Source organism: Zingiber officinale, chromosome 1A (genome assembly GCF_018446385.1).
Source record: "Zingiber officinale cultivar Zhangliang chromosome 1A, Zo_v1.1, whole genome shotgun sequence".
NCBI lineage: Eukaryota > Viridiplantae > Streptophyta > Magnoliopsida > Zingiberales > Zingiberaceae > Zingiber > Zingiber officinale.
In genome coordinates, this window is record NC_055987.1 from 75,459,982 (window position 1) to 75,604,160 (window position 144,179).

Consider the following 144,179-nt stretch of genomic DNA (forward strand, 5'->3'; position numbering starts at 1 on the left):
TCCTTGATTTGATACAGTGGAGGGGATCTCATGAATTCTTGCCAATTTGCTCCAAAGCTCCTTGGCATCTTCAAACTCTCCAATTTGTTCCAAGATGTTGCTTGGCAATAAATTGACCAAAAGCTTGGTCACTTTGTCATTGGCCTCACATCTTTGGATTTGGTCTTTGCTCCACTTGCTCCTTTTGAGTACTTTGCCCTTGGAATTTGTGGGAGCTTCAAAACCTTCCATGAGATCAAACCATTGCTCTATCTCCATCATAAGAAAATTTTCGATTCTTGATTTCCAAGAATCGAAGCTTGTAGATGAATATGGTGGAGCCACCCTTGTGTCAAATCCAAGTCCATCTTGGAATTGCATCTTGAAGTTGAGCTTGATAAAATCTTGAACTTGAAGAATTTGCTTCAACTTCTTCACCCTCTAGCTTTTCTTGATATGTTTGCCCCTTCCGGCGGTGATTCCGGTGAAGAGCAACCTTGCTCTGATACCACTTGTTAGGACCAAAAGTAGCTAGAGGGGGGTGAATAGCTCGTCGCGCTTCGCTCGTTGCTCGGCGTTGCTTGTTCCTTCAAAGATGTGCAGCGGAAAATACAGAAACAAACACACAACGCTAACACGGTTGGTTTTACTTGGTATCCACCTCACAAGAGGTGACTAATCCAAGGATCCACACCAACACACACACCCTCCACTAGATAAAACTCTCCTTTATGGTAACTACCAAGGGCGGAGAAGCCCTACAATACTCAATACAAGAAGAGAGGGAAAGGATACAAGAAATACAAGCTTACAAGCTTACAATGAGTACAAAACCCTAACCCTAGCTTCTCTTCTTGGCTTTGATCCGCCTCTTGACTTGGAGAGCTTCCAAGATCCTTCAAGAACTGGCGATCTGAGCTTTATGAGCGTTGTGGAGGAGTTGGCGAGAGCTCTGGAGTGAATCAGTGATGGGATTATGGCAGCCATCGAACGCCTGCAGCTATAAACGACGCCAACGGTCGGATCCCGATCGATTCGAATGTTCCCAATCGATCGGGGAGGCTTTGGATCGATCCACGGATCGATCCAGAGCGCCTCTGTGCTCTGGAAACGCGCCTGGATCGATCCACGGATCGATCCAGCGCTTATCGCGCGAAGCAGCCGCGTCCCAATCGATCCCCTGATCGATTGGGACCTCTGGATCGATCCACGGATCGATCCAGAGGCTCTCTGTTCGCTGGGACAGGTCTGGATCGATCCACTGATCAATCCAGAGCCTGGATCGATCCACTGATCGATCCAGCACTTGATTTTTGTCCAAAACCAAGTCCCAAACCTCCCAAACCAACATCCGGTCAACCTTGACCTGTTGGTATGTCATGCCTAGCATCTAGTCACTCCCTTGACCTGCTAGGACTCCCTTACCAAGTGTCCGGTCAACCCTTTGACCCACTTGGACTTTTCTCTGTGCCAAGTATCCGGTCAATTCCTTTGACCTACTTGGACTTTTCTTTCATGCCAAGTATCCAGTCAATCCTTTGACCTACTTGGACTTCCCAGCACCAGATGTCCGATCATCCTTGATCCATCTGGATTTTCCCTTGCCTGGCTTCACTCACCAGGACTTTCACCTAGCTTCACTCACTAGGGTTTTCCATCTGCCTAGCTTCACTCACTAGGACTTTCACCTGGCTTCACTCACCAGGATTTTCCATCTGCCTAGCTTCACTCACTAGGACTTCCATCTGCCTAGCTTCACTCACTAGGACTTCCCTTCTGCCTAGCTTCACTCACTAGGACTTCCATCTGCCTAGCTTCACTCACTAGGACTTCCTTCTGCCTGGCTTCACTCACCAGGACTTCCTTCTGCCTGGCTTCACTCACCAGGACTTTTCTTCTGCCTGGCTTCACTCACCAGGACTTTTCTTCTGCCTGGCTTCACTCACCAGGACTTTTCTTCTGCCTGGCTTCACTCACCAGGACTTTCATTTTGCCTAACATCCCAGTTAGGACTTCCCAGTCAAGTATCCAGTCAACCTTGACCTACTTGACTCTTCTTCAATCAATATCTTATTATCAAACATCTAAACCCAAACCAAGACTCAGCTTGGTTACCCAGGTCAACCTTGACCTGAGGGATATTGCACCAACAATTTTCTCTTTGGTGGTGGCCGAAGCTCTCATGGAGTTTCTTCCCTTTTGGTGGCCAAATATAGGAAGGAAGAAGGAGGAGCTTTTGGATGGTGTTCATCTTGGAGGATCGTCGTCCACACGACGTCCAAGAGGAGGTGAGGAATATGACAGAAGATCTCGAGGTTATTAACATACAAAGAAAAGGTATAACTAGTAATTTTCTTCCGCATCATGCTAGTTATTTTTCTTTGTTAGAATTCCAAACACAAGAGGCATTAGATTCTAGTTTTTCGAATTGTAATTCGAATTTGTGTTTTCTTTTTATTTTTCAAATTTGTGATTCGATTGTTCTTTTTGGTTAAACCTAGAGTTATATAAGGAAATTAAATATTATCTTTCCTTAAAAGGCTTTGTGTAGGCGGTGGTGGATGCTCCCATACCCAAGAAGGTCATGTGCCTCGCCATGCAGTCTTGGAAGCCAATTTTGAAAATTAATATTTAATTAAATTTATAACATATGTTGATTTGGATCAATAGTGTTAAGTTCTGCTTGCGATCCAAATCTAAACCATTAAGAACAGATAAGTTAAATTTGGAATTAATAATGTTAAGTTTCATTTGTGATTCCTAATTTAACTTCTAAAGAACACAAAAAGTTGTTTAGGAAAGGTTCAACACTTGTACAAAATTTTTGTACAGTGAAACTGATACGATCTTCCTAGGACCAACCAACAGCTTCTTGCACCAACAAAGATTTCTCCTATCAAGTTTCCTACACCTGTACACTTAACATACCAATCAAAACATATGCAACCTAAATTTAGGACACTTTTTCTATACATTAAAAATATTGGTTCAACCAATATGGGATGCTAATTGCACCAATAAGTATCTAGTCTCTCTATCCTATCGGGACATTGTGCTTAGTATTTAGCTTTTTTTACCTACTAGGACTTTGTACCTGGTATTCAATTTTTCTAACCTATTGCAACTTTGTGCATGGTATTCGATCTCTCTGACCTATCAAGACTTTGTACCTAGTATCTAGTCTCCCTAATTTACTAGGACTTCATTACCTAATCCATCTGACCTGACTTCATTACTAGGTAAGTGATCAACCTGACCTACCAAGAATTCTTCTATCAAGGTACCTGCCCCTGCAAATTTAACACACAAGTTAGATCACATGACATCTAACTTTAAATATTTTTTTTCATACATTAAAATACTTGGTTGGATCATTTAGTGTTTATTGCACCTAGGGATGTAAACGAGCCAAACCGAGCCGAACAGTATTAGGCTCGAGCTCGGCTCGTTTATGTTATATTCGGGCTCAAGCTCGAATCGAGCTTTTATCACAAGGCTCGAGCTCGGCTTGTTTTAGAATTATTAGGCTCGCGAACAGTTCGAGCTCGGCTCGTTATTAGCTCGATTATCAAAGTTAACGAGCCTAACTCGTTAAGCGAGCTCGGGCTCGTTTTCGGGCTCGTTTAGAGCTCGTTTTAGATCTCATTTTTTAGCTCATTTTAAGGCTCGTTTTATAGCTCATTTTTTTGGCTCGTTTTAGAGTTTATTTTTTGGCTCGGTTTAAGGCTCGTTTTAAGGCTCATTTTTTTGGCTCGCGAGCCTATAAACGAACATGTTCGCGAGCTCACGAGCCAAATATCCTTAAGCTCGAGCTCGGCTCAATAAAACTGTCGAGCTCGAAATCGAGCTCGAGCTCGGCTCGATAAGATAAACGAACGAACTCGAACGAGCTTTTTACCGAATCGAGCTCTGAATAGCTCGCGAACCGTTTGGTTCATTTACATCCCTAATTGCACCAACACAGTTGAATAATTAAATGTTAGATAATAGATATCTAGTCAGTATAGTTCATTAACATTAGATCAATTGCTCTCTTCTAGGTTTTCCATTAACAATTAGTCGATTGATCGATCATTAGTCAACTAATCAACAGACACTTGATCATAACATTTTGTAATTTTTTGTTCTACCTCTTACCTAACTGATTGTGCATCAATTAATTGATTGACTAATCAAAAATCCCATAATAGAAACATTATATGTTCATATAAGTAAATGTCTATTATCTATCAAAAATAAGTACAAAGGAGGTCATGAACATCTTTTTTATGTCTAACGAAGTGTTATATATATATATATATATATATATATATATATATATATATATATATATATATATATATATATATATATATATCCTTTCCTCCTCGAAAAGGTTGCTATTCATAGCCTACCAAATATGATGTACCATATAGGACATGTCTAAGTGTCAAGTTTTCATAAAAATATGACTCCCATGGAATTGTTTCTTGTATACCCAAAGCATCTGCCTAAATATTGACATCTCACTTCCTTTATAGTTTCTCAATGACAAGGCATTTAAAGAAGATATGCTCCTATATTTCTGACTCACTCCTATAGAAGGTGAATGATTTTTCCAACACATACGGTTGTTTGTCTCGAGTGGGTAATTTGTCATGTACAAGCAACCATATTGTGAAGGCATGATTAAGCTGATTGTAGGATTTCCACATCGTCGTAGCCTATGCTTTCTTTACCCTTGACCATATGAAGAAATCATAGGCTTTGTACACTCTTTTGTCCTCTTGTGCATATCATCCTTCTAGACACTATGCTACTATTGAAGCGATGCCGACAGATGCCAAGATCTCATCTTGAATTTGCAACAACTTCTTAACGAGTGGTGAATCTATGCCTTTCATCTACCATGTCCATATAGCTACTGTTGCCAACTATGTATGACGGATCCATTTTATTCATAGTGAGTCTTGCTTATCTTGTATGCGCCAAAGGACATTTCTTAGCAGAGCCTTGTTCCAAGATTTGAGCTTCCTTAGCCCATAACATCCTCCTTCTTTTCTTTGGTGTGCAATTTTTTTTTCCCATAATATGGGTGAATGCTTGGTTGTCCAAAGGGCGCTTTGTCACATTTTGTGTATCTGATCAATGACTCCATGTGGTAGTGGCAGGACTAATAGTCAAAAGCACTCCACCTCTTATTGGACTAATGTGATAAGATGCATCTTTTTTTCATAAGTAAAAGTTATATATCATGTGTTAAGATGTACAAAATGAGGTTTCAGGGATTATTCATGTCTGATGAAGTATCAGGTCTGAGTAGATGCCTAAAGACCTGTCTACATTTAACTGTCCCTCACAAAAAAAAACTATGATTTTGTGCCCTCTATTCATAGAGTATAACTAATGATAAGATCAAGTGGCAAACCTTTATCAACGTCCTACTACCACGGTAGTGTTGGTCAAAAATTCTAAGCGTCTGACAATATGTGGATATCTTCGGACGCATACAGAGCCATCCTCGGATCCTTCACCATAGCTCTACAATAAGGGGCACTAGAAGAATAGATGTTCTTGTGTATCAAATTTCTACCTGCAAAAAATGCATTATCAGTCCTCTTGATAATCTTATCTATCTATGATGGAAAGCCTCCATTGTACTGACATCCAAAAAGTGATTGTATGATTTGGGCACATGTGATAAGCTACATCTTGCCTACATAAGTGATGTTGATCTTGAGGATAAGTGAATCAACCAACGGTTGTAATATGAGATTCTCAGTTTTTATGTGGCAAGTGAAACTCCCAAATATCTAAATGAAAAATCTCCCTGTCGTACCCTAATCATCTATAGTAAACTAGCCTCAATTTTCTCATTTACCCTTGCCATGTATATCCTCAACTTCATGTGGGTTGTGTGCAATTTATCCATTCTCTCAAATTGCTCCAAGAAAGTAGCAGTGATGCATTTTAAGATTCATGACACAAACTATACAGGAAAAATAAAACCTTGCAGTACCTCTTGTATGAAGCTCCAATGTATTGAGTCAAAGGTTTTTTGTAGATCAATTTTTGGTATACATTGTAGGGAGATTCTTTTCCTTCTGTATCTTTTAAGTAGTTCTAAGTGAATATTATCAACTATTGATCTATACCTTTAACAAAAGCAACCTATGTCGAGTTAAGTAGCTCTGTTGCTATGCCATCTATCCACCTTGACAATATCTTAGAAATAACTTTGTAAAAGATATTATAACATGAGATGGGCTAGAAATGTCTGACTATGGTTGCTGTGATGTTATGGGATCAAGGCAATAAGGGTGTAGTTTCATTATTTAAGAAACTTCCCTTTCTGAAAGAATTCTATTATAGCTGACAAGAAGTTATGTTAGATCACACTTCAAGCCATTTTGTAAATTTAGCTATATACCCATTTGGTACTAGGGCTCATTCATCATGAATGCTAACAAAGCTTGTTTGATCAGTTGGTTGGTGTTGAGAGCACCACATTGAACCTAAAATTTTGATGTATGACTAAGTTTAAAATTAGATTTGGTGAAATCTAACGGGTTTGTGTCAAGTGTGCAGGAGTAAGTTACTTGGCCAAGTCTTACTAAGACTATGAAATTGAAGTTTTGATTAAAAATCAGGTAAAAGTTAAGTCTTAGTTGAGAGTCAAGATAATAAATCCTAGCTAGGTGGATTAAGTCCAAGAGAAATCTTGGCAAACAAGTCAAAATATAGTCGGTTGGGAGCTGAGACTTGACAACTCACACTAGATTGGTCAACTAGGAGCTGAACATATAGCTAAGGTAAGTGTGAGTAACTATAGATTTCAAATTATACTCATTACGTGTAACAAATATAAGGAAGCAAAGTTCAACGGTTCCAGGCGATTGGAAGGGAGTGAGCGACTAGCTAGGATAACTTCTGATTGATGTAGTGGGGAGGAACCAGGCGACCGTGAGGATCGAGTGGCCGATCACAGCTTTCGAGCGACAATAGACAACTTCAGGAGACTAGTAGTGACAAGATCCAACTATCCAAGAAAATCAATCAAGGTTAGATTTGACCTAGTTCCAAGCGACTTGAGGGCTTCTAGTTGACTGGAGACCGTGGATGACGTTATCCATCAAATAAACGTTGTAATCACGTTAACAACTTCCAAGCGATTGGAGAGTTTCCAATCGAATGGAAGCATACCACGCCAACAATCAAAGAAGATATAAGGAGCATCGAGGCAAAGATTTTTTAAAGCTCTTAGCTTGATCGTTCAACTACTCTGTCCATGCTCATTGTGCTTTTCGTACTCTTCTATCCACTGTAATGACGTGTTACAACTTTGGGCTTCAACCTCATCAGCAACCTTAGCGTATAATTTTTACTATATTGTTGTTGTACAATTTAGTATTTTGTTTATGCCTTAAAATTTTAAATTCTTTTTAAGGTTTCTCCACCTCTACCTCTAGAAGCTTTCTAGAAAGGAGAGATTATAAATAAGAATTATTTTTTTTATGTTGTGTTTGTCTATCTTTGCTTGTCACTGTGATCAACTTCTTGCATGCTTGAATGGCTAAATTTTGCTTAGTGTCAAAAGTTGCATATTCATCAATCTTGCTTAATATCAAAAGTTGCATGGTCATCAATTTTGTTATGAGTTAAAATTGCATGCTTGATAAATCTTGCTATGTATAAAAGTTACATGCTTATCAAGCTTGCTAAGTCATCACTTATTGCTTTTTATTCTGCTACTTTACTATGTGTGCTTTAAATTCCATATTTAAGTTTAATTAATTATCTCATAAAATTTGTAATATTATTCACTATCCTCTAGTGTCTAGTTCAATCCTACATGATCTCCTCCTCTCGAGTCATTGGTTAGATTACTTGGACGCTCAGTGATGCTGTGATAGTCATACACTGATTGAAGATGTGAGCTCGTATGACTCATGTGCCTAAACATTATATAAATTTTTTATTTGGGCTCGAGTTAACTATCTAATTGACTCATGTACTAATTGACAAAGATTGAAACACAGTTCTAATCAAATGTACCCCTTTTAAGGTCGAGTTCACTACTAAATTTGGTTTCACCCATACCTCATTATACAAGTCCACTAGATTCATCTTTATAGGAGTTTACCTGCATGCAAAGAGGCTTCATGCCTCTAGGACTTTGTCATGCCGAGTAGGTTCAGATCCAAGTCGTTCATACCTAGAGATTTTTTGCCTTTAGGACTACATTGTCTTACCTAGCATCTGATCCTCCTCAACTAGCTAAGATTTTAATTCACCAAATATTTTGTCCTTGGCATATTTGGTCTTCTACTTGCTAAGTATCATCCTTATTGACCTACTTGGATTTCCATTAATGCACCTACAATTCATTTCATGTTTTCCTGCAATTGACACACATATGGCCTATTTGGCCTATTTATTTAAACTTATAACTTTAAATAAAAGAGACTAATTAAAAGAAATCAGACACAAAGGGTTTATTTGGTTTGCAATAAGAGCATTGCTAATCCAAGGAAAAAACGGCGCACTATCTGATGATCTCCTCTCGGCGGAGTAGCCTCTTACATCGTTGACAGCACAAAAGAACAGAGAAAATGGATTACAAATTGATTAATAAATCTGTGCAAATTAGTACTATATTTATAGCACTGTTTAAGCGCCCTGAAGGGTCCAGGCGCCCTGGGGGATAAAATTTTATCCCCCAACGTTCAGATCAAGTCAAAACTCGATCTCGTCAAAATCTTTGGTCCGGGAGCCCCAGGCACTTCCGGGCGCCCGGAGCCCTAAAGTCAACAGAAGTTGACTTTCTTCATCCTGGACCGTTGCTCCAGTTCAACTCGTCTCATTTCGGGTTTTTCGCTCCGGCTTCACTAGCTTAGGTGATCTCGACCATCCGGAATAGGACTCACCCGAACCCAAGTTCCGGCCTTCTCCTCGAGCAGCCTTTCTTCCCGGTTTCTCGTCCCTCGAACGTCGCGTACGTTCTTCTCGTCCACCGGTATACTCTTCCGCGGTCACCTCGTCCCTCGGACGCACTGAACTCATCAGCTCTCTCCCCGTGCCGTCCTTCTCGCTAGCCGCGTCTTCCGCTCGACTTCCTGTGTTCCTAAGCTCCTGCACACTTAGACACAAGGGTTAGACAAAACATGACCTAGCTTAACTTGTTTAATCACATCAAAACACCCTGTTGTTCCCACAATCTCCCCCTTTTTGATGTGAGCAACCCAATTTAAGATAGGGTAAACAAATGCAATGAAAACATTTGATTTTGCAAATAAGTGCAAAAAGATTTTTAGTTTCATTTCATACCACCTCCCCCTAGACTTAACATACTTCTCCCCCTTTGATCACATAAAAAAATGGGGTTCTTTTTAACAAGTCTAAGGTAAATTCTAACTTAAAAAAAAAATAAAATTTGAGAATTTTTCAAAAGTTTAAGTTTTGTAAAAAATTCTAACTAATCAAATTCCAAAAAAAAAATTCATAAGTAAAATTTTCTAAGGCAAATTGCAATAATTTTTAAGTTTTAAACCTAATTTTCAATTTAAGTTTAAAACAAAATTCAAAATTTTCTTTAAAAGGGGAAAAAAAATAAAGCAATTAATTAAATTTTATTTTTTATATTTGCAATAGAAACATTTTCTAAGTTAAACAAAATTTTCAAAATAAATGTTTAAAAATTTTTAAGCATTATTTAATTCAAACTTTAATGCTTTTTTCCATTAAGTTAATTAAACATTTGATTTTAATATTTTGGCTTCCAAGTAGTGGCGAGACACTAGACCTTCTTGGTTATTGGAGCAACAATCACTTCCTTAAACAAAGCCTCATAATGAAACTATCTGTTTAACTTTCTCGCTGAAAATGCTACGCTTAATTTTAAATTCAAGTTAAACATGTTTTCAGAACCCAATAGAGGTTCCTTCCTACAGGGTTAATCAAGAATTTTCTAGGTACATAGGCTTTAGATATTTTTCTGATTTGACTTTAATGAAACCTAGAGTACCAGTTTAATCTCCTATAATTTTTAAAAGTAGAAATTTTTGAACAGTTAGACTTTTTCAAATTCTCTATTTCTTTTTTTAATTTATTATTTTCTAGTTTTACTTTTTCAAATTCTTCTATTAAACATGATTTTGCTAAAGTTCTTTTTATTTCTAAAATTTCTTTTTTTAATTTATTATTTTTATTTTCTAATTTAAACATAGACTTTGTTATAGCCTTAATGCCAAAGTAAAGCTAATTAGGAGGTAAGAGGCATACCTCTCTTACCATATCGAACTTGAAGCCTGAATCTCCCCCTGCTTCGCTGCATTCATCTGAGGTCTCTCTCCCTTCATCGATGCTGAGTTCTGATGTACTTTGCCCTTCATAGCTTGCCATCAGTGCTATCCCGACATATTCTTGAATCTCGGACTCAGATGATGAAGTGTCGTCCCAAGTAGCTTTTAGAGTCTTGTGTTTCTTGGGCATCTTGACTTTGTCCTTCTTGAGTTCTGGGCAATGCTCCTTTAAGTGTCCTTCCTTTTGACACTGGTAGCAACAGACCTTTCTTCTATTTCTTGGATTCTTCTTATTCTCCAGTTCTTTAAATTTATTAGATCTAAAATACTTTCTAAAATTTCTTATCATATATGCTTCTTGGTCTTCTTCTGAGTCTGACTCGGGTTCATCCTTTTTGGTTGCGTTGAGTGCCATAATCTGGCTTGATTCCTTTGTTGTCCTTGCACATCTAGTTTCATGTGATTCAAGAGTAGAAAACAACTATCTAGAGTACTTACCTCCAGGTCCTTTGAAATATAGTAGGCATCGATGATTGACGTCTAGTCTGGAGTTCTGGGAAAAGCGTTGAGTGCGTAGTTCATGGTGTCCCGATTTGTTACCGTTTCACCGAGGTTCTCGAGACCGGTAATTAATTCCTTTACCTTCGCGTGTAGATCGACTACCTTCTCACTTTTTTCAAGACGAATGTTCATCAATTTGTTCCGGAGGATATCTCTTCTTGCTAGTTTTGCTTCGGATGTCCCTTCATGGAGTTCCAGGAACTTCTCCCAGAGTTCTTTGGTCGACAAGTATCTTCCGATGCGGTTGACTTCCTGAGGCGGCAACACGCTCAGTAGGTGATATTCCGCTCGATTATTCGCTACAGAATCATTCTGCTCCTTCTTTGTCCACTAGCACTCTTCTTTTTCTTCTCCATTCTGATTCGTCGGAGCTACAAAGCCATAATTTATAATTAACCGAATTTCGAAATTAGTTTTAAGGAATACCTCCATACGACGCTTCCAGTGTGTGAAGTCCCCCTCGAATTTTGGTGAAACAATGTTTGGTCCGGCCATCTCGTTGCTTCGATCAGCAGTTAATCCTCCTGAAGCGCCTTGCTCTGATACCACTTGTTAGTCCCTTTAAAGGAAGACAAGAGGGGAGGGGTGAATTACCCTACAAAAATAAATTACACCTTTCTCGAATTTTCAACTTAATAATAAAACTTGTAACTTTAAATAAAAGAGACTAATTAAAAGAAATTAGACGCAGAGGGTTTACTTGGTTTGTAATCAGAAGATTAGTAATCCAAGTGAAAGACGACGCACTATCTGATAATCTCCTCTCGGCGGAATAGCCTCTTACAGCGTTGACAGCACAAAAGAATAGTAAAGCACAGAGAAAACGGATTACAAGTTGATTAATGAATCTGTGCAAATCAATGCTATATTTATAGCACTATTCGGGCGCCCTGAAGGGTCCAGGCGCCCTAAGGGAGATAAAATTTTATCCCCCAACATTCAGATCGAGTCAAAACTCGATCTGGTCAAAATCTTCAGTCCGGGCGCCTGGAAGGGTTCCGAGCGCCCCAGGCTGTTCCGAGCTCCCGGAGCCCTAAAGTCTACAGAAGTTGACTTTCTTCGTCCTGGACCGCTGCTCCGGTTCAGCTCGTCTCGTTCCGGGTATTTCGCTCTGGCTCTGCTAGCTTGGGTGATTTCGGTCATTCAGAATAGGGCTCACCTGAACCCAAGTTCTGACCTTCTCCTCGAGTTGCCTTCCTTCCCGGTTTCTTGTCCCTCGAACGTCGCGTACGTTCTTCTCGTCCACCGGTGTACTCTTCCGCGGTCACCTCGTCCCTCGGATGCACTGAACTCATCAGCTCTCTCCCCGTGCCGTCCTTCTCGCTAGCCGCGTCTTCCGCTCGACTTCCTGTGTTCCTAAGCTCCTGCACACTTAGACACAAGGGTTAGACAAAACATGACCTAGCTTAACTTGTTTAATCACATCAAAACACCCTGTTATTCCAACAATCTCCCCCTTTTTGATGTGAGCAACCCAAGTTAAGATAGGGTAAACAAATGCAATGAAAACAATTGATTTTAAAAATAAGTGCAAAAAGATTTTTAGTTTCATTTCATACCACCTCCCCCTAGACTTAACATACTTCTCCCCCTTTGATCACATAAAAAAATGGGGTTCTTTTTAACAAGTCTAAGGTAAATTCTAACTTAAAAAAAAAAAAAAAAAATTGAGAATTTTTCAAAAGTTTAAGTTTTGTAAAAAATTCTAACTAATCAAATTCAAAAAAAAAATTCATAAGTAAAATTTTCTAAGGCAAATTGCAATAATTTTTAAGTTTTAAACCTAATTTTCAATTTAAGTTTCAAACAAAATTCAAAATTTTCTTTGAAAGGGGGAAAAAATAAAGCAATTAATTAAATTTTATTTTTATATTTGCAATAGAAACATTTTCTAAGTTAAACAAAATTTTCAAAATAAATGTTTAAAAATTTTTAAGCATTATTTAATTCAAACTTTAATGCTTTTCCATTAAGTTAATTAAACATTTGATTTTAATATTTTGGCTTCCAAGTAGTGGCGAGACACTAGACCTTCTTGGTTATTGAAGCAACAATCACTTCCTTAAACAAAGCCTCATAATGAAACTTTCTGTTTAACTTTCTCGCTGAAAATGCTACGCTTAATTTTAAATTCAAGTTAAACATGTTTTCAGAACCCAATAGAGGTTCCTTCCTACAGGGTTAATCAAGAATTTTCTAGGTACATAGGCTTTAGATATTTTTCTGATTTGACTTTAATGAAACCTAGAGTACCAGTTTAATCTCCTATAATTTTTAAAAGTAGAAATTTTTGAACAGTTAGACTTTTTCAAATTCTCTATTTCTTTTTTTAATTTATTATTTTCTAGTTTTACTTTTTCAAATTCTTCTATTAAACATGATTTTGCTAAAGTTCTTTTTATTTCTAAAATTTCTTTTGTTAATTTATTATTTTTATTTTCTAATTTAAACATAGACTTTGTCATAGCCTTAATGTCAAAGTAAAGCTAATTAGGAGGTAAGAGGCATACCTCTCTTACCATATCGAACTTGAAGCTTGAATCTCCCCCTGCTTCGCTGCATTCATCTGAGGTCTCTCTCCCTTCATCGATGCTGAGTTCTGATGTACTTTGCCCTTCATAGCTTGCCATCAGTGCTATCCCGACATATTCTTGAATCTCGGACTCAGATGATGAAGTGTCGTCCCAAGTAGCTTTTAGAGTCTTGTGTTTCTTGGGCATCTTGACTTTGTCCTTCTTGAGTTCTGGGCAATGCTCCTTTAAGTGTCCTTCCTTTTGACACTGGTAGCAACAGACCTTTCTTCTATTTCTTGGATTCTTCTTATTCTCCAATTCTTTAAATTTATTAGATCTAAAATACTTTCTAAAATTTCTTATCATATATGCTTCTTGGTCTTCTTCTGAGTCTGACTCGGGTTCATCCTTTTTGGTTGCGTTGAGTGCCATAATCTGGCTTGATTCCTTTGTTGTCCTTGCACATCTAGTTTCATGTGATTCAAGAGTAGAAAACAACTATCTAGAGTACTTACCTCCAGGTCCTTTGAAATATAGTAGGCATCGATGATTGACGTCTAGTCTGGAGTTCTGGGAAAAGCGTTGAGTGCGTAGTGCATGGTGTCCCGATTTGTTACCGTTTCACCGAGGTTCTCGAGACCAGTAATTAATTCCTTTACCTTCGCGTGTAGATCGACTACCTTCTCACTTTTTTCAAGACGAATGTTCATCAGTTTGTTCCGCAGGATATCTCTTCTTGCTAGTTTTGCTTCGGATGTCCCTTCATGGAGTTCCAGGAACTTCTCCCAGAGTTCTTTGGTCGACAAGTATCTTCCGATGCGGTTGACTTCCTGAGGCGGCAGCACGCTCAGCAGGTGATATTCCGCTCGATTATTCGCTACAGAATCATTCTGCTCCTTCTTTGTCCACTAGCACTCATCTTTTTCTTCTCCATTCTGATTCGTCAGAGCTACAAAGCCATAATTTATAATTAACCGAATTTCGAAATTAGTTTTAAGGAATACCTCCATACGACGCTTCCAGTGTGCGAAGTCCCCCTCGAATTTTGGTGAAACAATGCTTGGTCCGGCCATCTCGTTGCTTCGATCAGCAGTTAATCCTCCTGAAGCGCCTTGCTATGATACCACTTGTTAGTCCATTTAAAGGCCGACAAGAGGGGAGGGGTGAATTACCCTACAAAAATAAATTACACCTTTCTCGAATTTTCAACTTAATAATAAAACTTGTAACTTTAAATAAAAGAGACTAATTAAAAGAAATTAGACACAGAGGATTTATTTGGTTTGTAATCAGAAGATTGCTAATCCAAGGAAAAGACGGCGCACTATCTGATAATCTCCTCTCGGCGGAATAGCCTCTTACAGCGTTGACAGCACAAAAGAATAGTAAAGCACAGAGAAAATGGATTACAAGTTGATTAATGAATCTGTGCAAATCAATGCTATATTTATAGCACTATTCGGGCGCCCTGAAGGGTCCAGGCGCCCTAGGGGAGATAAAATTTTATCCCCCAACATTCAGATCGAGTCAAAACTCGATCTGGTCAAAATCTTCAGTCCGGGCGCCTGGAAGGGTTCCGAGCGCCCCAGGCTGTTCCGAGCTCCCGGAGCCCTAAAGTCAACAGAAGTTGACTTTCTTCGTCCTGGACCGCTGCTCCGGTTCAGCTCGTCTCGTTCCGGGTATTTCGCTCTGGCTCTGCTAGCTTGGGTGATTTCGGTCATTCAGAATAGGGCTCACCTGAACCCAAGTTCCGACCTTCTCCTCGAGTTGCCTTCCTTCCCGGTTTCTTGTCCCTCGAACGTCGCGTACGTTCTTCTCATCCACCGGTGTACTCTTCCGCGGTCACCTCGTCCCTCGGACGCACTGAACTCATCAGCTCTCTCCCCGTGCCGTCCTTCTCGCTAGCCGCGTCTTCCGCTCGACTTCCTGTGTTCCTAAGCTCCTGCACACTTAGACACAAGGGTTAGACAAAACATGACCTAGCTTAACTTGTTTGATCACATCAAAACACCCTGTTGTTCCAACAATCTCCCCCTTTTTGATGTGAGCAACCCAAGTTAAGATAGGGTAAACAAATGCAATGAAAACAATTGATTTTGCAAATAAGTGCAAAAAGATTTTTAGTTTCATTTCATACCACCTCCCCCTAGACTTAACATACTTCTCCCCCTTTGATCACATAAAAAAATGGGGTTCTTTTTAACAAGTCTAAGGTAAATTCTAACTTAAAAAATATAAAATTTGAGAATTTTTCAAAACTTTAAGTTTTGTATAAAATTCTAAGTAATCAAATTCCAAAAAAAATTCATAAGTAAAATTTTCTAAGGCAAATTGCAATAATTTTTAAGTTTTAAACCTAATTTTCAATTTAAGTTTCAAATATAATTCAAAATTTTCTTTAAAAGGAAAAAAATTTTAAAGCAATTAATTTTTTTTTAATTTGCACCAGAAACTTTTTCTAGGTTAAACAAAATTTTCAAAACAAATGTTTAAAAATTTTTAAGCATTATTTAATTCTAACTTTAATGCTTTTTCCAGAAAGTTAATTAAACATTTGATTTCAATATTTTAGCTTCCAAGTAGTGGTCAGGCACTAGACCTTCTTGGTTATTGGAGCAACAACAACTTCCTTAGACAAAGCCTCATAATGAAATTATCTGTTTAACTTTCTCGCTGAAAATGCTACGTTTAATTTTAAATTCAAGTTAAACATGTTTTCGGAACCCAATAGAGGTTCCTTCTTACAGGGTTAATCAAGAATTTTCTAGGTACATAGGCTTTTGATATTTTTCTGATTTGACTTTGGTGAAACCTATAGTACCAGCTTAATCTCCAATAATTTTTAAAAGCAGAAATTTTTGAACAGTTAGACTTTTTCAAATTCTCTATTTCTTCATTTAATTATTATTTTCTAGTTTTACTTTTTCAAAGACTTCTATTAAACATGATTTTGCTAAAGTTCTTTTTATTTCTAAAATTTTATTTTTTAAATTTGTTATTTTTATTTTCTAATTTAAACATAGACTTTGTCATAGTCTTAATGCCAAAGTAAAGCTGATCAGGAGGTAAGAGGCATACCTCATTTACCATATCGGACTTGCAGCCTGAATCTCCCCCTGCTTCGCTGCATTCATCTGAGGTCTCTCCCCCTTCATCGATGCTGGGTTCTGATATACTTTGCCCTTCATAGCTTGCCATCAGTGCTATCCCGACATATTCTTGAATCTCGAACTCAGATGATGAAGTGTCGTCCCAAGTGGCTTTTAGAGTCTTATGCTTCTTGGCCATCTTGACTTTGCCCTTCTTGAGTTCTGGGCAATCCTCCTTTAAGTGTCCTTCCTTTTGACACTGGTAGCAACGGACCTTTCTTCTATTTCTTGGATTCTTCTTATTTTGCAGCTCTTTAAATTTATTGGATTCCTTTGTTCTTGAGTTCTTATTTTGCTTCTTGGTCTTCTTCTGAGTCTGACTCGGGTTCATCCTTTTTGGTTGCGTTCAGTGCCATAATCTGGCTTGATTCCTTTATTGTCCCTGCACATCTAGTTTCATGTAATTCAAGAGTAGAAAACAACTCTTCTAGAGTACTTACCTCCTGGTCCTTTGAAATATAGTAGGCGTCGATGATTGACGTCCAGTTTGGAGTTCTGGGAAACGCGTTGAGTGCGTAGCGTATGGTGACCCGATTTGTTACTGTTTCACTGAGGTTCTCGAGACCGGTAATTAATTCCTTTACCTTCGTGTGTAGATCGGCTACCTTCTTACCTTTTTCAAGATGAATGTTCGTCAGTTTGTTCCGAAGGATATCTCTTCTTGCTAGTTTTACTTCGGATGTCCCTTCGTGGAGTTCCAAGAACTTCTCCCAGAGTTCTTTGGCCGACGAGTAGTTTCCGATGCGGTTGACTTCCTGAGGCGGCAGCACGCTCAGCAGGAGATATTCCACTAGGTTGTTCGCTACGGAATCATTCTGCTCCTTTTTTGTCTACTGACTATCTTCTTTTTCTTCTCCATTGTGATTCGTCGGAGTTACAAAGTCATACTTTATAATTAACTGAATTTCAAAATCAGTTTTCAAGAATACCTCCATACGACGCTTCCAGTGTGCGAAGTCCCCCTCGAATTTTGGTGGAACAATGCTGTTTGGCCATCTCGTTGCTTCGATCGGCGGTTAGTCTTCCTGAAGTGTCTTGTTCTGATACCACTTGTTGGTCCCTTTGGAGGCCGGCAAGAGGGGAGGGTGTAATTGCCCTACAAAAATAAATTACACCTTTCTCGGATTTTCAACTTAATAATAAAACTAATAACTTTAAATAAAAGAGACTAATTAAAAGAAATCAGACACAGAGGGTTACTTGGTTTGCAATCAGAGGATTGTTAATCTAACGAAAAGACGGCGCACTATTTGATGATCTCCTCTCAGCGGAGTAGCCTATTACAGCGTTGAGAACACAAAAGAATAGTAAAGCACAGAGAAAATGGATTAAAAGTTGATTAATGAATCTATGCAAATCAGTGCTATATTTATAGCACTGTTCGGGGCGCCTTGAAGGGTCCGGGCGCCCTGGGGGGGATAAAATTGTATCTCCCAACGTTCAGATCGAGTCAAAACTCGATCTAGTCAAAATCTTCGGTTCGGGCGCCCGGAACCCTAAAGTCAACAGAAGTTGACTTTCTTCATCCTGGACCGCTGCTCCGGTTCAGCTCGTCTCGTTTCGGATCTTTCGCTCCTGCTTTGCTAGCTTGGGTGATCTCGACCATCCGGAATAGGACTCACCCGAACCCAAGTTCCTGTTGGACCGTGAGATTCGATAGAGGGGGGGGGGTGAATATCGATAAACAAAATCGTTCGAGTATAAACGCAGCGGAAATAAAAGAACAATGCTAACACAAGCTGGTTTTACTTGGCTCGGAGCCTGTGTCGACTCCTACTCCAAGGCCCGCATACAATGGTGCTTTCGATGGGCAATCACTAACAGTTCAAAAATTGTTACAAATTAAAGTACAGGAATGCTAATGGAAATAAAGCAAATACCGACACGAATTTAATCAAAAAGGGAAGGAGCGTGTTGTCGGAGCTTTGTTAGCGTCTCAGGAGCGCAGAGCAGCAGAGCAAGCAGTAGAAGACTTTCTTTCAGTTGTTGTTTTGAAGCTCCCCTCTGACCCCTCCTTTTATATGAGGCTTGGGGCACCCTGGATCCGATCCGGGCGCCCTCGTGGGACGTGGCAGATCCAACCAGCAAGCTCCACGTGGCGACGCGCGAGTTTGGATAAAATTCACCTCCCGGGCGCCCGGACCTCCGGACGCCCCGATTCCTTCCGGTCGCCCGGACCCTGTTTTCCCGCAGAATCCATCCTGCAAGACAAACGTTAGTCCGGAGGCAAATAATAAGTATGCCCTGCAAAATAGTTTGTTAGCACAGTTATATAGATAAGCAAAAAGAGTATGACTTAGATTTCGTCTTTCCGAGACCGGAATCTAGTCACGATCTCGACTTAGAGATCCGAAATGGATCTAAGCAGGATCGACGCCTAATGTTCCCTTCCCGGGAACGCGTCCTCACAGTCACTCCCCTCCAGTGACTTACCTTACTTACCTGCCAGACGTCCGGTCAGCCCTTCGACCCATCTGGACTTCTCGCCAAGCGTCCGGTCAGCCCGTCGACCCGCTTGGACTTCTCGCCAGCAATCCAGTCAGCCCGTCGACCTACCTGGACTTCGTGCCAGACATCCGGTCAGCCCGTCAACCTGTCTGGACTTCGTCTGCACACTCGGTCAGAGTGTTAAATCACAACAATCTGAGTTAGACCGTTAGTGCTAACCGCACCAACAATCTCCCCCTTTTTGATGGAATGACAACCTGGTTAAGTTAGTAAAAATATGCGAGTAAAAGAGTTTAAACATTTTGTCTAGTATGAGTTTTAAGTTAGTTTTTAATTTTGTTTTTCTAACTTAACCACCACTTATCCCTCCCCCTTTGGCATTCATCAAATAAGGAAGACAAATTAACCATTCAATAATACAGAATGCATAAAAAAATGTAGGAAATGATGTCAAGTTAACTTGGGGGAATTTTAAATTTCACCACATAGTAATTTAACTTTTGTAACATAACTAATTTTTGAAAAATAACTAATTTAGCAACATAACTTAGTATATTTTTGAGTAATTTTTTAAGGGTAATTTTTGCAAAATTAAATGAATTAGCAAAAAAGTTTTTAAAAGCTAATTTTTAAGCACAAGTCTAATTTTCAAACGTAAGTATCCAAGTTTCAAAAAATTGAATTTTCAAAATAAGTTTCAACTTGGAATTCTTTACAAACATGAGTTTTTTTTTTAAGACCAAAATTTCAAGGTTTAAAATTTTCAAAATCAGTTTTCAAAATCAGTTAAAAAACTTATTTTATAGAGGCAAGTATTGAAAAGTAAAAAAAACAAAAAACATAAGTTTCCAGAAAGAAATCTAACTCGATTTTTCAAAACTGAGTTAAAACTAAATCTAATTTTAGTTTTCAAAAACTAAATAAAATTTATATTTCGAGTCGAAGGTTACAAAATCCAGATTTTCAAAATGAGGTGAAGTTTAATTTTCAAATCAAACTTTAAAGCTAGATCCAATTCTTGAAATATAAACACCTTTTATGTTTAACACACCTTTTTAAACATAAGTTTTATAAAGATAATATTGCTAAAGTAATATATTCAAAACCAAGTTTATTAGATTTTGCAAAGATAAGTCAGATTAGTTAAATTGATTTAAAGTATTTATTAAGAAAGTATAATTTTTTTAAAAAAAATTATAGTAAAGGAGAAATAAATGTGAGACTAATTAATCCTCCCCCTGAACTTGACATCTAAAATAGCTGTCTAACCAATTAGTTACTTACTGACTATCAGAAGATGGCAGCTTTCACTTGGTTAGTCAAGTTAAGTTCATTGTGATCAGTTAGTGGTTGACTAAACTAAATAACTTAACTTGATTAATGTAAGTTTTGTATTTAACGCCTAGACTTATATCGATGCACTGACATAAGCATCTTAAGTCCAGGCAATTGGCCTATACACCTCACCCCTTTCTAAGTTTGTCAATCACAAGCAAGGTAATCCTAGGGTGTTGGTGAGATGTTCAAATACTAATCCTGGGGGAACATGATTTCTAAGGGGATTTTTCTAGGCTAAGGCTAAAGTTGTTTTGAAATTCTAAAAGTTGGAAGGTTTTTTTTTTTTAAATGAATGAAAACAATTTTAACCTAGAATTTAAAACAGTCAATTTTAAAATAGTTTTAAATTTTGAAAACCCTAGTCTATTAAATTAGAGTATAACCAATCAGATCTGAAATATAAATCAAAATGTACTACAAAAATTGTAATAGTGTCATAATAGTGCAGCATAATAATCACAACTATTGAGACGATGATGGGGGTGGTTCGGAACCCATCGACCGAAGCAGTGCCAATATCTCAGTGTGACGAGCCCGGTCGTCCTCTCGTAGATCTCGTCATAGGTTGGAGATCTCCTGCCGCACATCTCGCCGTAAATCAGAGACCTCCTGTCACACTTCTCATCGGAGATCGGAGACCTCTCGTCGTATATCTCGGTGGAACTCGGAGGACTCGTGCTGGAGGCTCGACATAGCTCTCTCTAGTCCGGATACTCGATCGGCTAGAGTGCGAGGAGCGGGACGTGGGGCTCGATCTGGCGCTGGGGCGGGAGCGTCCTCGTCAGGAAACAGTGCGAGAAAAAACTCATCTGCCTCCTCTGCTGTGTATCTGGGTCAGGCTGGTGTTGTGCCCCCCTCTGCCAAGTCATGATACCCTCACCATCTATATGAATACTAGCTAGGGAGAAGTTCCTAGCTCCTATAACGTCAAACTCGGTCATATAGCGGATGTCACCTCTGGTGACATCAATGTCCAAAGAGGACATGTATGCTGTCAGAATGTGACAATAGGGCATATGAACTCGCCCATTCGTCACATATCCGGCCGAGTAAATGATGGTGGAAAAGATATGTAGGCTAATGTCAATATCTAGCCTATGGCACAGGGCATAGAGGAGAAAAGAATGGAATGGGCGCATCACCGCGATGTCGCGAGTGCTCAGTGGTAGAATGTAAAAGATTAAGACCCTATAAAGGGCGTAGTCCTGGACTCGAAGGGTAACTGACCTAAACTGGGTCACTGTGGGTACTCGCTTACCCCCAAAAAAATATGAATAAATCGTATCAAGTGTGATATGCGAGTAGGGGTCTCCAAAAGGTAGCTCCCTGGGAGGATAGCACTGAAAGGGATAGGTAGACTCCCGTAACTCCAAAAACTCTCGGATGACAGTAGGGGGCAGCGTGATATCAGTGCCAGCTACCCTAGTAGTATAGGTAAAAGTCGTCTACTTTCAATAGATTGTTATAGAATTCGGCACACAAACTTATATTTACTGGACTAGTACATTCAACAAGGTTTCGCAACCTATAGTGGTTTATGGCCTCCATAGCTGGAACGCAAGAGCGTAAAAAGAACGCTCTATCTACACATTTAGTCCTAATGGCCATGTAGACGGTCGACTCAAACTTAATCCTAAGCTCGTCAGTGGGAAACCTAGGATCAACACTGGGAGTAGAGGGTCCAGCACCAGACTTAGAACGTTTCCTAAATTGTGAAACAAAATTATACTAATTAAAGAAACCGTATAATTCTAAAAATTTAAACAGAAGACAAGAATTTTACCGAGGAGCCATTGTCAAAATATTTTTAGAATTGACGACCTCGGTTGATTCGCGATCGCGTATTAACCGTAGAACGGGAAAAAAATTTAATTTTGAACGCTTTCGTAGTAAAGCTTAGAAACAACTTGAACGAAAGCTTGGAAGAGGAGGTGCAAGGGTAGGGGGCGCCCCTGCCCCCTATATATTGGGGACTCTGGGCGCCCGGACCTGTTCCGGGCACCCGGGGTAAAGTGGGGCGGGGCTCTCGGACCTGTTCCGGGCGCCCGGGGTCAAGTGGGGCGGGGCGCCCGGAGTCCCTTCCGGGCGCCCCGGGTCAGTATACCAGGGGCGCCCGCCCCTGGTTTTTGACTCCGATTTTTTTTTTAAATAAATTTTTAAATTTTAGTTTTAATTTTTTAAGATAAACTTTTAAGTTAAAATAGTTTAAGTTTTAATTTTTAAAATAAATTTTAAGTTAGAAAAATTTAAGTTTTAATTTTGAAATAAAAAAATTTTAAAATAAATTTTTAAGAAAAAAAATTAAAGTTTTAATTTTTAAAATAATTTTTTAAAAAATTTAAGTTTTAATTTTTAAAATAAATTTTTAAGTTAAAAAAAATTTAAGTTTTAATTTTTTTAAATAAATTTTAAAAAAAATTAAGTTTTAGTTTTTTAAAATAAATTTTAAAAAAATTTAAGTTTTAAAATAAATTTTTAAGTAAAAAAATTTTAAGTTTTAATTTTTTAAAATAAATTTACAAAAAATTTAAGTTTTAATTTTTTTAAATAAATTTTTAAGAAACAAATTTAAGTTTTAATTTTTTAAAATAAATTTTTTAAAAAAAATTTAAGTTTTAATTTTTTAAAATAAATTTTTAAAAAAAATTTAAGTTTTAATTTTTTAAAATAAATTTTTAAGTTAAAAAAAATTTAAGTTTTATTTTTTTAAAATAAATTTAAGTTTAATTTTTAAGTTAATTTTTAAGTTAAAAAAAAATTAAGTTTAATTTAAAATAAATTTTTAAGTTAAAAAAATTTAAGTTTTAATTTAACATTACTTAAATTTGATTTTAATTTAATTTAATTTAATTTAATTTAATTTTAATTTAATTTAATTTTAATTTAATTTAATTTTAATTAATTTTATTTAATTTTATTTAATTTAATTTAATTTAATTTTAATTTAACTTAATTTAATTTAATTTTAGTTTAATTTTAATTTAATTTTAATTTCTTAGTCATCTCACCTGATCTATGTTGTCAATCAGGGAATCCTATAATTTTGTGAGATGAATTAGGTTCAACTTTAGGGTTTGTTTTAACTTGTGTTAGATTCAGGTTTAGCTTTGGGTTCAACAAATAGGCGTTCTCTGGATAAACTTCTGGGCTATCGTGAGTCACTCGGACATCATTAAAGTAACCATGCCTTCGAGGTTTTCCAAATAGTCCTATCCATTGGACTTAGTACAAAACCTTGGTCTAACTGGTTAGGATTCATTAAGGGTAGCTTCGGTCAGTTCCACTTAGCCAGATGCACCAGGTCGAAACCATATCTTCCTAGACATGCATAGACTAAGCTTCCCTAACGTACTATCATCCAAAACTTCACCAGTACCATTTTTCAAGTTAAACTTGAACCCTCTTTAACTAGTCCTAATTACCTTGTCGGGTAGGTTGGTTGGGGTTACCCTGCCGGGTAGGTTAGTTTTGGAGGTGCCAGCTATTGTGGAGCCACCCCCTGAATTAATGACCTATTAATTTAATTTTTGTTCTTTGGTTTATGTCTATTTCTTTTATAATTATAATTAACTTGGTGATAGTCTAATTTTTGGTGGGTTTTAGATTTTGAGTTGTTTGATTTAGGTTTGTGTTTTGGTTTTGGTTTATTTGAATTTATATAATATATTTTTTCTTTAGTTATGTAGAATTGGTTAAGTCCTACTTACATGGTGAGACACGCTTTCGGAACCCAAGCTTTACGTGTTGGTTTGTGTTGGGTTATTAATGATTTAAAGGTTTTAGTTGAACTTGATTTGTAACCAAGTCCAGTTTTGTTGTAACTTGCTTTTTGATTGTTTAAAATTAAATCTAAGTTTTTGGACCTCATTGTGAATTTTTCTAGTATTTCCTTTAGATTATTAATTTCTATTTTTAGTGTTAGATTCTCCTCCTCAAGTGTTAGATCTTGAGTTGGACTTGAGTTTTTGATTTGTTCCTTGAGGTCTTGATTTTCCTCAAGAAGTGATTTATTTTCATTTTCTATTTTTACTAATTTATTGTTCAAGTAGGAAATAATTTTAATAAATTTTCTGTTTAGATTTCGGCATACCTCTTCGGAACCTTCGGAAACGAGTACGGACTCGTGGCTCGATTCGGGTTCGGACCCGTCTTCCGATTCATCCTCCGATTCTTCTTCGCGGGCCATTAGCGCGAGGTAACTCTACTTCTTTTGTTCTTCGGCTTCCGATTCGTCCGAAGAAGTGTCGTCCCATGTTGCTTTGAGCACCTTCTTTTTGGTTAGCTTTGGTTTGTCGTTCTTCAGTTTCGGGCACTCGTTCTTATAGTGGCCCTTTTTTTTGCAACCGAAGCACGTCACGCTCCTTGAATCGATTGGAGGGTTGATCTTCTGAAGGTCCTTTTTGCTGAAGCTCCTTTTTCTCCTGGTGAACATCTTCCTTACCAGGTTCACCAGGTGTTCTTCGTCTTCAGAGTTCAGATCAGAGTATTCTTCAGGTTCAGTTTTGTTCTTCTTTTCTTTGAGGAACCTGCAAATAAGGCTACACCTTTCTCGACCTCGGCGTTAGTTTGCTCATGCAGTTCTAATTCACAAAAGAGTTCATCTAATTTTAATTTTGATAAATTCTTAGAAATTTTGTAGGCATCCATGATGGATGCCCACAAAGAATTACGCGGAAAGGCGTTTAGGGCGTACCTTATCAGATCCCTATTTTCCATCTGGTGGCCTATCGCGTGGAGTCCGTTTAGGATGTCCTTGATCCTCACGTGTAGCTAACTCGCCGTTTCTCCTTCCTGCATTTTTATATTAAATATTCTATTTAATAGTAGATCCCTTTTCGTTGCCTTGGCGTCGCTGGTTCCTTCGTGCAGCTCGATCAATTTGTCCCACAGCTCTTTTGCATTTTGATGTGGTCCGACCCGGTTCAGCTCTTCCCCTTGTTAATCCATAGTGTAGTGTGTTAATCGCCTTGTTCTTTGTTGATGCATTCTTTCTCATGTCCGGAGTCCACTGTTCCGGGTCTAGTGGATTTCCGGAGTTGTCGACTGGCGCTCGATATGCTTTTATGACGCTGAACCATTAATCGTAGTCCGTCTTTAGGTAGACTTCCATTCTTTTCTTCTAGTACGAGAAGTCATCCCCGTTGAATAGGGGAGGACGTACTGTGCTGAAGCCTTCCAATTGGGACATTTTTTGATCTGCACAAAAAAAAAAACAAGTAGAGAGGTTCCAAGACTTGGTCTTGGATTAGTAGCGCGGGAAAAAATAGCTAAATTGGTGTTACACCAATTTAGATGTATTTATGACGGAAAGAAATTTCCAAAAAGGTAATTATACCAGTTTAGAATTTTGCGAACAACTAAAATCCAAAGAAAAGAAAAAAAATTAAAAACAAATCCCCTCTTGTCTGATTGGTGGTTGCACCAAATCAGAGCGGTACCGGCTCTGATACCACTTGTTGGACCGTGAGATTCGATAGGGGGGTGAATATCGATAAACAAAATCGTTCGAGTATAAACGCAGCGGAAATAAAAGAACAATGCTAACACAAGGTGGTTTTACTTGGTTCGGAGCCTATGTTGACTCCTACTCCAAGGCCCGCACACAAGGGTGCTTTCGATGGGCAATCACTAGCAGTTCGAAAATTGTTACAAATTAAAGTACAGGAATGCTAATGGAAATAAAGCAAATACCGACACGAATTTAATCAAAAAGGGAAGGAGCGTGTTGTCGGAGCTTTGTTAGCGTCGCAGGAGCGCAGAGCAGCAGAGCAAGCAGTAGAAGACTTTCTTTCAGTTGTTGTTTTGAAGCTCCCCTCTGACCCTCCTTTTATATGAGGCTCGGGGCGCCCCGGATCCCTTCCGGGCGCCCTGGTGGGACGTGGCAGATCCAACCAGCAAGCTCCACGTGGCGACGCGCGAGTTTGGATAAAATTCACCTCCCGGGCGCTCGGATCCCTTCCGGGCGCCCGGACCCTGTTTTCCCGCAGAATCCATCCTGCAAGACAAACGTTAGTACGGAGGCAAATAATAAGTATGCCCTGCAAAATAGTTTGTTACCACAGTTATATAGATAAGCAAAAAGAGTATGACTTAGATTCCGTCTTTCCGAGACCGGAATCTAGTCACGATCTCGACTTAGAAATCTGAAATGGATCTAAGCAGGATCGACGCCTAATGTTCCCTTCCCGGGAACGCGTCCTCACAGTCACTCCCCTCCAGTGACTTACCTTACTTACCTGCCAGACGTCCGGTCAGCCCTTCGACCCATCTGGACTTCTCGCCAAGCGTCCGGTCAGCCCGTCGACCCGCTTGGACTTCTCGCCAGTAATCCGGTCAGCCCGTCGACCTAGCTGGACTTCGTGCCAGACATCCGGTCAGCCCGTCAACCTGTCTGGACTTCATCTGCACACTCGGTCAGAGTGTTAAATCACAACAAACCTAACTTAACCTGATTTGTCATTCATCAAAATCTGAGTTAGACCGTTAGTGCTAACCGCACCAACAATTTCGGCCTTCTCCTCAACCAGCCTTCCTTCCCGGTTTCTCGTCCCTCGAACGTCACGTACGTTCTTCTCGTCCATCGGTGTACTCTTCCGCGGTCACCTCGTCCCTCGGACGCACCGAGCTCGTCAACTCTCTCCCCGTGTCGTCCTTCTCGCTAGCCGTGTCTTCCGCTCGACTTCCTGTGTTCCTAAGCTCCTGTACACTTAGACACAAGGGTTAGACAAAACAGGACCTAGCTTAACATGTTTAATCACATCAAAACGCCCTGAGGTTCCAACAATCTCCCCTTTTTTGATGTGAGCAACCCAAATTAAGGTAGGGCAAACAAATGCAATGAAAATAATTGATTTTGCGAATAAGTCCGAAAAGATTTTTAGTTTCATTTCATACCACCTCCCCCTAGACTTAACATACTTCTCCCCCTTTGATCACATAAAAAAATAAAATTCTTTTTAATAAGTCTAAGGCAAATTCTAACTTAAAAAAAATAAAATTTGAGAATTTTTCAAAATTTCAAGTTTTGTAAAAAATTCTAAGTAATCAAATTCCAAAAAAAAATTCATAAGTAAAATTTTCTAAAGGCAAATTGCAATATTTTTTAAGTTTTAAACCTAATTTTCAATTTAAGTTTCAAACATAATTCAAAATTTTCTTTAAAAGGAAAAATTGTTTAAAGCAATTAATTTTTTTTAATTTGCAACAAAAATATTTTCTAAATTAAATAAAATTTTCAAAACAAACGTTTAAAAGTTTTTAAACATTATTTAATTCTAACTTTTTTTTTCTAGAAAGTTAATTAAACATTTGATTTCAATATTTTGACTTCCAGGTATTGGAACAACAACCACTCCTTAGACAAAACGTCATATTGAAACTATCTGTTTAACTTTCTCGTTGAAAATGCTACGTTTAATTTTAAATTCAAGTTAAACATGTTTTCGGAACCCAATAGAGATTCCTTCCTACAGGATTAATAAAAAATTTTTTAGAAGTGTCAAATTAAATAGCCATTACCAACCATGATCCCAAAAGGTAAACTAATAGACCTATATATTTTGATCCAAGAGGTAAATAAGTAGGCCTTAAGAATTTTGAAACATCAATATTATTAATCTAGTCTTTAAAGACTGCACTCAATTTGATATATTTTAATTATGCTAATTGCAAATTGAATATAAAATGTACTAATAGAGAATGCTAATTTATTATATCTTCCCTAGTTAGCTAGAATAAGCAAAAATAATATTGTTTTACATTATCATCTACTGAGGTAAAATATATAATCATGGATGAATGTGACAATTATTTCAGATGATATTGATTATAGATTTAACTACAAAAATGTCCTAATTTTATGTAACAATGTGAACAGCGTTAATGTGATTAAAAAATAAATTGATACATCACACTCTAAGAATTTTTTTTTAAAAAAAAATGAAGCATCTCTACATCAAGAACTGTGATTAATGTGATAAAAGATGACAACTATGTAAAACTAATCCTTTTCCTAAAACTGAATTTAATACACTTCAAAAAGTTATAGATTAGAATAATCATTCTACACTTGCATGATTACTTAGGTAGACCTATACCTATATACTTGATATATTAGATCATTCATATTTATTAAATGAATATGTTCATCCTAGCTATGAAATGGATTTAGCAGCCAACCTTACATAGAAACCAGAACTATTGAGATAGGAGCATAAATTTTGTTACACAGCTTGGCAAGCAATGGGAAGATGACTATCATGAGTTATAAAAAGTTCTACAAGGCCATTCCTTTGCGCAGGAGCCAGCAAAAAATATACAAGCAAAATGATATTGATTTCATTCATTTCAGAGAATGATGCAAAAGCAGCAACTGTTGTTCGCATGGGAAGAAAACTGCTGCCGTCGAGAAGACTGAATGCATCTCTCAAACCTTGGTATCTGGGATTTGAATATTGTAATCTAATGTGTTGACATAGATTTAAATGGTGGAAGCAGCAGGATGCAAGCAAGGATGACATGAAAGAATCAGTGGACAATCAATCGACCATGGAGTTGTCGTTGTGAGAGGGCCTGGAGTAGTCTGAGCCTCTGGAGTCTTCAGTTCTTGATTTAGAACCTCTGTGTCTCAAGGCATTTCTACAGAACCTGCCACATATCATCAAGAACTTGCAAACTTAGCAGATGAACTATGTGGAAACTTGTGAGATTTGTAATTTTAAAAGAACAAAAATGGAAACAGATTAAAAGAGCAGTGGTACATGTCCAAGGCTTCCCTCATCTTCAAAATTTCATGCGACCATAATACTGGATCTGTGTTCTTAGGTAAGGAATCCTGTTGTTGAGACATCTCCTGCAGCCACTGCTCAGCTTTAATACATTCGTTCATGACCTGAACAAAAGATTGTTGTTAATATCTGGGTGCAATGCGAACGTGGAGCTATATAAGGCCTAAAACATGAAAATTTTGAAACTTACAGCATCTCGTTCAGAGGTTGATGATGAAGATACAGCCATTCTATAGTCAACAATGCACTTCAAAAGTTCTCTTGTAGCTTGAGCTCTAGCTTCATTATCCTTGTATCTGTTTTCAATGGGGTCTACCAGCTATCGGGCCAAGAAACAATATAGCAAATGCAAGAGTGAAATTCTTGAAATAGGAGATTCTCATATTAAATGTTCATACAAAGACATATCAGTTCAACATCACAATGTGGAGAAAATATGATTACAAGCACCACATGATAAAAAAAATTCAGTATACAGGAGGCACCAGCACATGCTAGAGATCGGGATTTACCTAGTTATATTTGATATCTGCACAAATGACCACATGCAATTAGGGGTGTAAATGAGCCAAGCCGTTCATGAGCTATTCGAAGCTCAATTCAATAAAAGTTCGTTTGAGCTCGTTTAATGAGGCTCGTTAAGATAAACAAACCAAGCTCAAGCTTCACAATATTCGGCTCGTTAGCTCGTGAACATGTTCGTTAAGTTCATAAATCAACTGTTAAATAAAAAAAATAATAGTTTTGATATTGAATTTATAGATTTTACACTCTACTTATGAAAAATATAGACAAATATATTAAATTTATTTATTAGAATAAAATTATAAATTTTAACAAGAATATTATAATTTTTTTAAAATATATAATTTAGTTTTTAATGAATATTTAAATTTATAATTTATATTTATTAAGTTCGTTTAGGCTCGATAAAAGCTCGAATAAGCTCGTGAGCCATGAATATATTCGTTAAATAAAGCTCGAGCTCGGCTCGATTATAAACGAGTCAAACTCAAACATCCAAGAGTTCGGGTCGGCTCGATTACACCTCTACATGCAATAATGGAAAATGACTACCAAGGTACACCTTCCTTTTCGGAAGCCCAAACTTAAGAACTGCAAAGTTAAGCGTGCTTAGCTTGGAGAAATCTGAGGATGGATGACCTCCTGGGAAGTTTTCCATGGTGCATGCGAATGAGGACAAAGCACGCTGAAAGGACCTCCGGTGGTCTGTGGAGCTAGTCGTCAACCTGATGGGCAATTCTGGTGGTGTTCCCAGTTCGGTCCAGGTGGGGCCCGCCCGAGCCGGGGCGTTACAGATGATATCAGAGCAACCTTGCGACCGTGAGTGCGCCTGTGGCAGGAGCACCCAGGGCACCACCTAGCGAAGGAGATTATGGGATTTGTTTGTGGTGCGACTCGTGGTTACACAACGAGGATGTTATGTCTTTAAGTGGGGGTGATTGTAATACCCCGGTTCTGAGATTCTGGTTAAGTATGAGCTTAAAAGGTTAGATGGTACTATCCATATCACTAAGGTGCACTTTCTTTTTCGAAAGCCCAAACTTAAGAACTCCAAAGTTAAGCGTGCTTGGCTTGGAGTAATCTGAGGATGGGTGACCTCCTGGAAAGTTTTCCAGGGTGCGTGCGAGTAAGGACAAAGCACGTTGAAATGACCTTCGATGATTTGTGGAGCTAGTCGTCAACCTGATGGGCAATTCTGGTGGCGTTCCTGGTTCAGTCCGGGTGGGGCCCGCCTGGGTCGGGGCGTTACAGGTATAATCACTCAATCTGCCTGCACTCACTTGCATCACTCCCGACAGTCCAATCAGTCACTCCATTTACTTGACTATGAGCTTGACTTCTCTTCTTGCTTCTCTTTCTCCCCACCTGGCTGCCAGCACTCCTCTCTGCTCAGCTAGAGTTAAGTGAGAAAAGCAGTCTTCTTTCTAAGTGATACAAGTTGTAATGAGCGGACCCCGAAGATGATGTGACAATCAAAGTCAAAACAACGTGATAGTCAAAGTCAAGTGATGTGAGAAGGCGACCGACCCTTACGCCGGTGGGTTTAGTGCTTCACTCTTAAACTGAAAAGACAACGTGCTCGATCGGATTTAAAGAGGGCTGGCCTTATGGGTCGGCTCGAATGTATGACCCACCTTGCAATACATCAGTCGTGGGTCTAATCAAAATAATGGTCAGTCTTCCCAATTCTCACAAATCTCTCCATGCATGCCCGGTCAAATAAATGCTAGTCGAGCTTAAGGCACTTAGCCTCATAAATATCTCTATGCATGCCCAGCCAAAATAAGGGCCGCCCGGACTTGAGGCACTCAGCTTCATATTGATTCCCTAAATGGATTTTTGGCATGAACAGTTCATCTTGTGGCTCCTTGAATGGACTTCTAGCACGCTCAATGCATCATATTATTTTCCGAACGGGTCGCTAATATTATGCAGAACGTAATTGAATAGCTTAATGCAAGGATAGATATAAAGGTGGCCGACCATATAGGCCGACCGAGATATATCCAACTGACAACATGAGTAGAGAATCCTAACAACCTGTCAGAATAGCAACCACCTATCAAAGAATATTTTACTGGAACCTTCTTCAAGGATTATCGTGTATCTCATCAACCGACCACTATAATAGCATATTCCTTCAGTGACCTCAGCAACGACATAAACTCTAAACGATAAAAGATGTATACATATAGGTAAATGAAAGATTCCTTGAACAATTATTGTACATTGGCTAGGTTGTACTTTCTCCATTACCCCAATAAACTCTACCAGACACCTCATGATTACGGAAGTTATAAAAGGTAGTATATAAATGGGGTCTTCTCCGTGAGCAAGGTACGTTCTTTGAATATCAACACATACTTTCACGCACGTTCTTTACTGTTCTTCATTCACCCATCTGGACTTGTATTGACTTCAGCTTCGGAGGGCCTTCACCAGGGACTCCTCCCTAGTTTCTGGACGCTGACATTTTGTTGGCTCATCTCAATGTGTGCAGGACCGAAAGGAAGCTTCTCCGTGGAGCCAAAAGTCTTCTTTCAGTCAACCACCGATCCACCATGCCCACCGCATCATCTCTGCTATTTTTAGACAGGATCACTACCCATCTTCTCTCTATCTACAAACTCTGGTACGCAAGCGAGTAGTAGGTTTGCGATCCATCTCTCCGACCCAAGAGCTCAAAGATTGACAGTGTATATAGATAATTGTTTTAACATATGCCACTGGAAAAAGCCACTTGGAAATCAAATTGCGAAAGGTGAAATGGTCTACCTTAGCCCTAGGAGATGGGAACGTTGAAATTACAAAGTACAATCAAGAAGGAAGTTCATCTAATCTTGAGATATCAATACTGATGCAGGGTGACTCTACCACCGTGACTGAGAGCCAATTAGGGGCTAGACACATATCCCACCATGCAATCTTGATAGTGGCTCAACATTCTTGAGGGAGCAAACCAATCACCCCAGCATGTCATTATTTGCAGCCTCAATGTGAAGCAACTTAGAGCTGGTGTTATAACCTGGACACATGGCAACATCCGTGGACACAAATCTCAATGCCCATAAGTAGCCCCTGGGAGCAGAAAAGAGGCCTTTCCATGAGAGCAAGAGAGAGACAGCTTTCCCAGTAGAGCTATAAACCTAACTTGGGAGGTTAGGAGTATAACTTGGAACCATTAAGACGCATCAACATGACCCATGAAACCAATATTAGCTTGGCCCTAAACCACTTCAAGATAATTTCGGGTATGGTAGTGACCTTCCTTGGCCTAGTCCTCGGTTGATGTCTCATTGACCAGACTTTAACAGATTGGTGCACCAGATAGGCGCTAAGCAGGGCATGGAATCTCAAAGGACAACAAGCATATGAGATTGAGGTCACCTGGGTTTCTGACCTGAAGGACCCAGTGGACAACACTGAGATTTAATGGGGGATTGAATTCAGCCTCTCTGGTCTTATAGAGAAAGTTATTTGACCATTGGAGTTGCTCACAAGTGGTTTGCGTGAATGCCTGCCTGTGGGACAGATCATTAGCTTCAAGGTGTTGATTCATAGTTTTGAGGCATACTTCACCATCATCTACCAAATAGCCCAGAGTGCTAGTGTTAATAACTTAATGTCTCTAAAGGAGACATTGATGAAATTTTGACAAGGTCTGTAAGAAGATTCATTATGCGACCTGACAAATAGACAATTCAAATTTTGAGTTGTTGATAACAGCCTTCAAGTTTACCTTACAACCATCTCAGCTCTTGCACTCACTTTATGAGAGGCCTCTGGGAGACAACACTGGAATGTTCGAAAGCAAAGCTTCAGCTCAAGAGCAAGCCGATACAACATGGTGGATGACGTCCTAAAGCTACGACAATAGAAGTGAGGTATCTCAAACAGAGAGAAGAGCCAAAGAAATAGGAGGTAGTTTGGAAGTGTGCAAAAAGGGATTGATTTGATTATTAGGGGCATGACAACAAGTGGGTTGAGAAGCAAGAAAGCCAAGGCTTATGCATAGAAAACACCAACCTGATTTTCCTTGCATGTGACTGACACCCAAATAAAGAAACTCACTTTCTTGGAAGAGAACACAGTGTCAAACAACATATCACCATGATGCCTCTGTTGGTACTCCAAGGTAGTTTTGATGTGATCAAAGAAGTTAAGTTAGTTTCTATTGTATTTAATCCTGTGTCTAAGTGTGCAGAAACTTAGGAGCACAGGAAGTCGAGCAAAAAACGCAGCTAGCGAGAATGACGGCACGGGAGAGAGCTGACAGGCTAGATGCATCTGAGGAAAAAGGTGCTGCGGAAGAGTATACGGGCGGACGAGAAGGAGACGCATGACATTTCTGAGAGACGAGAAGTCGGAGCGGAAGCTTGCTCGAGAAGGCCGGAAGTTGGGTTCCGGTGAGCCCTATTCCGGATGGCCGAAATCACCCAAGCGAGCGGAGCCAAAGCGGAAGATCCTGACCAATGCGAGCGGAACCGAAGCCGGAGGTTGGGATCGAAAAAATCAGCAAGCGGCTGATTTTTCTGCCCGGGGTGCCAGGACCTGGTCGGGGCGCCCGGACTCCGGGCGCCCAGAACCATTCGGGGCGCCCGGAACCCAAATTTCATCCATATCAACGTGACATTTGAACGTTGCGTTGGGGATAGATTTCTATCCCATTCCAGGCGCCTAGAACGCTTCCAGGCTCCCCGAGCAGGGCTATATAAGTAGCTCTGCTCCCAGAAGCTAAGAACAACGAGAAATTGTGAAACAACACTTATACGCTTTTTCTGTTTAGCTTTCTGATTCTGTGTGTTCATTGTTGTAAGAGGCTTCTCCGTCCAGAGGAAATTTTAGTGCGTTTTTTCATCTATCTTGGATTAACAACCTCCCCAGTTGTAACCAAGTAAATCTGCTAAGCCTCGTCGTTTTAATTTATTATTATTTCTATGTTTATGCAAGTGTTTTAATTAAGTTATAAGTCTGAGAAAGGTTCTTTTTGTTTTATTTTTGTGCAGGGGCTATTCATCCCCCCTCTAGCCAACCACCAAGGATCCTAACAAGTGGTATCAGAGCCAGTACATTTCAGGAGGACTAACCGCCGAACGAAGCACACGAGATGGCCGGACCAAGCATCTACCCACCAAAGTTCGAGGGAGAGTTCGCAAGCTGGAAAAAGAGAATGGAGGTATTTTTTAAAATAAACTTCAATTTATTATTAATAATGGAATTTAGTTTTGAAATACCCGAGGGCAAGGAAAAGTATCAATGGATGAAGAAAGAACAAGCCGACTTCATGGCAAATGGCAAAATAGAATTTCATCTGCTGAGCGTCCTACCGCCACAAGAAGTCAATCGGATCGGAGCTTACGAGTCCGCCAAGGAACTCTAGGAAAAATTCCTGAACTTCACGAAGGAACCTCGGAGACGAAACTTGCGAGACGGGACTTACTTCGCAACCAGATCAAAACAACGTCCAATTAGAAGAAGACGAAACTATAGCACATCTTCACTCGAGGATCAAGGAGTTCATCACCAGACTTTCGAATCTCGGAGAAAAAGTAAGCAACCGAGATTCGCTAAGGTACGCTGCATTCCCTACAAATACAAAATGGGCATCGTTAGTAGATGCCTACTATATCTCTAAGGACTTAGAATCTGTTACCTTAGAAGAGTTATTTTCAAATTTTGAAATCCATAAAACAAGATGTGCAGATTCGAAGGAGCCGAAGCACAACGTTGCCTTTAAGGCAAGGGTAGACGAACAAGATTCAGAATCCTCTCTCGATGACAACGAAACAGCGTTGATGGTAAAAAAATTTAAAAAATTATTTAAAACTAGAAAATCTAACCATCTGTAGGGTAGAAAGAAACGAACAATCAGATGTTACCACTATACCGAAGAAGGGCATGTTAAAGACAACTGCCCTAAGTTAAAGATCATGGACAAGGACAAAGGAAAACACCAAAAGTCTGTCCAATCTAACAAGTATAAGATGTTAAAGGCAACGTAGGACGAATCATCGTCCGAATCAGAGATTGAGGCTTTCTCCGGACTTATGTTAATGGCAAGCCATCAAGAAAACGAACTCAAAGCAAGCTCGTCCGAAATGAGCATCGAGAGCATCGATGGAGGGGAAGCTACATCGGAAGAAAGCAGCAGTTCAGGTGGAGCTACGGATAATGGGATCGACAAGGTAAGCCAGGTACGATCTCTACCTCCCGATAAATTATTCAAGTTTGTTAAATTATTGTCAAAGGATTGTTGTAAGATAGAAAAAGAAAACCAAGGGTTAAAATTAATTCTAGCCAAATCTTGTCCATTAGAAGAATTTGACAAAAATAAAATTGAAAATGATATTTTGCAAAAAGAAATAAAGAACTTGAAAAATCATACATGCTTATATAATACAAGTATTGGAAAATTTAATGGTCTAAATTGATACATTAATTACCACAAGTAACAAATTAGGAATATTTCTCAGAAATATATTCCTAAAAGATTTTTAATCAACCCAGTTGGAAGGAACCTATATTGGGTTCCAAAATCATTCTTGGATTAAAACTTTAAAGTTAGGGCTTTCAGAGAGTAGATTAAATGTTTGATTTTCTTAAAAGGATTTGTCTAGAAGGTGGTTGTTGCTCTAATAACCAAGAAGGCTTAGTACCTCGTCACAGCCTGAAAATCAATTAATGAAATGAAATATTTAATTAACTAACTGATAAAACATTTAATTGTAATTAATGTTTTAAATAGTTACTCAAATATTTTTTTTACTTAGAAAATTTTTTTATAAAACTTAATGTTTCTTATTTACAGAAAAGGGAAGATTAAATCTATGGGTAGGTAGTTTAAACTTTTTTAAATTTTTGCACTTTATTGCAAAATTTATTTCTTTTACTTTATGTTGGTTTACCCTAACTTAACTTGGGTTGCTCACATCAAAAAGGGGGAGATTGTTGATACCCCAAGGTAGTTTTGATGTGATTAAACAAGTTAAGTCCTGTTGTGTTTAACCCTGTATCTAAGTGTGCAGGAACTTAGGAGTACAGGAAGTTGAACAAAAGACGCAGCTAGCGAGAAGGGCGGCACGGGAGAGAGCCGACGGGCTCGGTGCGTCTGAGGGACAAGATGCTGTGGAAGAGTATGCGGGCGGACGAGAAGGAGGCGCGTAGCATTTATGAGGGACGAGAAGCCGGAGCGGAAGCTTGCTCGAGAAGGTCGGAAGTTGGGTTCGGGTGAACCCTATTCCGGATGGCCGAAATCACCCAAGCGAGCGAAACCGGAACCGGAGCAGAAGATCCTGACCAATACGAGCGGAACCGAAGCAGGAGGTCGGGACCGAAAAAATCAACAAGGGGCTGATTTTTCTGGGCCTGGTCGAGGCGCCCGGACTCCGGGCGCCCGGAACCCAAATTTCATCCATATCAACATGGCATTTGAACGTTGCGTTGGCCATCGATTTCTATCTCATTCCAGGCGCCTTGAACGGTTCCAAGCGCCCCAAGCAAGGCTATATAAGCAGTCCTGCTCCCAGAAGCTAAGAACAACGAGAAATTGTGTTTCTGTTTAGCTTTCTGATTTTGTGTGTTCATTGCTATAAGAGGCTTCTCCGTCTAGAGGAGACTTTTAGTGCATTTTTTCATCTGTCTTGGATTAATAACTTCCCCGATTATAACCAAGTAAATTTGCTGAGCCTCGTCGTTTTAGTTTATTATTATTTCTATGTTATTGCAAGTGTTTTAATTAAGTTATAAGTCCGAGAAAGGTTTTTTTGTTTTGTTTTTGTGCAGAAGCTATTCACCTCCTTCTAGCCGGCCACCAAGGGTCCTAACAACCTGATCAGACAACTAATTGCTTAGGGAAGAGACTGCTCATTGACACAAGCATCTTGGACAATATGCTTTAATATAACACCTTCATGAAGATAGGACACACTAAAATAGACCTCCATGGGTAGAGCAAGATCATCACTAGTTTTGCAAAGAATGTCATACAAGCCTAGCGACAATTACCTTGTCAGATGGGGACAATTACCTTGTCATAAAATTCTTAGTAGTCTATTTTCCTTCAACTTATAAAGTGATCATGACCAGATCATCCTTTAACGAACTCAAGACAGTCGTATCTATCTACTGTTAAGTGATCACTGCAGTGAGCAGTACTTTAGCACAACCAAATTGTCTTTTTGAATTTTTAATGTGCTTTCCTGCAATGTTATGGACTGAAGAGGGAAGGTTAGGTGGGTGGGTGGGGTGGGGGAATGACCTTTTCTTAATCTCAGACAGATATTAGTTCACAACAAGAACAAAGTATAAGCAAGATAACAGTAAACAAACAAAACAAAACAATACAGCTGTTAAAGAATTAAAAAAATATAGCAATGCAAACTCCCAGACGACTGCACAGCTAATGCCTTTTCATCAGGTCACTCCTTGAATGGTGCTAATTTTCTCCTTCTTGGAATCTTTCAGAAGGTGGAGAAATTTCTTGCAAAGCTTGGTTTACAAGAAGCTAAATATAAAGAAAGTACAATGAGAGAAGAACTTGATTTTGGAAGCATAACAATGTTGTCAATTGATGTACATTCGTAGCCTACCAACCCTACATTTATAGGCTTCTTCCAAGCCTTCAAGCTCCTTCTAGAATCATCTGATCTATTTGTTGGGATCTAGCGCGCCAAAGACGTGGAAATGCAGCGGAAAAATTACTAGATCCTCTTATCCAACAGATCCATGCGAAGGGAAGAAACAATTTCTTAAAACTATACTAAGCTACATGATAGGTTTATACCTTTGTTGCGTGCCCTTCGTAATCCCGACAGCAACCTTTTTTTTGATCCAGATCTCAGTGCGTTCAAGCGTCCGCGCCTCTATGGTATCCACACGAACATATCCTTCGTTCGTCGCACGAACGAAGCCTTCGGAGAAGAACCATCTTCTTGTGCTAGCAAGAAGTATGGTTCGGCCAAGCTTGAAGATTCGGCCAAGGAGGAAGGAGGAGGAAGAAGAGAGAAGCTCAAGAGACACCTTTTCTCATCTCATGAAAAATAAAATCCAAAAACCTATTTATATTCATTTAATGAATACCAAGGGTTTTTGCTCTTTGTATTCCTCTTAATGGGTTGGGTTTAATTGGATTAATCATTAATCCAATAATCCAATAAGTCTAACCCATTGAGTCTAACTCATTAATCCAATGTGTCTAATTCGGATTGGACTCAATCCAATGAGTGGGTTCATTTGAGTCTAACTCAATTAGTAATCAACAAGCCTAATCATCTCATAATTGGCTCTGGGCTAATTACTAACAATCTCCCACTAGCACTAGTGTCAATCACCACTAAGATGACACCAACACTTTGGATTTACCCATTATTCTTAATATCCTTAGTATTTTAGTCAAACTAAAATACCCATCTCCAAACCAATATGTTCTTTTGTGTGTGACCCTATAGGGTCTCGTAATGTTGGCAATGCATCCAAATCAACATTTGCGATACATAAACAATGAGTGACATCTAGCAATGCATCATTGCTACCCAAGTGACGAGAAAGTCGAGATCCGACCTAACTTGTCCGTGGCTATTATCTTGTATGACTCAGTCCCTCTATCCTTGATATCTAGATTTGTATCATCCTCTTATCAATCTTTGTGTTTCTTGATCTCCAAGTAGACACACTTATCAAATAAGTTCAATATCTCATATTGACTCATTTACGTATGACCATGCTTTCTTGTGTCCTACTAATCAAGGGGCCCACAGATATCGCTTCCGTCATATGGAAGGGATAAATCTCATCTACATCACTCACATCCCTCCGCATAATTCATTGCATACCTAGTGATCGACTTTATAGTCCATCCTGTTACGGGTGACGTTTGACGATACCAAAGTATACAACTCCTTATGTAGGGAACCGTAGTGACTTCAGGTCTAAAGACTATTCATACCAATAGTCACATGAGAATGTCTAGACACTCATACGACGATCCATGAAACATTCTCATGGCGGGTCATTCAGTATATATTCTCTAATATATATACTCATGTGTCAACATGATATCTTATATCCATGACTTGTGAGATCAAGTCATCCGTTGACCTACATGCTAGTCTCAACGCATTAATATTGTCCTTATATATTAATGCTCGAATAGGAATAGTTAAAAGTAGTGTTATCTAAAATATCTCACTATCAATTCAACCAATTGATATACTGTAGATAAGAACCTACTACCCAAGGACATTATATTTATTCATTCGGCACTGAACTGAAGTAAATATAATAACCATAACCTTTGCCTTCTAATGAAATAATGAAATATGATACAAAATGTCCTAAGTCAATCAACTCTTGATTGCCTCTTAGGGCTTACACTAACAATCTCCTTATATCACTAGTGTCAATCACTAAGATATCTAATATTCATTGACCTAGATTGACCATCATGCTTTCTTAGTGCCAAAACATTGGTCAAAGAATCTGTAATGTTAGCATTGTTTGGTTCTCTGCATATCCTCATATCTCATATATCGATGATCTCTCGAATGAGATGGAATCGTTGTAGTATCCAATACCTAAGACCACCATTTAAGTACAATACATGCCCTAACTATGATCTAGAATCGTCCTTGTCAATTTGGAAGCTTGCACCACTGTAACCCTTTACAGCAACAGCTGTAACCCTTTACAGCAACAGCTGTACCCTTTACAGCAACAACTGTAACCCGTTACAGCAAGCTCTTCATTGCCTCTAAATATTAAGAAATAATCTTGAGTCCTTCTCAAGTACTTAAGAATATTCTTGACTGCTATCCAGTGACCTTCACCTGGATCTGACTGGTATCTGCTCGTCATACTTAACGCATACGAGACATCTGGGCGAGTACAAATCATGGTGTACATGATCGACCCTATAGAAGATGCATAAGGGATATGATCCATACGGTTCCTTTCTATCTTAGAAGAAGGACATTGAGTCTTCGAAAGACTCAATGCAAGTGACATGCAGGAATCCTTTCTTGGAATTCTCCATGGCAAAACGTTTAAACACCTTGTCAATGTACGTACTTTGGCTTAGGCCAAGCAACCTTTAGATCTATCTCTATAGATCTTAAATCCTAAAATATAGGCTGCTTCACCTAAGTCTTTCATTGAAAAATAATTCCCAAGCCAAGTCTTCACTGACTGAAGAGTAGAGATATTATTTCCAATGAGAAGTATGTCATCTACACACAATATGAGAAAGATGACTGTGCTCCCACTAACCTTCTTGTAGACACAAGGTTCATCTTCATTCTTAATGAAACCAAACGTTTTGATTGCATCATCGAATCGAAGATTCCAACTTCTAGAAGCTTGTTTCAATTCATAAATGGCTCTTTGCAACTTACAAACCTTTCCAGCATGCTCTGGGTCTACAAAACCCTCAGGTTGTGTCATGTACACATCCTCGAGTAGATTTCCATTAAGAAATGCGGTTTTGACATCCATCTGCCAGATCTCATAATCATAGTAAGCAGCAACAACAAGCATGATCCGAATGGACTTGAACATCGCAACTGGTAAAAAGATTTCATCATAGTCTATACTATGAATCTGCTTGAATCCTTTAGCCACCAATCTACCTTTATAGGTATGCATATTTCCATCCATGTCAGTCTTTACCTTGAAGACCCACTTACACCCAATGGGTTTGATCCCTTCAGGTGAATCAACCAAAGTCCATACTTGGTAAGTATACATGGATTCCATCTCGGATCTCATGACCTCTAGTCATTTCTCAGAATCTGGGCCTGTACAGCTTCTTGATAAGATATAGGCTCATTGAGACTAATAAGCTCTACATCACCATGGTCAGACAAGAGAAATAAATATCTCTCACGTTGACGACGAATCCTATCAGATCTGCGTAGAGCATGTGCTACTTGAACAGGTTGTGGAACGTTGTTGTTCCACAACTTCTTGTGGTGTAACAAGATCCCGATCCACAACATCTTGTGGTACCTATTCAATTTCTATCACGGTGTCAGTGCTAGTATCTTGAACTTCTTTAAGATCGATTTCACTCCCATTAGTTTTTCTAGAAATCAATTCCCTTTCTAGAAATATATCAGTTCTGGCAACAAACACCTTGCCATGTGTGGGATTATAGAAGTAATATCCCTTTGTTTCCTTGGGATATCCAACAAAGTAGCACTTATTCGATTTGGGTCCTAGTTTATCTGAGACTTGTCGTCGAACGTATGCCTCACAACTCCAAATCTTCATAAAAGACATATTGAGACTCTTCCTGTCCATATCGTATATGGTGTCTTTATGATGGCCTTGGATGGAACTCGGTTAAGTGTGAAAGCGGTTGTCTCTAGAGCATGCCCCCAAAAGGAAGTAGGAAGATTTGTATGACTCATCATCGATCGTACCATATCTAATAAGGTACGGTTCTTCCTTTCTGATATACCTTTCCATTGTGGTGTTCCAGGTGGAGTAAGTTGAGATATTATCTCACACTCAACGAGATGGTCATGAAACTCTTGGCTAAGGTATTCCCCACCTCGATCTGATCGAAACATCTTAATACTCTTACCAAGTTGGTTTTATACTTCATTCTTGAATTGTTTGAACTTTTCAAAGGATTCTGACTTATGTCTCATCAGATACACATAGTCGTATCTACTGAAATCATCAGTGAAGGTAATGAAGTAATTATAGCCTCCTCTAGCTATTATTCTGAAAAGGTCACATACATTAGTATGTATAAGTTCTAACAGATCATTATCCCTTTTGTCATATCCACTAAATGGAGTCTTTGTCATCTTGCCTCGAAGACAAGATTCACATACCTCATATGATTCAAAATCAAATGAGTCCAAAAGTCCATCCTTATGGAGTTGGGATATGCGACTCTCATTTATGTGACCTAAGCGACAATGCCAGAGATATGTTTGGTTCAGATCATTAGATTTGAACCGCTTGATATTTATGTTATAGATTGGGTTTTCAAAGTCTAGAACATAGAGTCCATTTATCAGAGGTGCACTACAATAAAACATGTCATTTTAATAAATAGAACAACATTTGTCCTTTATTATAAATGAGAACCCTTTCTTGTCTAAACAAGAAACAGAGATTATGTTTTTGGTTAAAGCAGGCACATAACAACACTCTTCAAGTTCTAAAACAAACCCAGTAGGCAAAGATAAATAATAGGTCCCTACAGCGACGACAGCAACTATTGCACCATTGCCTACTCGTAAGTCCACTTCGCCCTTTGTCAATAATCTACTATTTCTCAGCGTCTGCATATTAGTACAAATGTGAGATGCACATCCGGTATCTAATACCCATGAAGAAGAAATAGATAGATTGACTTCTATAACATATATACCTGAGGCAGAAGTCTCACTTCTCTTCCTTTTTAATTCCTCTAGATACACCCTGAAGTTCCTCTTCCAATGGCCGGTCTCACCGCATTGGAAGCAGGTTCCTTCCTTAGCATCCCCACCTCTGGGTTTCAGTGCATGAGCCTTGCCCTTGCCTTTGGCTTGGGTCCTACCCTTATCTTTAGGCTTCCACTTGCCTTTGCCCTTAGACATCATCAAAATGGAACCAGGCTTTGCCTTCTTAAGGTTGAGTTCAGCAGTTCTCAACATGCTCAACATCTCAGGCAGTGGTTTGTCAATTTCATTCATGTTGTAGTTCACGACAAATTGACTATAACTATCAGGCAACGACTGCAAGATAAGATCAGTGGCCAATTCTTGGCCAAGTGGAAATCCCAACCTTTGTAGATTTTCCACATTCCCGATCATTTTGAGCACATATGGCCCAACGGGACTTCCTTCTTACATTCTGCTTTGAAACAGTGCTTTGGAGATCTCAAATCTCTCATGCCTTGCTTGTCGTTGATACAGTTGTCTAAGATGTTCAACCATATCATAAGCATCCATGTTCTCATGTTGCTTCTGAAGCTCAGAGTTCATGATGGCGAGCATTAGGCATGACACATCTAATGCATCATCTTGATGCTTCTTATAAGCATCCCTATCAGCTCTAGTGGCAGTAGCAAGGGGTGCTTCAGGAATAGGCTGCTCTAGGACGTACAGTTTCCGTTCTTGTTTGAGGACTATTCTCAAGTTCCTATACCAGTCCAGGAAATTAGCTCCATTGAGCTTGTCCTTATCAAGGACAAATCGTAGAGATAGTGTCTTCTACTTACTAGACGACATGGTGGTCTACAACAATAAAATGCAGAGAAGTATCATACTCAGATCATTTAATTAGGCCTGTAATTAAATGATTCTCCCACTGAATTCTAAAGCTTGATAGAAACAAGTCACTACTAGCTCTAAGCTCAAAAGCAAAGACATTCTAGTGAGACAAGATCCATATTATACCTCATCTTGAGTTAGCTTTGGCTAATCGCCCAAGACTTGTATAAATTAGGTAGGCAACGTGTACCAATTGGACAAGATCCACATTATACCTTATCTTGAGTTAGCTTTGGCTAATCGTCAAGACTTAGTATAACTTAGGTAGACAACGTTTACCAATTACATCCTATGCAACTCTTGTATCCTTAGGTGAACAACACTGTTTGTTCGTTTTCCCATCTTATGAAATCCATATTATAATTCATCTTGAGTTAGCTTTGGCTAATCGCCCAAGATTAGTATAATATGATTTACATCTTATGAGATATGTCTTTAAGTTCTCAATCCAATTGAGGTAACTTAATTAAGTCATATCCAAAGGTCAATAGTCGAGCACCACAATTGTCCTGTCGCACTCTACCAAGATAAAACGAGCCACTTTGCTTTGGCAAATCTGACTACAGATGATCGAGATAGTAGTGAGTACTAAGCTATGGTAGACATATGTAAATGACCTAATTACGATAGCTACACATACATCACATACATCATGGTATATCATGGCATATATCAACATATACACAAGTTTAAACGTGACATGGTTATAGCCCCCATAAACTACGATCTTCTCAAGCCAATGAGAAGAGCGATAAGTCAACCTAGGTCTAAGCCACTTCTCCAAGCACTTCCTTGGTTGTCGTGTGTTGTTGTCCTTCCTTCCTTTTCACCCGTCTTCCAGAAGAATAACTCTTTCTAATTTTGTACATTACAAAATCTAAAGAAACTCAAGTTACATTCGAGTGTAATCTAATTACAACAAGAATAAAAGGGATGAAGGCACGACACGCAGGCCCTACTACCCACAATACCAACTATATTTCATTCTAAACAAAACATCTCTAGCCGAGACCTTATTGGTCACACACCAACTTCGTTTTGTTCCAAACAAAACAACTCTAGCCGAGACCTTGTTGGTCACACACCAACTTTCGGTCAAGAGTCAAGATTTGGCCGAGTTGGTCACACACCAACTTTCGGTCATGACTCAAGATTTGGCCGAAACTCAGAATCTACCCAAGACTCATAGTCTGGCCGAGACCCATAATCTGGCCGGGAGTCTTGTGTGGCCGAAAGTCACAATTTTCTAATCATAGAAAACTCTATCATGCAATTTCTATATCATATATAAAAATTCTAATAACTTAGCATAGCCCTTCGCAAGTGGCTATGATACCACTGTTGGGATTTAGCGCGCCAAAGACGCGGAAACGCAGCGGAAAAATTACTAAATCCTCTTATCCAGCAGATCCATGCGAAGGGAAGAAACAATTTCTGAAAACTATACTAAGCTACATAATAGGTTTATACCTTTGTTGTGTGCCCTTCGCAATCCCGACAGCAACCTTTTCTTTGGATCCAGATCTCAGCGCGTTCAAGCGTCCGCGCCTCTATGGTAGCCACACAAACATATCCTTCGTTCATTGCACGAACAAAGCCTTCAGAGAAGAACCATCTTCTTGTGCTAGCAAGAAGTATGGTTCGGCCAAGCTTGAAGATTCGGCCAAGGAGGAAGGAGGAAGAAGAGAGAAGCTCAAGAGACACCTTTTCTCATCTCATGAAAAATAAAATCCAAAAACCTATTTATATTCATCTAATGAATACCAAGGGTTTTTGTCTCTTTGTATTCCTCTTAATGGGTTGGGTTTATTATATTGGATTAACAATTAATCCAATAACCCAATAAGTCTAACCCATTAATCCAATGTGTCTAATTCGGATTGGACTCAATCCAATGAGTGGTTCATTTGAGTCTAACTCAATTAGTAACCAACAGGCTTAATCATCTCATGATTGGCTCTTAGGGCTAATTACTAACATTATTTTGGTTCAACTACTTAAAATCAATCGACTAATCGCCCGTGCGCAACCACTTTACCCATTACTTGAGTCAATTTTTCTCCACTACAGCTTCTAGAAATAATCATTATAACAACTAATTGTTCCATATTAACCATTCAACTATATTAACCATTCAATTATTTCAATAGTTGACTTATGAGACAATGAGTCACCTGCTCAGCAGATTAATCGTTTTTGTTATGATAACAATAAATCTAGGCAACGCAAGAACCACCAATTGACTATTTAATAGAGACAATCAACAATAACCTTTTGTTTCTTTAGTTGAGTTGACTCCTCACTCGACTCAATAATCAGTCAACTTGACAATGTTCAGTCGATTGACACAATATTGTCAACTGCGCTGACACATAAGTAAAACCAAACCTTTCTATTCCTGTGTCATTTGCTCAATTGAATCAATTATATCGATCAATTATGATGTTTTAAAACCATTTAAAGATTCTTATTATGATCCTGCTTTTGTTGTATAAACTATAGAGTACTAGAATCAATTTATATGATATTTACAAAGATTAAAGTTTAAATATGGATCAGACAGTAATAATGTAATTGAAATAAAAAGTACTAGTAGTAGTTTAAAACTCACATAAACAACTTTTATTATGAGAACAAATTAAACATGGATTATAGTTTCAATGAAACAACAAATAGCAAGCCAATTTTAATGATTTATGATGGTGGTCATAGAAGATCTAAAATTATCTTTTCATCTCTATCATAGCAAAGAAGATCCTAACTTATCCGATGTCATCCATTGTTGTTAAACAAATATTTACATCCATTGTTGTTAAACAAATATTTAGATCCAAAGGCGATATATTAGATAAAAGATGATCTACTTTGGCTCCTAACTCTTTGGAAGCTCAAGCGCTCCTTGATGAAAGGACAACAGACGCAAATAGAATACACAAAATGCAATTTTTAGAGAACGGGGCAGAAAAGTTTGTTGAAGAAATTACCACTACAGGAACAAAAACTAAAAGTGAGTGAACAACACTACCAAAAGTAATAAGGGTAAACAAGTAAACAAACTAGTAGGCTTTGATTCCCCTCTACTCTAAGGAAAATGTTGGTGCTGGGAGCACAACATTTAATCCGGGAACTAGTGTGACTAAGTTTAAAATTAGGTGTGTTATGATATAACAAATTGTATTAAGTGTGCAGAGCAGGTTACTTGACAAATGGTGAAATCTAAGTCCTAGTGGAGCTAGTGATTGGGAATCAGGCATGAGCTATATCTTGGTTAGGAACCAAACAAGAAAAGTACTAACTGGGAGATAGGTGAACAAAGTCCAAGTGGAGCCAGCTGTGAGCTGAAGGCTTGGCAGACAAGACCAAGTAGAGTAAGTTGGGGGCTAAAGCTTGGCAGACCAATCCAAGTGAAGTAAGCTAGGAGCTAAACAAACAAATCTAAGTAGAATCAGTTCGGAGTTGTAGCTTGGCACCTCAGTCTAGATGAGTCAGCTAGGGGCTGAACGTCTAGACCCAAAGTAAGTGTCGATAAATTTATATTTTCTATCATACTCATTACGTGTAACCACTATAGGAAAGCAAGGTTCGACGGTTCCAAACGAACGAAGGGAGTCTGGGCGACTGGCTAGTGATAACTTTTAAAGAGGGAAATCAAAGATTCCAAGCGACCATATCAGGTCAGGGCGACTGAAGCAGCTTCTAGGTAATTGGAAGATGATGTTATCTAGCAATCGAGTCAAGTCAAGATCAGATTCGACCCCTCTCCTAGAGAACTAACATGGGTGAATTTGTGTTTTGAGACGAAACAAATCAATTAACACAATCCAAACCTAGCCCGAACACAATCCAAACCCTAACTACAACCATACCAAATTCATATCCTATCTCATACCTTAATACAACTTGAACAAATTCGTGTGATATATTATTGTGGTAATAACCCAAAGTTTGCAAGAATCATGGAAAAATGTCTCTACACGAAGATTCCAACTTAGCCCATCCTCCTCTCTTCAATGGCAAAAATTTTGCAAAATGGAGGAGACGGATGGAAGAGATGCTAAAAACTAACTTAGAATGCTAGGAAAGTATCCAAAATGAACCAACTTTCCAAGAGACAAAAGGTGATCTGTGTCAACTGAACTCATGGACAAATAGTATGAAGCAAGCAACTCAGTCAAATACAAAAGAAACAACCAAATTCTTTGTGATTTGACTCGATCTCAAGTTGAGAAAGTCGGATCATTTAAAGATGTGAAAGAGCTCTGGGAAAAACTAATTGCAAAAAATGAAGAACCTAAGTCAAAGCAAATATGTTGCACCACACTCAACGCCAAGTCAGACTTAGAAAACTTGGCAAGTCAAATCCAGCACAAATGGATGTTGGAGAGCAGGTGCTCTAGACACATGATCAGAAACTAGAAAATGTTTACCTCACTCAGGCTAAGGAAATGGGAACAGTGTGCTTCGGAAACAACGAAAAGCTAAAGGTACTCGAGTCCGATAACATAGTATTAAATTCAAAGTAATTCATTAAGAAAGGTTTATTTGTAGAAAACCTAAGTTTCACTTTACTTAGCATAAGCCAGCTTTGTGACACGGAATATAAAGTAGAATTTTTATCTAACAAATGTATTGTTAAATCTACTGAAGAACCTAAATTGATTTTGTTAGTAACTAGGAAATATAATATTTATACTATAAGTTTACCTTCTTCCTCACATACATGCTTTATTTCACAATAAGAAATAAGAGACTAGCTTACACTCATGCAAGACACTTGTTAAAAATAAGCAGAAATGAATTAGTTAAAGGTTTACCAACCTTAACCAAATCAAATGACTTAAATTATGATGCATGTAAAACGGGTAAACAAACAAGATCAACTCATAAATCAACCAACTCAATTCAAACAACAACCATCTTAGAAAGGATTTATATGGATTTATTTGAGAGTAACAAAATTAAATTATTAAATGGAAGTCAATATTGTTTAGTGATTATTGATGAATTTTCAAAATTTACTTGAACCTATTTTCTAAAACACAAAGAGGAAACCATAAATAAATTAATTCAATTTATTAAACAAACAGAAAATGAAATGAATATTAAAATTAAAAAAAATTAGGAGTGATTATGGAGGGGAATTTGATAATCAACTGTTTAAAAAATTTTGTTTAGAAAATAGTTACAAACATGAATTCTCGTGTCCAGGACCCCATAATAAAATGGTTTATTTGAAAGGAAGAACCGAACTCTAATAGATGCAGCTAGGATAATGTTAAATGAGTTTAATTTACCGAGTTATTTATGGGCAAAAGCAATAAAACATCCTCAATTAAATACTTTAAAAATTTTGAATGCAAAACGTATATCTTAAACACTAAAGATATCCTACCAAAATTTACATGTAAAATTGATGAAGAAATCTTTATAGGGTATGCAACAAATAGTAGAGGATATAGAATTTATAATAAGAAAACCCTTGAAATTGAAGAAACCTCAAATGTAACCTTTAATGAAGAAAACTCAACCCAAACAGACCAATCTATGCAATTAGAAATTGATAAAGCAGTTAACAATAACTTAGAGAAATTAGACATGAATCAAACAAAGATTAACCTCGAACTCAAGTTGAAGATCAAACTATAAGGACATCTAGAACCAAGACTAATCATTCAGTTGAATAAATTATAGGCGATCCAAACTTAGGAGTCCGAACTAAGTGTACCTACCGAAATTTAAGTCATATAGCATTAATATCCAAAATAGAACCAAAGAACATAGATGAAGCCTACGTGACCCAGATTGGATCATAGCAATGCAAGAAGAGTTAGCCCAGTTTGATCGAAACTAAGTTTGGGACTTAGTACAGAAACCAAGTGATAAAATTGTTATAGGAACACGATGGGTATTTAGAAACAAACTAAATGAGAAAAGAGAAATTACCAGGAATAAAGTTCGCCTTGTAGCCCAAGGGTTTAGTCAAGTAGAAGAATTAGGCTACGACGAAACATATACTCCAGAAGCCAGATTTGAGTCAATTAGAATGTTATTAGCCTTTACCACTCATAAAGGTTTTAAACTATTTCAAATAGATGTAAATTAGCATTCTTAAATGGTTTTATTAAAAAAGAAGTTTGCATAGCCCAACCACCAAAATTTGAAAACCTAGATAACCCTAATCATGTACCAAAAATTAAAAATACACTTTATGAACTGTCTAATATGAAAGATTGTCTACTTAATTTATAAGGGATTTAGGCAAAGTAAAATTCATACAACTCTGTTTATCAAAACTCATGCTAAGGACATTTTTATTACTCAAGTTTATGTTGATGATATTATTTTGGGTCAACTAACAATTCATTTAAAAAGATTTTAAGTCCACTATGACAGGTGAATTTCAAATGAACCCAGTAGGTGAACTCAATTATTTTCTAGGGTTACAAGTCAAATAAACCAAGGAAGGTATTTATGTTTATCATACTAAGTATGCTAACAAACTAATTAAAAGATTTGGAATGAAAAATTCTAAAGACTTAGGAACCCTAATGCCCTAACTGTCAAATTAGAGAATGACCTAAGTGGAAAAAGTGTAGATGTCAAATAATACAAACATACTATAGGTGAACTTTTGTACCTCACTACTAGTTGACCATATATACTTTTTTTCAGTAGATATGTGTGTAAAATTTCAATGTTGTGCTAAAGAGTCACATATAACAGCAATTAAAAGAATTTTAAGGTGTCTAAAAGAAACTCATAATGTAGGACTATGATATTCATGAACAAGTAACTTTGATTTAGTAGGATTTACTTATTCGAGTGAAAGTTGTCAATTGCTAGGACAATCGCTAATTAGTTGTAGTAGAAAACAACATAGTGTGGCCTTATCCACCACTGAAGCTAAGTATGTGGCTATGAATGAATGTGTAGCTCAATGGTTATCGATGATGAACACACTTCGAGATTATGAACTTAATTATAAAAAGGTTTAAGTTATGATTGATAACATCTACTCCATTAATCTAACTAAAAATCCAATATATCATTCTAAAACCAAACATATAGAAGTTCAACATCATTTTTTCACTAAACTATATGGCTTGGTTTATTTTTATTATCTCTTCTTTACAAATTAACTCATTTTTATGTATGAAAAAAGAGGGAGAGAGATAAAAACAACAGTTAATGTCAAGAAAATTTTATAAAATTTTTCAATGTCTTTTAACTTCCCAATTTAAACAAATATTATATGATTAAGGGGAGCAAAAATTAATGGAGAGTTATTTCTTAAATAAATATCATATATTGAATATAAATTCCAAACTTATTTTTAATGAGGAGATTGTTAGTACTGGAGCACACCATTTAATCCAGAATTTTGATATATGACTAAGATTCAAGTTAGGTGTGTTATTATTTAACAAATTGTATAAAGTGTGGTTACTTGACAAATGGTGGAGTCCTAGTTATGAACCAGGCAGTAACTAAATCCTAGTGGAGCTAAGCATCTAAAGACTTGATTGGGAGTCATGCATGAGCTAAGTCTTAGTTGGGAACCAAGCAAGAGCTAGGTGAACCAAGTCTCAGTGGAGTTAAATGGGAGTTGAAGGCTTGGCAAACAAATCCAAGTGGAATCAGTTGGGAGTTGTAGCTTGGTAATCTAGATGAGTCAGCTGGAGGTTGAACATATAGACCTAAAATAAGTGTAACTTTACATTTTCTATCATACTCATTTCGTATAACCACTATAGTGAACAAGGTTCGACAGATCGAGGCAACCAGATGGAGTCCGGAAGCGACTGGCTGGTGATGACTCTCGAGGAAAGGATCTAACAAGGTCAAGGCGATTGTACAAGTCCAGGCAATCGGAGTAGCTCCCAGGCGACTGAGAGATGGTGTTATCCAACAATCCGAATGAAGATCAGATAAGTTTGGCCTCTCTAGGTAACCAAAGGGCTTCCAATCGACCGAGAGCTCCATGTTATCTATCGGATAGCCATTGTAGCTATGTCAGCACCTTACAGGCAACCGGGGAGGCTACAGTTGACCGGAGAAGGGCTATTCAAAGGCCTCAAGGCAGAGCTATCAAATCACTGATTAACTCATTCACTCGTAGAATTCATTCTTGTGCTCGTGTTGTAGAGTTCAAGTCTTCTGTGTGTGACGATGACACGCTGCAATTCGCGCTTCATTTTGTATATGCAACACCTAGAGTAACATTTTATTATTTTTGTATTGTCATATTTATTGTATTTGTGCTTAAATTTTTAGATTCTTTTTCTGTAAGATTTTCCCACCTCTAGAGACTTTTCAAAAGAGGAAATTAGAAATAAGAATCATATTTTTATAATTCTTGCGCGTGTCCTTTGCATGCTCACATTGTTAAGTCCTTTGCATGCTTACATTGTTTTACTATACTTGATTGAATTAGTCTAAGTAATTTTTACTTCCACCATGTTACTCAATTGATTCAATTGTTTCAGTTATTATTTTCTCATAAAATTCTCAACATTATACACTCTTTCTCTAGCATCGAGTCCGATCCTACAGAAAATACATAGACAACTTAAATAAGTTCAATCTTTTTTTTTAAATTTATAAATTTATAAATTACTTTTTATAAAACTTAAAATATAAATAATAACCACAAACTGCCAATGAACATGAACTGCCAATGAACCGTGACCCAAACCATGAATCGCAAGGAGCTTTGAACGTTAAGGTTATGGGTTTTGAGCAATCGAATCAACAGTTCTAGACTATCAATCAGTGGATTTCGAACTGTGGATTCCAAACCCTTGGTTGGGTCTGCAATGCAATATAAGAAATGGTGTTTGGTGGCTGAGCAAATAAAAATTTACCTTCTTTAACTCCTCCATTTTGCTAGTGTAAACCTTTTCAGTTTCATCATTTCCATCCTCATAAAGCCAATCTTCAGTCTGCTGTAGACTAGCAGAAATCCCCTCCCTTTCAAAATCACTAGCAAAACTTCGATATCTCTCAAAAAGCTGTTAATAAGTAAGATTACACCGATAAAGAAGGAAGTCGTATAAATATTCTGACCACAACACAGATAAAGAGATATTACAATTGAATTTGACAATACCTTGTTCCGAACTTCATACACATAAGCTTCCAGTGCATTCTTTTTGTCTTTTGTTTGCTCCATTTGTTTGTCCTGATAACCAAGCAACTTTTCTTGTTCTTGGGCTTCTAGCAGCCATTCTTTTGTGGTTCCATTATATACTGTCTCTATGATTAGCAATTCATGCCTTCTAGGCAGTCTTTCCACTTTTGATGTATCAACCTGATTAGAGTGTTTGTTAGCTGAATGAAAACAATATCTAGGTTCAAAATGGAAAAAATAATAGCACGATGATCCAGGAAATGGCGATATGCCAATCAGTATCATTTGGATAGCTCACATTCACTCATCCAAAATCAAATGTGCAGTTTAATCAAATGACAAATCAAATAATGATGTGTGCAGTGCATACTCAAAAAAGTTTCATAAGGTGTAGAACATGTTTTTCGAGGAGAAAGCGTCAATTCTTATATACTTGGCTGTGTCCTTGTCAGTTTAATGTTATTTAACTTGTGAAGTTTAGACTCCTAGTGAAACTTAAAAGACACTGTCTACCAAGGAGTTTTAGTAACAAGAATCTCCAAAAGAAAAGAAGAAAAAAGGTCATTTGTAGAAGAGAATTAGCAGATTACAGATATATGCAGAACAGCTACAGAAGGTAACATTTTAATGTCACATTGTTTCTGACTAGTAAAATCAAAATAATGAAATCATATATTCACTAGTTCTCTAAAAAGAACTGGCATTTTAATAATAGTATTATTTTAAAATTTTGCATCACAAACCACCATTCAAGTATGAAGCCAAGATGTTTGTGTATCTACATGACATATCTCAGATAGAAGCAAAAGATCCCCAACCATACAACTTAAGGTCAAATTCAATCGATATGTGATCATAATTGGGCAAAAATAAAAAGGTGCCTTAATTATTAGAATTATTAAAAGATCACTCCTTTTTCAAAAAAAATCAATAGGGTACCCTACCATATTTTTCGTACCAAAGGTAGCCTTATTCCAATATTATTATAGCAATCATGGAGTAGCAAATACAAACATGTAGTAGCTACACCGTAGCCACTAAATGTTATATTATATTTATATATAAAAAAACTCATTATAAATTTGGCTAATTTTGCTTAAACTTATTAAAATCGCTTTAAATATTCAAAATCAATGTAAAATTATTGTAGCAACCATTAATAGTTGCTACAGTCATGTAGCAGCCATTTAATGGCTGCTACAATAATTTTACAATAACTTTGAACATTTTAAAGCGATTTTTGTCAAATTTAAGCAATTTTGACCAATTTGGGAGAGATTTTTATATAAAAGTGTTTCATATATAGTATTTTTGACCAAATTGAATAGATTTTATTTTAACACGTTATAGTAACTTCTTCATAGCTACTACAACAACGATGGAATAAGAGTATTTTCAAAATGAGAAATATACTGGGGTGCTATTTTAATTTTTAATTTTTTTTAATATTCTTTTGACTATTCTGATCATTAGGGATGCCCTTTTGCTTTTTACCCATTATAATTTCCTAGTCACCGCCTAATTACCATGAGTAGGGAATACTTAACGGTGGATTAAGAACTTGTGCATAGGTAACCAACAACTCCAACCATACTAAAACCTGAAATATGCAGAGGAGAAATGGCCCACCAAAGCATGAGTTGTATGAAAAAAGGGCATGGAGGGATGAAAGGACATTCAATAACATCTAGACACCCAGGAAATAGAGTCAAGCCTGCTGTCCATGGAACAAATCAATATCACTACAAAACTCATACAGAAAGCACACATACATGTTTTAACCATGCTAGATACTATATATACCATACAAGGACCAGAATGTTATACATGCTTATGTTTGAAGACTCCATGTAAGTATCATGGGTCAGTACAGAAAAGAATTTTGGACCAATAACAATATGAAGTTTGTTGTTTATTTTTTTTTTGGTGTATCTTAACCGAAGGATGACAATGAAGAATCTGTTTGAGCATCCCTTGCCAATATTGATCATTAGAAAGGATTCCTAATCGAGTGCATAGGAAATGGGAATTTCAGATATCCAATACCACTATTTACTTCTATTGGAAGCCATGTCTATCAATATATTCTTCTTTCCTTTTGTTATAGATATATATCCCTTGATTACCTCTAAGATTTCCATTACTATTGTATATATCCCTCGTAATTATTGTTGTATTTATTTCTATATTACACCCTAGGATTAAGGGATTTGATAAGCTACTATTACTCTTCCTATGTTAGACCCTAGGATTAAGGAATTTGATAATTCTTGACATGTATATATTGTAATCCTCTTACTGAAATGAGATAGAAACATTTTCAGAAATTCTCATTTATTTCTTTGTCAAATGATCATAGCCAAAACTCCAAGATCATATCATTTTGTGTTCGGTTCCTTGTCTATCTCCAAGATCTTAGTGTTTTGTTCTTTCTCATATTCTTCTAGCCTGCTTTCTTAGAGCTGATCTCTAAGTACTTGTTTCTGGTTGAATCATGTCTTTGAAATGATCTAAACATTTTCTTGTTCGATTTAATGGCAAAAACTATTCTGCCCGAGCATTCGGAAAGGAATTATGGGATCATATTGATGGGACGAATCATGCACCTAACAGTGAGAAGCAGAAGGAGAAATATGTGAAATGAGAGGTGAAGGATGCTCAAATAATATCTTAAGGTTTCAATTGGAACTCAAGTTGGGTTAGCTCAGTCAAGAGAGTATGTCAATCCAAAGAGTTTTATTCTTCCTTTGGAAATCTTTGAGCTGAGTACACAGATATTGTGTATGCAAGTGTACCTCCTGAAGGACTCATTGCTATCCAAAGTGTGCATGAGACTAGTAAACGTGACTAGTTTTTAATGAAGTTAAAGGGGAGTTTGAAGCAATTAGTAGAGAACTAGTTCCTTTATTGGATATTAGTGTAGGATAGCTTCTCAGGGAAGAACAATGGCTCATTACATAGCCAGTCTTGGAGCAAAAAACTCAACATTCTACTCCAATTCCTATTGAATACGTTGCTCAAGGGAGGTTTAAACGAGGCAGAGATATGACTAATGTCCAATGCTATAGTTGCAAAGGATTCGGGCACATTATCAAAGATTGTTCTACTCAGCCTCCAAAGAAATCTGAAACCGCCTACAATGTCTTGGTGGTTTCCTCAAATGCCCCTAGTCATAGTCAATCTTCTATTACTCCCAAAATGGTCCAACAAATGATAGTTTCAACCCTTTCTTCTTTAGGCCTTTCAGATAATAAAAATTTTAATCTTAAGCCTCGGTATTTCGATTATGGTGCTTCCAATTACATGACCAATATTGCCTTACCTTTAAATAATATTAAAAAAATATAAAGAAGATCTTCAGATTCATACTGCCAATGGTAATTCCTTACCTATCATAGTTATTGGTGATATTTCAGCCTTTTTAAATACTGTTTTTTTTGTGTCTTCTAAGTTGTCCACTAATTTTATATTTGTTGGTCAATTAGTTAACAATTTTAATGTTCAATTTTCAAATTCTGATTGTCTTGTGCAAGATCAAGTGCCCGAGAAGATGATCGCAAAGGGACCTAAAGTGGGACGCCTCTTTCCTTTGTTTCTATCTCCCTCTTCTGTGTCAAACTATGTTGCTTGTAATGTTGTTCAATGTGATAATCAGATGTGGTGTTTAGGACACCCTAATTCTCATGTACTTCGAGTTTTGGTTAAATCTAATTTACTTGAAAATAAAAATTTGACTTCTTTTAATAATGATTTTGTTGATTTTGGATCTTGCAAACTTGGTAAAAGCAAAACACTTCCTTTTTCATTGCATAAAAACTGCACCACCAAACCTTTTGAACTCATACATATTGATGTAGGGCCCCTGTAATCTCTTATGAACATTACAAATAGTTTATTACATTTATCGATGATTTCACTCACTTTACTTGGGTATACTTTCTTCGATCTAAAAGTGAGACTTTGTCTGTGTTTAAAGTCTTTCATTCTTTAGTCGAAACACAATTTTATGCCAAAATCAAACCCTCACAATCAAATTTAGGTGATGAATATATGTCGAATGAATTTCAATTTTTTTCTTCGATCATGGGATCATATCACAAGGTTCTTGTCCTTTCACTCCACAACAAAATGATGGTTGAAAGAAAGAATCATCATCTTCTTGATGTTGTTCGCACTCTTCTAATTGAGTCTTGTGTTCCTTCTCATTTTTGGAGTGAAGCTTTGTTTACTGTTGTTTATTTGTTTAATAGATTACCATCTCCCAACTTGAACAATGATTCTCCTTACTTTCCTTTGCTTGGACATGCACCAAATTATTCCAATCTTTATATTTTTGGATGTGTTTATTTTGTTCACCTTGTGCATATTTTTGGATGTGTTTATTTTGTTCACCTTCTTGCACATGAAAGAAATAAACTTAGGATACGTTGGAACCCAAAAAGGATTTCTCTGCTATGATCCTCATGTTTGTTGAACTCATGTCTCAAGGAATGTTATTTTTTTTAAAAAAAAATGGCCCTTCTTTAGCACACAACAGACCTCAAAATTGCTTTTTCTATCTACTTAACCGCATTTTCCCAAGTCACCAACACTTGTTCCAAGGTTTAAACCTAGTTATGTTTATCATAGATGCACTCCTGCATCTAATCATCCTACAAGTCTCACTGAGGTTCCTCCACATCTTCCTGTGCCATCTGATCTGGTTTCCAATGATCCACCTCCTCTTCAAAGAAGCTCTAGACCTCACAAACCTCCTAAAAGGTTTGGTTTTTCAACACGTGGCTATGTCTACTACTTTATCTTCTATTTCCATTCCCACTTGTTATAAACAGGCTATGGAACCTGAGTATTGGCAACAAGCAATGGAAACAGAACTTCAAGCACTTGAGAAAAACCATACTTGGACATTGTTTCTTGTCCTCCAAATGTTAAGCCCATTAGTAGTAAGTGGGTTTGTGAAACTCAAGTCTAATGGGTCTTTAGATAGATACAAAGCTCAATTGGTTGCTCTTGGCAATAAACAAAAATATGTCCTCGACTAAGAAGAAAAGATGACCAGAGAATCATTCTTGCTATTGCATCCTCTAAATCTTGGCCTTTACATTAGATGGATATAAAAAATACCTTCTTGGATGGGGATCTTAAGGAAGAGGTTTACGTAAAACTTCCACATGGTATATCAATGACAGCTTCTCATGAAATTTGCAAGCTAAGACGCTCTTTGTATGGCTTGAAGCAAGCACTAGAGCCTAGTCTGAGAAGTTTCACAGCACTCTTCTTACCTTCTCTTTTACACAAAATCAATATGATTCATCACCTTTTTTTTCACAAGACAACCACTTGTATGGTCTTTTTCTCAATCTATGTTGATGACATTATCAACACTAGTAATGATAATGGGCTAATCACTAAGCTTCAAAATATATTGCATAGTACATTTTAAAGAAAGATCTTAGGCATCTCAAGTATTTTTTGGCTGAAAGTTCACTTTCAAGATTATGGTTTATTCTTGAATCAACCTAAATATATCCAAAATCTCATTGAGTTAATTGGTTTAAAGGATGCTACTGTTGTTGATACACTGATAGAGGTGAATGTGAAATACCTCGACAAATTTATGCAAATTTATGCAATCACCTCGACATCTTCATCTTGTTACAGTTCGTCGCATTATTCGATACTTAATTGGGTAATCTACTCGTGGGTTGTTTTTTCCTACCAAATCTGCTCTTTATTTGATTGTGTATAGTGATGTAGATTGGGTTGGTTGGCCAGATACTAGGAAGTCTACAATAGGCTAGTGCATTTTTCTTGAAGATACATTGATTTCTTGGAAGTGTAAGAACCTGTATTGTCTTTAAATCTTCTACGGAAGCTGAGTATAGAGCTATATATACAGCTTGTTTTGAAGTTGTATGGTTAGAGCATCCACATCAGCTTCTCTAAACACAAAATTTATCTTAAATTTTACATTTTATATAAAAAATTGTTTGCATCAGATACTCTATCCATTCCTTAAATTTAGATTTCATAAATAGTACTTATTTAAATTAAGGAATGAAATCCATTCCCTAAATATTAAAATATCATTTAATTTGGGAGAGAGAAAAAATAAAGAGAATTGATTGGATAATGAAAAGTAGATTACATAGGAAAAGAGAAAAATAATAAAAAAAAATTGGAAGAGAGAGAAGAAAATAATAAAAAAATGAACATAATGAAAATTTTAGGATAGCGTAGTGTGTAGTGAAAAGTGATTGTCTAAATTTAATAAAGTAGATAGTTTACCCCAAATTTTAGAGATATTATAGAGAAATTTGTGTGGATGTTCTTACGTGGTCTTTCCAAACTTGGATTCCCTCCACCTAAGCCTACTCCACTTCATGATGTTGTGTCATTCAAATAGTTGCAAATCCATTATATCATAAATGCACAAAGTACATAGAGGTGGACTATCATTACATTAGGGAGGACTTTATTCGAGGTGTTATCACTCTTCCTCATCTTACTATTGATCTTCAAATAACTAATGTCTTTCTGAAAGCTTTGAAAAGGCGACGACACAAGTTTCTCAAGAGCATATTGATCTTGATAGACTTACCGCGTCGATTTGAGAGGGGGTGTCAATATATTCTTCTTTCCTTTTGTTATGGTTGTATATCCCTTGATTACCTCTCTAAGATTTCCATTATTGTTGTATATATCACTTGTAATTAGTGTTGTATTTCTTCCTATATTAGATTAGAATTAAAAGAGATTTGATAAGCTATAATTATGGTTGTATCTCTTCCTATATTAGACCCTAGAATTAAGGGATTTGAGAATTCTTGATGTTTATATATTGTAATCCTCTTACTGAAATGAGAGAAAACATTTTCAGAAATTCTCATTTATTGCTTTTAGGACATTAACATTTGTATAATTGGAACGTGTAATCAAGGATGCTAAGATAGTTGTCATGTCATCGTCAGTAAACATTCTTCCATGCAAATTCACAGTTATCTAGCGGAATGTTAATAGAAAAATCCTACACCTTTTTAATTCTAATTAGCTCACAACTTTGCATGGGAGACCAAATCAACGTTTAACAGACCCAATGTTGATCCATTGAAAGTTATAGTGAATACTGATTGTACCAACCTATTTGATGGTGTGGAAAAACTTGAGGTTGCAGGGAACATTTATGGACAATAGGAAAATGCCAAATAAGAAATGAAAGATACAAAGTGCAAGTACCTCTCCACCATAAAAATAGGGGGTATACAAACAGCTTGTTAAAATCGGCGGGTAGACAATGGAACGCAAAAGTCCATGGTCCAAAGATCTACAGACCACAGTAAAAAAAGGCTGCATTGATCACTTTGTATAGGGAGATCACATAATGCAGATGACTAACTCTTTTGTGAAGTTCATTATGTTGGCTGGTATAATGAAAAAAGAGATTCGCGAAGATGTGGAGCATAATGATGAAGCCATATTGTTCGCAATAGAATAGTACCTATAAACCCTATTTTTGATGGTCTATGAATTATTAGAATTGTCAGTAGAGCTATAATTATACATTGGATATTTAATGACAGGGTATGTTTAAGTCTTATATATGATGTTATAGTTCTTTATAAAAAATATACAATAATTCATTTATCCAAGTTGGTACTAGAGTGGGATCCCCTAAGTTAAGTTTTTCTTCTGCATTCCCCTAAGGGAAGCCATAAGTTTGACATGACAATATGGCAACCCTACCTCCATCATCTTAAAACTCTAATTTTGTTTCTCCTATAGACCTTTCCTCATATGATTAGAAACAAATAATGCCTAATATTCTCCATCACCGTAACCTCATTTTCTACTTTTCACACATGACTCTAATTCTTTTACAACCCTAAAAATCTTTCCCATGCCTCCATTGCTCTTGTTTTCGGTTCCCTTTCCTTGTGGCGATGTAAGATATTGAAACAAACGACAGAATTACTCATTCTTCCACCACCTAGCTGACACCTCTCTTCATCTTTGCTAATGATTGTCTCATCACCATCGACATATATAACCATCACATTCTCCACAGGCCATTAAATCTCCTTGTCATCCACAAAGTTGAACTCATCCTCTTCCATTCTTCTAGCCCTCTGCCCAATGTAGCAACTGAGATTCTGGTTCCATTCTTCCAACTCTGCCCAATATGCAAAAGTGGACCTTCCTCCCAACCTCCCAATGCATTTTGGTAGGGTATTCCTTACCAATTATTGTTTGTTGTTTTGCCAAAGGTATTAAGATTGTCCCTCCTATTGATCCCAAACTCACACACCATCCATAGTTTGTCCTTTTTCTACATCTATAAAAACCTGTCATGCCCTCGATAACCCATGTTGCCAACTTTTCCTTTAGATAGATTGCGAGCCCTTTTCTAATATCCCTCTTGTTAGATGAGTTCCTCCTTGTACAGCATAAGGACGAGAAAATCGAGGAATCAAAGACCATCATCTTGTAAAGCTTCTCCCATGCAGTAGGAATAAGGGTAGACAGCATCTTAAGCGAACTCAACTTTAGATGTGGTCAAAGTCAGGGAAACCGACTAGTGTCGAGATCCAATTGACTAGTGATTGAGAAAACCATGCCCCAAGTGCTTCAGGAATTTTGTATCAGTCAGTTGGTGCTAGAAAAAGTCAATACCCCTGCTGGTGCAATTGACTATTAGCTTGACTAGTTTAGAATTGGATTTTAATATCTAATTAATATGTTTGATGGTTAAGTAATGTGTCAAGTAGGTAAGGTTGACTGATACTTTATAGTGGAAAAGTTCAATTGTGTCAAGGTTGACTGGGTTTAATAAAAAGTCCAAAAATAGAAGATTTAAGGTTGACTACCTTGACTAGACACTTGGTAGTTGAAAACTAACGTGTTGATAATGGAAGTTGGAAGTTCTAATAAGTTGTAGAGGACTCAATGTTATACATATCATGGGAAGTCCTAACCGCTCATAATGAATTGGATGTGGGGCAGTTGATGGGAAGCCATGGAGACTAGATGTTAAACAAATGATGGGAAGCCATGGAGACTAGAGTAACTAGGTGCTTGGTAGTGACGGAAGTCCAAGAAACTTATGGAGGACTAGATGCAGGGTAAGGAATGAAATCCACACAGTCAGGGGTGACCATTGCTTAACAGTGATGGAAGTTTAAGGACTTCATAGAGGATTAGATACTTGACAAGAGATGAAGTCTTGGCAAGTCATGGGTGCTAGGATGCTAGACAATATTAGAAATAGTAGAGGAGTGGATTTTAAATGGTGAAATTCCTAGCAAGTCAAGAGTGATTGAATATTAGATAAGGTTAGAAGTCTTAAAGGAGTGAATTCTAAATATTGGAAGTCATAACAAGTCAAGGGTGACCTAAAGCTTGGCAATAAATGAAGTCCTAAAGATGAAGAGTCTCTAGGCAAGGAAAGCGGCAAGATTAAGGGTGCAAATGAGCCAAGCCGCTCGTGAACCACTTGCGAGCGGCTCGATCAAAACTTAACTCAAGCTCGAAGTTGACCGAGCTCGAGCTCGAGCCGAGCTTGAGTCAGCTTGATTAGAAATCAAGCCGAGCTCAAGCTTAATTATTATTGGCTCGGTGGCTCGTCGAGCTAAACAAGCAAGTAATAATATATATTTTTATAATATATAATATATAATAAATTAATTTATTTATTAAAAATAATAATAAAATAAAAAAAATTCGAGCTCGAGCTCAAGCTCCACTCTACAAGCTCGAGCGAGCTCTAGCCAAGCTTGAGCCAGTATAAATCAAGTTGAGCCAAGCTCGAGCCTAGGCTAGCTCAAGCTCGACTCGGCTCGACTCATTTACAACCCTAGGCTAGATATTGGGCAATGGATGAAATTCTAGAGACGAAGAGCCTTTAGGCAAGGAAAGTCCAAGTTGGTTGAGGGAATTAGGCTTAGAAAAAGTCTTGGTAAGTTGGGGCTACTTGTACTAGGTAGATGATTAAGTCCCAAAGATGTATAGTCTCTTAGCACGGCTTGTATCCAGCCTTGGTGTGGCTAGAACCAGAGTATCAGTCGACTGATAAAATTGAATCCACGAAGATATTGTTTGGGCAAGTTTGAGGTAGAGAAGTTGATTGCAGTCAATTGATAGGTTATTGGTAGTTGATTGTTGAATTTGAAATCATAAAGTTGTGGTTTGGAGGAAATTATGAGTAGTTTTTGATATAAATTGACGGATAGTTTAGTTGACTAGGCAATCAACTTTGGCCGATATGAAAATGATTAGAAGGAGCATTTAGATTGACTGTGGTAGTCGACTAGTGAATAGAAAATCTGGTGCAATTAAGAAGAGATGTTAAAATATGTATCTACCAAGAAGACGGTATTCAAGTGCAACTTCAAATTCTTGTATCTACAATGAAACAATTGATAGGAAAACATTAGTTGACTGATGAACAAGTATTCAGCTAGAGAAGAGCAAATAGTCAATTGATGAGCAATTATAAATAGACTTATGAACAAAAAGTTGAGATGAGGGGAAAAACTATTTCAATAGCACAGTAATGGCGGAGAGGAAATTCTATGAAGGGAACTAGTTATTGTTTCTTTTGTGTGAATGAGAAGGCAACAAACTTGATGAAGTCATGGGTTATCTCCAAGAATGATGAACTCGCATATGCGATCAAAGAGATATTGTGAGAGGAAATTGTGGAAGTCGATCTCTATTAGTAGAGAAGTGCACAACTCGTGGGTGGTGAATGAACGATAGTGAGCTGACAAAGCTGATCCAAGTGTTGTTGTGTTCACTTTAGAAACAAGGTAGGCAACAAGATCTGTCACCTTCTTCCTCATAGGGGCAGAGCATTCGCCAGAGCAGAGGAGAAGATGGTCTTGATTCAATAAAGAAAAGGTAGAGTTGGCATGAATAGAGGGAGGTGATAAAGGCAATGTGGGCCACAAGTGACCGATATTCGCACTGAGGCAATGCACACACTTCTGTTGCTAGAAGGAATGGGGAGGTGGTAAATGGGCAACCCAAGAGGCAAACAAAATCAACCATAAGGTGGTAGAGCAATGATGAAGAAAGAGAGAGCAAGAGTTCCATGTAAGTGGATGAGGCGATCAACGGGTTCAAGACTATTATGCTGTAGAAGGATTAGGAATGGACAGAGTGAAATCACACCAAACATCTCCAAAAAGATAGAAATGTCTCTAAGAAACATGAAGATGTGACGCAAACTGTAAAAAGAGAATCAAGCATTTGACTTTGATACCACTTGATACAGCACATGAACTAATCGTGCCAACCAAAAATGAACTCTTAGTGAAATAGGAGGGGAAAAAAGGCATTCTAGCCCCTTCTATAGATTTTGCCAATAAGAGCAATATTTTGTAAAACAATGATGTTGTTTATCCCTAATATATTGATAACAATTTCTTTAAAGAATCAAACAACTTTAGCATCTAAAACAACTCTTAAAATTAAATAAAACTAAAAGATTCTAACCTCAAAATTTTTAAAAAGCACTAATTTATCCAATTTCGACTACATCAGAATTATACAGAAATTACACGACATTTTCTTTCCCTTTGACATGTCTAGATATCTCTGGGCTAATGGTTCATGCCATAACACTACTACCAAATGAGGAAAAAGAACTAAGTAGTCCAATTCAAGGTAAAGAAAACTCAATCTAACTTATTTCAAAGCAATATAACCAAAATATATCCAGTAGTATTCTGCAGCTGTGAGACACTTAACCCTAACAAAATCAGGTCAAAATTCTCTTAGCTAACAGAAAGAAAATTTCATATTGGAATGGCACAAAAAAAATCAAGAAAGAAGGTCCATTCAAAGGGATACAATTTATTTTTCTAACTAAAACTCAATAAATGAGATAAGTAGAAATTTTAAAAACCTTTAAGAAGTTATCAACATTACCATGGCCTGGTGATTAGTAATGGTGAGGTTTTGTATTGATTTAATGGGCGGTATTCTTCTGTCATTTTTTTCTCTTAATCTTCTTGTCTCATTATTACATATGTATAATGGTGTATGCTTGTTTTCAGGCTGATTGTGTATATCACCTTTGTTGGTTACCAAAGAACCTAGACCTGATCAGATTTAAAATTTGTATATTCAAAGTGAAAGTCAAGAAAATAAGGGTTTATGAGACACCAGATCCTTACCGAGAAAACTGATGCAAATTCATTATTTTCCACTATTCCATCGTTGTGCACATAAGATTTCCCTTCGAAAGCAGACTCGTTTTCCATGTTATCCATTTGCCTTGCATCCCTTGGAACTGGATCATTGTCTTCATCTTCAATCAACTGAAGCAGTTTTATTATTTAATCGCAAAGTTAAGAAAAATGAATATTGCTGTTACAGCACTTCAAGAACAGCATAAATCAACAAACATTAGTACTTACTGAGACAGAATCTAGATAAACAATTCCATGAAGGTTCAACCTAACTTTTGCTTTAACTTTATGCATTTTTCCTTCATTAACTGGAAAAGGGCCAACCTGCAGGGACAGCAATTAGAATATTATCTTATATAGTTTTAATATTAATCTATCAAATCGTGTGAAGTATGATGAACTAGTTCAGCTATATAATAGAAAATGAATAATCTTTTAAAAAAAAAAAGATGGAAGATTGTTAATTCAATAGAATTCTCGGAGTTGTGATACTTGGAAGAACTGCCGCTTTCTGAAATAAATGATGCTTTCATCACTTAGCAACATTCTCTTGACAGTTTTCTCCCTTTTCCAGAGCTTGTTAAGGTTTTAATAATCCAGCCATGTTTTTTTAAAGAAACAAGACAGTCATTATATTCCCAATCTATAAAGAGGAAAGGGTCCCTTTTATTGATTTATATTTAGTAATATTTTTCTGCTGTTCATCACAAGTTGAATTTTTTGGTGGCACGATCCTAGTTTGGATGCTTGTTCTTTCTTCCTAGTGTTTTGTCCTCGAGTAACCTGAAGGTCGAAGCCATCCCTTCCATGCACAAACCTACTTACTGTCATGAGCATCCTATGTCAAACTTCATCCTTCTACGTTCATTCTCAAAGGGAGTTCCTTCCCGTCCCCATAGTCTCTGATCAGAGAAGGCAAGGATTCCACCCTTTCCTTGGTAGATTCTTCCTAGCATCAGCCACTACGACTCCCATGTGGGTTGTCCTTGCAGTGTCTCGACTGCACACATCTAGCATGAGGCTCATGCCATTTAACTGCCCAGAGACTCCAATGCCTTATCCCTGACATCCATATGCTACACTCAACATCAATTCCGATAGAGCAAGCCCCTGAAGCATCAACTTAAGCCTTTTTTCTCACTCTGCGATCTCAGTGTCACATAATGAGACAAACAACATTCTACGCCAAAATAGCATCACCTACTTTGTCTAGAAACATCGTTAGCTCCAATAACACCTATCATCTTCACTAAAAAAGCAGACTACACTGCTGTTTGAGACACAAGATCAAGAGAACTCAACACCATCCTAGTCGTTGTCTCCACCCTCTCCTTGGTGTCAAATCTCACCTCTCCACCATTAGTGCCAAACCTTGTTTTCACAAAAACCTCTCCCATAAGAAAGAAAACAAAGACAATGAATGTTGGATCAAAAACTAATCATTATAATTGGAATTTTAGAGACCTTTACAAATTAGTCCAACTAATTTATAAAATCTTATAGTAAATGTCAATTGAAAGGGAAAACTACAACATCAAGATTTAAGTGCGTTAAAGACGACATCATCACCGAGATATAGCAAAAGAAAAGGACTCGTATTACTGCAGTAAATTACTTCTATTTAATTTGGATGCTCATCAATTTACTTAATTCTCTAACAAATCCTAGTTTGTTTATACTTTATTTTCTTGTCATTCCTCCTCAAGTTTTGAAATTTTAAGTCATACTGAAGTTTTAATTTATGACCGAAATGATACGATTTTGATACAATATCGTGTCATGTCAGTATAGTTTCGATATTTATTCAATTGAATTATTATTACTATGGTTAATTTTAATTTGTTTAAGTTGTATCTTTTATTTAGCTTTACTGAAATTAGTTGTTTATTTAATAATCAATTACATAGTTAATACATGTTTGTTTTTCTTTAGTTTTGTTGATTAATTTGTTCGTCTCAGGTTTAAGTTAAAAAGTCTTACGGATAATTAAATATAAATTTTTTTTAAAAAAAAAATAATCACTTGAAAATTATATAGCTCTTTTGCTTTACACTATAATGTAGGTTCCTCGGAAAGAAAATCACTTGAACAATCAATGGGAAAGTGAGAACTTTTAAACTTTTCCATAAATTACAATTTCAAATTTGAAGCCATAAAAAGTTTTCATTCTTAAGGATGTAGTATTTTAATGGTTTACGTAATTGTGTTTAGAATTTGTTCATGAGCATTTATAATAAATTTAAACATTAAATATCTTGTTGCTTGTATTTTATTTGATAAAATATAAAGAATTCTTAAATGTAGTGAAATAATTCAAAATGTTATCATCTTCGTTTAATTTATTTTTATTTCTAGCTATAATCACTAATATGAAAGAAAAATGAAGAGATATAAGGATTTTCTCAAATTTTAGGATGTAAAATATTATATTTTAGGCTTAAATTAGATTTTTAATTTTATAATTAAATATAAATACAAAAAATTTGTTAAAATTAAAAATATAAAATTTAATTCAAATTTCATGCAATCAAATTTGAAAATTTTAGATTTAAGGATTTTGATAAAATTAAATTGTTAACTTAAGGTAAGAGAAAATACAAATGAGTAAAAGTTTGATCTCTTATCTCACTTGATCCTAATTTTCTCATTATTTGCTCCCACAATGTTCCAACATAAGCGCAAAAAAAAATATTTATCAATGTTAGATAACAAATTTTACATTATTTAATTTTTTATGTTTTATATTAATTTTGTAAATATTAATTAAGTTAAATTTAACTAATATTTTAAATTTTAAGGGGTAAAAAATGGGTTAGATACAGTCCATCGAATATAGTGATTAGGTAGGATCTAGTGGATTCAAATTAGGCTATGATAACCCACTTCATTTTGATTTAATTTAGTAGTATTTTTAATAAATTAGGATTATTACATATTCTCGTTCCTTTTTAATTTCTCTCCAACCTCTTTTCTCTCCGAAGTCCTCACCCTCTCTCTTGTGGCCCACTCACCGCCACTACTCGTAGTCATTGTCACTACTCAGTATCACCGTCTATCATCACGCGCATGCCCCTCCACGCCCACTCCCCCCGACAGCATAACACATACACTCTAGTCGACTTCTTATCGCTGCCCACTCTCTCCTATGCCAAATCTAATGATATGGCAGCCCGTAGGCAATCAGTAAATTTTGCCCGTGATGACTTGCAAACCATGACACAACATTTTAAACCATGTTCCTTCTATTTAATTTTGTTGGATGTCAATTTACTTCATTCTCAAAGAAACCTAGTTTGTTTGTACTTCAATTCTTGTCATTCCTTCCTAGTTTAATTCATCACCAAAAACCCTTTAATGCTTATCATACATTCCCAAGTAATTTATCATCGTCATAACCTCTTATTTGCACTCTTAATTTATCAATGTTACAAAACAAAAATTATGAATTCCATTATTTGACTCTTTTCTAAATATGTCGAACCTCACCATGAAAAATGTAGATAATGGTTGTTAGTTATTTAAGACTGAATATAAAAACCTTGTAAATGAGCAACACATTGAACTTCACGAGTTTCACCTAGACAAAGCATGCATCATGGTCATCGTTAATATAATAGATCACATATGAAGAAGAGGATCATTTTATTAAAACCCATAATCAACCTAACCTAGGCAAGAGTGGGCCCCACCCGACTCCTAATTTCAATGGTCAATGAGACCCAAATGCTTTTCTTAATTAGGTAACTAAAATGGATGCCTACTTAGATTGGTACAACATGACCCAACCTAATTGAGTACGTGTTACAAATGTCAAACTCATAGGTTTTACAAAAAATATTGGCAAACGTGTTTAAAGTCACCTCATCACAATAGGAGCCGAACCCATAACGTGTTTAAAAAGATATCCCAACACACTTTTAAAAACAACATGGCACATGGATAAATTTAAATTAGTTAACCATAAGCATGATTGAATATCAAAGTAACTTTGAGAGTCTATAAATGCAATATAATTCCAAATTAGACTCTAGGGAAATATAGACATTAAATTGTTTGTCTAAAACTCAATAAGACAGCCTTATTGTTGGTGCAATCGACTTCCAAAGTTTTAATGTCTGACAAATATGTTTAATGGAGCTTGATCAAGGGAAATCCTAGTCGTGGCCAGGCAAGGGTAAGAAGTCTACCGAGTGACTAGTCCTAACTGCAGTCGGGCGAGGAAAGTCCTAGTTGTAGCTAGGGAAATCTCGACAAATCGTAGAAGCTAAGTAGAAGGATTCGGTAGGTCTAGAGGACCCGATATCGAATCCCTGGTGGATCGATCCGATGCTGAGTCCTGGTGAGTAAAGTCAGGTAGAAAAGATCCTAGCAAAAGGTAACTCTAGATTCTGGTGAGTGAAGCCAGATGGAGAAAATCTCAAAGGGAGGCAACTCTAGGTTCTGGTAAGTGAAGTCAAATGGAGAAAATCCTAGGGAAAGGTAATCTTAGGTAACGAGAAGTCTTGGAAGAGTGAATTCCAAGCAAAGTTGATCGCCGGTTGATCGGACTAGCGGATCTTGGTAAATCTAAGTTTAGTTTTACTATAGTATTCTGTATTACTATTATTGCTACTGGCCAATATAATATTGCAGGAAAAATCTTAGTAGATCAGGGATCAGACACTGAGCAGAGAAAGTCCAAACAGGTCTGGAGGACCAATGTTTGGTAGGTAGATTGCGGTAAGCAACTAGAGAGGAGCGATGGTGAGGTTGTGTTCCGGAAAGGAACAACCTTAGGTCGTTGATCCAACTGAAGAAACCGAGAAGGTTTCTAAGTTGAGATCAAGACAATTTACTGTCAATTACTACTCATATATATTACTACTCATGCATCATATATTACTATGCTAACTTTATTTTATAGGAGTATTTGTTTAACTCTATTTTACAAGAACTGATCTGATCGATCGACTGAACCCATGGATCTGTTGACCAAACTTTAGATGATGTGGCAGAGATGACATCACGTAGAAGAAAACATGGAAGCCAGGCTAATCGGTTGACCGAACCCAGGAATCGATCAACCGAACAATTAATACACTTAATGGAGAATTATTGGCGAATCTCCGCGAACAGGGAAACTGCACAAATTGGTCGACAAGGGAATCAGTCGACCGAACAATAAGTGTTGGAACCCCAAGGTTGTTTTGGTGTGATCAACAAGTTAAGTTAAGTCCTGTGTGTTTCTAACCTTGTGTCTAAATGTGCAGGAGCTTAGGAGCACAGGTAGTCGAGTGGAAGACGCAGCTAGCGTGAAGGACGACAGTCCGAGGGACGAGGTGCTGCGGAAGAGTACACCGGCGGACGAGAAGGAAGCGTGCGGTGGTTCCGAGGGACGAAAGCCGGAGCTGCTCGGGGAGCAAGAGACACAGCTAGCGAGAAGGACTAGATGCAGGTGCGCCGAGGGACTAAGATCATGATGAGTACGCCCGGGACGAAGGAAACACGCAAGCGATTCCAGCGACAAGAAGTCGAGGGAAGCTCGCCGAGAAGACCGAACTGGGTTGTGAGCCTTATTCGGATAGCGAGATCACCCAATCGAGCGGATCGGAGTGAGGACCTCAGAAAGTCAACCGAGTCGACTCAAGATCTGGCGCCCGGACCAGCCCGGAGAAGTTGGGCGCCGAACCCTTCCGGTGCCCGGAGTCTTGCACGGATCGAGCTTGACTGATCCAACATTGGGGATAAAATTTATCCCCTGTATGCCGGAACCCTTCAGCGCCCACCAAGGCTATAAGCCTTCGTCCGTATCAATAAACTCGAAATTTACATTCCAAACACTTCATTCTCGTTTAGTTTAGGCTTTTCAGGCTTTGAAGAGGCTTCTCCGCCTGAAGGAGATATTTTAGTGCACGTTCATTCCTTGGATTAACAACATCCTTGGTTGTAACCAAGTCAAGTTGTGAGCCTCTTCTTTCTGCTTTTTATTTAAGTTCGAGAAGGGTCTTTGTTATTTTTTTCAGGCTATTCAACCCCCCTCTAGCCGGCCCAACGGTCCAACAAGTGGTATCAGAGCCGAAACGCTTCAGGAGGACTAACCGCCGAACGAAGCAACGAGATGGCCGGACCAAGCATCCACCCGCCGAAATATGAAGGGGACTTCGCTACCTAGAAAAAAGTGATGCAGGTATTTTTTACAACAGATATTGAATTATTTTTAATAATGAAACTTGGGTTTGAAGCTCCAGAGGACAAGGAAATAGATAAATGGACAAAAAAGGAGCAGGACGACTTCGTGGCGAACGGCAAAGCAGAGTACCATCTGCTAAGCGTTTTTCCGCCTCAAGAAGTTAACAGGATCGGTAAATACAACTCCGCAAAGGAACTTTGGGAGAAGTTCCTCGAGCTGCAAGAAGGGACGTCCGAAGCCAAGCTCGCCAAAAGAAATCTACTTCGCAATCAGCTCACCAGCCTGCGACTTGGGAAAGACGAGACAGTCGCACATCTGCACTCCAGAATAAAAGAAATAATCACCGGACTCACGAATCTCGGAGAAAAGGTAAGTAACCGAGATTCGCTAAGGTACGCGTTAAATTCGTTTCCAAGAAATTCGAAATGGGCATCACTAGTAGATGTCTTTTACATTTCAAAAGATTTAGAAAAAATTTCATTAGAAGAATTTTTCTCGACTTTTGAAGTGCACGAATCAAGATGTGCAGGTACAAAGGAGCCCAAGAACAACGTCGCCCTCAAAGCCTCGAGAGACGAACCCAAGTCGAAATCTTCTCTCGACGACGAGGAAATGGTAATAATGGTAAGAAGATTTAAGAAACTTTGTAAATCCAGATCTACTAACCATCCGTAAGGGTAGAAGAAAAGGATAATCCGCTGCTACCATTGCGACGAAGAAGGGCACGTCAAGGACAATTGCCCCAAGCTGAAGAACAAGGACAAGCAGAAGGGTAAGAAGCCTATCCAAAAGCAAAAGGCCCTAAAGGCGACGTGGGACAATACGTCGTCCGAATCGGAAGTCGAGGCATTCTCCAGACTCGCATTGATGGCGAGATCAAGACGACGACTGTGATTCAAGCTCTTCTGAGATGAGTATCGAGAGCATCGATGAAGGGGGAGCTTCGTCAGAAGAAAGCAGCAATTCAGGGGAGACACGGACAACGAACTCGACAAGATAAGTCAGGTACGTTCTCTTCCTCCCGACAAACTTTTTAAGTTTGTTAAGTTATTAACCAAAGACTGCTGTAAATTAGAAAAAGAAATAAAAAATTTAAAAATAATTTTAGCTAGATCCTGCCCGTTAGAAGAATTAGATAAATCAAAATTAGAAAATGAGAAATTGAAATCAGAAAATTCAAGTAGATAATTTGAAAAACTATGCATGCTCATCTAATTCTAGAAAATTTAAAAATTTAAATTGGTAATATAGATATCACCCGGGACAAATTAAGAATATCTCTAGAAAATATGTCCCTAAGAAATTTTTAATCAATCAAGTAGGCTGGAACCTTTATTGGGTTCCGAAATCTTGCTTAGTCTAAGTTTTAAAATTAAAATTAGCGCTTTAAGTGAGAAAATTAAACAAAGAATTTCTTTATGAGACTTTGTCAAGGAAGTGGTTGTTGCTCCAATAACCAAGAAGGCTTAGTGCCTCGCCACGACCTGGAAGCCAAAATATTGAAATAAATATTTAATTAACTTACTAATAAAGCATTAATGCAAGAATTAATTAATGCTTTAAAAAGGTTATTCAAAACATTTTTTTTAGAAATTTACTTACTTAAAATTTTTTTAAAAAAAAAAAATTGACTATGTCATTTTTTTACTTAGAAATTTTTTTAAAAATTCTAAAATGATTAAGTTAGAAAATTTTCTTTCAAAAATAATCTTTAAAAGATTTTCTAAAATTAGAAATTTATGCTCAAATTACTTAGAAATTTTTTTTAAAATTGCCTAAGTCAGATTTTCAAAACTTTACTTAAAATTGTTTTTTTTTAACTTAGAATTTCTTTTAAATATTTTTTTTCAAATTTACTAAATTCTTAACCCTTAGATTGTTTTTCTTGAAACCCCACTTTTTTAGTGATCAAAGGGGGAGAAGGATTAGTATAAGTCTAGGGGGAGGTAGACCAAAATATTAACTTATTTTATTTTTGCACTTAAATTATAAATTAAGTTAATTTACTTAATTTTATTTTATCCCAAGCTTAACTCGGGTTGATCACACCAAAAAGGGGGAGATTGTTGTAACCCCAAGGCTGTTTTGGTGTGATCAACTAGTTAGGTCCTGTGTGTTTCTAACCTTGTGTCTAAGTGTGCAGGAGCTTAGGAGCACAGGTAGTCGAGTGGAAGATGCAGCTAGCGTGAAGGACGGCTCAGGACGAGAGTCAACGGGAAGTACACCAAGCGTGCGGTGGTTCCGAGGGACGAAGTCGAGAAGATCGCTGGGAGCAAGAGATAGCAGAAGAGATGCTTGGTCCAAGGATGAAGATCATGAGTACGCGGACGAGAAGGAAACACGCATGATTCCGAGGGACGAAGCCGAGGAAGCCCGCCGAGAAGACGGAACTGGGTTGAGCCTTATTCTGGATAGAGATCACCCAATCGAGAAAATCCGAGCAGAGGACCTGATGAAAGTCAACCAAAGTTGACTCAAGATCCGAGGCGGCTAACCGTCCTCGAGGCGCCGACCAGGCGCCGCCTGGGTGCCGACAAGCCGAGGCGCCTGGAACCCTCTGCGCCCGAGAGTCAGGACCGGATCGAGTTGACTGACCAACCTGGGATAAAATCTATCTCCCTTAGGCGCCTTCCAGCGCCTTACCAGGCTAAGCCTTGGTCGAGCTTTCAATAAACTCGAAATTTACATTCCAACACTTGCGCTTATTCTAGTTTAGCTCGTGCTTCACCGTCGTCAGAAGAGGCCACAAGGAGATATTTTAGTGCACGTTCATTGCTTGATTACCTTGGTTGTAACCAAGTCAAGTTGTGAGTCTCTTCTTTCTGCTTTTTATTTACTGCTAATTTACCTTATGCAAGTGTTCTGTTGAAAGTTCGAGAAGGGTCTTTGTTGTTTTTTTTCAAACTATTCAACCCCCTCTCTAGCCGGCCCAACGGTCCAACATTAAGTGCTATTAACGAGGTCGTGATCGGATCTGGACGAAGAAGGAAAGCAGGTGGATCAGCAACAGATAAGGAGATCAATTAACCGAAAGGATCAATCAATCGAAAGGATCAACCAACCGAACGAAGTTTATAAAAAGACATCGAGATCCAAACCGATGACAATACAATCCTCTGCTCGTGCCTCTGTTGTTCTGTGCCTCAAACTACACATGCAAGCAGCTACACCAAGAAGTGCCGACGAGCTTCATCTTTTACTCTTTCTCGGTATACTTTTATTAGCTTGCATTATTTACAAGAAGATAGTAGTGTGTTACTATCTTCCATTTCATCTGTATGAATTACTTTTTTCTGAAGGTTTCAGAAAGAAAAGTTATAGTGGATTATCCATCGGTGTGATCAAGGATCGTGGGTCTTGGAATAGGAGTCGATATAGGCTTTGAATCAAGTAACCAACTGAGTCATCTATATTATTTTTTTCGCTGCCACTTTGATATTCATTTTATGAATCGATACGAAAAGAAAAAATTTTAATGAGCGATATTCACCCCCCCCTCTATTGCTTCCTTTCGATCCATCAATTCTAATATTAAAAAAAAGTTCTTTTAAATTAGTTAACCCCAAGTCTTTAGAGATACAATAAGAGTCTATAATTGAGATATAATCTGAAATTCTGGGAAAGTATTGAGCACGTAGCGGATTGAGTCTTGGTTGGTTATCGTTTCACTAAGATTGATCAATCAAGTAATAAGCTCCTTGATCTTAGCATGTACATCAACCTCATTAAGGAAGACTACGAATTTAACCCGCTCTAAACCTGTCATCCAATGCATAAAAGTCAACCCTTAAACCTGAACCCTGAACACAAACTAATATACTTCTCAACTACAAGGAGTAATCTAAGAGGTTGAACCCAATGACAAGACCCGAGAGACTGAAGAAGATTATGAAGATACAATAGAGCTTCACGTAGTAAGCCTCATTTTGTTCACTTCAACCACTGATGGCATGGGAAAACACACTGCCAATTTCCATACTTACAAGAAGTGTGACAATAAAATATGCAAATTATTATAAAAAGTAGAAGTTGCATGAATAAAATCTCCACATAAACTCATTCTAAGATCACTCATGTTGAAACATCACCTAAACCACTATAATGTAGCATGGGAAGATCAAATTTTCATCCCAATAACACAAGATGTTTAGTCCCTATTAAAATGATATGCCCTTAGACAAATTTTAGAATGGCATCCTACCCATAAACGTTGCTCATATCATCTTATAGATAGGCCTTAGCTTTACAAACTATCTGTAATTCATTATGAGTGAAAACACTTGCATCTTTAACCAACTTTGAGCACATAGACCTTACTCTTGAACGACAACTATTGAACCTTCCACATAACCATATGAATTCCCGATAACATATTAAAAATTAAAGCACCCCTAGTGAGAAGTCTTTATTAGAGAAAACATAAGTGTAATAGTGACTCTTAAAAACATAACTTTCAGAGAATGTGTGTTGGCAATGATTCCATCAATAAAATTATTGTGCTTCCCATACCTAGACTTATAGCATACTCAAATATGATAGCAAAAACCAAATGATTCAGCAAGATTGACCTAAAAAGTGTGTACCATTTGATTCAAATTAGGATAGGAGATGAGTGGAAGACCATTTTTAAAATATAGGATGGACTATATTGTTGGGACGGTGAGGTATGCTCGAGGGGGAGTAAATAGCAATCCTAGACCTACAAATGTGACTCCACCTACTCTTACAATTGATAGCAAGGTCATAAGTAAAACATTAGCAGCAGAAATAAAGAAGTCATGCAATCACACTTACTATAATCATTAACACATTTATTTAAAGTGGTTCAGCACTCCTTTGAACTTTTACTCGGCCTAAGATCTATCGATGGAACACTTTTACAACTCTTTCGGCCATAAACCATTATCGCACGATAATAGATTCTTTTTGCTTTCCACATCAACAATTAATCTACTAGTAACTTACCATTAGTTGACTGCTTGTCATCAATCACCTATCCAGTTGACTCAATCATGAATAACTATTATGTTCATAGGCTCCTCGGTCTAAGTCAACTGATCAATCAACTCAACCATCAGTTAACTCGATTCCACATTAATCGATTGGCCCAAATCCCCAACTTACCATACATTGGTTTATCAGTCAATTGTCTATTTCATCAATCGACATATCAAACCCAAACCCTGAAACACTTTGGGGTAATGGATTTCTCAACCACCAGCAGACTCGATTGATCTCCAATACTAGTCGACTATTCTCCAATACGAGTGACTAGTAAGCCTGACTACGACCACATCTAAGGTTGAATGCACCTATTTCTACCCTCATTTTCATGATACACTCACATCCTAGTACAAATCAGTCAACACTTCATCCTGGATCATCTTATGCACAGTTACTCAACCCCTCAGATGCACACGAGCCTTCAACTCCTCCACATGTCATCCTTTACTCCTTTACCAATGTATTCCTCCTCCATTGGCTATGGTCCTCACCGCCTAAATGCCCCCCATCCTAAGTCTCTCAATTTGGCTCATGTAACCTTCTTTAATTGTACGAACCTCAAGCCATCGAGCTATCAGCCTACTCAGGCTAGGCCATTGCTCCAAAGCTGCACCAGCACGAACTCAATACTCCTCGTCCTACGGCCCCTTGAATATCTTATACCATCCTTCAAAAATCTCATCTCCAAACCACTAAGCATGACCTCGTCGAGTCATGAGCTTTTTAAGCTCCATGTGTGTTCCTACAATCCCTACACACTCAAACACACATATCAAATAAATATGCAAGGTTTAACATAAACACTTTACTCAAACATCAAAATCCAAGGTCACACCGGACCATTTAGGGCACAGTTACACCGATATATACAAATAGTTAGTTATGCCCATTGGGCTTTCAGATGCCACTAGCTCATTTATAAGTGTAATTAATCAAATATGAAAACACTTCATAGGGAAAGTCTTATTTTTTATGATATCTTTATGTATAGTAAAGAACCATTATCTAGAACACATGAGCTTGATCCTCAAGGCCCTTCAAAATTAAAAACTATTTGTCAACTTGAAAATTATTTATACAACACTAAGTTCTTTTCCTAGGTTGCATCATTCCCATAAAAGATATCTCGGCAATCCTGTGCAAAATTATGGTAGTCAAAGATTGGCTTAAACCCCACACCATACAAGAGGTTCAAGCTTCCATGACTTTGTGACCTTCTATAGACGCTTAAACCCCGGTCTTCACCAAATCGTCGAGCGGCGACGTTAAACCTATGCCTCCATCGACGGTCGAGCTACGACCTTAAACCCCGGTCTTCACCAAATCGTCGTGCGGCGACGTTAAACCCATGACTCCATCGACGGTCAAGCAGCGACACCTCGCCGAACATAATGAAAGTACGGTCATAATAGCCGATCGGAACTATACAGCCAAATACTTTAGCAAACAGATGGCATATGAAGAAAGAGCCCCAAAAGGATTTCATTGATAATTGGTCACTGCCGAACAACAGGAGTACATTCAATATAACATTCTCTACTGACCCCTCGCTCACTCGATATATTCAAAGGCCTAGTCAGGAATGGACTCAAGGAGCTGGACGCGGTTCACGTCTTTATCAGACAAAGCCTCGGAGACATGACCGTTCGCCTTCAATTGGCTGAGCATCGCATCGATCGCCAGCTCAAACGATCGGACGATCCGATCGGTCGTCTTCTCCAGAAATAGGTCCGAGCGAAGGTATTGTTGCTTCAGGACCGGGAAGCGACCTGGCTCGGCCTCCTGATAGGTAGTCAGAGCAGCACGGGAGGCCGCCAGCTCATCCTCGAGGCGGTTCACTGGTCTTCGAGGTCAGCCTCTTTAGCCGAGCGGCTCTCTCGCTCGGCAGTCAGCCCTCCATTCTCGCCTTTCCCACCGCCGAGCATCTGGTTTTTCCGCCTCCAAGCTCATGGCTGCCTCGAAGCCACCGAGTTTATGATCGTAGGTCTCAATCACCGCCTCGATCCGCCCATCTTACCGCCTGCTCTACCGACTTCACCGCCTCCCGCAAGGAGCCGCTGGCCTTCTTCAATTCTACCGCACCTGCCAGTCGCACCTCAGAGGAGGAGGCCTTAAATTTCGAGCTTCACTGCCCTCCACTCAGGCCACCGCCGGCATGGCAATATTTTCCACCCAATACCGCAAGCAAATATTAGTGTCAAGCGGAGGTAACTTATAAATTGATTGTTGAAAATACTAACCTTGTGGACATCTCCGATGGCTATCGCGAAGCCGCCACCGGGGTTCGGTCGTCGTGCCTCGCCTCCCACGCGAGCGAGCCGACTACCAAAAATGTACTGACGCCGAGAGCTGGGCTGGTCGCTGGAGAAAGTCCTCCGCCGACAGCGAAGAGTGGCGGTGATTTGATCGCCGCCGCCGCGCCCGAGGAGAAGAAGCGCCGTCCTCACGTACGGGTGGAGATCGGAAGGACAATGATCGTGTTATCTTCCGCTTAGCGGTGGCAAGGAAGTGATCGGCCAGACGCGAGCGGCCTGCAACTCAGCCACATTTTGAGTCCACTCAAGAGGTAGCCCATCATTGCTGCAGAGCGCTGAGACGGTGCCCCACCGCAGAGGCTTTACTACCGAGGTGGCGGAACGGGGCGCGTCTGCTCGGCGCCTCAAGGGAGAGCTGCATTCATCGCCCGAGACTCAACCTCGCAGGACGCCGAGGTGCTTCTGACCGAATCCGGCTCACGCCCCTCCCGCAGATCGGGCGCCCGCCGCTGCCCGCCGCCAGCTGTTGTTTCCCACCGCCTCCCGCCAGACAGGGTCGCCGAGCCATTCCATCTCCTCGTCGCGGCCGCCAATCTCTACCGCTGGGCCTTCATAATGCCGACCGAGCGCACATCACGATGCTTACCGTAAAGAAAAATGTAATCGCTTAGACTCAAGGAAGAAGGTTGAAATTTCATACCTACGCCGCTTCGGAGCTTGTTCGGATCTACTTAGCCCTAACGGGTATATCACACCTTCGCAACACCAGGAATCGAACTTCTGCCGACCAAAGATATTAGCAACGCGAGGTAATCCGACGGTTCCAGTCTTCGCATCGTTCGAGTAAGGAGCCCGACTCACTGGTCCCAGTGGTCGCCGAGGAGTCTCAGAAGAAGTACTCTTCCAGTCATTGGAGGTGTACATTTTGTCGAAGAAGACTGACCGATCCGAGATCGAAAAGGCACGTGCCCCCATTTGCCTGGGGTAATAAAAGAATGAAGACCGAGGTCTGGAATATCCTACACTGAACACTACCACAAATGCACTCAAGGATAGTGGACGAGCCGACGCAGCGCCAAGTAGTCAAGCACCCCTACATGGCGGGTGGACGAGAAACCTCTAGCAGAGAGTTCTAGAGCCAATCATTCGATGATCATTTTGGACTTGTTGTATCATATTCTATATAAACAAAGGCATTTTTTCGTTATTATACTTACTTATATCGCGCCAAATAAACTAAGTATAATAACGCCTCGAGTAGATTTGCTCACTATATCAACTGCTAGTCGAACCGATAATGAGATTATATAGGAACACTACTTAATCATTCCTAGTCGAGTATTAATATCTGGACAATGTTAACGCAATAAGACTAGTACGAGGTCAACTCACGACTGATCTCACAAGTCGGATATAGATATCAAGTTAACACAAGGGTACGATCGAGAACGACATCGAACCACCCGCCACGAGAAAGCATCGATCGATCGCTATACATGTCATATACTTTCTCACGCTACATAGTACGACTACTAGTCCTTAGACCAAGTCACCATGATCCCTATATAAGGAGTTACGATTTTGTTTCACAAACGTCACCCAGAATCGGGTGGACTATAAAGGCGATTATCGGATACAGAACGCATTACGCAGAGGGACGAGTATGTAGATGGAATCTATCCCTCCCATACGATTTTAGTGATATCGATATTCCGATGTGTGAGACCACGGCGACGGCCACGTCCAAATAAGTCAATATAGGATATCGAGCTCATTCGATCGAGTCTACTCAAGTTCAAGATTTAGATCGATAGAGGATTACACCGCCTACGCCTCACATCGATCAATCTAGATGTTTAGGATGTAAGGGCACTCATTACATTTCGCGAGGAGTCACAAAGAGTCACAAGGTGACGTCGATCTCAACATTCTGTAACTCGCAGAAATGACGTTTCAGATACCGCCATTACTTACGCTCCTAAATGGTTTAGGGCATCGCTAACGCTATGCCAACCCATGTCACACTAAGGGCAATTAGACGGAGATTAGGTTCATTGATTTAACCCAAACGATTACGCCTATACGACGAACCAAATCGATTAAGAGTAATCCAGCAGGCTAACTGAAGTCGACCCACTCGTCATTGCGTGTTATGAGTCTAATTGACTCAGACTATTTAATTAATTTAATTCAATGAATGTAGATTCATTAAATTAAAATCGACTGAACCAATGGTTGATTAGATCAACCAAGGAGAGAAGTGTTAAGCTCTGACTGACTTCTCCTAGTTGTAGCTAGGGAAATCTCGACAAATCGTAGAAGCTAAGTAGAAGGATTCGGTAGGTCTAGAGGACCCGATATCGAATCCCTGGTGGATCGATCCGATGCTGAGTCCTGGTGAGTAAAGTCAGGTAGAAAAGATCCTAGCAAAAGGTAACTCTAGATTCTGGTGAGTGAAGCCAGATGGAGAAAATCTCAAAGGGAGGCAACTCTAGGTTCTGGTAAGTGAAGTCAAATGGAGAAAATCCTAGGGAAAGGTAATCTTAGGTAACGAGAAGTCTTGGAAGAGTGAATTCCAAGCAAAGTTGATCGCCGGTTGATCGGACTAGCGGATCTTGGTAAATCTAAGTTTAGTTTTACTATAGTATTCTGTATTACTATTATTGCTACTGGCCAATATAATATTGCAGGAAAAATCTTAGTAGATCAGGGATCAGACACTGAGCAGAGAAAGTCCAAACAGGTCTGGAGGACCAATGTTTGGTAGGTAGATTGCGGTAAGCAACTAGAGAGGAGCGATGGTGAGGTTGTGTTCCGGAAAGGAACAACCTTAGGTCGTTGATCCAACTGAAGAAACCGAGAAGGTTTCTAAGTTGAGATCAAGACAATTTACTGTCAATTACTACTCATATATATTACTACTCATGCATCATATATTACTATGCTAACTTTATTTTATAGGAGTATTTGTTTAACTCTATTTTACAAGAACTGATCTGATCGATCGACTGAACCCATGGATCTGTTGACCAAACTTTAGATGATGTGGCAGAGATGACATCACGTAGAAGAAAACATGGAAGCCAGGCTAATCGGTTGACCGAACCCAGGAATCGATCAACCGAACAATTAATACACTTAATGGAGAATTATTGGCGAATCTCCGCGAACAGGGAAACTGCACAAATTGGTCGACAAGGGAATCAGTCGACCGAACAATAAGTGTTGGAACCCCAAGGTTGTTTTGGTGTGATCAACAAGTTAAGTTAAGTCCTGTGTGTTTCTAACCTTGTGTCTAAATGTGCAGGAGCTTAGGAGCACGGTAGTCGGTGGAAGACGCAGCTAGCGTGAAGGGCGACGGTCAGGGGCGAGTCTTTGCGGAAGAGTACCTGGACGAGAAGGAAGCGTCGGTGGTTAGGGGCAGCCGCTCGGGAGCAAGAGACACGGCTAGCGAGAAGGGCGGCCGCAGTGCGTCAGGGGACGAAGTGCGGATGATGCGCCGGCGGGACGAAGGAAACACGCGGCGATTCAGGCGACAAGAAGTCGGAGGAAGCTTTCGAGAAGACCGGAACTTGGGTTGGGTGAGCCTTATTCGGATAGCGAGATCACTGATCAGCGGTTCGGGCGAGAGGACCATCTGAAAGTCAACGAGTTGACTCGACATCTGGCGCCGGACGGTCAGGCGCCGAGCTTCAGGCGCCGGAACCCTTCCGGTGCAGGAGTCGATTTTACGGATCGAGCTTTGACTCGATCCGAACGATGGGGATAAAATTTATCCCCAGGCGTCCGGAACCCTTCAGGCGCCCGGCCAACTATAAGCCTTGGTCGAGCATTGAATAAACTCGAATTTACATTCCAAACACTTGTTGTTCTAGTTTAGCTTATCTTTTGTGCTTTTTCTTGTAAGAGGCTTCTCGCTTTGAAGGAGATATTTTAGTCTGCGTTCATTCCTTGGATTAACAACATCCTTGGTTGTAACAAGTCGAGTTGTGAGCCTCTTCTTTTATTTTTATTTAAGTTCGAGAAGGGTCTTTGTTATTTTTCTATTCAACCCCTCTGGCCTGACGGTCCAACAAGTGGTATCGAGCGAAAGCGCCTGGGAGGACTTGAGCGGAAACAGCGAGATGGCGGACAGCATCCACCATGAAATATGAAGGGACTTCGCTACCTAGAAAAAGTGATCGGTATTTTTAGCGAGATATTGAATTATTTTAATAATGAAACTTGGGTTTGAAGCTCGGAGGACAGGAAATAGATAAATGGACAAAAAGGAGGAGCGGGGCGACTTAGTGGCGAGCAATGACGAGTACCATCTGCTGGCGTTTTCGCCTCGAAGTTAAGGATCGGTAAATACAACTCATGAAGGAACTTTGGGAGAAGTTCCTCAGGCGAAGGGACGTCCGAAAGCTCGTAAAGAAATCTACATGATCGACTCACCGACTGCGACTTGGGAAAAGCAGACGTCGCATCGCTCGAATAAAAGAAATAATCATCGGACTCACGAATCTCGGAGAAAAGGTAAGTAACCGAGATTCGCTAAGGTACGCGTTAAATTCGTTTCAAGAAATTCGAAATGGGCATCACTAGTAGATGTCTTTTACATTTCAAAGATTTAGAAAAATTTCATTAGAAGAATTTTTCTCGACTTTTGAAGTGCACGAATCAAGATGTGCAGTCTGAAGGAGCCCAAGAACAACGTCGCCCTCAAAGCCTCGAGAGACGAACCAGTCGAAATCTTCTCTCGACTCGAGGAAATGGTAATAATGGTAAGAAGATTTAAGAAACTTTGTAAATCCAGATCTACTAACCATCCGTGAGGGTGAAGAAAAGGATAATCACCGCTACCATTGCGGCGAAGAGAACGCGTCAAGGACAATTGCCCCAGTCAAGAACAAGGACAATGACAAGGGTGAAGCCTATCCAAAAGCAAAAGGCCCTAAAGGCGTGGGACAATCGTCGTCCGATCGAAGTCGAGGCATTCTCGGACTCGCGTTGATGGCGAGATCAAGGCGATCGTGATTCAAGCTCTTACGAGATGAGTATCGAGGCATCGATGAAGGGAGCTTCGTCGAAGAAAGCGAAGATTTGGGGAGACACGGACGAACTCGACAAGATAAGTCGTGTACGTTCTCTTCCTCCGACAAACTTTTAAGTTTGTTAAGTTATTAACCAAAAATGTATATTAGAAAAGAAATAAAAATTTAAAATAATTTTAGAGAGACCTGGTTAGAAGAATTAGATAAATCAAAATTAGAAAATGAGAAATTGAAATCAGAAAATAAAGATTTGAAAATTCAAGTAGATAATTTGAAAAACTATGCATGCTCATCTAATTCTAGAAAATTTAAAAATTTAAATTGGTAATATAGATATCACCCGGGACAAATTAAGAATATCTCTAGAAAATATGTCCCTAAGAAATTTTTAATCAATCAAGTAGGCTGGAACCTTTATTGGGTTCCGAAATCTTGCTTAGTCTAAGTTTTAAAATTAAAATTAGCGCTTTAAGTGAGAAAATTAAACAAAGAATTTCTTTATGAGACTTTGTCAAGGAAGTGGTTGTTGCTCCAATAACCAAGAAGGCTTAGTGCCTCGCCACGACCTGGAAGCCAAAATATTGAAATAAATATTTAATTAACTTACTAATAAAGCATTAATGCAAGAATTAATTAATGCTTTAAAAAGGTTATTCAAAACATTTTTTTTAGAAATTTACTTACTTAAAATTTTTTTAAAAAAAAAAAATTGACTATGTCATTTTTTTACTTAGAAATTTTTTTAAAAATTCTAAAATGATTAAGTTAGAAAATTTTCTTTCAAAAATAATCTTTAAAAGATTTTCTAAAATTAGAAATTTATGCTCAAATTACTTAGAAATTTTTTTTAAAATTGCCTAAGTCAGATTTTCAAAACTTTACTTAAAATTGTTTTTTTTTAACTTAGAATTTCTTTTAAATATTTTTTTTCAAATTTACTAAATTCTTAACCCTTAGATTGTTTTTCTTGAAACCCCACTTTTTAGTGATCAAAGGGAGAAGGATTAGTATAAGTCTAGGGGAGGTAGACCAAAATATTAACTTATTTTATTTTTGCACTTAAATTATAAATTAAGTTAATTTACTTAATTTTATTTTATCCCAAGCTTAACTTGGGTTGATCACACCAAAAAGGGGAGATTGAATTTGTTTTGGTCAATCGACTGAAGTTAGGTTCTGTGTGTTTCTAACCTTGTGTCTAAGTGTGCGGGAGCTTAGGAGCGGGTGAGTCGAGTGGAAGATGCGCTAGCGTGAAGGGCGGCGGTCAGGGGCGAGTCTTGGAAGAATACACCGGGACAAGAAGGAAGCGTGCGGTGGTTCCGGGCCGGGGCGGAAGATTGCTCGGGGAGCAAGAGACGCAGCTAGCGAGAAGGCGCAGTGCGTCGAGGATGAAGACTGCGGATGAGTCGCGGGACGAAGGAAACAGCGGTGATTAGGGACGACGGGAGGAAGCCGCTCGAGAAGACCGGAACTTGGGTTGGTGAGCCTTATTCGGATAGCGAGATCACCCAATCGAGAAAATCAGCGAGAGGACCGGAAGTCAACCAAAGTTGACGCAAGATCCGAGGCGCTCGACCGGCCGGCGCCGGGCGATTCAGTGCCGACAAGCCCGGCGCTCGGACCCTTCGGCGCCAGAGTCGATTTTGGACGGATCGAGTTTTGACTCGATCCGAACCTAGGGATAAAATCTATCCCCCTAGGCGCCGGAACCCTTCAGGCGCCCAGGCTATAAGCCTTGGTCGAGCTTTGAATAAACTCGAAATTTACATTCCAACACTTCAACTATTCTAGTTTACATCTTTTGTGCTTCTCTGTAAGAGGCTTCTCCGCCTGAAGGAGATATTTTAGTGCACGTTCATTGCTTGGATTAACAACCTCCTTGGTTGTAACCAAGTCAAGTTGTGAGTCTCTTCTTTCTGCTTTTTATTTACTGCTAATTTACCTTATGCAAGTGTTCTGTTGAAAGTTCGAGAAGGGTCTTTGTTGTTTTTTTTCAAACTATTCAACCCCCTCTCTAGCCGGCCCAACGGTCCAACATTAAGTGCTATTAACGAGGTCGTGATCGGATCTGGACGAAGAAGGAAAGCAGGTGGATCAGCAACAGATAAGGAGATCAATTAACCGAAAGGATCAATCAATCGAAAGGATCAACCAACCGAACGAAGTTTATAAAAAGACATCGAGATCCAAACCGATGACAATACAATCCTCTGCTCGTGCCTCTGTTGTTCTGTGCCTCAAACTACACATGCAAGCAGCTACACCAAGAAGTGCCGACGAGCTTCATCTTTTACTCTTTCTCGGTATAATTTTATTAGCTTGCATTATTTACAAGAAGAAAATAGTGTGTTCCATTTCATTTGTACGAATTGCTTCTTTCCGAAGGTTTCGGAAAGAAGAGTTATAAAAATTACACATCGATACGATCAAGGATCGCGGGTCTTGGAATAGGAGTCAACATAAGCTCCGAACCAAGTAACTAAACGAGTCTTATTATTTTCCGCTACACTCTTATTGTTTTTACGATACAAAAGAAAAAGTTTTAACGAGCGATATTCACCTCCCTCTATCGCTTCTTTTCAATGCATCACACGCCATATGGATAAATTTAAATTAGTTAACCATAAGCATGATTGAATATCAAAGTAACTTTAAGAGTCTATAAATGTGATATAATTCCAAATTAGACTCTAGGGAAATATAGAGACATTAAATTGTTTGTCTAAAACTCAATAAGAGAGCCTTGCTATAAGACTCTAGAAATTAAACAATTACTAAAGGCTTCCTTATTAAGTAACTAGAGCATCAACCTCATTAAGGAAGACTACGAATTTAACCCGCTCTAAACCTGTCATCCAATGCATAAAAGTCAACCCTTAAACCTGAACCCTGAACACAAACTAATATACTTCTCAACTACAAGGAGTAATCTAAGAGGTTGAACCCAATGACAAGACCCGAGAGACTGAAGAAGATTATGAAGATACAATAGAGCTTCACGTAGTAAGCCTCATTTTGTTCACTTCAACCACTGATGGCATGGGAAAACACACTGCCAATTTCCATACTTACAAGAAGTGTGACAATAAAATATGCAAATTATTATAAAAAGTAGAAGTTGCATGAATAAAATCTCCACATAAACTCATTCTAAGATCACTCATGTTGAAACATCACCTAAACCACTATAATGTAGCATGGGAAGATCAAATTTTCATCCCAATAACACAAGATGTTTAGTCCCTATTAAAATGATATGCCCTTAGACAAATTTTAGAATGGCATCCTACCCATAAACGTTGCTCATATCATCTTATAGATAGGCCTTAGCTTTACAAACTATCTGTAATTCATTATGAGTGAAAACACTTGCATCTTTAACCAACTTTGAGCACATAGACCTTACTCTTGAACGACAACTATTGAACCTTCCACATAACCATATGAATTCCCGATAACATATTAAAAATTAAAGCACCCCTAGTGAGAAGTCTTTATTAGAGAAAACATAAGTGTAATAGTGACTCTTAAAAACATAACTTTCAGAGAATGTGTGTTGGCAATGATTCCATCAATAAAATTATTGTGCTTCCCATACCTAGACTTATAGCATACTCAAATATGATAGCAAAAACCAAATGATTCAGCAAGATTGACCTAAAAAGTGTGTACCATTTGATTCAAATTAGGATAGGAGATGAGTGGAAGACCATTTTTAAAATATAGGATGGACTATATTGTTGGGACGGTGAGGTATGCTCGAGGGGGAGTAAATAGCAATCCTAGACCTACAAATGTGACTCCACCTACTCTTACAATTGATAGCAAGGTCATAAGTAAAACATTAGCAGCAGAAATAAAGAAGTCATGCAATCACACTTACTATAATCATTAACACATTTATTTAAAGTGGTTCAGCACTCCTTTGAACTTTTACTCGGCCTAAGATCTATCGATGGAACACTTTTACAACTCTTTCGGCCATAAACCATTATCGCACGATAATAGATTCTTTTTGCTTTCCACATCAACAATTAATCTACTAGTAACTTACCATTAGTTGACTGCTTGTCATCAATCACCTATCCAGTTGACTCAATCATGAATAACTATTATGTTCATAGGCTCCTCGGTCTAAGTCAACTGATCAATCAACTCAACCATCAGTTAACTCGATTCCACATTAATCGATTGGCCCAAATCCCCAACTTACCATACATTGGTTTATCAGTCAATTGTCTATTTCATCAATCGACATATCAAACCCAAACCCTGAAACACTTTGGGGTAATGGATTTCTCAACCACCAGCAGACTCGATTGATCTCCAATACTAGTCGACTATTCTCCAATACGAGTGACTAGTAAGCCTGACTACGACCACATCTAAGGTTGAATGCACCTATTTCTACCCTCATTTTCATGATACACTCACATCCTAGTACAAATCAGTCAACACTTCATCCTGGATCATCTTATGCACAGTTACTCAACCCCTCAGATGCACACGAGCCTTCAACTCCTCCACATGTCATCCTTTACTCCTTTACCAATGTATTCCTCCTCCATTGGCTATGGTCCTCACCGCCTAAATGCCCCCCATCCTAAGTCTCTCAATTTGGCTCATGTAACCTTCTTTAATTGTACGAACCTCAAGCCATCGAGCTATCAGCCTACTCAGGCTAGGCCATTGCTCCAAAGCTGCACCAGCACGAACTCAATACTCCTCGTCCTACGGCCCCTTGAATATCTTATACCATCCTTCAAAAATCTCATCTCCAAACCACTAAGCATGACCTCGTCGAGTCATGAGCTTTTTAAGCTCCATGTGTGTTCCTACAATCCCTACACACTCAAACACACATATCAAATAAATATGCAAGGTTTAACATAAACACTTTACTCAAACATCAAAATCCAAGGTCACACCAGACCATTTAGGGCACAGTTACACCGATATATACAAATAGTTAGTTATGCCCATTGGGCTTTCAGATGCCACTAGCTCATTTATAAGTGTAATTAATCAAATATGAAAACACTTCATAGGGAAAGTCTTATTTTTTATGATATCTTTATGTATAGTAAAGAACCATTATCTAGAACACATGAGCTTGATCCTCAAGGCCCTTCAAAATTAAAAACTATTTGTCAACTTGAAAATTATTTATACAACACTAAGTTCTTTTCCTAGGTTGCATCATTCCCATAAAAGATATCTCGGCAATCCTGTGCAAAATTATGGTAGTCAAAGATTGGCTTAAACCCCACACCATACAAGAGGTTCAAGCTTCCATGACTTTGTGACCTTCTATAGACGCTTAAACCCCGGTCTTCACCAAATCGTCGAGCGGCGACGTTAAACCTATGCCTCCATCGACGGTCGAGCGACGACCTTAAACCCCGTTCTTCACCAAATCGTCGAGCGGCGACGTTAAACCCATGACTCCATCGACGGTCAAGCAGCGACACCTCGCCGAACATAATGAAAGTACGGTCATAATAGCCGATCGGAACTATACAGCCAAATACTTTAGCAAACAGATGGCATATGAAGAAAGAGCCCCAAAAGGATTTCATTGATAATTGGTCACTGCCGAACAACAGGAGTACATTCAATATAACATTCTCTACTGACCCCTCGCTCACTCGATATATTCAAAGGCCTAGTCAGGAATGGACTCAAGGAGCTGGACGCGGTTCACGTCTTTATCAGACAAAGCCTCGGAGACATGACCGTTCGCCTTCAATTGGCTGAGCATCGCATCGATCGCCAGCTCAAACGATCGGACGATCCGATCGGTCGTCTTCTCCAGAAATAGGTCCGAGCGAAGGTATTGTTGCTTCAGGACCGGGAAGCGACCTGGCTCGGCCTCCTGATAGGTAGTCAGAGCAGCACGGGAGGCCGCCAGCTCATCCTCGAGGCGGTTCACTTGGTCTTTGAGGTCAGCCTCTTTAGCCGAGCGGCTCTCTCGCTCGGCAGTCAGCAGGCCCTCCGCATTCTTCAGCTTCTCGGCCAGCTGCCGAGCATCTTGGTTTTTCTGCTCCAAGTCGGCGATGGCTCGTTGTTTCCTTTTGGAAGCCAGCTCGAGTTTATGATCGTAGGTCTTCAATTGCGCCTCGATCTGGCCCATCTTACTGGCCTGTTCGGCCGACTTCTACTGCTCCTCCGCAAGGAGCTGTTGGGCCTTCTTCAATTCGGCCTGCAGACGGGCGGGCATTGGCACCTAGGAGGAGGAGGCTTCTCCAGAAATTTTGAGCTTCTTCAGCTCGTCCTCCACTTGTGCCAGCCGTTGGCACATGGCAATATTTTCCACCCAATACTGCAAGCAAATATTAGTGTCAAGCGGAGGTAACTTATAAATTGATTGTTGAAAATACTAACCCCGGTGGACATCTCCAGATGGCTATCAGCAAGCGCGCCCGGGGGGTTCATGGTCGTTCGTGCCCTCGCTTCCTCCCAGATGCGAGCGAGCCGACCACGAAAATAGACTTGATGCTGGGAGAGCTGGGTTGGTCGCCCGGCACAGAAAGTCCTCAGCAGAGGCCGGAGCAGAGAACTTGGACAAAATAACCGAGCGCTGGACCCGGCGGGGGGCAGGTGGAAGAGCGCTGACCGGCACAGCCTCAATAGGGTTGGCGGGCAGATTTAACTGAGACAGAGTCCGATCGGAGGATACTGCCTCCACCATTGGAGTTTTCCCACGAGAACCGGATCCCGCCCGCTCGGATACACGAACGGCAGAAGTGGCGGATCGGAACGGTGTCTCCTCCGGCGTCTTTTTTGCCTGAGCGGGCCCGAACCCTCAGCAGGGATGCCGAGTGGTGCTTCTCGGACCGATCCTGGGTCGGTCGCCCCTCCTGCACTGGGCGTCTGCTCGGCGGTTCCGTCGCCCGCAGTTGTTGTTTCCCAGCTGTGCCCTCCTATGAGCCGACAGGGGTCAGGCCGAGCCATTCCATCTCCTTGGTCGCGGCTGCTTCAATCTCGGCCTGCTTGGCCTTCATAATGTCGACTGCTCGAGCGCACATCATGATGTCGGCTGCAAAAGAAAAACAGAATCAGTTAGACTCAAAGGAAGAAGGTTGAGAAATTTCATACCTATGCTGCTCAGGAGCTTTGTTCGGATCGGACTTAGCCCTAACGTGTATATCACACCCTTTGGCAACAGCTTGTGAATCTCGAACTTCAGGCCGACCAGCATATTAGCAACGTGGAGGTAATCCGGTCGGGTCTTGTATCTCTTCAGATCAGGTTGAGTAGGGAGCCTGACCTGCCACTTGGTCCGGAAGCAGGGTCGCTCGAGGAGTCTCAGGAAGAAGTACTCCTTCCAGTGCTTGTTGGAGGTAGACATTTTGTCGAAGAAGACTAGACCGATCCGAGATTGGAAAAGGTACGTGCCCAGCTCGGACTGTTTGGGGTAATAAAAGTAATGGAAGACCTGAGGGGTCAGTGGAATATTGTGCACTCGGAACAACACTACCACGCCGCACAACAGACGGAAGGAGTTAGGGACGAGCTGGACGAGCGGGGCGCGGAAGTAGTTGCAGACCTCGGTTATGAAGGGGTGGATGAGAAACCTGTTAGCTAGAGCCCTAGAGCCAATCATTTGATGATTGTATTTTGGACTTGTTGTATCATATTCTATATAAATAAAGGCATTTGGTTTTTGGTTATTATACTTACTTATATTGGTGCCAAATAAACTAAGTATAATAACGTCCTTGAGTAGACGGTTCTCACCTATATCAATCGGTTAGTTGAACCGATAGTGAGATGATATAGGGAACACTACTCTTAATCATTCCTAGTCGAGTATTAACATTCAGGGACAATGTTAATGCAATAAGACTAGTATGTAGGTCAACTCGATGACTTGATCTCACAAGTCATGGATATAGAGATATCAAGTTAACACAAGGGTATGCATTGGAGAATGTATACTGAATGACCCGCCATGAGAAAGTATCATGGATCGTTATATGAGTGTCATATACTTTCTCATGTGGCTATTAGTATGACTACTAGTCCTTAGACCTGAAGTCACCATGGATCCCTATATAAGGAGTTATGTACTTTGGTTTCGTCAAACGTCACCCGTAACTGGGTGGACTATAAAGGCGATTACTGGATATGTAACGAATTATGCAGAGGGATGTGAGTAATGTAGATGGAATCTATCCCTCCTATATGACGGGAGTGATATCGATATTCTTGATAGAGTGAGACCACGAAGTGCATGGCCATGTCCAAATAAGTCAATATAGGATATTGAGCTCATTTGATTGAGTCTACTTGAAGTTCAAGATTTAGATTGATTAGAGGATGACACGGTCTATGCCTCACATTGATCAATCTAGATGTTTAGGATAGAAGGGCACTTGTCATATTTTGTGAGGAGTCACAATTAGTAGTCACAAGGTGATGTTGGATCTCAACATTCTTGTAACTTGGGTAGTAATGATGTGTTGCTAGATACCGCTCATTACTTATGCTCCTAAATGGGTTTAGGGGCATTGCCAACGTTACAAGAACCTATAGGGTCACACACTAAGGGCAATTAGATGGAGATTAGGTTCATTAGATGAACCTAAATGATTACGTTCATATGATGAACCAAATTGGATTAAGAGTAATCAGGCTAATTGAGTTGGACTCAATTTGGTTCATGTGTTAAGTGAGTCTAATTTGGACTTAGACTCATTTAATTAATTTAATTCAATGAATAGAGATTCATTAAATTAAAATTGACTTGAACCAATGGTTAGATTAGATCAACCAAGGGAGAGAAGTGGTTAAGTTTGACTTGACTTAAGTAGGAAGATGAAGAGTCAAGTTTTGACTTGACTTTGACTTGTCAAATGCCACATCATCAAGGCTTCTTCATTTGATCAAGTTTGACTTGACCAAATGTCACCTCATGGAGGAGATCAAGAGACTTGACTCTTGATATTCCATGGGGGTTACATGCCTTGAAGTGGCCGGCCACTTTTAGGTGGAATGAAAAATTGATTTTTCATTCAAGTGGTTGTAACTCCATCTTCTTCTTCCTCTTGAGTTTTCTTCTTGCTCTCCCTCTCCTCCCTACTAATCTCTAAGGTTGCTAGCACATCCTTAGAGATTTTTCTCCATCTCTTGCTTGTGTGGATACACATAGAGAAGTGTCTACTTTGACACTTTCGAGATCCGGCGAACCGAGGACAAGCGGGATTGCGAAGGGCTTCGCATCGAAGGTATAAATCTTTCTTCATGTAGGTCTAGGAGTAGATCTAAGTAGAAACTCGTACTCGTATTTAAATTTTGAAATCTATCCTTCGCACGAGATCCAGTGGCATGGGTGATTCGGGGTTTCCGCGACGCGAAAACGCGGTTTTCGCGGCCCGAAAAACCCAACAGTGGTATCAGAGCCACGTGCGAAGCGAGTACGAGTTTAGATTCATATTTTTATGAAAAATATAGATCTGTAAACTTTCTGTAAGTTCATGTTTTTATAGTTTTAATGGGTATTTTTCTCGTAGAAGCGAAGCACAAGTGTTTAGACACTTGTAGGCTTCGACTACCGAGAAGAAATTTCCGAAACGGCAATGTTTCGCCCCAAAATTTTTTGGGACAGCACGCTTAGGCGCTGTTAGATCGCAAAGGAACCCTCGCGATGGTTAGATCGCGGGTAGGGGCGCTGCCCCTGGCCCCGCAAGGGGATTCGTTCCGCGATTGCGGCCAAAAACGCTAAACGGGACCGCCAGTAAAAATTTACTCATAAAATTGTAAAAATTATGAAAATTACAGAAAATTATGAAAAAATATATAATTTAGAATTATATATTAATTTTGTGATAGTCATGGCCCAAACGACCCAAATTGGATTTGGAAATGTGTTGTAATTCATAATACGGCCTGCATGCCGTTATGTGATGTGCGTGCTGTATTTATTTTTTTTTTTTTTATTTTCACAACCTGCGCGTCGTACCTTTCTCTTATATTCTAGTTGTAAATTAGATTTAGACTCGAATGTAACTCGAGTTTCAAAATTGTAATGTAAATTTTGAAGCGGTGGAGGTCCACACGAGACGGAGTTACGAGGAGGGCACGAGCAACACGAGGTGGTCAACGGAAGGAGCTTGAGAAGCTGTTGACCTTGGGTTGACCATCTGATCTTCTCATTGGCTTGAGAAGATCGTAGTAGGGCCATGACTAAATCACAAATTAATTTAATTAATTACTTTTATGTGTATGTGATGCATGCTAGTTAATTAAGTAATTAATTAGTGCCTAACGATTAGATTAGATCTAAGTCGTGCACATGATGCACCCTTCGATTAGATTAGATCTATCGAGTATATGATACGCATCATCGTTTAGATTAGATCTAAATCACGTCAACTCGTAATGCCTACCATGCTGTGATACCTACCACTACCTCGATCGCATGTAGTTGTTGAATCTGCCAAAGCAAAGCAACACATACTATCTTGGAAGGGTACGGAGGGACAATCTTGGTCCCTCCTATCAACGCATGGGTGAGTACAACTCAATTAGATTGAGTATTCCTAGTTAACTCGGTTGGATCGAGTATAACTATAGGCATTCTTCCAACGGTTGGAAAGTTAGGTCAAAATCACATATATATTAACTCTCGGGCGTATTAGCCAAAGCTAACTCGAGTTTTAATATAAATGCGGATTTTGATTCTATAAACAAGAGTTGCATAGAGATGTAATTGGTAATCGTTACCTACCGATCATACTAACTCTTGGGCGTATTAGCCAAAGCTAACTCAAGGGTTAGTATGATGTGGATCTTGTCCCACATGAATTATAGAATTCAGTGGGAGCATCATTTAGTTAAAGGCCTAATTAAATGATTAAGAATATGATATTTATTTCTGCTTTTATTTCTGTTGTAGATTACCATGACGTCGAATACGAACATCTTCTCCCTGTGATCTGTCCTCGAGAAGGACATGCTCAACGGAGCAAACTTCCTGGACTGGTACAGGAACCTGAGAATAGTTCTCACCCAAGAACGTAAACTGTACGTTCTGGAGCAGCCCATTCCGGAGGCTCCTCACCGCCTTGCCTGAATGACCGAGATGCTTCGAAGCATCAAGATGGACGATTAGATGTGTCTTGTCTAATGCTCGCGACCATGAACTCTGAGCTAGCAACACGAGTAAATGGGCACTTACGATATGGTTGAACATCTTAGATAACTATCAAGCAAGGCATGAGAGATTTGAGATCTCAAGGGCACTATTGTCAGACAGGGCTCCTGTAGGCCCATATGTAATCAAAATGATTGGGTACATAGAGAACCTACAAAGGTTGGGGTTCCCACTTGGCCAAGAGCGGCCACTGACCGATCTTGCAATCCTGCGGATAGCTACAATCAATTCGCTCTAAACTACAATATGAACGAGATTGACAAGCCACTACCGAGCCGCTTAGCATGTTAAGAACTGCTGAGTTGAACCTTAAGAAGGCTAAGCCCAACACTGTCTGATGGTTCAAACATAAGGGCAAGGGCAAGCCCAAAGGCAAGGGAAAGTCAAGCCAAGGGCAAAGGCAAGGCACCGAAGCCTAAAGGAGGGGTCGCCAAGGATGCTACCCGCCCACTGCGGTCAGACAACACTGGAAGAGGAACTGCAAGGTATACTTGAGGATCTTAAGAAAAAGGAAGTGAGACTTCCACTTCGTATATATGTTATAAGTCAATCTATCTATTTCTACATCATGGGTATTAGATACTGGATGTGCTTCTCACTGTCTTGATGTGCGGTAGAAATAGAGGCATCGATAAAGGACGAGGTGGACCTACGGTAGCAATGGAGCATGGGTTCTGCTATTATCTGAGGAACTTATCATCTATTTCGCCCTTTGGGCTTGTAGAATTAGATGAATGTTGTTGTGCTGCTTTAACTAAGAACATAATTTCGGTTTCTTGTTTGGACAAAGGTTTCTCGCTTACAATAAAGAACAAATGTTGTTCCGCTTTTTAAACGATATGTTCTATCATAGTGCACCTCGATAAACGGACTCTATATTCTAGACCTGAGAGTCCTATCTATAACATAAATATCAAGAGGTTCAAGTCAAACGACAACCAAACCTACCTCTGGCATTGTCGCTAGTCATATAAATGACAAGCGCTATCCCACTCCATAAGGATGGTTCATTGGACTCATTTGATTTTGAATCATACGAGATATGCGAGTCATGCCTACGAGGCAAGATGACCAAGACTCCCTTTAGTGGGCGCAGCGAGAGCGACCGATTTGTTAGGACTTATACATAGTGATGTATGGCCCTTCAATGTCGCCGCTAGAGGTGGATATAGGTACTTCATCACATTTTCGATAACTTCAGTAGATATGGTTATGTGTACTTGATGACACATAAGTCTGAATCCTTTGAAAAGTTCAAAGAATTCAAGAATGAAGTACAGAACCAGCTTGGCAAGAGTATTAAGATACTTCGATCCGATCGAGGTGGAGAATACCTTAGCCATGAGTTCCGTGACTATCTAGCTGAGTGTGGGATTCTATCCCAACTCACTCCTCCTGGAACACCACAGTGGAATGGTGTATCCGAAAGGAGGAATCGTACCTTATTAGATATGGTACGATCTATGATGAGTCACACAGATCTTCCGACATACCTTTGGGGCTATGCTTTAGACACGACAGCTTTTATACTCAACCGAGTTCCATCCAAGGCCGTGATAAAGACACCATATAGGATATGGACTGGGAGAGATGCCAGGTGTCTTTCATGAGGATTTAGGGTTGTGAGGCTTACGTTCGACGGCAAGTCTCAGACAAATTAGGACCCAAATCTGATAAGTACTTTTTCATTGGATATCCCAAGGAAACAAAGGGATATTACTTACATTCCAGTCAAGACAAGGTAGTTGTGGCAAAGACGGAATCTTTTAGAAAGGGACTTTGTTTCTAGAAAGACTAGTGCGTGCTCGATCTTGAAGAAGTTCAAGATGCGAACAATAGAACTGATGCCTCGATGGAAATTAAACTGAACCACAAAGTGTTGTGGATGATGTTGTTCCACAAGGAGTTGAGGAACAACAACCGATTCAAGTAGACATACCTCTTACGTCGTCAGCCTGAGAGATACCCATTTCTCTTGTCGACCACGATGACGATATGCTCATGAGGATGAACCTACCACCCATCGGTGTGATGAGACCAGATTCCAGAAATGGCTAAGTCATGAGATCCGAAATGGAATCCATGTACACCAACCAAGTATGGACTTTGGTTGATCCACCAAGGGTAAAACTCATTGGGTGTAAGTGGGTCTTTAAGAGAAAGACCGATATGGATGGACTTATCTATAAGGGTCGCTGGTAGCTAAAGGTTTCAAGCAATGGTATTGACTATGATGAAACCTTTTCTCCAATGGCGATGTTTAAGTCCATTCGGATCATGCTTGCTATTGCAGCCTACCATGACTATGAAATATGGCGGATGGATGTCAAACCGCATTTGAATGAAACCTTCGAGGATGTGTACGACACAACGAGGATTTGTAGATCCACGATACTAGCGGTACGCATAGGTCTATTTACGGACTAAAGCAAGCTTCGTGGAATCTTTGATTCGATGATGCAATCAAACAGTTTGGTTTCATCAAGAACGAAGATGAGCCTTAGTGTCTACAAGAAGGTTGTAGGGGATATAGTTGTCTTCCTCATATTATGTGGATGACATACTACTCATTGGAAGGACATCCCTATGCTTGATCTGTCAAGACGGCTAGGAGTTGCTTCTCAACGAAGGACTTAGGTGAGACATCCCGCATTCTAGGGATACAGATCTATAGAGATAGATCTAAGAGATTGCTTGGCCTAAGTCGAGTACATACATTGACAAGGTACTCCTACGGTCTAAAAGGGATTTCTGCCGATGTCACATGGCGTGAGTCTTTCAAGACTCAAGGTCCTCTTCTAGAGAGGAGAGAGACCGCGTGGATCGGATCCCTTATGCCTCACCATAGGATCGATCATGCACGCCATGCTATGTACTCGACCCGATGTCTCGTATGCTTTGAGCATGACGAGCAGATACCAGTCCGATCAGTGAAAGTCATGGATAGCGGTCAAGAATATTCTTAAGTACTTAAGAAGAACTAAAGAATATTTCTTGATATACGGAGCGATAATGAGCTAGGCAGTAAAGGGTTGTGATGCTAGCTTCGAGGCCACCGGATGACTATAGATCGCTGGGGTTCGTATTTTGCATTAATGGTGGTGTCGGTTGGAAGAGTTCAAACAGGATACGATGGTCGATTCTACAATGTGCCGAGTACATCATCGCATTAGAGGCGCAAAGGAGGCGCTGGATCTCAAGTTCATCACGAACTTGGGGTGGTTCCTAGCATTCTTGACCCCATTGAGCTCTATTGTGACAACAATGGAGCTATAACACAGGCGAAGGAACCTCGCTCACACGGACCAAACACATACTACGGCGCTTCCATCTTATTCAGAGATCATCGAGAGGAGATGTTAAGATTTGCAGAGTACCTACAGAGGCTAACATCGCAGATCCCTTGACCAAGGCTTTGGCACAGAGGAAGCATGATGGTCACACTAGGTCATTGGGGCTTAGAGCCTACACTGATTGGCACTAGTGCTAGTGGGAGATTGTTAGCTAGAGCCCTAGAGTTAATCATTTGATGATTGTATTTTGGACTTGTTGTATCATATTCTATATAAATAAAGACATTTGATTTTTGGTTATTATACATACTTATATTGGTGTCAAATAAACTAAGTATAATAACGTCCTTGAGTAGACGGTTCTCACCTATATCAATCGATTAGTTGAACCGATAGTGAGATGATATAGGGAACACTACTCTTAATCATTCCTAGTCGAGTATTAACATTCAGGGACAATATTAATGCAATAAGACTAGCATGTAGGTCAACTCGATGACTTGATCTCACAAGTCATGGATATAGAGATATCAAGTTGACACATGGATATGCATTGGAGAATGTATACTGAATGACCCGCCATGAGAAAGTATCATGGATCGTTATATGAGTGTCATATACTTTCTCATGTGGCTATTAGTATGACTACTAGTCCTTAGACCTGAAGTCACCATGGATCCCTACATAAGGAGTTATGTACTTTGGTTTCGTCAAACGTCACCCGTAACTGGGTGGACTATAAAGGCAATTACTGGATATGTAACGAATTATGCAGAGGGATGTGAGTGATGTAGATGGGATTTATCCCTCCTATATGACGGGAGTGATATCGATATTCTTGATAGAGTGAGACCACGAAGTGCATGGCCATGCCCAAATGAGTCAATATAGGATATTGAGCTCATTTGATTGAGTGAGTCTACTTGGAGTTCAAGATTTAGATTGATTAGAGGATGACACGGTCTATGCCTCACATTGATCAATCTAGATGTCTAGGATAGAAGGGCACTTGTCATATTTTGTGAGGAGTCACAATTAGTATTCACAAGGTGATGTTGGATCTCAACATTCTTGTAACTTGGGTAGTAATGATGTGTTGCTAGATACCGCTCATTACTTATGCTCCTAAATGGGTTTAGGGGCATTGCCAACGTTACAAGAACCTATAGGGTCACACACTAAGGGCAATTAGATGGATATTAGGTTCATTAGATGAACCTAAATGATTACGTTCATATGATGAACCAAATTGGATTAAGAGTAATCCAAAGTAGGCTAATTGAGTTGGACTCAATTTGGTTCATGTGTTAAGTGAGTCTAATTTGGACTTAGACTCATTTAATTAATTTAATTCAATGAATAGAGATTCATTAAATTAAAATTGACTTGAACCAATGGTTAGATTAGATCAACCAAGGGAGAGAAGTGGTTAAGTTTGACTTGACTTAAGTAGGAAGATGAAGAGTCAAGTTTTGACTTGACTTTGACTTGTCAAATGCCACATCATCAAGGCTTCTTCATTTGATCAAGTTTGACTTGACCAAATGTCACCTCATGGAGGAGATCAAGAGACTTGACTCTTGATATTCCATGGGGGTTACATGCCTTGAAGTGGCCGGCCACTTTTAGGTGGAATGAAAAATTGATTTTTCATTCAAGTGGTTGTAACTCCATCTTCTTCTTCCTCTTGAGTTTTCTTCTTGCTCTCCCTCTCCTCCCTACTAATCTCTAAGGTTGCTAGCACATCCTTAGAGATTTTTCTCCATCTCTTGATGTGTCTACTTTGACACTTTCGAGATCCGGCGAACCGAGGACAAGCGGGATTGCGAAGGGCTTCGCATCGAAGGTATAAATCTTTCTTCATGTAGGTCTAGGAGTAGATCTAAGTAGAAACTCGTACTCGTATTTAAATTTTGAAATCTATCCTTCGCACGAGATCCAGTGGCATGGGTGATTCGGGGTTTCCGCAACGCGAAAACGCGATTTTCGCGGCCCGAAAAACCCAACAAAACCGAAGGCTGGCCACGAACTGATCTCGAAAGAAACAAACTGTGCCGATCGACGGGTCATTGGGTCGATCGAACGGGGAGGCTAAAATTATTTCATGGTCAGAGGGGATGTCGTAGACGTTTATGAGACTCGCGGCGTCGCCCGCGTCGAACCGAGTCTCCATGGTAGTGTACTAGAGACTGGGAGCGGGGTCAGACGGCTGCAAGGAGCTCGCCATTGTCGGGAAATGAAAAGGCAGAAGGTTCGACGGAGAAGATGATCGAGGAAAACCAGGCGGAAACGGGAACAAAAATGCTATGGAAACTACGCACAAACGGAGATTGGGAAAGGTCGAAAGGCTTACAAAGAGAAAGGCCGCTGAAGGAGGAAGTCGAGAGTCGTCGGAACGCTGGAAGCAAGCAAAATCGTCGGAGCAAACTGTCGAAGAGCAGAAAGAGAATGCAGAGGAAGAAATGGTGACACTATGGCTTTATAAAGATGGGCGCGGCCAACCAGAGTCGTCCGATCTAGGGCACGGGACTTGGAGCGCACATCCGATCGTTGAATTCGAACAGTCAAATATCACATCAGCAGCTGTCACCTAGGACGTGCGGCGCCTACGCCGACGACACATGGCGCCCTCCCACAGGGCAACATTTAATGGGCGTGGGCACGTGCTCGGCCTTAATGGCGATGATTTGCGCGTATTCCGAGGAGATTTGGGCAACGTCAGTATTGACCGACCGGCTCGCGCCCCTCCGGGGGCGATAAGCAAAAATCCAAGCGCAAAGGCTCAAAGCGTCGATCGGCCGAGAAAGACCAGTCCTACACGAGTTGATCGAGATCTAACCGACTCATTGGCTGATTAGCCAATTTGTCACCAGACTGCTTGTCCAGTCAGTCGGACTTGCAGCCTCTTTCGACTAGACTTAAAGGGGAGGCACGTGATCAGATGATAAGGTAGGGCCGGTCCGGCAGGTGGTCAAAGTGGGCAACGTTAGGCGGGCGTCCGATGGGGCGAACTACCTTCTCGATCAGCAGATAGAATAGCCGGTCCAACACTTCGATAGCTCGATCAGACACCGAGCTTCCGACGCTCATAAAGCTCAACCAGGGAGACACAAAGGCCGAGCGGCCATCCACTGTTTGCCGCTCGGCAAACAGTGGATGTAGCCTTGACTTGACAGGCAGGACTCCTGCGCCCGACGGGGTAAGCCGGCAGTAGCTCATCGACCGAACGGACGCTTTGCCCGGTCGTTGCATCGTCCGGACGGCCGACTGGCCGAGCGGCTCTCCCGCTCAGCCCAATAACAGACAAAGGGAGCAATTGGTAATATCTTCCTGGGATCAGTGCCATTGACAGGCGGCGTGGTCGGCGGTATGGGGAGACAGAGAATCGTACGATGGAAGCTTTCACTATCGCGTTAGGAATATGCCTGGGTTATTGAGGTATGGCGTCAGGCACGCTTTTCTGACACATCCTTTCCAGGTATGCTTGGAGAAGCGTTCACACCTTAGGAAGCGTGCACGCGCCTCTCAGGAGCCCTATATAAGGACCCCCAGACTTTGTCGGAGGTATGTTGGGGATTACTGTAGCTACAGTTACGCTGCTCCTTTCTACTTTATTCTTCTTTCGCTTGTCGGTGACTGACTTGAGAGTCGGAGGGTCATCGCCGGGGAACCCCTCCCTGGCTCGGCACTAACAACTCTGTGGTTGCAGGCTTAGCTCGTCGGAGGTCCGCATCGCCTTCAGTCGACATCCAGTCAACGTGAGCGTCATCTTCCGAGCGTCCGTCTACTCGCACTCGGACAGGATCAACCACCTATCAAGTTACTCATCCCTCGAATATACCAAGCCCTCAACTCACTTTTCATACCATCCTTTAATGTCTTCACTTACGAAGTCCACCTCCTTCACTCAAGAGCGCTTCAAGCCACCATGTGTACAAATCAAGTCCTACACAACTCCATACACGTGTTAGATACAATAATGAGCGTAACTTAAACTCTTTACCCAAACCATCAAATCAAATCAACCCTAACCTCAAAAAGGTCTGTTGAACCAATAATATTCCCATTTTTATGGTTAGCCCCATTGTTTATGGTTGGCAATATGTTTAAATTAGGTAAGCATCAACAAAAAAATATATGAAAATTTAGAATTTAAATAGGCTCCCCCTATACTTAAACTTCCATTATTAAGTTATGAATTTACTAGAAAGAACACCTTCTAACTGAACCATTCACTCTTTTCCTCGATTGTCATTCATATAAAAGATTACACCCAAATCAATCTAAAATCAATAACTTTAACAATAAAATGTATTCTATATCCCAAGTATGCAAACATATCAGAGACCTAAAGCAATTGGATTCCAGACCTAGGTAGTAGTTGGCAGAGCCGAAGCAATTAGAGGAAATAATCAACTATTCCTCCACCTCTGGTAGTTCACCATAAAGGGAAAAATCTGACCATCCTCTACATCTACTTCCAACAAACCCCATTATGACATCATGCAAACACCTCTTGCGAGCATTGTAAAGGCATGGTTGGCATCCTCTCCCCGAACTGTTGGTCAATGAGGTGGGCATCTTGTTTATAAAGGAAGTAAAGCACAACTTATTTTCGAGATCTCGTAGCAACCTCTCCTTTTGGTTGTCGCCTCTTCTAACAAAGGTTAATATAGAAGCTACAAGCATCTCTGCTAACCCTCCATTGCTCACCCCACTACTCATCCTCTGCAATCATTCCTGCATTCCTGTAGAAGACTAATTCCTTTCCCCTCCATAAGATAGAAGGTCAATCTCTCTCTTAATTGTTCACTATAGCAAAAAAATAAAAATGAGAAAGTATTCAAGTTGTGACCACACTTTAATTAGATTTTGCCCAAGCTAAACAACAATTGTTGCAAAGTTATTAGGATATGCTCTATTGATTGTTGTAAACTGAAATTTACAAAACTACTATTATTTTGCTCCAACACATCTGATTGCAAACTACAATGGAAATCAAGGCTCATGCATCATGATAACCCAATATTGAAATTGGTTTATATAACTAGTAAATTGTAACCTCCATTGAAATTTCTTTGATAAAAAAAAAAGACAGCCCAGTGCACGAAGCTCCCGCCATACGAGGTCCTAGGGAAAGATTCATTGTACGCAGTCTTACCCTGCTTTTTGCAAGAGGTTGTTTCCAGGATTCGAACCCATGACCTTTTGATCACATGGAAACAACTTTACCATTGCGCCAAGGCTCCCCTTCGATCGAAATTTCTTTGATGTAGTTGATTAATTTAAATTTTTTGCATTGAATTAATTTTTATTAAAAAAATTGCATATCATCATATATCATTGAAAACCTTCAATATATATATATATATATATACACCACAAAAAAAAAAAAAAAAAAAACACTATCATAAAAAAGATAAAATCTATTATAAAAAAGAAAGCATACAAGTAGTACTATTCTACAAATAATGTTATTCAGTTTAGTTACCACATCAATTAAAAAAACACTATCATTTCTCCTTTGCCATAATGTATTATTTTATTTTATAAGCATCATTAATACCAATAATCTTATATTGGTATACTCAAAGAAACCGCCGCCACCACTATTTAAGAGATACAAGATATAGATGTCAGTTGTAAAGGCCAAAAATAAATTTGCAAGAAGAGCTTAGATTACGTAAACCAAGAGAGGCCATTTGGATCTAAATGATTTTAGGTACAGAACCTTCTCACACATAGCTCCATTAATTATAAAAGACTTCACACACCATCACATCATCCTATATATTGTGGAAACTCATATTTTTTAAAATAACAATTGTCATAAGCCTAAACATAATATGACAAAGGCCTAGACATATTAAGGCAAACCGAGACATATTAAGACAAGCACCTATTTTTTTAACGAAAGAATGGATCCTAATACATTTATTGATTGGTTAACCAAAATGTTAAAGACGAAAACTACATTAACTATATTACATGATCTTTACTAAATGAGTATAGTTTGGTAAAACACACTTAATGGATCCGTTAGAAAATATTGGTTATCTATCTAAGACATTAGCAATCACTACAAATGGAAACAAGATATCAATCAATTGTATAACAAATTTGAAAGGCTAAAATAATCAAAGTAGAATTATAATCACAATTTTAAAATTTATGACAGTGTAATAATATTAGCCAAGGATTTAGGTTGAGCCTTCAATTTATTAATTTATTAATGCACATAGATTAGAAATTCAATGAGAATGTAATTTAATTTCATTTACTAATCTATTAATATAATCTTGAGAGTAAGAAAATTTTATAGTTTAATTATCATTTCTACATCTATTACATTATTGACCAAAACTACAAACCTCAAGTTAAAAGTAAAGTAGATTATCAAAAGGTAAACAGTCAAACCTCCCACTTTACCATGAACCTGTAATAGAACTACAAAAATTGAGTTTAGAAAAAAAAATCCTCTAATGACTTAACCATGGATGATCCTCATTTGACTTTAAAAGTTTGAGAGTTGGACCATAGAATATTCCTTTGATGTCTCCAATGACACCAAATTGTAAATCTCTAATCTCTCTATCGTAGAAAATTCCCTTGAGAACTTGACTTTAAATTATAATCTATAAAAAAATGTTTTAAAGAAAATCTAATCTGACCCCTTTAAAAATAAGACCTTCAATTGAATCTCAACCCTCAATTGAAAATAGACTCAAGAGACCATTAATATGCTATCAAAACTCTATCACAATGAGTGACCCTATCCAAAGATTTGATAACCCTTTTCTTGAGTCTTCATAGGAGACCCCTAACAATACATTACTCGAGCTGCCTAAAGGACCCTTGATAATCTTTTACTCAAATTTCTCAAGAACCTTCTGACAAATTTTTATTTAAGCCTTCCAAAGAGGCCCCTAACAATCCATTGCATGAGCTTTCTAAAAAGTTTCCTAACGATGCTTTACCCAAATCTTTTAAAAAGTCTTTTATAATCCTTCACTAGAACTTCTAAAAAGCCTTGCTGACTCCTTTACTTTAGCCTCCTAAAAAACCCTCACCATCCTTTTTGAATTTTTGTAGTGCCTTATGCAACTCACCACATTTAATTAAAAAACCTTCCACATGTTATTGACTATGATTCAAGTCTATGATTGTCGTACTACCTTAGGGATTCAAAATAACTAAATAAAAAGAATAAAAGGGCAAAACATGAAGGAAAGTTAAAATCACTAATAATAATTCTAGACAATTATAGGGTGTCCATTTTGACTTTAAAGCTCATTGGCATATTACTTTAGCTTTTTTGCCTACTTTTATAAGTCAAACTAAAAGTTCTATTACATGTATAACAGAGATACATGTCACTACTAGGACAATGTACTAGGAGAAAGATTTTTATAAGAAATAAACTGATGCACCTCATAGACTTAAAAGATAGTGATTTATAAGGTACCTATGCATTAATTAGCCCTACAAATTAGATAAGGAGTCCTACTAAAGAATTTACTATTCTTATCATATGAAAAACTGAATATAGCGTATGTTTATTCAATTTACCAATATATATAAATATTAGTTCAATTTTCAAATTAAAGACTATGTTAAAGTTCTAAGAGACATGTGAGCCTATATCTTTATACATTGAGTTTATCTCACAGGCGAGTAACATAGAGTACTTCTAGATCAGAGAGACAGTATCTAGAGACTGTTTTCAGACTCATTAAACGAGTAAAAAGGAAGAGAAATAGAGCAAATATGAATATCTATTTGTTACACGAGGGACCATCTAAGAATGGATAAGAAAGAATTATGCTTCATGAGGCAATAACTACTTGTATTTGAACAATCAAAGAAAGCGCAAGCAACTTGCTTGAAGTTGAGTTCTCCTACTTTGGAGAGAAAGATACAATATTTGAGAATAAATTTAAGGTTTCTTTCAAAAATTTTAGTTTTAAACTTCTACAATTTGTCAAATATTAATAGTTGTTTAGTTTATTAGAGTTTTTTGGGATAAGATAGGTCTTTATTTTTTAAAGAACTCATCTTATAATAAATATACTAAAGGGTTAGAATCATAATTGATCATCTTTCAATTTTGTAACATATTCTCCTCTTTAGTGAGCTATGAGAGTTTTGGCGGTACATTTTTTTTATAATGCATCACTTGATCTTCATAGTTTAGCCTACAAAATAGTTTAGCCTATGAGAGTAATGGAAATTCTTTCATTGAATGAAACTTTCCATCTTTGTGAGGTTCTGTGTGAGATCATTATCAGTGCTGTATCAAGCAGTATCAAAGATGAATTTTCAATTCCACATTGTGTTCTCATTCTTCCTCTCCCACAAATAACTCTTGTTTCCCATCTCAAAAACCTCCAAGTGCACATGTTTCTAACATACTATATAGCATATATTGAAAAAAAAACCTTCAAAACTAGAATGATGCGCAGAAATTTCTAAAAACAAACAATAAAGCATCTAAGCAATCAGTATAGTGTATGCATGCACACAGCAACTTAATAGTTTACCTGGTAGCAGCTGATTTTTAGTGGGGCACCAGGTGGAAGTTCACTTTGGATGGCATAAAATGCTTCCATTTTAAATGAATTAGTTTGATAGAAAGAAAGCACTTTAACACTTGGAATCAGTTGTCCCTTACGTACTAAAACATTACTTGACACAGTTGTAATAGGACCTTCATCCATTGCAAAGTTAACTGAGAAAGGAAAAGAGTCTAACACCTGTAATCACCAATGAACATGCTTAGGTATATAAACTAGGAAGACTATGTACAGCAAATGGTCGAAACTGAAAACAAAAAATGGAAGCTTCATCTAACGAAAAGATTACCACTATACATGTTTCACTATTTCTGTTTCAACTTTTTCTAAAAGTAGAAGCACCTAATGGAAAGTTGTTAGCAAAACACTTAGGCCCTATCTGGAAGAAGAATATTCTCATGGAGATATTGAACTGCAAACAGACAAAAATCTGAACCAAACTACAAAGAAAATTATTTTCATGGAGGCACAACCCATAATGGCATGCATATATACATCCGTCACAAACCCAAACCCAGTATTATCAAGAGACTCATGCAAGAAGTTACCCTATATATAAACCAAAAATGTTTTCAAGGAATCTAACCTAGGCAGCAATGTTGCTACTGCTATAGAAAAAGATCCAGTTCATTTGTGTCACTTGCATTGGCAAACCAATGCACAGCAGCAGAATTGCAAAATAAGATGTACCTATGAAGTGGCCATGTAATATGTATAAATAAGATACAACACAAGGAACCCTTAGTATTTTGCCATGCACAATAATAGAGAAAATATTGGCAATAAGACAGGAATGTTTAACAGTTGAAGACAGCATAGAGAAATATGCTAATCCATGAGAGTAACCAGAGAATATGCGGCTAAGCATGCAGTCTCAATTTAATGCTAATGTGAATCCATAAACAATATATCTGTGAAAATGATCACATAGTACAATATGTGACATAATGAAGTGGATAAAATAAATAACATAACCAACAAAATCCTCATACAACTTTACCTTGAAACTTCAAAAGAGAATTCCCAGGTTATGAATTACATTTTGGGCTACTCTCCTAATGGTGCATAAATAATAAATAATTCACTTTGACCAAAATAAATTAAATCTAAAATCAAATTGCTTTAGCTGCACAAAATGGTCGACAAACTAATTTGGAAATCAGTTCATGACAACATTTTCACTTGGAATTTTGTGCTAGTTCATTTGCATCTAAAGAATTGCATCTAGGGGATATATATCATAATGATGCTTAAACAGCTCACATTCATCAAAACAAGCCCATTTCAAAATTAGCTAGCAAGATGATTACATGGCCAACAAGCTAATTTCAAAATTGGCTTATATAAGCAGTTTCCTTGAAAATCCTATGTGTGGGACCATTTCTACTTAAAAAGCATTTCAGTACTATATTTTCGGCTAAAATTATCAAATTTTTAATTTAATTTCACTTATATTTTGGAAAAAAAAAATCTCTTAAATTACAAAATTGTATCACTTTGATGTATCTATTTTTAAAAAAAAAAATCATTTAGTATTTCTTTTCATAATGTTTTAAATTTATAACTTTTCTAAAAACTAAATTTTTTTATGATTGTTTAAATTTTAACTCATTTAGAAGTTTTTAAGAATTTACATTACTTAACCCTGTATTGCTTTATTTTAAAATTTTATATTATTTTATTTTGGTGTTTTTATATATATTTTTTAAATTTATATCTTATGTAGCAAGATAAATGTGTTAAACAGATTGAGCGGCCTCATGAGTGGATGTGGCTGATTTTTCTATTTGCGGGTGAGGATGTAGTAGTTAGTTTGAGTGCAATTATGACCAAAAAAATTATAGGTGGGGCATCCAATTGATGTTTAAGAAAAAATGGTGCTTTTGACGTTTCTGTTATGGACCAAGCTCATACAGCAAAAGAGAATTTGGAGCCCGTCAAATATAAGAGATACACGGCAGATTTAGAAAAGATGGTGCAAATCAAGAGAATTGATTCAGCTATAATAATTTATAGTAATTGATTTTATTTGAGTCAAGTATCTTTTATTCTAAGTAGAATTGAGTCTAGTATCTTTTTATTTTTGGTAAGAATAAAACCTTTCTTATTCAAGGGTTATCTTCTTCATTCGTCGAGAAGGAACGTCCTAGTTGTATTTAAATGGTTGAAATAATGCAATAAAGATTATCATTGAGTTTTACAAAAAGAAATTAAATCCATAGATTGAGAGGTTCTCTAATTTCCTCGAGCCTCAATTCCCCCTACCACCATAGGCCGTTAAGGTCGTAAAACCAAGAAGATGAAAGTTGATCCTGCCGACCAGCTGGTAAAACGTCCCATTACGCGATCCATAGCCAAGGGTCTCAACAAATTGGTATCAGAGCCCATTATAATGGGTGACTCTCAAGCACTTCAACAACGTTTTGATGCGTTTTTCAAAATCTACCAGGAGGACAAAGCTTCCAATGAAAAACGGCAGCAGCTCATCCATGCTCAACTAGAGGAATTGTCGAAAAGCTTTTCTAATCTACACTCGCACAACAACCATCGAGGTGAAGAGAGCAGCAATCATGCCGATCCACAAAGACACCGCTCGAATGAGTATCATGGCCATGAGGAGGGATCCTCATATATACCACGATATTCGAAACTAGATTTCCCACGTTATGATGGTGAGTCTGATCCTTTGGGATGGCTCAATCGATGCGACCATTTTTTTCGCCATCAACGCACTTTGGAGGAAGAGAAGGTGGGCCTAGCCTCATTCCATCTTGAGGGAGATGGCCAACTATGGTTCATTAAACTCGAACATGATCGACCTCATATTTAATGGAAGAAGTTCAAAGATTAGTGTAATTTGAGGTTTGGGCCACCTATTCGCAACAACAAATTGGGCGAGCTTGCAAAACTTCAACAATCAATATCCGTTGAAGACTACCAACGAAAGTTCGAACAATTGGCGGCACGAGCAAGTTCCTTAACCTCAGAACAAGAAGTGCAAATATTCATTAGTGGCCACCAAGATCACATCGCTGTGGAAGTCGAGCTTCACCACCCAGAAGATCTCACTTTGGCTATGAGTTTTGCTCGTCTTTATGAACGCCTCTCTAAACAATCTGAATCAACGATCACACTACGGCACACCCCCGTCCTGCCACCGAAGCAACCATTTATCAAATGATTAAATCGAACGGAAATGAAAGAACGACGTGCCAAGGGCCTTTGTTTTAATTGCGACGGACTTTACATTCCTGGTCACTATTGCAAACGTCTTTTTTTGGCTCGAGGGATTAGAAGATTATGATGAACAGAACCACGTCGAGGATGTTGAAATTTCCCTTAATGCGATCACTAGCACCCGTGCTCCTCAAACCATGCGAATTCAAGGACGAATTAACCCACACCTCCTTGCTGGTTCTCATTGACTCGGGAAGTACTCATTGCTTTTTAAATTCAACACTTGCATCAATCTTGGGCTTACAAAAGTCTTGCGCTCTGGGTGGCAGTAGCTAATAGGCGACGACTACAATACCTTGGGGTCTGCCGCAATGTATTAATCTATTTGGGTGATAACAAATTTAATGTAGAATTTTCATTCTACCATTGGGGGGCATTAGAGCAGTGTTGGTAGTCAACTAGCTTCGCACCCTTGGTCCCATCCTTTATGATTTCTCCCAGATGCGCATGAGCTTTCAACATACCGGCAACACCATTTATTTACAAGGATCGGGTGCTACTCTAACAGCAGAAGTGACCTCTCTCGCAACGGCTACCCTTCCAAAAGTTCATGAAAAACAACTACGACATATTCTGGAAAAGTATGCTGTAATTTTTTAGGAACCATCGGCCTTCCACCTTTTCGCAAGTGTTGTCACAAAATTTTACTTGAACAATGTACCAACCCTATCGTGGTGTGTCCTTATAGATACCCCCATGCACAAAGAGATGAAATCGAGCATCAATGCAATAACATGATTGCCAAGGGCTTGATTAGACAAAGCACATCTCCTTTCTCTTCGCCAGTTTTATCGCTAAAAAAACCAGACAACACGTGGCGCTTTTGTGTGGATTATAGGGCTCTCAATGAAAAGACAAGTTTCCTATCCCTGTGATCGATGAATTACATGGATCCTTTTATTTTACTAAGTTGGACCTCATATCCCATATCACCAAATCTGAATGGAACCGAACAGCATTTCCATGACAGCTTTTCGCACTCACCATGGCCATTTTGAGTTCGTAGTAATGTCATTCGGGCTCACCAACGCCCCCTCAACTTTTCAAGCTCTTATGAATAATATCTTTGGCGATTTTCTGAGAAAATTTGTACTAGTTTTCTTTGATGATATACTTGTTTACAGTGCTTCTTGGGAGAAACATCTCCACCATTTGCAGATCGTTTTTGGGATATTACAGTAGCTACACCTCTTCCTAAAAGATTCTAAGTGTTTATTTGCTCGGACGGAAATTGCCTATCTTGGTCACATCATTTCTCGTCCAGGGGTGGTCGTCGATAATGACAAAATTGATGCAGTTCTCCATTGGCCACAACCCACTACTCTTCATGCCCTTCGTGGTTTTCTGGGGCTCACGGGGTACTATCGTAAATTTGTCCAAGGATATGGAGTGTTGGTGTCCCCTCTAACTAGCCTCTTGCGAAGGAACTCTTTTGAATGGAATGAGGCGGCGGAATTGTCATTCCAAAAGTTAAAGATCGCCCTTACTTCCACACTGGTACTTGCCTTGCCCGATTTCTCAAAGTCATTTGTGGTGGATTGTGATGCCTCAGATATGGGGATCGGTGCAATTCTACAGCAAGAAGGACGCCCCATTGCTTTTTTTAGCCGTCCCTTGCCCCAACGACACAAGAAGCTCCCTGCTTATGAGAAAGAACTCGTCGGATTGGCCAAAGCTATACATCATTGGCGTGCTTATCTTTGGGGATACAAGTTCTTGGTTCGAACTGACCATTATAGTCTAAAATTTTTATTGGAACAACAGATTACCAACTCGCCTCAACAACACTGGATTAGTAAGCTGCTGGGTTTTGATTTTCTCATCGAATATCAAGCAGGCCGAAACAATGTGGCAACAGATTCACTTTCACGTCGTGACAACAATAATGGGCAATTGACCGCCATCTCCATGCCTAAATTAAATTTAATAGAGGGCATCCAATCTAAATACTCTACTTCCCCGGAAATTCAGCACCTTATTCAGGTGTCACAGTGAGGCGAAGGTCGCATAGAGTACAAGGAAGGGCTTTTATTCTTCAAAGGCAGAATCTATCTCCTTGCTACATCTCTCACTTCTAAAATAATAACCATGATACATAATGAATTTCACAAAATATATCAGAAGATATTATATCGAATTACATGAGATTTCTATTGGCCCGGGATGAAACAACAGGTTCACATGTTTGTGCGTGAATGTCCAATCTGCCAACACAATAAAGTGGAGCATTTGAAGTCCGCGGGATTACTACAACCCTTGTCTATTCCTCACCAAGTGTGGTCGAACATTTCCATGGATTTTATTGACGGGTTGCCTCCATCTCAAGGTAAAACTGTATTGTTTGTTGTTGTGGATTGCTTCTCTAAGTATGCCCATTTCATCCCTTTATCACACCCATACACAGCTGTGAAGGTGGCTCAAGTTTTCTTTGATATCATTTTTAAGCTTCACGATCTTCCAGAAACCATCATCAGTGACCGTGATACAACCTTCATTAGTTCTTTCTGGAAGGAGCCATTTCGCTTTAGTGGGACACAACTTTGTTTCTCGTCCACTTACCATCCCCAATCGGATGATCAGACCAAAGTCGTGAACAGGGTTATTGAGATGTATTTGCGTTGCTTTACGGGAGAATTTTCAAAGAAATGGGTATATTGGATCTCTTGGTGATAATTTTGTTACAATACTGGTTATCACACGTCCCTCAAGGCCACCCTATTCGAGATCGTGTATGGGTGATTGCCTCCACGCCTATTATCATATTTGGCTAGTACTTCTCATATTGAATCAATAGATCAACAGCTACAAACTCGAGAACAACTTCTAAAGAATCTACGAGGAAACCTTCTTGTTGCCTAAAATCTCATGAAACTTCAATATGATGCATCCCATCGGGAGGTACGGTTTGAGATAGGAGATATGGTGTTGTTAAAGCTTCAGCCTTATCATCATGTAAGTTTATCGTCCAATAACCATTCAAAATTGTCTCCTCGCTTTTATGGGCCTTTTAAAATCATTGACCGTGTGGGTCATGTCGCTTACAAACTCCAATTTCCAGACCACGTCAAGCTCCACCCAGTTTTCATGTGTCCTCTTTAAAAAAATATCACGACAGCATCCCTAGCGTCCCCACTCTTCCACCCATACATCAAGAAGATTACATTCCTTCTCCGCTAGCAGTTCTCGACTATCGCTCACATCATGGATGCTCCCAAATTCTAGTTCATTGGGAGGGCTTATCCCCTACCGAGGCTTCATGGGAAGATGCAGTGGCTATCATGGAACGTTACCCATCATTCGTGTTTACAAACAAACCGGTTTCTCAGGGAGGGAGTAATGTTATGGATCAAGCCCATACAACAAAAGAGAATTTGAAGCCCATCAAATATAAGAGATACACGCACGATAGATTTAAAAAGGATGGTGCAAATCAAGAGAATTGATTCAGCTATAGAAATTTATAGTAATTGATTTTATTTGAGTTAAGTATCTTTTATTTCAAGTAGAATTGAGTCTAGTATCTTTTTATTTTTGGTAAGAATAAACCTTTCTTATTCAAAAGTTGTCTTCTTCCTTCGTCGAGAATAGGGATGGCAATTTTCCCCGCGGGTTTGGGGCCCCGCGGGAAAACCCGAAATGGGGATGAGGATCCCCGATTTTTCGGGGATGGGGCGGGTTCGGGGCGGGTATGGGAATACTATCCCCATCCCCGAATCTGCCCCGAATATTATTATTATTAATATTAATAAACAATAATATGATTTTTTTAAAAAAGTATTAATAATAGTGTTAATATTAATATTAAAAATTTTGAAAATATTATTAATAATAATATTATTAATATTGATATTAATATTAATATTAATATTATCATTAATAATAATTATTAAATAATAATAATAATATAAATTAAATTTGGGAATGAGGTGAGGATGGAGGTGGGGATGGGGATTTGATCCCCGTGGGTTTAGGTTCGGGGAATCCCGAACCCGAAAAAATGAGAACAGGGCGGGGATGGGAATGTCAAACCCGCCCCGCCCCGCCCCGCCCCATTGCCATCCCTAGTCGGGAAGGAACATCCTAGTTGTATTTAAATTGTTGAAATAATGCAATCAAGATTATCATTGAGTTTACAAAAAGAAATTAAATCCATAGATCGAGAGGTTCTCTAATTTCCTCGAACCCCAAATCCCCCTACCACCATAGGTCGTCAAGGTTGTAAAACCAAGAAGACAAAGGTTCATCCTGCCAACCAGCCGGTAAACCGTCCCATTATGCGATCCATAACCAAGGGTCTCAACAATTTCTTAATAAGAAAAGGAGCACTTTTTAATTTTTTTTACCCATTTTTAGAATCTACTTACAACCAATTTGGTGCAAAGAAATTTAAATTGAAAAGTATAATAGAAAAAGCAAATAGAGAAGAGTGTCTTTTAGTAAAAAATGAAAACAATGGCATATTTCAGTTGAGGATTATAAAGATAGGCATTCTTGATAGCATCCTCTTCTTTGTTTGTACTATTGAAGTCCAATATGGAACTGTGGACGAGTCAAATGTCTATTTCAAATGTTCTAGGCCTCTTCCTATCAATCGAATTCCTATGAAGGCTTTCACCCTTCTTTTCCAAAGGGCTAGTATTAACTATAGAGAATAATGACTAGAAAAAGAGCCCCAATGCACATAATAGAGAAGATGATTGCTTGCCTAACTTTTATCCGTGTTGAGGATTGTCAACTTGTCTAGTTCTCTTTCAAGCATAGCCCCTTCAAAATATTAACTACGTGTTTTAATAAATTTCCCTTCAATATAATTTTTGTTTAATCAAGTAAACACAAAATATATAAATATATGGAATTTAAGTTTAGTAATATTAGACATAGCAATGCAATTGTTACACTAAAAGATAACGAATTACTTGTAAGAGTTTTAACTATCTAGGGTTGTTTTTTCTAAAAGATAGAGATGTTGATAGAGATGTTTTATATAGGATACAAGTAGGGTAGTTGAAATGGAGGGTGTCAGATTTTCATTGTGATCATAAGGTACCTCTAAAGTTTAAAGAGAAATTTTGCAAAATGACAGTTAGCCTACTATATTATATGGAGCTAAATGTTGGGGCTATGGAGCCAGCATACGACCAAAAGATAAGAATCGTATAGATGAAGATGTTAAGATAGATATACAGATATACGAGGATGGATAAAATAAAAAATGAGAACATTAAAGAAAAAGTCAAAGTTACACCTATTAAGGAAAAACTCTGAGAGACACGTTTAAAATGATATGAACACATACTTAAGCATCTAATAAATATCTCAGTTAGGCAATACGAGAGCATGATAAATACGCATATTAATAAAGGAAGAGGAAGGACCAAATAAGATTTGGTTACAACAATAACATAGGATATGAGGGTATAATAAGGGATCAAGCTCAATGACATATGAGGATCTATATACCCAACTCCATTTAGTGGGATAAAAGCTTGATTGTTGTTGTAATATAGTATAAGATGTTGTCAAGTTTTTTCTAATCAAGTAATAATGTTCAATAGCTAAGTAGTCATCCTGCTATAACTTAACTTTACAAAGGAAAGAACTTTCTTCCAAGGCTTATGTTAAAATATTTGATTGGGTAACACTTCTCTTAAATGCTTAGGTAATTAGGATAGTTCCAATTTACTGATTCTTGGTTTGATATGCTCTCTACATTAACCTCAACTATGTTAAACCTTACCAAACATCATGTGATTAGCCAAAGTCCAATGCATTTGGCATAGGCAAACTAATGATGAGTCATGGGCATAGAAATGATGTCATTAAACAAGACTATATGGAAAATAAATTAAGATTTGGAAATCAAGTTATGTGGAACTAGACAACCACAATAGTGGAGCATTATAAAAGTAGAAATTCTCACCTCATAATCCCTAACCTTGAATGTGGGATTGAGCATAGCACAATGAAGGGCACAACCCCTAGCAACACATTCACTAGCATTGAGAGTCCGGCTTGGTTCTTTCCTAAAGAAATCTGTCAAAATCCTTGTTATTGCAGGGATTCGGGACCCAGAGCCAACAAGCTCAATGCTGTTGATTTTATCATGTTTCAGTCCCGAATGTTCTAAAGCTAGCCTGCATGGTTCCAAGAGCCTGTCAAACAAACTTGTGCAGAGTCTCTCAAATTCTTCCCTCTTGATGTACCCCTTCACATCTTTCTCGTCCATCAAACACTCTATATTCAGGGGCGCCTCTGGGTTTGCACTTAGAACCCTCTTTAGTTTCTCACAATCAGCCCTCAACCTGATGCTGGCTCGTACATTAGAATGTACATCAATCTTGTACTGCTCCTTGAATTGCTCGGAAAAGTGGTTGAACAGTACCTCATCGAAATCCCTCCCACCCAAATTTGCATCGAAAGCATGTGATAGAACATTCATTTTGTTAGACCCGAAGTTCACAACGGAAACCTGGGTGTCGCAATGACCAATATCGATAAAAACTACACAGGATGAAGAGCCCCGGGGATGATGGTCGGTCTTATAGATTCCATACCCTAATGCCGTCGCTGCACAGTCATGCATCAATCGCAGCGGCTTCAGGCCAGCAATTGCAGCAGCATCGAGATAGGCCCTCCGTTGGATATCGGTGAAGTAGGAGGGAATCCCAATGACGCAATCGGTGACCACGGTCTCCAGGTTCTTCTCCGAGATCTGCTTGAGGTGGGCAAGGAGCATGGCGAGGATCTGGACGGGGGTGAAAGAGCGCTGTTCGTTCAGGAAGTTGACGCAGAGCAAGATCCCTCCGTCAGGGGCCTCAGAGGCATTGAATGGGAGGCGGCGAAGGTCATCCTGAATAACGGGATCGCGGAAAGGGCGGCCAATGAGGCGCTTGACTTGGGAGACGGTGTCTTTGGGGAAGCGGGAGGCGGTGGCAGCGCCGGCAGTCCCGAGAAAACGCTGTTTGTCGCCGAAGCAGACCACAGCCGGAGTCTCACGGCTGGACTCGTCGTTGAGGAGGACGTCGATGCCGCGCTGCCGCACGGTGCCGATGACGCAGCTGTCATTGCCAACGTCGAAGCCAACTACGCTCATCTCGGAGTTTGCACTCAATTACGAAGAGCGAAGGAGAAATTCGAGGTCGGGATTAGGATCAGGAATGAGAAGAACCCTAGAGAGAGAGAGAGGAGCGAGGGTGTGGAGGAGAGGGATTGAAGGAGAGCAAAACATGGAGACTGCATCCTTCAGCGCAAAAAGGCACATGAGAAACGAATTCTAGAAACCGCGGGAAACGCGTATCTGCTCCCAGAGTAACCCTGGCATAACTTCGACAGTGTGCATCTCTAAGACATCAACCCCGTCTAGCTTTCCAAATGGTAAACAGCCATGATTTTGTGTGTATTCTTTAATTTGATCTTCAAATAAAGGGGCTCAGTTTAGAGTTTGCATGGTTTGAGTTTTTGTAGTCATTTGAGATTATCTTGTTCTTGCTTGAGAATCTGATAGGGATCTTTAAAATTAAAAGTTTTCCTAGCTTTTCTTTGGATTTTTCGGTTTGTCATATGGAGAGATTTTGAAGTTTTTCAATAACATCTTCAGGTAAAGGTGCAAGACTGGATCTGAAGCTAGGTGTTATTTTGTTTGGTAATACAAGTAAGGGTGCTTGAGAAACTTTGATAATCACTAGGTTGAGCAAAACCTATTGTTGGTGGTTCAATTGGTTCTGTGACTTGTATGGAATCCCTAAAGATTTGAGTGTTCTTGGTTATGATGAAAGAGTTCATATAATGACTTGTTATTAGCTTTTACTCACACAAGTGTTTGCTTGGACTTACAGAGACCTCTCGCCTATTTGCTAAGGTAAGACTTGTTCTTTTGTTAAAGCTAGTAAACCTTGCTCTGATACCAATAAATCGACGAGGAAGAGAAGTGATAAAGAGAATTGATTCGTGCAGAGTGGGGGAAAAGGTGTTGGATCAAGATACAAGTTAGAAATAACTGAGAGAAGAACTTACTTGATGTTGCAGACTCAGCTTACTTCAAACTTACATATTTATTCCCTGAAGAGAAGTGTTTACAACTATTACCAAAGTAGGGCTCAAGTATTGCTTGATGCTCTGCAATGGCTTACATATCCTCCTTATATAGGATTAGAAAGAGAAACCTCGGGTGCTCCTTGGGCATCATCGACAGGTTCTACTTTTTATCTTGATAAGAGGGAATCTTATGCACTGTACAACACAACACACAAAAATTATTCGGTGCTCTTACTATTACACCTTTACAGCTAGAGCATTATTAGATGCTCATATTATTGCACCACCTTTACAGCTAGTTGTTAGGTGTTGCTACTACTAGGGGTTGTAGTGGTAAGGGTCCACCATGTTCACACTTTGAAATTGTCCATCCTTCTGACAACATCATTAAGCAAGTTTACTGCCAGCTCAAGTTGGTGGTCCACTTGCAAGGTGGTTGGGGTCCAGTCGAACCACCAATTATCCTTGGTGCTTAGACTTTTACATTCTCGTAATTTGAGTGAATGGATGATTCGTAACTATTGAAGGACATTTGTGGTTTGAACAGCTGCTTGTCTTTGTAGTTGGTGGAGTTGTTCCCTGATGGCTTGATCATCCTCGAGGGTGATTAGGCATTGTTATCCTTGGTGTTTAGACTTTTACATTCTTGTAATTTGAGTGAATGGATGATTCGTAACTATTGAAGGGCATTTGTGGTTTGAACAGCTGCTTGTCTTTGTAGTTGGTGGAGTTATTCCCTGATGGCTTGATCATCCTCGAGGGTGATTGGGTATTGTCTCTATAGAAGCCTCTGATATTGTTCAGCCAGGTAGAGAGGTTGTCGAGTATCTTGATCATCTCTTGCTGGGCCTCCTTGTTGGGCTTTTGCTGAACTTCCTCCAATGCTTGGGGTACTAGTTTCAGTCCCTCGCGGATCTGGGCTAGCCATTCTGAAATTAAGAGACAATTTATTAGTCTTAAAAGTGAATCTGCTAATTGATTATTTTGGCCTTCCATGTGTTCAAATTGGATGGTAATGCCAGTTCCAGTAATATAGTCTATGAAGGCGAGCCACCGAACCCTAGAGGGTTTATTTGTAGCAGTCTTCTCGAAAAATCTTATGATCGTCTAGCAGTCAGTTCTAATAATCATCTCATTCTTATCTAAATAATATATTTTGAGAGCTTCGAGGGAGTTCATAACGGCATATATCTTTACATCAATGGTAGATTTAATAGGAGAGTATTTGCCACTCGCATATGCGCACACCTTCTCTGAGGTTTTAGGGTCATATTTACACCTTTTCCATTTGCATGGGCCTCCTCATCTTTCAAGGCATCCGTCTACTTCAAGTATTATAAAATAATCTTCAGGAGGCACTTCTAAATCTGGCAGTTGTTTGACGATCTCTTTAACTTTCTTTACTAAAGAACAATCCTGAAAATTCATCCTTTTGTCACCTGTAGGGTTGGTTTTTGCGTAGAGAGGACTTAATAGTTTGCCAAGGTTAGGGATGTAGTTTCTGACATAATTAAGAATACCCAACCAGGAACGCATCCCTTTCTTTATCATTAAATCTTCTTCCTTGAAATTTATGTTTTTTGTAATAATGTGTGACTGTAGCTTAATCTTTCGATTTCCTAGGACCGCACCTAGAAATTCTATTTCGAGAACAACAATTTTCATCTTAGTTGGGCTTAAAATAAGCCCATGCTGTTGGCATATGTTGAGCATAATTCTAAGATGCTTCGGGTGCTTCTTCATTCCTGGAGAAGACTAAGATATCATCAATATAAACATCAATGAAATTACTTGTCCCCTTGAAACAATTATACATCTTCCTCTAGAATATTGCAGGTGCATTTTTCAGCTCGAATGGCATAACAAGCCATTTATATAACCCATTAGGTACCCAGAAGGTGGCCCACTCAATGGATTCTGGGTGCATTGCCACTTGGTGAAACTCGCTTTTTAAGTCAAATTTAGAGTAAATGGAACTATGGCTTACCTTTTGAAGTGTAGTATTTATACCTGGTAAGTTGTATTGATCTTTGTTTGTAAGATCATTTAGCCTCTTATAATTGAATATCATTCGTTCTTTTCCTTTTGTTTCCTTTCCTGTCTCAGGATCTACTGTTGTTCCTGAATTGACTATGATGGCAATGGTCTGATGCCTGCTTGTACTTGGTCGGATTACTCCAAGCTTTAATAATGACTATATTGTTAGAGTATATACTAAAATCCTAGCTTTTTGTAAACATTTATATTTGAAATAAAGAATCACATTGGTCAAATGTCTACATTTATATGCTGAGTGTAGTTGTTCAATTAATTTATATTGTAGACAACATGGTGTGTGGTGTCACATACAGAAGATCATGTTATCAGTTCCTTATAAATTATAAACAGTAGCTCACGACTAAGATGGATAGGAATAAACCATTGGAATAGTCGTAGTGTAATTTGGTATTAGTTTATCTTAACTATAAAATTACATTAGTACACTCTGAGTGTGTTGAGCAGGACCATTTAAGGTAAGTTCTTTTTATACTGACTGCATAAAAGAACAAGACCTTTGTTATTATGAAAGTGTGTGTTGTTAATCATGATATAATAACAAACACATATACTCAATATTCATTTCTTTAATTTATCAAAGGGTGCGATTTAGTTCGATAAATCAATAGGCCCGATAAGTTGGGAAATTGTATTATTTATATGGTGTGTTGTTGATTATAGAATGAAACTGTGTCCTAATAATCTAGGTTGATGATGTCCCCAAGAGGATCTCATAAGGATTGTCATGTAAACCCTGCAGGTAGACTTAGTCCGACATGACAATGAGGTTGAGTGATACTACTCTTGGAGCTAGATATTAATTAAGTGAGTTGTCAGTAACTCATTTAATTAGTGGACATTCTATATCTTAAACACAGGGAGATTAACACACTCATGATAAGAAGGAGCACATATAGTAATATGGGATTGGTACGATAGTTCAATAATAACTCTTTAGTGGAATGAGATATTATTGATGAACTCGAGTTGGGTGTTCGGGGCGAACACGGGAAGCTCAAGTTCATCAGGAGACCAAAACCAATTCCTTCTCTCGGTCCCTGTCGTAACCTCTTATTTATAAAGTCTTATACCCACCCATACCCACCTTCTTACCCACCTTAAGGTGGTCGGCCAAGCCTATCTTGGAGCCCAAGCTAGGGTCGGCTAAACCAAGGTGAGTTGGTGGTCGACCCTAGCTTGAACCCAAGCTTAGGTGGCCGCCCAAAATAAATTAAAAGGATTTTATTTTTAAAATCTTTTCTTATGTGGAAGCCATGGTTTTAAAAGAGAGTTTAAAATTTAAATATTTCCTTTTATAATTTTCTACAAAAGATTAAGAGAAATGTTTGATATCTTTCCTTATTTGTAGTTAAAAGGAAGATTTTAATTTTTGATAAAACTTTCCTTTTTTAACCATCCTCATGATTTTAAAAGAGAGTTTTAAAATTTAAATCTTTCCTTTTATAATTTTTACAAAAGATTAAGAAAAGATTTGATATCTTTCCTTATTTATAGATTGAAAGGAAGTTTTTAATTTTAGAGAAAACTTTCCTTTTTGTAAATCATCCACATGTTTTAATAGAGAGATTTTAATTTATAAAAGTTTCCATTTATGACCAACCATGAAGGGAATTTTTAAAAAAGAAATTTTTATTTAAAAATTTCCGAAAACAAATTAGGAAATTTTAATTTTGTGTTTAAAACTTTCCTTCCTTGGAGGATTAGATATGGTCAGTCACATTAATAGAGAAAAGAATTTTAATTAGTTAAATTTTCCTTTTCAATGGCAAGGAAAATACGGAAGTTTTTATTAAAACTTTCCTTATTTGCCAAAACCAAGGAATATAAAAGAGAGGGTAGAGGTGCCTCACCTCACAAGAATATACATCTAGTATTTCTCTCTTCTCTTCCTTGTGGTGGCCGACCCTCATCTTCTTCCTCTCCTCCTTTTCTTCTTCATTGGTGGCCGGCGGCATCAACTCTCAAGGAGCTTGTTGGTGGCCGGAGTTTGCTTGAAGAAGAAGTAGAGAAAGGAGGCTTTGTTTCTTTGCATCCCTTGAAGCTTAGTTGGTGGCCGAAGTTCTTCAACTCAAGGAGTTTGTTGTTGGCCGAAACTTGCTTGAAGAAGAAGGAGGCTTGGGTGGATTCTCGTCTCGGTAGATCGTCGCCCACACGACGTCCGAGATAAGAAGAGGAATACGACAGAAGGTCGTGAGGTCTATAAGCTATAAAAGATATAACTAGTTATTAGTTTTCGCATCATAACTAGTTCATCCTTTTATTTAGATCTTGAAACACCAAACACAAGAGGCTAATGAATCTAGGTAATCGAATTTATGTTTTCGATTTTATGTTTATTTATTTTTCGAACTTGTGATTCGATTATTTTTTTTTTGTTAAACCTAGGATTACTATAAGGAAATTAAATATTAAATTTCGTTGAAAGGCTTAGTCTAGGAAGTGGTGGATGCTCCCATACCCAAGAAGGTCTAGTGTCTCGTCATATTTAACCTGGAAGCCAATCTCTGAAATTAATATTTAATTGAACTTATAACATGGGTGGATTTGGGTCAATAATGTTAAGCATCGTTTACGATCCAAGTCTAAACCACTAAGAACAGATAAGTTGAATTTGGAATCAATAATATTAAGTTCCGTTTGTGATTCCAAATTTAATTTCTAAAGAACACAATAGATTGTTAGGAATGGTTTTGGACTTGTACAAAATTTTTGTACAGGGGAACCGGTACGATATTCCCAGTAGCAACCAACAATTGGTATCAGAGCTAGGGTTTGCCTCTGTGTGTTTGGTTTTCAGTTTAATTATGCACATGTCATACATATTTTAGGCAAGATAATATTAGGATATGTTAACTCTGTGGTTACAGGTCCAACTATTATGGCTTAAATGTGATTATGTGTGATTAGACCCTTGGACATATCAAGGATATTTTATTTGTATGCATGATTGTATATATTAAATGCAGTAGGAGTTGTATTTTTTTTTTAGAATTTTACATTTTTTTTTCGATCTAGATTACATGTACATTCCTTTGTGGAATATAGGATTGATATATGTAAAATTCTATTTTTGTCACGGATCGTATCCTTGCAAGGCGTGGTACTATTTGTGGACCAGAGGCGCAGCAGAAAAAGAAGCAAGATAGATGCGCACGACTAGACCCGATTGCGGTGGCTAAAGATGGCAGCAGCTAGGGTTGGCAACACATGGAGGACAGTGATGGAAAAGACCATAATAGTTGTAAAATTGTTTTTCCATTTTTATTGCTTTATTTGCTGTGATGTGTGTGTGCATGTTAAAATTTCTTACCTTAAATAACTAAGTGGGAGAGGGATTAGTAAATAAATTTCACGGTCTCCATTACTGGTTTGTAAGTGATGTAACAAACTTGTGTGTTGGCTCTGAGTGCCTCCCTCCACAACGGATGAGTTTGTTTGCAGATCACTAGATCAAACTTCCTTTATGGATGGTTATAAGAAATTATTTAAGAGCGTGTGATCTTCTCCAACTAAAGGGCACAATCCTATTTAATGGACTAAGTATCAAGTAATGGTATACACTTAGGCACATTTAATAATATCCTCCCCAATGGAGTCACTGCTATTATTTGTGTAACCAAAGGAATACCAACTATTAATTTTATTTGTCATAAAGTTAGGATGACAAGATAATAAAATTAATGGGAAAGACCCTCCTCTTACAAATATTTGATTTTGTATACGTCTATACTAACGTGGCATGCAAAATTCACGGTGTTTTGAGGTGTTGGTAAATTTAAATAATATTATTTGAGGAATCAATATTATTCTAAATTTAGAGTCTTGACCAAAAGTTTTTTGTGATTCTTATAATGATTTTCAACCCACTGGCTATTATACTGAAAGAGAACAAACTTACTAGTCCAAACTACATAGATTAGAAAAGAAACCTGGGCATTGTCTTAACTGCTGAAGACTATAAGTTTGTACTGTTAGAGGTCTGCCCTAATATGCCTAATAGTGATTCTAGTGAAGAGGAGATTGAGTATCATAAGAAATGGGTCAAGGCAGATGAGATGGTATGCCCTAGAGGAGTCACTATCCGAAGAAATTTCGACAATATCTCCCCTATACGAGTGACAATCTGAAACATTTTACATACAAAATATACATCAGCCACATTCGGCTGGAATATATACACAACCATACAGTTTATATCATCAACTCACTCGGCTGGAACAAAATAAACACAACCACGCAGTTTAATAAGCCTATACGGCTGAAAGTAAACACACAACAACGTAAATGCAGCGGAAAACACAAAACAATATGAACATGAGACCAACAATGACACTAACAAAATACTTGCCACCACCGGACTAAACTCCAAAAAAATCCACAGTGACTTGTTGAAAAGCAAAATACGCAAAATTAACATGTCACCCAAACAGTAACAAAATCCAAAGAGAAAACTATCCTCGTGTGTGACGTGGGACTGGCAGTTGGGACTCTCCAAGCATCCATGACTCATCTACCTGTTATCTGGCGAAAGAAAACCAATTTGTGAGGTGGTGAGTATTAGAACTCAGCGGGTAAAGAAAGATATAGTGCATGAACATAACATATAAGTAGAGAGTGTCAACAGTATACAGTCTCATAAGAGGAATAGCAGATAATACAATAGAACCAAAATAAATGCTCATACCTGAAACCATATCCTAGGCTAGGTATAGTAGGTCAGAACTGGTACAAATCTGCTACAGTACCGCTCATAAATACAGAGATAATAAGCAAGGTATATATAAATTTCCAATGACTAAACATCTACAATGAGAATATATCTCAACATAAATAAACATATCAGCATATGTGAACAACAGCAGTAAGTAAGCAATAACAGCATATATAAACAACATCAGTCAAAGCAAATATAATAACAGTGTATGCACGGATGGTCACTCCCGCCCACCTCTCTACACCATGACCCTTGTATGGTCGAGAGGTCGGGTCAGTGATAGACTGTACACCACTCCAGCTACCACTCTCACGAGTGGTTGAGGGGATAGTTGCATAGTAGCTAACTAGCTACATCTGCGACGAGGGTCCCTGTTGCTCGTAACTCCAACTACCACTCTCCATGAGTGGTCGAGTGTGGCACGACAGGACAAGCGACATCAACTCCAGCTACCACTCTCTCGAGTGGCCGAGGATGTAGCCCTAGTCAATGACTCTCTCGACTGTAAGGGAGAATTGGTCGTTGACATGCATGCCATGATATGATGCGCCAAATGCAACAATCATCATACAAATATAAACAAAAATTAGGTATGCTATATGAAGCCAACATGCTCAAAATAGTACATAAATAAACAACAGTCAAAGCATATAAACATGGTATCTAATATCTGATACTTATCATGGACAACAACAAGAGACTGTATAGATATGGAAACGAATTTCTCAAAGATCGTGTAGAAGTATCAAGCGCAGGAAAAATAAAAGTGGAGTCAAGGTAAAATAGTCCTTATCCAAAAATAGCTCATGCACCAAGTTCAAAGAACTAAAGAGACAAAGTAAGAAATACCCGCCTCAAAAGAAGATGGTATCAACCAATCCAACGTTCAGACGCTCGTCATAACTCAAAGTCCTGTAATCACATAATGTATTTAGCTAATTACATATATAGCAATTAGCTAAATAAAATTCCTAATCTAATTAGGGTGTCTGTAATCGACCACGATGTTTGAGTATCCCCCAACTAACCCTAATCCTAGGTTTATTCACGAATCATCAATTAATTAACTCCATCATCTACTAATCACATCCAAGCATCCATAAAGATTCACAACCCCTCAAATCAGCACCTAAATTCAGCAACCTTACCTCCAATTCCAAATGTCCCAAATGAAGATATGCTGCTGGGAAAGTTGCTGCCGGAAATAGATAACCTGGTGGAGTTTCAAGGGTTGATCCAACAACTTGATTATGCCGGAGACTCACCACTGATGCCTCGTATTAGATCCAAGAAGGAGATCTAGCAGAACTCCACAGATAAAGTAATGACCGGAGCAGAAAGTCTGATGGTTGCGGCTACTGGTGTTAGGTCAAGATGGTGGCAGTTAGGGCATGAGACGGATCGACAACAACCGATTGTAGAGTTGGCAATCGACCGAAGGAAGAAGAACTACACACCTTTACCCGCGGCCGAAGAGGGCCAACAGTAGCTCCCACCACCACTGGCAGCAAGTGTGAGATCTCGAAAAATTTAATAAATAAGGTTATTTGGGAAATAGCCTTATAGAATTTTTCAGAAATTTTTAGAAATTTTCTGGAAATTTTTCGGAGCTCGTAAGACGGGTTTTGAAGGGATCAATTTCGGGTTCGGATAAAGCCTGTTTTGGATACCCGTTTAAGTGAGGAAAAGTTTTTAATTATTAGTTCTTAGTTCTTAGTTCTTTTCCTTTATTATTTCTCCCCAACCCAAATACCGAACCCGTGCTCTTTTCTCCCCCAAATCGCCGATACACACCTCTTCCCCGACCTTTCTCCTCGACCCTTCCTATGTCTCTCTTGCGGACGAAGCAAGCCGAGAGCTCCGGTTGTAAAATACCGGAAAATAGGCGAATATTAATAAGGGAATTTTCTGGAAATTTTGGAAATTTTTCTGGAATTTTTCGGAGTTCGTATGGACAAGTTAACAGGGATAAAAACGGGGTCTGTGAAAAGCCTGTTTAGGCTACCTAATTTAAAGAGGAAAAGTTCGATTTTTATTTTACTTTTTCCTTGTTTTTCTTATTCCCTTCTCCCGAACACTGAGTCGCCGACCCTATAGCCAAAACCGCCACGCAACAGTTCCCTCTCCTCTTCCTCTCCTCTGGCCGTCGCGACGCCGACCTCGATCTGCCGGCCTCTCAGCCATAGCGCCGGCCCTCATTCTCCTCTTCTGAGTGCCGGCAGCCGAGCACCTCTCCTTTGCCTAGTGTTCGTGCCCTAGCCACTTAACGCCGCCGGTCATCTCTTCCCTAGCTGTGATCCCGACACCGCGGTTGTCGTGCATCCACGCAACCAGCCAAAGAAGAGGTTCTTCCTCTTCCTCTCGAGTCCATGGCCGAACTCCTCTCCGGCCAAGAGCTGAGCATACTTCCTTTGGTCGGTCAGAGCTGATCCGCCATCTGCGCCGCGCCCTAGCTTTTCTATTGCCGGTTCTTTCTTCACTCATCTCATCTATCTGCTTTTGTTGAATCGCTTGTAGAGAGGAAACTGCCGGCACAAAAATTGGGTAAGGCATTTTGGTTTTGGATTTATAGAGATCTGAATTCCAATTTTTGTATAAGAGTTTTGTGCTAAGTTGGTGGGTGATGGTTGTAGCTCCGACTTTGCCTTGGTAGCAACGTTACGGTAGCTTTGGCCATGAATTTCTGTCTGCAAGTATCTCTTCCGTGGCTCGACTGAGGAGTCTCCAAATCTAGGTGAGTTTTGGAAGATGAATTAAATTATTTATATGGTTTGAGCAATGAAATGTCTAAGTATTAGATCAGTGCTGGTTTTGTTCAGTTTCAGCAGATTTGACAGAACTAACCATGTGACATTAGGTAGATCAGAATTTGAGTTATTGGTATTGCTTTTTATTAGGTAAGCATAGGGTTAATTACATTAACTTCTGTGTAGGCCTTGTATGGTGTTTTGCTTGGCAGACATTGTTGGTGAGAGCACTAACCACTGTGATCTTCCTTTTTAGTTTGATCCTAAGGTAAGGTTTAATGAATACAATCAATTATATTGGTTGATTTGGATGATGTGATTAGGGTTTTACCCTAAATTAGTTGTACAGATTTTTATTTAGCTATTTAATGAATTGTTAGCTAAATAAAAATGTATATGGATTATTGACACAGGACTTTGACGCGAGATGAGCATCTCGATGTCGGATTGGACCGGATACGATACTCTTATCGGAGGCGGGTACCTCTTGACTTATTTTTTTATGATATCGTCATTTGGATATGCATAGTACTTTATAGCTGCAAGCAATGAACATGTTTGTCTTTGGTATGTCACTGGTTGATATCCATAGTATGTTAGGTTTGTCGCTTGTTATGTATCCGTGCTGATATCTCGTGATTTGTTACCATGAGTATCTTATTGCCATGAGTACTTTATTACCATGAGTATCTTAGTTTCTAAAGTGACATACCATGCTCTACTAAGGTTAGGATTAGGTTCTAGATTTTTATTTCTGGCAGGTGTATCTAGATTATCTGATACCTAGGTTTTTATACCATACCTGACTTGTATACCTCTATTTGTATCTCATATATGATTCGTGTACCTAGACTCTGATTCTTTGACCTGTGTATATTGTTGGTACATATGTTATGGAAGGAGGATATGTTTAGGATCTAGGTTGTTATACCATAGAGGATTTGTATACCCTAGATTCGTGGATTGACCTACTGATATTGTGGTACCCATATTATGTATATATGGATTTTTCCATGCTGATCAGGATATTCCATACTTATTATGTTCAGGACATAGGTTTTTTGATATTCTATCTGACCTATGTACTATAGATTTTGGTATGTGATCATCGCTTTTACAGTACCCATTTTGTATATATGGATATGGTTACGTCAATCAGTTTTTGTTATGCATAGTGACATGCATCATGATTGCATGCTGTGCGATTGTCGGCTCCACTATGGTTGAGCCCATCGCCAGTTACATGTACTGCACACACCTCCACTCATGGTTTAGTGGTATATTAGGCAGGTGTGTGGCGGTTCTGCTGTTTGGCTCCGTTGGTCACATGACCCAGAGAGGTAGCCGGCAGTCAGTTCCGCTCTGTTTGGCTCCGCTGGCATTTAGTGTAGCAGCGTAGTAGCCGGCAGACGGTGGACTCTGTTTGGCTCCGTTGGTCAGGTGACTCAGCGTGGTAGCTGGCAGAGATACCTCCACGTCATCGTGTACCGGGAGATGAGAGCATTGAGCTCCCCCATTTATGATTTGGGGTCACAGGACAGGAGTACTCCGACAGCATCCCGTCCACTCGGTCACTCATCAGGAGCAGTGACGACAGAGTGCACGGTTGTCATAGCCCTACCCACTCGGTCTCGCCATTTATGTGTGAGAGGACTGATTGGCGTCAGGGGTGACCAGGACGCATCATTAGCATCATATGCATTGAGGCATTTATATTTTTATGATTGTGTTTGCTGCATTTGGTTGCTGCATTTTGGTTGGATACATACTTTTGACCTGCATACAGGATTATTGACACTTTCGGTTTGACGACCCCTTTTGTCTGGATAGGAGTTCCTGGTGAGTACAGCTTCCTCAGTTACCTTTCAGTTTTGCATATTCCCTATATATGATTAGGAAGCTGTATTCCATGTTTGTTGCTGTTAGATATATCTTACTACTCATGTCCATTGGTATTCGCTGAGTTGTTGAACTCACCCCCGTTGACACTATCTTTTTCAGGTAGCAGGTTGTTTATGGAGTCGCTTGGAGTATTGTGACTGCCGGTCCCCACATCACATTAGAAGACCAGTCTTCGCATTTTGTTTATGTTTATCGTGGTGTATGGTATGTGTGTAGTTGACTTTGTGTTCCGGTTTTGTTTCCCGGAGTATTGTGATGTTGTGTGGTGTAAGCCTAGCCGGCTAGCAGTCATGTATTTTGGATTTCTATCGTTCTTCTGCTGTGTTTTATATTTTGTTCTAGCCGAGTGGGCTGATGATATATATATAACTGCGTGGTTGTGTGTATATTCCAGCCGCCTGTGGCTGAGAGTATTTAGTGCTTGTAGAAAATTTTTGATTGTCCGCCGTACAGGAGAGGTGCTGCCGAAATTTTCTCGAACAGGGACTTCTCCGGGGCGTGACAATTTAGTGGTATCAGAGCCAGGTTTACGATACTTGCTATGTGTTCTGGATTTTCGAGATTTATTTGATACCAATTTATTTGGTATCAGAGATCGGCTTACGAGTCTTATTTTCTCTGTGTTTCGGATTTTGTGTTTTGGTCTTCTTGATGTGACTTTTTGGGTTTTGGGACCTGGCAGCAGCAGGACATCTCCAAGCTATAGGAGGTATGTTGAAATACTGTTATCCTACCTTTCTGTTAGTATATGCACTGTTGAGTATTACAGTTTATGACATGTATTAGCACTCTTTACTAGTACCTGTCTAGTTGATATATCATACATTTTATGCATTAGGTAGCCACTGATCTTGATTGACCTTAATAGAGATTAAGGATTATAGGGTTTGGTGATTTTACATATCATACCCCTAGTAGCTTTAGCTTCTGTTACTACTATTTGGTTAGCAGATTGAGGCACATACCAGCCTCTTTATTAGTTATGTAGTGGATAGTATTTACCTATTTATGTTGACCTAGCCAGTAGTATATCATGTTATCTTAGTTAATTTCATCAGTAAATATTGATTTACTCTTGTTAGATCAGTCAGTAGGAGTCTGATTTACACTTATTGATTTGGGTAGTCGTATATTGATATACCTTAGTTGCTTGTGGGGAATTAAGGTATTCTTGATTAGTTAGAAGATGATTGATTTAGTTTTGTTGGTTTGATCAGTAGAGGACAATTATATTCTATTTTTAAAGGTTCGAATCTTTTGATTTTTCGTGCTTAGTTGGATATTATGAGCACATTGGAGTACATGACTGTTACTGACGTGGGAAAAGACTGAATTAGCCGTATATCGTTGTTGGTTTGGTCAGTCTTTAGAGGATTGATTTATCCTATTCCGTGGGTACTTTAAATTTAGACTGTAAGTACCTTGTAGGATAACTTAGAAGGTGGCGTAGGGTTTGTGTGGTAGATTGGATTTAAAATATGTTGATTATGCATATTTATGTGGTGTGTAGATATGATTGTTATGAGTTGAAGGAATTCTATGATGGATAGTTCATTTGCAGATAGTGTGGGTATTCCCATCTTGATGTGGTTATTGTAGGTTCCTTGTGGATTATAGCTATTTAGTTAGCTGTACGTGCCTGATTGACATGTTGGAGGTATCTTATCTATTTAAATCTGTGTCGTGGTATGTGTACATGGGTGTGAGTGTCATGTTGGAAGTATTTTGTCTATTACATCGGTGTTGTGATATGTACATATGTGTTTGGTGTGGTATCTGAGGTATCTTGTTGATTATGTGTGATTTGTGAGTGCACCTGGGTTTAGTATGCCTTATTGGAAGTATATGTTGATTATACTCTTGGCATATGTGTATATTTGTCATGTGAGTGTTGTTTGAGGGTATTGTTGATTTTACCTACGATGATATGTGCACACGGGTTCGGTATACATTGTTGGAGGTATCACAGTGATTTATACCTATGATGTGAGTATTTTTGGTGTGTACTAATTGGAGGATTATGGCGATCATACATATGTTGTGTGTGCACGTGTGTCGGTGTATGGTATTAAATGTCTACATTATGATATTGGTTGTTTTACCCTGTCAACTAATTCTTTCATTAGTGGGTGACCGACCCACTAGGAGGATGATAGAGTTGACTATGGATTTGATTTGCTTACTGGGTGATTATACCCTAGGCTACCCACAGTGATCTGTGGTAGAGAGATCTTGTGCAGTCTCTAGCTAGATAGTTAGGTGCCTTGGACACTTATGAATTGTTTATGATGGAGCGTTGCTCCCACAGGTTATGGATCGTTTGTGGTGGAGTGTAACTCCCACATATTATTGTTTGTTTGTGGTGGAGCGTTGCTCCCACATATTACGGATTGTTTGTGGTAGAGCGTTGCTCCCACATATGTGGTATTTCGTGTGATAGAGCATTGCTCTCACACTGGAGGTTCTGTTCTTTGGTGATTATATATCGTTGGTGATTAGATCTGTTTATTGTTGAGGATCTTATGGTTAGGAATGTCTGTGATACAGACATTATGTGTCTTGGTTTTACCATTAGTTCTTGCGGTGCCCTAGATGTTATCATGGACTCGATGATTTGGGTATCCCTAGAATGTTTGGATCGGTTTCCATTTTCTTTGTTGATGATGTTGTGATTTATTACGGATCTGAGGTGAGTCATGTACACTACCTTTGCTTAGATCTAGAGATGTTTCGACGAGAACATCTATATGTGATGATCAGTAGTGCTTATTTGGATTGTCTTATGTGATGATGATTAGGACACACGGTCACCAGCAGGAGTATACCGTGGTTCCACAGGAGATCGAGGTTGTTACCGTTGGGAGTAGACGGAGTCGATATAAGAGGCTCGCAACTTCCTTTGTTTGGCTTGATATTTCCGGAGATACGTTGAGGGTTTCTCACGGATTGCTATGCTACTTACACGCCTGATCAGGAAAGGCGTGAAGTTCACTTGGACTGAGGTTTGCAAGACCAGCCTTTAGGAGCTGAAGCGGAGTTTAGTGTCGGCTCCGATTTTTGGTTTTACCTTCTGGAGAGGACGAATTCGTGCTCTATACCGACGCATCTCTACTGGGTTTGGACGCTGTTTTGATGCAGCACGATAGAGTAGTCTCCTATGCTTCTCGTCGGTTGAAGAAGCATGAGAAGAACTACCCTGTACATGGTCTGGAGCTAGTCGCCATTATTTTTGCCATGAAGATTTAGCGACATTATTTATATGACGTTACATTTGAGATTCTCACTGACCCTAAGAGTCTCAAATATCTGTTTTACTTAGAAGGAACCTAATCTCCGACAGGGAAGATGGATGGAATTCCTGAAGGATTTTGATTGTACCATTAGCTATCACCCAGGAAAAAAAACTAATGTGGTTGTCGACGCACTTAGCCGGAAGTCTAGAGTGACTTTGGCTTGCCACCGAGTTGTGGCTACAGATAGAGCAGGGTATTCTTGTTACCATGGTTGCTCAATCGTCGATCAGGACGAGGATCCGAGAGGCCCAGGCTGGTGATCAGTATTTACAGTTCATTGGCAACCAGCTAGGTTCTGGGCAGCAAACAGAGTTCACCCGCGTTGATGTGGGTATTATATATTACCAAGGCCGATTATGAGTGCCTCCAGTTCACCGGTCAGGGAGGAGTTACTTGAGGAGGCTCATCACTCCCGATTGGCTATCCACCCAGGCGGTACCCATATGTACCGAGATTTGAGGCGTTCCTATTGGTGGAATGACATGAAGAATGACATCGTGGATTTTGTAGCTAGATGTCTTGGCTGTCAGCAAGTGAAAGCCGAGCATTAGAGATCTACCGACTTACTTCAGGATATTTCTATTCCTGAGTGGAAATGAGAACATATTATTATGGACTTTGTGGTGAGTTTGTCGAGGACATGACGAGACCAAGACGCGATTTGAGTAATCGTTGATCAATTAACCAAGTCCGCGCACTTCTTAGTTATTCGGAGGACAGATTTCCTGGATCAATTGGTAGATCTGTTTTGCCGGGAGATCATTAGATCACGTGGTGTCCCGTTGATTATTATTTCGGATAGAGACCCCGATTTACGTCTCGTTTTTGACAGAGTCTGCAGCAGGTCTTGGGCACACAGCTCTGTTCCAATACAACTTTCCATCTGCATACAGATAGACAGTCAGAGCGGACCATACAGACTCTAGAGGATTTGCTGAGGAGGTATATGTCCGACTCGACATATGTTTTGTCAAATATCTCAGTTCCAGTTCAGCCTGACATTACTTATGAGGAGATTCCGGTACGAATTTTTAGACCGGAAGGACAGTCAGTTGTGGAACAAGACTATCCGGCTTGTTAAAGTCGGATGACAGCATCATACGGATGAGGAGGCTACCTGGGAGCTCGAGGATACGATCCGAGCTCGATACCCCCACCTTTTCACTTGAGATATGTGGTTTAATTTACCGTTCAGCATTTATACGCTTTACCTGTTGTTAGTATTTGCTGATGGTAGATACTGAAATTTGGGGACCAAATTTTTATTAGTGAGGGAGAATGTAAAATACCGAAAAATAGGCGAATATTAATAAGGGAATTTTCTGGAAATTTTGGAAATTTTTCTGGAATTTTTCGGAGTTCGTATGGACAAGTTAACAGGGATAAAAACGGGGTCTGTGAAAAGCCTGTTTAGGCTACCTAATTTAAAGAGGAAAAGTTCAATTTTTATTTTACTTTTTCCTTGTTTTTCTTATTCCCTTCTCCTGAACACTGAGTCGCCGACCCTATAGCCAAAACCGCCACGCAACAGTTCCCTCTCCTCTTCCTCTCCTCTGGCCGTCGCGATGCCGACCTCGATCTGCCGGCCTCTCAGCCATAGCGCCGGCCCTCATTCTCCTCTTCTGAGTGCCGGCAGCCGAGCACCTCTCCTTTGCCTAGTGTTCGTGCCCTAGCCACTTAACGCCGCCGGTCATCTCTTCCCTAGTTGTGATCCCGACACCGCGGTTGTCGTGCATCCACGCAACCAGCCAAAGAAGAGGTTCTTCCTCTTCCTCTCGAGTCCATGGCCGAACTCCTCTCCGGCCAAGAGCTGAGCATACTTCCTTTGGTCGGTCAGAGCTGATCCGCCATCTGCGCCGCGCCCTAGCTTTTCTATTGCCGGTTCTTTCTTCACTCATCTCATCTATCTACTTTTGTTGAATCGCTTGTAGAGAGGAAACTGCCGGCACAAAAATTGGGTAAGGCATTTTGGTTTTGGATTTATAGAGATCTGAATTCCAATTTTTGTATAAGAGTTTTGTGCTAAGTTGGTGGGTGATGGTTGTAGCTCCGACTTTGCCTTGGTAGCAACGTTACGGTAGCTTTGGCCATGAATTTCTGTCTGCAAGTATCTCTTCCGTGGCTCGACTGAGGAGTCTCCAAATCTAGGTGAGTTTTGGAAGATGAATTAAATTATTTATATGGTTTGAGCAATGAAATGTCTAAGTATTAGATCAGTGCTGGTTTTGTTCAGTTTCAGCAGATTTGACAGAACTAACCATGTGACATTAGGTAGATCAGAATTTGAGTTATTGGTATTGCTTTTTATTAGGTAAGCATAGGGTTAATTACATTAACTTCTGTGTAGGCCTTGTATGGTGTTTTGCTTGGCAGACATTGTTGGTGAGAGCACTAACCACTGTGATCTTCCTTTTTGGTTTGATCCTAAGGTAAGGTTTAATGAATACAATCAATTATATTGGTTGATTTGGATGATGTGATTAGGGTTTTACCCTAAATTAGTTGTACGAATTTTTATTTAGCTATTTAATGAATTGTTAGCTAAATAAAAATGTATATGGATTATTGACATAGGACTTTGACGCGAGATGAGCATCTCGATGTCGGATTGGACCGGATACGATACTCTTATCGGAGGCGGGTACCTCTTGACTTATTTTTTTATGATATCGTCATTTGGATATGCATAGTACTTTATAGCTGCAAGCAATGAACATGTTTGTCTTTGGTATGTCACTGGTTGATATCCATAGTATGTTAGGTTTGTCGCTTGTTATGTATCCGTGCTGATATCTCGTGATTTGTTACCATGAGTATCTTATTGCCATGAGTACTTTATTACCATGAGTATCTTAGTTTCTAAAGTGACATACCATGCTCTACTGAGGTTAGGACTAGGTTCTAGATTTTTATTTCTGGCAGGTGTATCTAGATTATCTGATACCTAGGTTTTTATACCATACCTGACTTGTATACCTCTATTTGTATCTCATATATGATTCGTGTACCTAGACTCTGATTCTTTGACCTATGTATATTGTTGGTACATATGTTATGGAAGGAGGATATGTTTAGGATCTAGGTTGTTATACCATAGAGGATTTGTATACCCTAGATTCGTGGATTGACCTACTGATATTGTGGTACCCATATTATGTATATATGGATTTTTCTATGCTGATCAGGATATTCCATACTTATTATGTTCAGGACATAGGTTTTTGATATTCTATCTGACCTATGTACTATAGATTTTGGTATGTGATCATCGCTTTTACAGTACCCATTTTGTATATATGGATATGGTTACGTCGATCAGTTTTTGTTATGCATAGTGACATGCATCATGATTGCATGCTGTGCGATTGTCGGCTCCACTATGGTTGAGCCCATCGCCAGTTACATGTACTGCACACACCCCCACTCATGGTTTAGTGGTATATTAGGCAGGTGTGTGGCGGTTCTGCTGTTTGGCTCCGTTGGTCACATGACCCAGCGAGGTAGCCGGCAGTCAGTTCCGCTCTGTTTGGCTCCGCTGGCATTTAGTGTAGCAGCGTAGTAGCCGGCAGACGGTGGACTCTGTTTGGCTCCGTTGGTCAAGTGACTCAGCGTGGTAGCCGGCAGAGATACCTCCCCGTCATCGTGTACCGGGAGATGAGAGCATTGAGCTCCCCCATTTATGATTTGGGGTCACAGGACAGGAGTACTCCGACAGCATCCCGTCCACTCGGTCACTCATCAGGAGCAGTGACGACAGAGTGCACGGTTGTCATAGCCCTACCTACTCGGTCTCGCCATTTGTGTGTGAGAGGACTGACTGACGTCAGGGGTGACCAGGACGCATCATTAGCATCATATGCATTGAGGCATTTATATTTTTATGATTGTGTTTGCTGCATTTGGTTGCTGCATTTTGGTTGGATACATACTTTTGACCTGCATACAGGATTATTGACACTTTCGGTTTGACGACCCCTTTTGTCTGGATAGGAGTTCCTGGTGAGTACAACTTCCTCAGTTACCTTTCAGTTTTGCATATTCCCTATATATGATTAGGAAGCTGTATTCCATGTTTGTTGCTGTTAGATATATCTTACTACTCATGTCCATTGGTATTCGCTGAGTTGTTGAACTCACCCCCGTTGACACTATCTTTTTCGGGTAGCAGGTTGTTTATGGAGTCGCTTGGAGTATCCTGACTGCTGGTCCCCACATCACATTAGAAGACCAGTCTTCGCATTTTGTTTATGTTTATCGTGGTGTATGGTATGTGTGTAGTTGACTTTGTGTTCCGGTTTTGTTTCCCGGAGTATTGTGATGTTGTGTGGTGTAAGCCTATCCAGCTATCAGTCATGTATTTTGGATTTCTATCGTTCTTCTGCTGTGTTTTATATTTTGTTCTAGCCGAGTGGGCTGATGATATATATATAACTGCGTGGTTGTGTGTATATTCCAGCCGCCTGTGGCTGAGTATTTAGTGCTTGTAGAAAATTTTTGATTGTCCGCCGTACAGGAGAGGTGCTGCCGAAATTTTCTCGGACAGGGACTTCTCCGGGGCGTGACACCGGTGATCTCCTTCTGCCGGCATCAACCAGTACGCAATCGCCTTCGATCGCCGTCGAAGCTTCACCATCTCGACTTTGCCGTCGACCTAGGGGAGTAGACGCCAGTACAGATCCGATCGTGGATGACCTTCTCCAGTCTTAGGTGAGAGCATCGATCTCTTTCTCCTCCCGGTGTTGCCGGCGACGCCACCGATCCCGATCACCTGCGAGCTCATCACAACCCTAGGTCACCGACGCACCTTCTCTTCTTGGCGGCTGAATTAGGTCACAGATTAGAGGGGATCAGTGAGTTGTGCTTGGGTTTTCGGGTAGAGACCAGAGGAGTTGTGCTGGATCAGTAATCTTTTGGCTTGATTCCAATCTTGATCCGATCAGTGAGGTAAGATTAGGTAATCACTGCTTAATTTCTGTTGTGATTCGTTTGATTCCTGTGAGGATCTGTCTGTGGATTTCAATTTGTGTGCTGTGGATTGTTCTTGATCCAGTAGCTCACCTTCATCTTAGCAGAACCTCCATCCAGCAACATCTTGGTTGACAACAGCTCGATCCGGGCAGAGAGGAGGTTCTGTTCCATTCTATTGGGTTCTATGGATTGCTGGGTTCCAGCAGTGAGCAGTGATGATCCTCAGTGGTGGATCAATGGATGAGGGCTGTGAGATTTCTTGTTCTTGGTTCTGGTAACATTCCCACCAGCAATTTCCCTTAGTTCCAGCAGATTACCTTGTATTCCAGTGGCTGAATTGAGGTACGTATAGAGGTAGTTGATATATGATGTGTAGATCATGATTGGATTTGATTATTTTAGATGGATGATCTTGTGTAGGTTTGATTGGGGGTTGTAATTAGTTGATGGTTATGATTAGATATATTTGCTTAGATTTAATCTAATGGAATGATTAGGGTTACGACAATTAACCCTAGTCAACTATTGGATTTAATTTAAGTTTATATTTCTAATCTAATTTGTGATTAGAGATTAGGTAACTAACCCTAATTGACCGTTAGGTTTAATTAGATAGGTTGAGACTGTGGATTAGGGTTTTACCCTAATTTAGTGTTAGAGATTTTATTTAGCTATTCATATGGATTTAGCTAAATAAAATATATATATATATATTGTTTGTTTGTTTGACGCAAGACTCTGATTCGAGACGGACGTCTCGACTTCGGATTTGGATTGTACCTTCTATTTGAGGCGGGTACCCTTTGACTTATCTTTTGATACTGTCTTATGATATGTATAGTTTATATATAATTACTAGTGGTAGATGGTAGATTTATCTCTTCCCTGCTCTTAGCTTAGTTGATACCTATCACATGCTTCTTCTGTTAGTGGCTTTACTTTAGAACTAGATGCTTTTATCTTTTGCCATGTATATATATGTTTATGGAGATGGATAGGTACATTTAGTGTTACTTCCCACTGGATTAATTGCTGTAGGTACTTATTATATGTTGTTGGATTTATGTTGTTTATATCTTTGTTATATATGCGTTTACATTTTTGGCACCTCGCATATGGAGGAGGATATGTTCAGGTATGACATACTATAGCCGCACGCACCATATTGCATGATTGCATGCTGGGTGATTGACGACTCCATTATTGTTGAGCTCGTCAGCCGGCTACATGAGGGCCTGCACACAGCGTGACCACTGCATGGGTAGTGGCACAACACTTAGGGTGTGTATGGAAGGTTGCTCGGTGGTGCACAGTCGGGGTGCTCATGGGTAGCACGATACAGCGAGGGTTGTAGACGGGATCCCTCCCAGTCATCGCGTACCGGGAGATGAGAGCATTGCGCTCCCTCACTATGTCTGAGGTAGGAGGATAGGTGTACTCTGACAGCATCCCGTCCACTCGGTCACTCATCAGGGGTAGTGACGGCAGAGTGCACAGTGTCACAGCCCTACCCACTCGGTCTCACCATCGTTTGTGAGACGGCTGACTGGCGTCAGGGGTGACCATGTCATATTGCATCATATGCACGGATTACATTCTTTATGATTGATGCATTTTGGTGATTGCATATGATTGACATATATACAGGATACATGCTTTTGCTCTGACTATTTTTATCTGTGTATGTTCACAGTCAGTTACACAAGCCTCGCAGGTGAGTACAGTTTATTTCAGTTATGTATTTTCTTATTATTCTTGCTATAGACTGTACTTTATCTCTATTGCTGGTTATTACAGTTTATTTCAGCTATGCATATCTGTTATACTGTTAGGAGACTGTACCGTAGGTTGTACTGTTAGGAAACTGTACTGCAGGCTCTATGGTTTAGTGTACTGTACCATAGGATGTTACTGGTGGTTATATGTTACTATACATATCTATTGGATTACCTGTTAAGTTCTTTGAATTTATCCCGTTGTTACTATTTTTCAGGTTGAGGCCGTCGGGAGATATTCCAGTCGCTAGCCCCATTATCGCGAGGATTTTCTTTGTCGGATTATATTTTGCTTTTGCATCTTATATACTTGTATTGTGGGTTTGTATTGTGGACATTGAACATTCGGGTTTGCTACTTTTGTGTTCCGCTGTGGATTTTCTCATTACTTCGTGGATTTGTTTTCTTCGTTGTAGTGGAGTAGGATGTTTACATATATCTTCGAGGATTCTATATCGTTCTTTCTATATTAAACTACGTGGATTGATTATATGTTGAATTGTGTAGAATGTTGATATAAACTACGTGGTTTGTTTCTTATTTGTATTGTATTATTCCGGCCGTGTGTGGCCGAGGTATAGATATATGTATCCTGGATTCATATTGTCACCCGTACAGGGGAGATGCTGTCGAAATTTCTTCTGACAAGGACTACCTGGGGCGTGACAGCAAGCATCAACAGCGGCGTCGGTGGCATCGACCAATTGGTGTCGTGCGACAAGGTTGACGGAAATCAGGTGGCGCCGTGCGATCGAGAGAGAGAATCGATAGGAGGCGGTGGTGCAATATCGATGACAAGGAAGATGGGGTGCTCAGCCGCTGGCTACCAGCTCCCTCGTGGCATTGGCGTCGGGGAAGAAAAGGGTTGCTCAAAGGGGATAGCGATGGACCAGTCGGCTAGGCTCTTGCTCGAGGCCGACGTTGAGGAAGGAGAGGGAGGAGAAAGTCGGCTTGGCCGACGGTCGGGTGCGAATCAGGGTAGTGCGGTGCTCCGTTGCGAGAGGGAGAGATGAGAAGACAACACGAGGGAAGGGGATCGGGAGAGGTTGTGCGGCGATGAGGAAAATCGGGAAGAGGAGGGCTTTTATAAAAGAAAACTTAGGTTTTGTGCAATTAACCCCTAAGTTGATTCCTTAATCAACTCCTATTTTCGGGTATTCCTAAGAGGCTTTTATCGGGCTCATTAGTGCATCCCCTCAAAATACGTCATACGAGCTCCAATTAATTCCTGAAAAATTTCAAAAAAATTCTAAAAATTTCGTTAAGGTTATTAGCCTATTAAACCTTATTATTTAATTATTAATTGGATGACATATTTTACAGATAGCGCAGAGTTACATTTGACTTTTATATCAAATGTGCTGCAACATCAGCATCAGACCATGCCTACTGGCCATGACATGATGTACAATCTCAAGGAACTCTTCGAGCACGAGAATCGGGCTGACAGGCAAGACTGTATAACCTCTAGCTACTGGACTAAAAGCAGGAATGAAGAAGTCGAAAGGCAAGTGCTTTATTTGCAAGCAGTCTGGACATTTGTAGGCGGACTGTCCTTGCAGGAAGAGAACAATATAGGTATAGTAGTTGGAACATGTTTAGTGATGTTATCTACTGGTACCTGGCGTGTAGATATGATAACCACTGATCATGTCTGCAAATCATTGCAGGGGTTCCAGAAAATCCGACAACTACACGAAAGAGAAATCACTGTTTACATGGGCAATGCTACAGAAGTAGCAACTGTTGCAGTGAGAGATGTTTATAGGAATAAAATATTGATTTTAAGAAATTATCTTTACGTACCAAGTTTTAGAAAGAACTTGATTTCAGTTTCTAAACAATACAAGGATGGATATTCTGTCTATTTATGATAGTAAAGGTGTTATCAAGATATAGGGAAGTTATTTGTTCTGGTACGTTCGTTGGTAATTTGTATACTCTAAATCCAATAACTCCCATGACACAACAAATGGAAATTAATAGCACATCCTCTAATTCTAATAAGAGAAAGGAACCTTCGAAAATGAACCAAACATATCTTTGGCATCTAAGGCTTGGTCATATTAACTTGAGTAGGATTCAAAGGACTCTTGGGTTCATTAGTGTTGGAAAACTTTTCAACTTGTGAATCTTGCTTGGAAGGAAAAATGACCAAGAGACCTTTTAAGGCCATGGGATATAGAGCCAAAGATGTGTTGGAACTGGTTCATTCTGATTTGTGTGGCCCTATGTCCATCAAGGAAAGAGGTGGTTTTGAATATTTTGTCTCTTTTATAGATGACTATTCGAGATATGAGTACATTTACTTGATGCGCCGCAAGTCTGAATACTTTGATAAGTTCAAATATTACAAGGCTGATGTGGAGAAACATCATGGTAAAAGTATCAAGACACTACAGTCTGATCGTGATGGCAAATACCTCTTTGGAGAGTTTAGGAATTACTTATCAGAGGATGAGATTCAATCCCAATTGTCTGCACCTGGTACACCCCAACAGAATGGTATGGCAGAACGAAGGAATAGGACTCTTATGAAAATGGTTAGATCGATGATGAGTTATTCAGAATTACCAAATTCATTTTGGGGATATGCTCTGCAAACATCAGTGTACATTCTGAATATGATACCTTCTAAATCAGTACCCTTTACTCCCATGGAATTGTGGAATGGGCGTAAACCTAGTCTGAGTCATATTCGGATATGGGGTAGTCCAACACATGTGCTGAAGGGAGATACTAACAAGTTGGAATTATGTATAGAAGTTTGTCTATTTGTAGGATATCCTAAGGGAATAAAAGGTGGTTTGTTTTATAATCCTAAAAATCAGAAGATCATTGTTAGTACCAATACTCAATTTTTAGAGAAAGATTATGTAATGAACCATAAGCCCATGAGTGAAATTGTTCTAGAAGAAATACGAGAGGACACACCTACTTTAGTACCAACAGTGCAAGATAAAATATCATAAGAAACTGCAACACGTATCACAACTGATACACAACAACAGACAGTGCCTCGTCATAGTGGGTGTGTTGTTAGGCAACCTGAAAGATTCATGTTTTTGGGAGAGTTGTCGGACTTAGTCCCAGGTAAACATGAACCTGATCCCCGGACATATGACGAAGCACTCCAAGATATAGATGCAACATCTTGACAAAGAGCGATGAATTCTGAAATAGAATCTATGTATTCTAATAAGGTCTGGGAGCTTGTAGAACCACCAAATGGTGTAAAATCCGTTGGATGTAAGTGGATCTATAAAAGGAAAAGAGGGACAAATTGGAAGGTGGAAACCTTCAAAGCAAGGCTTGTTGCGAAGGGGTATACTCAGAAAGAGGGAATCGATTATGAGGAAACCTTTTCGCCAGTAGCTATGCTTAAGTCTATCCGGATACTCTTATCTATTGCTGCTCATATAAATTATGAGGTTTGGCAAATGGATGTCAAGACAGCTTTCCTTAACAGAAGTCTTGAAGAAAACATCCATATGAAGCAACCAGAGGGGTTCATTGAAAAAGGCAAAGAGCATCTAGTGTGCAAGCTAAATCGGTCTATTTATGGACTGAAGCAAGCTTCAAGATCTTGGAACATCCGATTTAATGAAGTAATCCAGTCGTATGGATTTATTCAATGTCCGGATGAGTCTTATGTATACAAGAGGTGTAATGGAAACGTAGTGGTATTTCTTGTACTATACATAAATGACATTTTGTTAGTTGGAAATAATATCAAAGTGTTATCGGAATTAAGGGTATGGTTGTCCAAGCAATTCGATATGAAGGACTTAGGAGAATGCGCACATATGCTTGAGATCAAAGTAATAAGGGATCGTAAAAAAAGGATGTTGTGCTTGTCCCAATCTTCATATATCGATACAATCCTTGCTCGTTTTAGCATGCAAGACTCCAGGAAAGGTTTTCTACCTTTTAGGCATGGAGTAGCTTCATCTAAAGAGATGTCTCTGAAGAAATCAAAAGAGATAGAGGACATGAAGACAGTTCCTTATGCTTCGGCTGTCGGAAGCCTAATGTATGCTATGTTATGTACGAGACCAGATATCTATTTTACCGTGGGCATGGTTAGCAAATATCAAAGTAACCCTGGACAAGGACATTGGACTACTGTAAAACATATATTAAAGTACCTGAGAAGGACTAGAGATTATATGTCAGTTTACCAAGCAGATGATTTGCTCCTTGTGGGTTACACGGATTCTGACTTCCAATCAAATAGGGACAATAGTAAGTCTACATTAGGCTATGTGTTTACTTTAGGAGGTGGAGTCATTGCATGGAGGAGTGTTAAGCAGAAATGCGTTGCAGACTCAACCATGGAAGCTGAGTATGTGGCAGCCTTTGAGGTAGCCAAAGAAGTTGTATGACTCAGGAACTTTTTGATGGACCTAGATATGATTCCTGGTTTACCCAAAATCATCACAATTTATTGTGATAATAACAGTGCAATAGCAAACTCGAAGGAACCATGAGCCCATAAGGCGAGTAAACACATTAAGCGCAAGTACCACCTGATACGAGACATCGTAAAGCGAGGAAAAGTTATTGTTGCCAATATTGCATCAGCAAATAACCTGGCAGATCCTTTCACTAAGGCTCTTTCGGCGAAAGATTTTGATCGACATATTAAGGGGATGAGAATCAGATGTATGACAGTGTTTATGGCAGCATAGTCTTTTAGTATAACTGGGAGATTGTTAGAGTGTATACTAAAAATCTAGCTTTTTGTATAAACATTTATATTTGAAATAAAGAATCACATTAGTCAAATGTCTATATTT

General features: G+C 39.1%; 1 protein-coding gene across 1 annotated transcript; it reads right to left on the reverse strand.

Annotated features, from left to right (window-relative positions):
• Nucleotides 1-28,337: 28,337 nt before the first annotated feature.
• LOC122026313 (heat shock 70 kDa protein 16-like) lies at nt 28,338-116,998 on the reverse strand. The gene is made up of 9 exons (XM_042584985.1): nt 115,810-116,998; nt 106,620-106,832; nt 65,393-65,488; nt 65,150-65,293; nt 52,953-53,153; nt 52,708-52,854; nt 29,245-29,373; nt 29,028-29,158; nt 28,338-28,914 (listed from the first exon to the last, which is right to left on the reverse strand). Exons 1-9 carry the CDS (start codon nt 116,980-116,982, stop codon nt 28,806-28,808), a joined length of 2,343 nt encoding a protein of 780 aa, XP_042440919.1. The 5' UTR covers nt 116,983-116,998; the 3' UTR covers nt 28,338-28,805.
• Nucleotides 116,999-144,179: the final 27,181 nt, after the last annotated feature.

Bases quoted from the DNA above. Each gene is read 5' to 3' on its own strand.
- LOC122026313 (XM_042584985.1), bottom strand. From the start codon at position 116,982: ATGAGCGTAGTTGGCTTCGACGTTGGCAATGACAGCTGCGTCATCGGC. The intron at 65,489-106,619 runs GTAAACTATTAA...CTGTCCCTGCAG, and splicing joins TAAAAATCAGCTGCTACCAG to GTTGGCCCTTTTCCAGTTAA. The intron at 29,374-52,707 runs GTAAATTTTTAT...TTGGCCCGATAG, and splicing joins AAATGGAGGAGTTAAAGAAG to CTGGTAGACCCCATTGAAAA.